The sequence below is a fragment of the Chiloscyllium plagiosum genome, unplaced genomic scaffold (genome assembly GCF_037043375.1).
Source record: "Chiloscyllium plagiosum isolate Xiang-an unplaced genomic scaffold, Cpla_swu_hap1 HiC_scaffold_38, whole genome shotgun sequence".
Lineage (NCBI taxonomy): Eukaryota > Metazoa > Chordata > Chondrichthyes > Orectolobiformes > Hemiscylliidae > Chiloscyllium > Chiloscyllium plagiosum.
Window position 1 is genome coordinate 30,675,135 of NW_028270176.1, and position 143,414 is coordinate 30,818,548.

Genomic DNA, 143,414 nt, shown 5'->3' on the forward strand with positions numbered 1-143,414 from the left:
TCCAGTATAAAGGTAAAGTCACCCCAGTTCAACGTTCTGTTTAGACAGAGAGAGAGAGAGATGACTGTTAGTACTTTAACCTGAGGGTCACCACACCTCAGGCAATGGGGTGGAGGAGGTTGGCAAAGCGTCCTTCCTGGTAACCTTTGCCAATGCCAGAATTGACTCCCAGCCATTGGCTGATAATGGGGACCATAAGGAGGGGAAAATGGGTTGGATGTGCTTAAAACAGCCCATGTGATGACAGGGCCTGGAGGGTGGGGTTGGGCGTGGGGCAGTGGGTGGGGAAGAAAGCGTTCAGGTTCTGGAAGAATTGAACTCATTATTCAGGCCCGAGGTCTCCAAGCAGAAAATGCGTCTCATTTCATTTCTTGATGGGTTTCTGGAGGTTAAGGGCGATCATTCGGAAATGGTTGGGTGGAGTTAGGGTCCAGATTGGCCTTAATCTGTTCCAAGGATCTGAGGGGCTGAATGGCCTCCTTCTGGGGGAGATCAGAGGGTAAGAGGGTGTGGGACTGTGCAGGGGATCTGGTGATAGATAACACAGATTTTGAACTGGATACAACACAAAAGGAAAGATATCAAACTAAATGCTCTCTTCTTCCTTCCAAACAGCCAATTCAACGACTTTCGTGATGAAGGGCTGTGCTTCGGATTTCCTGTGTCGAAGTCCTGGTGACCTCCGGGTGATAGGACTTGACCCAACCTTCGGTTTCTACTGCTGTAAGGGCGCCCTGTGCAACCGCGAGTCGCTGAATTTCACTCTGACCACCACTCCCAGCACCACCTCAATCCAAGTCAATACTTCCACACCTCTCCCTACCAGCACGATAAACATGACATCAACCCAACACAACGACTCCTCGACGGTTCCCAACTCTAGTCCGAACCTGCTCAATGTCTCTACCACTGGCCCCAGCACCACGTCCACCGCAAGCCCAACCCAACTGAGCAGCCCCCTCGTCATGGCTGTCCTCCTGGTCTTTCTCAGACTGGTGCTCTGAGTCTTCACCCTCTCGTCGGTTGGCTGCAGGAGCCCCTGGGTGGAACGAGGGGCATCTTCAGAGGAAGAGTCATTCCCAACATGCTCTTTGTGGTCAAACCTTCTCGTCTACAGATTTACAGACCCCCCTCAATCTCCTGCTGGGAGATCTTCCTCAGCCCATTCCCTCCCATCCCTGGTTGTACAGTAGCTATTCTCTTGTGGTATTTGCTCAGTGGTATTCCTGTAATGTTTGATCCCAGCATGAGCAAGAGGCCATTCAGTCATTGTATCTGTGACAGATTTTTAAAGATCAATCTCACCCAATCCCACTGCCCTGCTCTCTTCCCACAGGCCTGAATCAATCCCCAAACAAATCTAAATGTGCCGCTCTTCCCATGCACCCGTTACAGATAATCCAGAAACAAGTTACCCCTCCCTCTGTATCTCTGGAACCAGTTACCCCTCCCTCTGTATCTCTGTAACCAGTTACACATCCCTCTGTATCTCAATAATTAGGTACACCTCCATCTGTATCTCTGTAACCAGTTACACTGGCCCTCTGTATCTCAGTAACCAGTTACACCGGCCCTCTGTATCTCTGTAACTAGTTACACCTCCCTCTGTATCTCAGTAACCAGTTACACCTCCCCCTGTATCTCAGTAACCAGTTACCCCTCCCACTGTATCTCTGTAACCAGTTACACCTCCCTCTGTATTTCTGTAACCAGTTACCCCTCCCTCTGTATCTCTGTAACCAGTTACACCTCCCCCTGTATCTCAGTAACCAGTTACCCCTCCCTCTGTATTTCTGTAACCAGTTACACCTCCCCCTGTATCCCTGTAAACAGTTACCCCTCCCTCTGTATCTCAGTAACCAGTTACACCTCCCTCTGTATCTCAGTAACCAGTTACACCGGCCCTCTGTTTCTCTGTAACTAGTTACACCTCCCCCTGTATCTCTGTAACCAGTTACCCCTCCCTCTGTATTTCTGTAACCAGTTACACCTCCCCCTGTATCCCTGTAAACAGTTACCCCTCCCTCTGTATCTCTGTAACCAGTTACACCTCCCTCTGTATCTCAGTAACCAGTTACACCGGCCCTCTGTTTCTCTGTAACTAGTTACACCTCCCCCTGTATCTCTGTAACCAGTTACCCCTCCCTCTGTATCTCAGTAATTAGTTACGCCTCCCTCTGTATCTCTGTAACCAGTTACACCTCCCTGTGTATCCTTGTAACCAGTTACACCTCCCTCTGTATCTCTGTAACCAGTTACATCTCCCTATGTATCCTTGTAACCAGTTAAACCTACCTCTGTATCTCTGTAACTAGTTACCCCACCCTATGTACCCCTGTAACCAGTTACACCTCCCTCTGTATCTCTGTAACCAGTTACACCTCCCTATGTATCTCTGTAACTAGTTACCCCTCCCTATGTAATTAGTTACACCTCCCCCTGTATCTCTGTAACCAGTTGCACCTCCCTCTGTATCTCAGTAACCAGTTACACCTCCCTATGTATCTCTGTAACTAGTTACCCCTCCCCCTGTATCTCAGTAACCAGTTACATCTCCCTCTGCCATCTCCCTCTGTCGCTCTGTTATTCATTACACTGCCCTCTATTGTCCTCTGCTGGTATGTCTTTGTATTACTGGCCTAACATTTTTTTCACCACCCTCCAAGTGATCATCATGTCTTAGAACCCCCTACAGTGTGGAAACAGGCCATTTGGCCCATCAAGTTCAAACTGACCCTCCAAAGAGCATTCCATCCAACACCATCTCTGTATTCCTGAATTTCCCTGAGCTGATGCACCAAACCTACACATCCTTGGACCCCATGGATAATTTAACATGGCCAAACAACCATAACCTGCACACATTTGGACTGCGGGAGGAAACTGGAGCACCCGGAGGAAACCCACGCAGACACGGGGAGAATGTGCAAACAGTCACAGGGTGGGATCGAACCCGGGTCCCTGCGCTGTGAGGCAGCAGTGCTAACCACTGAGCCACTGAAATTGATATGAAGGAGCTGCATTTCAAGTTGTGGTACTGGAGGGGGGATCCTTTACATATTTACCTTCACTTTTGGGAAAATTCTTTCGACCAATGTGGCAATTGTGCGAGGTGATGGTGTGCGAGTCTGAAAGGACTTGGATGTGTGTCAGAAGCTCAGAGATGATCTGGGTCACTAGCTGTGTTTGTGGGGTATTTTAATGGGTGGGAGACCCATTATGTGATATCTCCCCAGACCCCTAGATTATATTGTACTCCGTGTTTCAAACTGACATCCTGAGTTGTAGATTCCAACTGTACAGGCCATCCAGGAACCAGCAACGACCTAAAGGGAACACCGGCCTAAGACAGCTGTACGATGATGCTGAGATGCCCCTTTGAAGATGAATAGGAGCAGGTTGGCTCTGAGTGCTGGAGGCAAAGGGCAGCTGAGTTCAGGGGATACCTTTGAGGTTAAAGTGTGCGAGAGAGAGAGAGAGAGAGAGAGAGACAGCAGCCTGATTGCAGTGCGACATCCCACTGTAAAGAGTCACACTCCAGTGAAAAGGAGAATAGGCTTCAGTGGTGTAAATGGAAATGTTTACAAATGCCTGATGATCTGTAATAAATTATGACAATAAATTTGTAAGATCGTAAACAAATGAGTCTTTCTGCTGATCTTGTGTGACGGCTCCTAACCTGTTCCCCAGTAACAAGTAAATGCATCCACCAGAGCAGACCCGGGGACCATCAAAAAAAGGTTGTGATAAACCCATCCGACTGGGAGTTCATGGGGGTGTCTGCAGAGAGTAGGGAGCATGATAACAGGGCGGAGGGCGCAATGGATCAGAAAGGGACATTTAACGATAAACTGGATAAACACATGAGGGGGACAGACAGAGGAGGTTAAGGTGCTGGAGTGAGGTGAAGTGGGGGCAGGAGGTTCACGTGTAGCGTACGTACTGGCACAGAACAGACGGGCCAAATGGCCTGGTTCTGTGATACAAATGATTGAATATCAATCCGAACGTGGGCAAGGGGGTGTGTGCGCGAGTTCTTAGTAGGTGCAGCCAGGAAATGTTAATGATACATTGGTCATCAATACAAAAGAACAGAAATTAAGATGGCTGGCTGTCTTTATATACAGCCTTGATAAGACCTCACCTGAAATACTGCAGACAGTTTTGGTCTCCTTATCGTACAGTCCTACAGCACAGTAACAGACCCTTCGGTCCAACCAGTCTGTGCTGACCCTAATCCCAAACTAAACCAGTGTTGCCTGCCTGCTCCTGGTTCATATCCTTTCCTATTCATGTCCTTATCCAAGTGTTTTTTAATTGTCCCCACATCCACCACTTCCTCAGGAAATTCATTCCACATGCAAACCACGCTCTGTGTAAAAAATTCAAATTGAATTGAATTGAATTGAATTTATTGTCACGTGTACTGAGGCACAGTGAAAAGCTTTGTCTTGTGAGCAATACAGGCAGATCACAGAGTATACCCATCCAAATGCCTCTTAAATGTTACAATTGTACCAGCCTCCACCACTTCCTCTGGCAGCTCATTCCATACACGTACCACCCTCTGCATGAAAAAGTTGCCCCTTAGGTCTCTTTTATATCTTTCCCCTCTCACCATAAACATATGCCCTCTAGTTCTGGACTCCCCCACCCCAGGGAAAAGACTTTGTCTATTTATCCTATCCATGCCCCTCAATTTTGTAAATCTCTATAAGGTCACCCCTCAGCCTCCGACGCTCCAGGGAAAACAGCCCCAGCCTGTTCAGCCTCTCCCTGTAGCTCAAATCCTCCAACTCTGGCAACATCCTTGTAAATCTTTTCTGAACCCTTTCACGTTTCACAACATCTTTCCGATAGGAAGGAGACCAAAATTGCACACAATATTCCAACAGAGACCTAACCAATGTCCTGTACAGCCACAACATGATCTCCCAACTGCTGTACTCAATACTCTGACCAATAAAGGAAAGCATACCAAACGCCTTCTTCACTATCCTATGTATCTGTGACTCCACTTTCAAGGAGCTATGAACCTGCACTCCAAGGTCTCTTTGTTCAGCAACACTCCCTCGGACCTTACCAATAAGTGTATAAGTCCTGCTAATATTTGCTTTCCCAAATCGCATTTAATCTGAATTAAACTCCATCTGCCACTTCTCAGCCAATTGGCCCATCTAGTAACGATCTTGTTGTAATCTGAGGGAACCCTCTCTCTCCTCTCACCTTAAAAATGTGCCCTCTAGTCTTGAAATTCCCATCCTTGGGAAGAGACAACTACCATCAACTCTATCTATACCTGTCATTATTTTATAAACTTCTATCAGGTCGTCTCTCAGCCTCCTACGCTCCGGGGAAAAAAGTCCCAGCCTATCCAGCCTTTCTTTATAACTCAAACCCTCTCATTCCTGGCAACATCCTGAGAAATCTCTCCGGAACCCTCTCCAGTTTAATAATATCCTTCCTATAACAGGGTGACCAGAACTGGACACAGTATTCCAGAAGGGGCCTCACCAATGTCCTGTACAACCTCAACGTGACGTTCCCAACTCCTACACTCAAAGGGCTGAGCAATGAAGGCAAGATGCACATTTTTGGCACACAGCTTTCCCTAAGCCGATCCCAGAGATGGGGGACATAAAAAACAGAAACTGCTGGATAAACTTGGCAGGTTCATAGCCATGTGTGGAGAGAAAGCAGAGTTAACGTTTCAGGTCTAGTGAATTTCTTCGGAACCCTAACCTGATCCCTGGGATGGTGAGATTGCTTGACGTTGAGAGACTGAGGTACCCAGAAAAGGATCTGAGGGAGGGTCACTCGCCCTGAAACGTAACCTCCGCTTTCTCTCCACAGATGCCGCCAGACCTGTTGAGCTCTGCCAGCAATTCCTGTTTGTGTTTCTGATTTCCAGCATTTGCAAGTCGTTGGGTTTTTTTTTTGTTGAGTTAACTGTGCTCGCATTCTCTAGAGATACCAGGTTACGGGAATAGAGCCGGGGGATAGGTCTGAGTGGGATACTCTTCGGAAGGCAGGTGTGGACTCATTCGACTGAATGGCCTGTTTCCACACTGAGGATTCTATAAAAAGAAACATAAGATTGAGATGAGGAGGAATATCATTGGAATCTGAGGACTCTGGAAGAATTAATGAAGAAACTTCCAGACAGATACCAATCAGTGCAAGGACATCCATGATATCAAGGTTTTCAAGAGTAGTAGAGATAGGTGTCCAGTCACTAGGGACAGGCCAACCCGGCTTAATGGGCTGATAGGCCACGAGGTGCCCCGAAGTTGCCATAAAGGAATGGGTTAACCGCTGAGGTGACAAAAGGGGTTTGGAAAGTGGCCTGCTCAGGATTTGCCCCACTTTGAGATCCACAGAGTCAATGAGAGTTATTTGCTGACACCCAGTGGTGATCAAAGAGACAGTAGCAGGCACATGACGAGAGGGGTTGACACAGAATGGGACTTTCTGGTGAAATCAAGAAGGAGCCCGAGGTCAAATGAACAGGAAAGAAAATATTGCCTCTGATTGCAGAGGGTGTTTGATGCTGGCAAAGCAGAGTGGAAACTTTGTGCATTATCTGGTCAGCAAGCAACCTCCTGTTTGATGCACTAAGATTGCCCCAGTACAGGCCCCTCTGCAAAGTAATTCAGAGAATTTGTACTGTAGCCATAAACAAAAGGTGACTACATGAATGATAATGGATGCTTTCTGAGCCACAATCTGCACACATTATCAAACCGGCAGCCCTTATGATAGGGAGCGCCGACTAAGTACTGACCCTCTGACAGTGTGGCACTCCCTCAGCACTGACCCTCTGACAGTGTGGCACTCCCTCAGCACTGACCCTCTGACAGTGCGTAACTCTGCATTAAACCCTCCGACAGTGCATCACTCCCTTAACACTGACCCTTCCACAGTGTGGTGCTCCCCAGCACTGACCCTTCCATAGTGCAGGGCTCCCTCAGCACTGACCCTCCGACAATGCGGCACTCCCTCAGCACTGACCTGCCGACAGTCCGGCGTTCCCTCAGCACTGACCCTCTGACAGTGTGGCACTCCCTCAGCACTGACCCTTCCACAGTGCAGGGCTCCCTCAGCACTGACCCTCTGACAGTGCAGAATTCCCTCACTACTGACCCTCCGACAGTGCGGCGCCCCCTCAGTACTGACCCTCTGACAGTGCGGCACTCCCTCAGCACCGACCCTTTGACAGTGCGGCACTCCCTCGGCACTGACCCTCTGGCATGGTGGCACTCCCTCAGTACTGACCCTCCGACAATGCGGCACTCCCTCAGCACTAACCCTCTGACGGTGCAGCTCTCCCTCAGCATTAACCCTCCGACAGTGCGGTGCTCCCTCAGCACTGAGCCTCGGATACTGCGGCACTTCCTCAGTACTGACCCTTCAACAGTGCAGCACTCCCTCAGTACTGACCCTCTGACAGTGCTGCACTCCATCTGCATTGACCCTCCGACAGTGCATCACTCACTTAGCACTGACCCTCCGAGAGTGCATCACTTCCTCAGCACTGACCCTACAACACTGCGGCGCTCCCTCAGAACTGACCCTCCGACAGTGCATCACTCACTTAGCACTGACCCACTGACAGTGCAGCAGTCACTCAGCACTGATCCTCCGACAGTGCATCACTCACTTAGCACTGACCCACTGACAGTGCGGCAGTCACTCAGCACTGACCCTCCGACAGTGCATCACTCCCTCAGCACTAACCCTTCCAAAGTGCGGTGCTCCCTCAGTACTGACCCTCTGACAGTGCAGCACTCCCTCAGCACTGACCCTCTGACAGTGCTGCACTCCCTCTGTCCTAACCCTCCTACAGTGTGGCACTCCCTCAGCACTGACCCTCCGACAGTGCAGCACTCCCTCAGTACTGACCCTCTGACAGTGCAGCACTCCCTCTGTCCTAACCCTCCTACAGTGTGGCACTCCCTCAGCACTGACCCTCCGACAGTGCGTAACTCACTCTGCACTGACCCTCCGACAGTGCCGGACTGTTGAAGGGTCAGTGCTGAGGGACTGCCACACTGTCATGGGTCAGTGCTGAGGGAGCCCCGCAGTGTTGTAGGGTCAGTGCTGAGGGAGTGGCACCGTGCTGGGGGTCAATCACTCCCTTAGCACTGACCCTTCCACAGTCCGGCGTTCCCTCAGCACTGACCCTCTGACAGTGTGGCACTCCCTCAGCACTGACCCTCCAACAGTGCAGCACTCCCTCAGTACTCACCCTCCGACTGTCCGGCACTCCCTCTGCACTCACCCTCCGACAGTGCGGCGCTCCCCCAGCACTAACCCTCTGACAGTGCAGGCTCCCTCAGCATTGACCCTCCAGCAGGGTGCCACTCCCTCAGCACTGACCCTACAACATTGCGGCGCTCCCTCAGCACTGACCCTCCGACAGGGCAGCACTCCCTCAGCACTGACCCTCCGACAGTGCGTAACTCCCTCAGCACTGACCCTTCCACAGTGCGGCACTCCCTCAGTACTGACCCATGACAGTGCAGCACTCCCTCAGCACTGACCCTCCGACAGTGCGGCACTCCCTCAGCACTGACCCTGCGACAGTGCGGCACTCCCTCAGCACTGAGCCTCGGATAGTGCGGCGCTCCCTCAGCAATGACCCTCCGACAGTGCATCACTCCCTCAGCACTGACCCTACAACGCTGAGGCACTCCCTCAGCACTGACCCTGCGACAGTGCGGCACTCCCTCAGCACTGAGCCTCGGATAGTGCGGCACTCCCTCAGCAATGACCCTCCGACAGTGCGGCACTCCCTCAGTGCTGACCCTCCGACAGTGCGGCACTGCCTCAGCACTGACCCTCCGACAGTGCATCACTCCCTCAGCACTGACCCTCTGACAGTGCATCACTCCCTTAGCACTGACCCTTCCGCAGTGCGGCGCGTCCTCATTACTGACCCTCTGACAGTGCGGCGGTCCCTCAGTACTGACCCTCCTACAGTGCGGCGTTCCCTCAGCACTGACCCTCTGACAGTGCGTAACTCCCTCAGCACTGACCCTCCGACAGTGCAGCATTCCCTCAGCACTGACCCTCTCACAGTGCCCACTCCCTCAGCACTTACCGTCCGACAGTGCGATGCTCCCTCAGCACTGACCCTCCAACAGTGCAGCATTCCCTCACTACTGACCCTCTGACAGTGCATCACTCCCTCAGCAATGACCCTTCCACAGTGTGGCGCTCCCTCAGCACTGACCCTCTGATAGTGCAGCCTCCCTCAGCACTGACTCTCCCTCAGCATTGACCCTTCCACAGTGTGGCACTCCCGCAGTGCTGACCCTCTGACATTCCGGCACTCCCTCAGTACGAACCCTCCGACAGTCTGGCATCACCCTCAGCACTGACCCTCCGACAGTCTGGCATCTCCCTCAGCACTGACCCTCCGACAGTGCGGCACTCCCACAGCACTGACCCTCCGACAGTGCGGCACTCCCTCTGTACTGACCCTCCGACAAGTTGGCACTCCCTCAGCATTGACCCTCTGACAGTGTGGCACTCCCTCACTACTGACCCTCCAACAGTTCGGCACTCACTCTGTACTGACCATCCGACAGTTCGGCATTCCCTCAGCGCTGACCCTCCAACAGTGAGGCACTCCCTCAGCACTGACCCTCCGACAGTGCGACACTCCCTCAGCACTGACCCTCCGACAGTGCGGCTCTCCCTCAGCACTGACCCTCCGACAGTGCGTAACTCCCTCTGTACTGACCCATTGACCGAATGGCCACCACTCTGTACTGACCCTTGAACAGTGTGGCACTCCCTCAGCACTGACCCTACGACAGTGCAGCGCTCCCTCAGTACTGACCCTCCGACAAGTTGGCACTCCCTCAGTACTCACCCTCTGACAGTTCCGGCACTCCCTCACTACTGACCCGCTGACAGTGCGGCACTCCCTCAGCACTGACCCTGTGACAGTGTGGTACTCCCTCAGCACTGACCCTCCGACAGTGCGTCACTCCCTCAGTACTGACCCTCCAACAGTGTGTAACTCCCTCAGCATTGAATCTCCGTCAGTGTGGCGCTCCCTCGGTACTGACCCTCTGACAGTGCTGCACTCCCTCTGTCCTGTCCCCCTGACAGTGGGGCACTCCCTCAGCACTGACCCTCCGACAGTGCGGCACTCCCTCAGCACTGACCCTCCTACAGTGCAGCACTCCCTCAGCATTGACCCTCTGACAGTGTGGCACTCCCTCACTACTGACCCTCCAACAGTTCGGCACTCACTCTGTACTGACCATCCGACAGTCCGGCATTCCCTCAGCGCTGACCCTCCAACAGTGCGGCACTCCCTCAGCACTGACCCTCCGACAGTGCGGCACTCCCACAGCACTGACCCTCCGACAGTGCGGCACTCTCTCAGTACTCACCCTCCGACAGTGCGGCACTCCCTCAGCACTGACCCTCTGACAGTGCGGCACTCCCTCAGCACTGACCCTCTGACAGTGCGGCACTCCCTCAGCACTGACCCTCCGACAGTGCGGCACTCCCTCAGCACTGACCCTCCGACAGTGCGGCACTCCCTCAGCACTGACCCTCCGACAGTGCGGCACTCCCTCAGCACTGACCCTCCGACAGTGCGGCACTCCCTCAGCACTGACCCTCCGACAGTGCGGCACTCCCTCAGCACTGACCCTCCGACAGTGCAGCACTACCTCAGTACTGTCCCTCTGACAGTGAAGCACTCCCTCAGCATAGACCCTCTGATAGTCCAGCACTCCCTCTGTACTGACCCTCCGACAATGTGGCACTCCCTCAGCACTGACCCTCCAACAGTGCGGCACTCTCTCAGTACTCACCCTCCGACAGTGCGGCACTCCCTCAGCACTGACCCTCCGACAGTGCGGCTCTCCCTCAGCACTGACCCTCCGACAGTGCGTAACTCCCTCAGCACTGACCCTCCGACAGTGCGGCACTCCCTCAGCACTGACCCTCCGACAGTGCAGCACTACCTCAGTACTGTCCCTCTGACAGTGAAGCACTCCCTCAGCATAGACCCTCTGATAGTCCAGCACTCCCTCTGTACTGACCCTCCGACAATGTGGCACTCCCTCAGCACTGACCCTCCAACAGTGCGGCACTCTCTCAGTACTCACCCTCCGACAGTGCGGCACTCCCTCAGCACTGACCCTCCGACAGTGCGGCTCTCCCTCAGCACTGACCCTCCGACAGTGCGTAACTCCCTCGGCACTGACCCTCTGACAGTGCGGCACTCCCTCAGCACTGACCCTCTGACAGTGCGGCACTCCCTCAGCACTGACCCTCCGACAGTGCGGCACTCCCTCAGCACTGACCCTCCGACAGTGCGGCACTCCCTCAGCACTGACCCTCCGACAGTGCGGCACTCCCTCAGCACTGACCCTCCGACAGTGCGGCACTCCCTCAGCACTGACCCTCCGACAGTGCGGCACTCCCTCAGCACTGACCCTCCGACAGTGCGGCACTCCCTCAGCACTGACCCCCGACAGTGCAGCACTCTCACAGCACTGACCCTCCGACAGTGCGGCACTCCCACAGCACTGACCCTCCGACAGTGCGGCACTCCCACAGCACTGACCCTCTGACAGTGCAGCACTCCCTCAGCACTGACCCTCCGACAGTGCGGCACTCCCACAGCACTGACCCTCCGACAGTGCGGCACTCCCACAGCACTGACCCTCCGACAGTGCAGCACTCCCTCAGCACTGACCCTCCGACAGTGCAGCACTACCTCAGTACTGTCCCTCTGACAGTGAAGCACTCCCTCAGCACTGACCCTCCGACAGTGCGGCACTCCCTCAGCACTGACCCTCCGACAGTGCGGCACTCCCTCAGCACTGACCCTCCGACAGTGCGGCACTCCCTCAGCACTGACCCTCCGACAGTGCGGCACTCCCTCAGCACTGACCCTCCGACAGTGCGGCACTCCCTCAGCACTGACCCCCGACAGTGCAGCACTCTCACAGCACTGACCCTCCGACAGTGCGGCACTCCCACAGCACTGACCCTCCGACAGTGCGGCACTCCCACAGCACTGACCCTCTGACAGTGCAGCACTCCCTCAGCACTGACCCTCCGACAGTGCAGCACTACCTCAGTACTGTCCCTCTGACAGTGAAGCACTCCCTCAGCACTGACCCTCCGACAGTGCGGCCCTCCCTCAGCACTGACCCTCCGACAGCGCAGCCCTCCCTCAGCACTGACCCTCCGACAGTGAAGCACTCTCTCAGCATAGACCCTCTGATAGTCCAGCACTCCCTCTGTACTGACCCTCCGACAATGTGGCACTCCCTCAGCACTGACCCTCCAACATGCGACACCCCGTCGGCCCTGACCCTCCGACAGTGCGGCACTCCCTGTGTACTGACCCTCGGTGTTTGAACCTTATGGTGTAAACCGTCCTGGCAAGTTGGAATTTTTACCCAGAACCTTCAGACTTTGACAAGAGGCGTTCAACCTTGCTGTTTGAAATCTCTCAGTGTGACGTGAATTCAAATCGATCCGTAGTGGTGAATCGCTTTCGCTTAGTCACGGCACAGTTTCCTGTAATAAAGTGGCAATATTTGTGGCTGTTGGATTGTGTTATCTCTTACGCCCAGTGTGTGTTAGTGGGGAGCTGGCAGGTCAATCTCCTCAAAGTGACTCCCCTTTCTCTGCCAGTCATTGGTGGTGGGGGTGTGTCAGGAAACAGTTTACCAGCACTCAGACTGCCTGGACAGGAGAACTTCAAAAGAGAAATATGAAACTTCGTCATTTTCCAGTGAACCGGGGGCGTTCCCTGTTCATCAGGAAGTTGCCTGAAGCAGAAACTGAGAATTGGCCTGATCAATTCAAACAATGTTGCAGAGATGCCTAAAAACATTATACCCAACCGTTCTCATCTGCTCGTTTCTCTCTGAAGGTAAGTGTTGGAATGTGTGCATGTGTGTGTAGTCAGATCAAGAAGTGTTCTCCTCAGCCTGGTGTTTGTTAGACTCAAGAGTCCCACTTCTGACACCTTTCCCTGTTCCGTATGAAGTGAACTGGGGCTTTCTCAGTCCTTCACCTTTCTCCGTTCAGAGCTCAGTTCATTGACGATTAGCATCTTAGTTGAGGAATTGGCTCCAGAAGTAGAGAAGTAACCTTGAACAATGTCAAAGCACTGGTTCAGTCTCAACTACAGTATAGATTCATTGAGTCGCACATAGAACGTAGAACATTAGAATGCAGTACAGGCCCTTCAGCCCTCGATGTTGAGCTGACCTGGGGAGCCAATCAGAAGCCCATCTAACCTACACTATTCCATTCTCGTCCAAGTCTATCTAATGACCATTTACATGCCCCTAACGTTGGAGAGTCTACTCCTGTTGTAGGCAGTGCATTCCATACCCCAAATACTGCTTGACATCTGTCCTATATCTATTACCCCTGAACTTAAAGCTACATCCCCTCGTGCTAGCCATCACCATCTGAGGAAAAAGGCTCTCACTATCCAACCTATCTCTCAATTAAATCACCTCTCAACCTTCTTCTTTCTAACGGAAACAGCCTCAAGTTCCTCAGCCTTCACTCTTATGACCTTTCCTCCTCAACAGGCAATATCCTAGTAAATCTCTTGATCCTTTTCCAAAGCTTCCACGTCCTTCCTGTAATGCGGTGACCAGAACTGTACACAATACTCCAGGTACAGCTGCAGCATTATCTCATAGTTCCGAAACTCAATCCACGATCAATAAAATCCAGTACACTGTATGCCTTCTTAACAACAAGGCATTCGATAAGGTTGCCCACAGTAGGCTATTGTACAAAATGCGGAGGAATGGGATTGTGGGAGATATAGCAGTTTGGATCAGTAATTGGCTTGCTGAAAGAAGACAGAGGGGGTGGTGGTTGATGGGAAATGTTCATCCTGGAGTCCAGTTACTAATGGGGCACTGCAAGGGTCGGTGTTGGGTCCACTGCTGTTCGTCATTTTTATAAACGACCTGGATGAGGGCGTAGAAAAGTAAGTTAGTAAATTTGCAGACGACATTAAGGTCTGGAGAGTTGTGGATAGTGACAAAGGGTGTTGTAGATGACAGAGGAACATAGGTAAGCTGCAGAGCTGGGCTGAGAGGTGGCAAATGGAGCTTAATGTGGAAAATTGTGAGGTGATTCACTTTGGAAGGAGTAACAGGAATGCAGAGTAGTGGGCTAATGGTAAGATTCTTGGTAGTGTAGATGAGCAGAGAGATTAGATTCCCTACAGTATGGAAACAGGCCATTTAGCCCAACAAGTCCACACCGACCCTCCGAAGAGTAACCCACCCAGACCCATTCCCCTATATTTACCCCTGACTAATACACCTAACACTATGGGCAATTTAGCATGACCAATTCACCTTAACCTGCACATCTTTTGTATTGTGGGAGGAAACCGGAGCACCTGGAGGAAACCCACGGGGAGAATGTACAAACTCCACGCAGTCGCCCGAGACAGGAATCAAACTCAGGTCCCTGGCACTGGGGGGCAGCAGTGCTAACCACTGAGACACTGTGCTGCCTCATGTGGGAGTTATGGAAAATAAAGAGCATGAAAGCAAGGGAAGGGCTAAAGCATGGAGTCCACTGGCGATCTGTTGCAAGGGGTGTGTGGAAGGCAGGATGGGATAAGACAGTGGAATGGTCTTACACCAGTGAGCAGAGTAAGGTTAAGGCTGAAAGGTCACTATGGCGAGATGAGATAACAGTTAGTAAGGTTAGCCTCCTTTTTAAGTATCACTATGACAAGATTGGGACCATAAATATTTGGGACACGTCATTAAATATCTAATTAATAGTTAGTAGAGTCAGCCTGCTTGAGACTATTGACAATAAATATCTAATCATGACATCAGGAAAATATTAAGTAGGGTCTGGAATGAAAGACCATTGTTGGAAAAGCTGACACTAAAAATCTAACCGTGACATTAGAATAACATTAAGTAGAATGTACAACTAAAGAGATGATGGGAACTAACATCACTGGCTTATTGTGTAGCTAGACTGAGGTACTTTGATTAATATAGTTGGACATGCTGATAAGCTAACAGAAACATGATAAAAAAAGATAAAAAAACCACAGACCCTGAGGTTCAGGGGCATTCGAGAATCTGCGTTCTCAGTGCCATGGTTTTTGGTTTGCAAATAAAAGACCTACTTCTTGAAGAACTTTCTGCATCTCCTGGTGGTTTTCTATATGTTCTCCACGACAGTGACCAGGTGCATAGATACTTGAAAGTTGCCACCCAGATTGATAGGGTTAGAACATAGAACATGACAGCGCAGTACAGGCCCTTCGGCCCTCAATGTTGCGCCGACCTGTCATACCAATCTGAAGCCCATCTAACCTACACTATTCCATGTACGTCCATATGCTTGTCCAATGACGACTTAAATGTACTTAAAGTTGGTGAGTCTACTACCATTGCAGGCAAAGCATTCCATACCCTTACTACTCTCTGAGTGAAGAAACTACCTCTGACATCTGTCCTATATCTATCACCCCTCAATTTAAAGCTATGCCCCCTCATACTCGCCGTCACCATACTTGGAAAAAGGCTCTCCCTGTCCACCCTATCTAACCCTCCGATTATCTTATATGTCTCTATTAAGTCACCTCTCAACCTTCTTCTCTCTAACGAAAACAGCCTCAAGTCCCTCAGCCTTTCCTCGTAAGACCGTCCCTCCACACCAGGCAACATCCCAGTAAATCTCCTCTGCACCCTTTCCAAAGCTTCCACATCCTTCTTATAAAGCAGTGACCAGAACTGTACACAATACGCCAAGTGCGGCCGCACCAGAATTTTGTACAGTTGCAGCATAACCTCATGGTTCCAGAACTCGATCCCTCTATTAATAAAAGCTAACCCATTGTATGCCTTCTTAACAACCCTGTCAACCTGGGTGGCAACTTTCAAGGATCTGTGTACATCCACATCAACCGCCTGACCTTCACCCACCTGCTTGGTCACCTTCTCAAAGAACTCAATAAGGTTTGTGAGGCATGATCTATCCTTCACAAAACCTCATGAAGATCCCTAATCAACTTATTCCTTTCGAGATTATTATAAATCCTATCTCTTATAACCTTTTCCAACAATTTACACACAACCCGAAGTGAGGCTCACTGGTCTATCATTCCCAGGGTTGTCCTGACTCCCTTTCTTGAACAAGGGAACAGTATTTGTTGTCCTCCAGTCTTCTGGCACTACTCCTGTAGACAAAGACAATACAGCGCAGAAACAGAACCCTCCCTCCAAGACTTCACCTGATGAAAGGGCTATGTTCCGAAAGCTTGGGATTTCAAATAAACCTGTTTGGACTTTAATCTGGTTTCTGACTTTGTTCACCCCACTCCAACACCAGCCCCTCCGCATCAAGCTGACCAAATTGAACTAATCCTATCTCATAGCATCATGGAGGTCTACAGTATGGAAACAGGCCCTTCAGCCCAGCTTGCCATGCTGCCCCATTTTCATGATTTAAACTGGTCCCATTTGCCTGTGGTTGTTCCATACCCCTCCATTCCTCTCCCATCCATGTCCCAGTCTAAATGTTTCTCAAATTACTGAATTGTTCCAGCCGTCCCTGCTCTTTCTGACAGCACATTCCAGACACTCACCACCCTCTATGTGAAAACATTGCCCCTGTGGACCCTATTGTATCTCTCCCCTCTCACTTTAAACCTACGCCCACTAGTTTCAGACTCCACTACCATGAGGATAGGCTGTTGGCTATCTACCTTATCAATGCCTCTCATGATTTTATCAACCTCTATAAGGTCAGTCTCCTGCGCTCCAGGGAAAAAAACTCCCAGCCAATCCAACCACTCCTTATACCTCAAACCTTCCAGCCTATGTTTCTTCCTAGTAAGTCTTTTCTGCACTCTTTCTAGTTTAGTCATACCTTTTCTACAGTGGGGTGACCAGAACTGCACACAGTACAGGGCCTCACCAATGTTTTGTACAGCTGCAGCAAGACATCCCCACTTTTATACTCAGTGCTCTAAGTGATGAAAGTAAGCATACCAGAAGCCTTCTTCACCACCCTGTCTACCTGTGACTCCGGTTTCAAGGAGATATGAACCCGTTCTATAACACTCCCCAGGGCCCTACTACTGACTGTGTAAGTCGTGCCCCAGTTTGGCTCATTAAAATACCAACATTTATCTAAATGCTCACATTTATGTAAAGTAGATTCCATTGGCCTGCATTTCAACCACATTCTCTCTGAACCTTAATTGTTCATGTCCCTGCCCAATTTCTTTTAAATGTGGTAACTGTATCTACGTCTACCACTTCCTCTGGCAGCTCATTCCAGATGAAGATTTAGATTAGATTAGATTAGATTACATTACAGTGTGGAAACAGGCCCTTCGGCCCAACAAGTCCACACCGCCCCGCCGAAGCACAACCCACCCGTACCCCTGCATTTACCCCCTACCTAACACTACGGGCAATTTAACATCTTTGTGACTGTGGGAGGAAACCGGAGCACCCGGAGGAAACCCACGCAGACACGGGGAGAACGTGCAAACTCCACACAGTCAGTCGCCTGAGGCGGGGATTGAACCCGGGTCCCTGGCGCTGTGAGGCAGCAGTGCTAACCACTGGGCCGCCGGGCCGCCCACGAATTAGTTTATTGAATTCAGGTACCTTCTATCTAGCAACTCAGGAGGTTGAAGCTTCTGTGTTCCATGATGAAGTTACGCAATTACATTGAAAATTACGCATGTTTATATGTTTTTTAAGAAATAGTACAGCCTTTATTTCAAGGAAGGCCAATCACATATAATAGGGTGACATGATTTACAGTTATAATAAGGCAGCTAACTACTTTGTCCTGAATAGAGCAAGTAGTCCTCATGCCTTGGCTGTAGGAACACTATTTCCAACTCCTGAAATATCTGATGATATTTCCTGGGAAAGGGTTCTTAATTACAAGAAAGGTCTACATATTTTTGTTGCCTAAATTCAAATTTTAGATCCTCATTTCCCCCTTTTGGTCATTTTATGACCACACCATAAAAGCATGGATCAAATTAATCCAATTCAATGACAGCAAAAGACTGCCATATTTCCTCTTCCTCCGAAGGGGAACTTAGGGCAGGCAATGGGGTTTCCTCATCTTCATTTAATTGGGGAAGAAGCATTTTCTGAGTGGAGCCAATATTGTCAATAGAAGTTAATATTTTGGCAATAATACGCTTAACTATAGCAATACCAATAAAAAGACCAATTAAAACAATAGCACCATACATAGACATATTCATTAAACAGTTGCACCATGAGCCAAACCCCAATCTTCCCATCCTGGACCTTTGTTCACTTGGTTGACAAAAGTGTGAATATTATCAATATGTCTCGTAATGTTTTCAGTGACCCTCATAATACATTTTCCTTTAACTATAACACAAAATCCACCTTCTTTCGCAAGTATGTAATCGGTTTTGTTGGGCAAATAGGCGCAGTTCTCAAAGCATGTCCCTAATTTCTATTAAAGCGGCAGTTGTCTCATTCCCCAGAATTGTGACTCCACCAATGAGATCATTATGGTTTTGATGACTAATATTCTTAAGGACTCTCGTAGTGAAAGAACACTAAGAGCTGCACATGCCAATGAGTGTGGTTTACTTCTTGATATGGTCTTTGGATTTTTCCATTCTGCTCAGAAGTCAGGAGAAACTGTATGTTTAAAAAGGGAATTATGATCTCGTTGCCAGGTAACTGGATAGGGAACAGGAGTTGGAAATAGTATTCCTACAGATACGGCATGAGGACTACTTGTCTACTCAGGACAAAGTAGTTAGCTGCCTTATTATAACTGAAACAAAAATATCCAGGTTTAGCATAGGCAATAGAGGGTCCTTCCAGTAAGAAGCGGGCCTATCTTTGTGACTTCCTGGGGTATGTGGATAATCCATGATTACATGATTTGGCCTGGGTGCTGAGGGTGAAAATCATCCACTACTAATGAGGTGGGTTTCTTGATAAGAAACATGGTCAGCAACCCAAAATGGTTCTTCCCCTCCAATACCTGGGAAAATATTAGTGCCTTTAGGGGTATCATAATGAAGGTGGGTGTTGTTACCCTCTCCACATAGAGTTTAAATTCCAGTGATAATCGGGATACATTTTTTGTTAAGGCATACAAATGAGGTGCGAGGTCCTTCAGCAAAGCAGTGGCGACCAATTCATTTAATCATAGCACAGGAAAAAAAATGTAGGCACACTTGCATAAGCGCACCCCTGTCCCTTACCCTTGTAGTAATTTGGATAGGATATTGCGGATTTATTGGAGGAAGTCCATAAACAAATAGCAGATGGGAATAGGAAATAACTAAAAAGATATTACATCCTGTAAATACTTTAGTACTATTCCATACCCCCTTGTTAGGCTTTGGAAGGATAAAAGGGGTCAGGGTGTCTGTTACTGAAGTAAGGGCAGAACAAATTACTTCATCCTCTCCAAACATTTTATTATGGGTTCCTAGAAACATCCCACCTTTGTCTCTTTTACGACATGATCTATCTGAAAGGGGATAAGGCTTATCAGGGATGCCCATAGTACAAATGTCATCAAACTGGCACGCAACAGTTTTACATGGTAAAGACCATCTAGACTAGTGAGGAAGGCTAATAGCATGCTGGCCTTCATTACAAGAGGAATTGAGTATCGAAGCAAAGAGGTTCTTCTACAGCTGTACAGGGCCCTGGTGAGACCACACCTGGAGTACTGTGCGCAGCTCTGGTCTCCAAATTTGAGGAAAGACATTCTGGCTATTGAGGGAGTGCAGCGTAGGTTCACGAGGTCAATTCCTGGAATGGCGGGATTACCTTACACAGAAAGACTGAAGCGACTGGGCTTGTATACCCTTGAGTTTAGAAGACTGAGAGGAAGATTGAGACATATAAGATTATGAAAGGATTGGACACTCTGGCAGCAGGAAACATGTTTCCGCTGATGGGCGAGTGCCGAACCAGAGGACACAGCTTAAAAATACAGGGTAGAACATTTAGGACAGAGATGAGGACTTCTTTACCCGGAGAGTGGTGGCTGTGTGGAATGCTCTGCCCCAGAGGGCAGTGGAAGCCCAATCTCTGGATTCATTTAAGAAAGAGTTGGATAGAGCTCTTAGAGATAGTGGAATCAAGGGTTATGGAGATAAGGCAGAAACAGGATACTGATTAGGAATGATCAGCCATGATCATATTGAATGGCGGTGCAGGCTCAAAGGGCAGAATGGCCTACTCCTGCACCTATTGTCTATTGTCTATTGTTCTGTAAATGAACTGTTAATTTTTTATGCAGTTGACCACTGCAAAAGTCTTTCTTAACAACATTCAGTCTTTTGGCACACAAGGACATCTTCCTGGCATAGTTGGTACACAGTCTCTGGTTGCTCAGGGAAACTGTCCCTTCTTGTGCACCAATGCTGGCAATGACAGTCCACACAGCAGGTCAAGTTCTATCTTTATCATCTCCCCCCTTGCAAGGTTGGAGACCGGGAAGTGTCCATTGTAATGAAGTAGAAACCATTACCTCATTGTATATAAGTATATACAATGTACATATATTCAATTAAAATAGGCAGCAGCAAAGAAGTAACACAAACTAATCTGATAGGGGTCACCCATATTCTGGTTTGAGTATCGCGGGAATACCTTATTTGAGGCCATACTTTGCGCTCTTCAGTAGGCTAGAAGCCCTAAGAGCAATTTTGAAATAAATAAACCTCAAATTAATCAAAATGAAATAGCCCGCTGGAGTAAATATATTGCCCATACTGGCAAAAGGTTCATTCATTTTAAATTATGCTCGATAGATTCCCTTCCTTCCTATTATTTTCTTATTTTACATGGAAAAGCCCAGGCATGGGTGACTTAAGCAAACCTATTTTTATAAATCCAGCTTTGCTGGGATGTAATGCTCTTTGAAGCTTTGCTAATAAAAATAAATCTATATTATCTAAAATTTAGATTAGTTCTGCAACATATATTGTATTCTCTTTTTATTAAAAGAAATTAACATTGTGCCCAATTAAATGGCCTGATCTACAGCTTTAGTTAACAGTAATTAGAATTAATTGTAGAAATCTGATGATGATTTTGAGAAAAGTGGGTAGTAAATATTGGCTGGAGGGCAATGCTGTCCCCGAATTATGGTAACATGACACAAAGCTTTCAAATCACACTGAAATCTTTCTAATATTGAGCTAAGTCTAGAATATAGATATTGGTACAGTCTTAAAATTATAAACCATCACTGTTCAGTTCTAAGTATCTAAGTGAAGATAATAGCTCAGCCAGACACCCTTTCTTAGATCTAACAGCCCAATCCAAAAATAAATCAAATCAACCAGTGTGTATTCTCACAAGCTCCATACACAAAGCAAAGGTATTTAGGCTTAATGTCCATGTATGAAATCAAATCACTTGATAATTCAGTCAGTAGTATATTGTAGTATAAAGTGCCTGTAAATATTTCAGAAATGGAAATTTGCAAATTACTTCCAAATTTCAAAATAATATTGAAAACAATCCAAACACATAACCTGTATGATTACAGTCAGTAAGCCATAGAGAAATCAACCTCTACATTGTGAATTGCCACTGAACAGACAGTATCATTCCCCAGTGATTTCTGCACCTTACCCAGGTCTGGCATACCCGTCCTTAAACTGTGTCTAAACAGGTTTTGCTAGGGACCCAATGGGATCAGAGGTTTGAGTTGTAAGGCTAACTGCTTGGCAGCTGCATATACTTGCCCATCACTTTAGAAACAGTATCAGTTTCATCAGCATGAGACAGATATCTTGATAAATGTCAGATTGATTGGTCAAAATATCATTACTATAACGCTGCCTCCCCTTTGGAGTTAAAAACCTTCAATGTTCCCACAAGGCTCCAAAATCGTGGATCATATTAAAAGCACAATGAAGAGTCAGTGTATATTAGTAGTTTTTCCTTTTGATAGGATGAAAGCCTGTCAATTCCCAACGTCAGCTCTGAGGTAACATTAAAGACACATTACTCCACATTGGCCACATGTCAACAGTTAAAGCAAGGGCCAGGCATTTGCCCCTGGGTTTTATTTTGTCTTGTTGCCAGTCTCAAAGGTGAAATGCTGGGGCCTGCCTGTCCCCATTTTCAGGATCCCCTCAGGAAAAGGTTATCCAGCAGTGGCCGTCGGGTAGGTACATGAGGTAGGTTCTGCCCCCACTGGGTATCCTGGTCCCAATTAACCCTATTAGGGCTGGCATACGGCATTTGGGATCGTGAGGATGCTGAATATAATTTGTTTTACCTGTAACTTGCATCATGGTTCAGTCTGGTTCTGGCCATCTCAAAAGAAAACCACTGCTCACCTCATTTGCGACTGGAACTTCCTGGACTGGTTTGTACTGTTGGTCTGGATCATGTCAGTGACTCCAGCCGGAAAACATTGCAAAAGCATAGGGTTAAATAAAGGTAATTGAGCTTCTTGATTATTGTTCAATTGTTTGCCACTTCCATCAGACAGATAAGCGCATCTTTCAGTCGAGAAACACAAGCCATTCGTATTCAGGCAACTCCTAGAATTTTACTGCATTTGCATCTGTATCACACTTGGACATACTGAGCACATTTGGCCATTTGGTCTGGTAGTCAGGGGCATGCCTCATTAACATTACTCTAGTCCCTGGGATGGGACCCAGTTTAAGATGGCGCAAGTCACTCATCCCCATGATATCGACTATGAAGACTGGATGCTTCATTTTCAAAAGAAGGAAAAGTTTCAACAAGTGGATGGTTTAAATTAAGGCTGGGGACAATCAGGAGACGATTCAATTTCCTACAGTGTGGAAACAGGCCCAACAAATCCACGTTGAAACTTTATTGCTGGAACAGCACAGCAGGTCAGGCAGCATCCAGGGAACAGGAGATTCGACGTTTCGGGCACAGGCCCTTCTTCAGGAATGAGCAGAGAGTGTTCAGCAGGAGAAGATAAAAGGTAGGGAGGAGGGACTTGGAGGAGGGGCGTTGGAAATGTGATAGGTGGAAAGAGGTCAAGGTGAGGGTGATAGGTCGGAGTAGGATGGAGGCGGAGAGGTCAAGAAGAAGGCTGCAGGTCAGGAAGGCGGTGCCGGGCTGGAGGGATTCGGCTGAGACAAGGTGGGGGGAGGGGGGATGAAGAAACTGGTGAAGTCCACACCAATCCTATGAAGAATAAACCCATTTCCCTCTGACTAATGCACTTAACACTATGGGCAATTTAGCATGGCCAATTCGCCTGACCTGCGCATCTTTGGACTGTGGGAAGAAACCGGAGCCCCCGGAGGAAACCCACACAGACACGGGGAGAATGTGCAAATTCCACACAGACAGCCATCCAAGGCTGGCATTAAACCCAGGACCCTGGCACTGCGAGGCAACAGTGCCAACCACATAGCCACAGGGCTCAGCATGTATACAGGAACAAAATCCCAATTCTCAAAACGGGTCGGTATGCCAGACATAGATTCTACTCAGAATCCCGAGCCTAAGTTTTATTTTATTTTACGGTATTGTTGCTTTAACCTTGTTTATATACTCCTCAATCTTGGTGGCCTTACATTGTTTTCTCACATTATTTCTAGCTTTCCATTCTTTAATTAACAATGAATTAATGCAGTCATGTTTTAAATTAGCCATGAATCAATATGATAAGTCACTGAGAATGTGTGAAGGAATCCTGCCAATTAATATTGATTCAGGCTAACACAATTGATTTATTATAAATAATAATAAATAAATAATAATATATAATTAATAATAAATAAAATAATCATTATCTGTAATTCAGAGTGGAAACACAACAAGTGACTAAAATATTTTAAAAACTGTACTCTGCTGCTTTATCCTCCTTATTGCATCACTCTCCTACCTTTTGTAGTTGATCTCCTTGCCTCTTTTCCATTTTAACCTCATTTAACCAATTTATCAATTTATGCCTGTCTAACTTAAAAGCCTGTTCCGAACTGTACATTTTGGAATCTTACTTGTCATAATCTGAAAGCTAATTTTAGGATTTGAATTTTCAGCTAATCAAAAATTGCAAAAGGAGAATAACTAAATAGGTGATTTGTCTCATTCACTTGTCCTAGTCATTGTATCACACGGCTGTGACATTATGGAGCTTGCCAACTCCATGAAATGGGGCAGTGATGCTACGAAAGAAATAATGATTGATATACCACCCTATTCCTCAATATGTTTGGCTGTCCCTATTTTCCAAAGGTTGGAATGCTGGGTGACAGCAGTGCCTGCTTAAGTCAGGCAGTAGTCCTTCTTCATCGTTAGGGACACCTAATGATATGGATAGATTTCAGCTTGAATTTTGGAGAGAGCACTGAGTGGAGTGGTACCAAGCATACTTTATGCATCACTGAGTGGGGATACATCTGAAGAAGATTATGGGAAATAAGTAACTAAGTTTTCAATTATTTTTGTGGACATTGGAGAATCAACAGAGCTTAGTTCTCATTGGCTTGTTTGAGAGCAGATCTCCTCTGTGGTAATATATCAATGGTAATTTTTTTTACAATATATCTGAGTAACATACAACATTTTATTTTCTCATAATTTATAAATATACATTTATATATTATACATAAATTGGAAATTCACTTATTTAATATTTAAAATGTAAAATGCGTACAGTTCCCAACTTTAAAATCCACTACAATTACCCAGTTTTAGTCCCTTAATTTAAATCCAAAATTAGTTTTCTTAAGTAGTCCTGACCAGTCATAACTCAATTACAATGCTATAGGTCGAGAAATAACCAGAGCTGCCTTAAAAGGATTTGTCGATTGAAGTTAAAAAAAAACTACTAATGCATGAATAATGGCTGAATCCAAGGACACAGATATTAACCATAGGATTTTTTTGATGATTTATTACAATCTAATGTTGAACTGAGATTTCAACTGTCATTGAGTCAGGGGACTTTCTGAATAAAGCTACGGCTGGCACTTCATAATCACCAATGAAACGCATCAGTCTTAAAATTAAGTGGAAACAAACGAGTCTGAAACACAATAAAGAGGTTATGATGTTGTTTTCCTCCATATTAAGCTGATTTGAAATTGAATAAGGTTGGCTTTTATGTTAGTTAGGAACTGATAGTAAGGCAGTCATGACCTGTAAAAAGAACAGGAGTTAATATTTTCTTTCATAATTACTGTAAAATCATTAAACTTAAAAGAAATCATGTTAAATTTCCATAATAGAAATCATATTCAAAACAGTCCCGGATCTCAAGCTCCAGGGAACATTCAATCACCAACAAACAAATGTGCATTCGAACCGAATCACAAAGGGTTAAACTTTTTCTCTCTCTCTCTCTCACACACACACACACACACACACCATATCTCAGTTTTTAGCTTGGGAGTTTAGTCTGATAGATCCTGGCTGTGGCATCATTGCTTAACCAAGTGTGGGAGAATTGTTACCGCTGACCAGCCTTATCTTTTAACACATCAAGAAAGAATAACGGCCAGCCTCCATATTCCATAAACAAAGAACAATCACCAAAACGAACAAAAAAGCAACAAAGCAAGACAAGCCAAGCTGAACAGATACAACAGGTACAACAACTGTAGTTCTGTAGTTATTTTGCTCGAGCATTTCACTTTTAAAAACCTCAACAGACTTCATAGCGCCAGTACAGCAGATACATCAGCGAGATTATTATCTTGTCAATGTTGTTCCTGGACTACAGCGGTAAAGTTATTGAGAATTAAGTGAAACAGCTGTAAATTCCAAAGACCGATCAGCCTGTAAGGAAGAGTCTGAAATAGGAGCTGCAAAGAAATTATATAATAATATAAAAAAAAAGCACCACTCATCCAAACCCGAATTATCATTGTCTTCCTCATTAAAACTAAGACCAACCATCGAACTGCACAATTCTGCTTGTTTACCTTCTCCTTTAGTTTCTGGAGTTATTTTGCTTGAGCATTTCACTTTTAAGAATAAAGACCTCAGACTTTTCGGGAAATTTTTCACATAATTTCACTAACATTGATAATGAATCATCTGTTCTGTCTATGTAATTACCCATTTTAAAATTACTTCAGTTTTATAGCAGCCAATTTAAAAAAAAATTACTCACTGATCAGACTTCCACAAACGCTAATCAATTTCACAAACCTTTTTATCAAAAAATAACTTTTCTTATAAAATATTGTGATATTTATTTTCTTTTTTAAAAAAATCAACTTAAGTATTGATTTTTTAAATTATTAAATTATTATTATTATTTATTAACTTATTAAATATTATATTTTATTATATTAATAATAACCTATAATTAAATACCAGGAGCCTCTTGTTGCCTATAACTTCAAATACCAGGAGCCTCTTGCTCAATTAATGTGTCAGTATTCAGCTTTTGAAAACTCTATTGTCCTCTTATCTTTGAATTTCTGCTTAATTCTACAAATCAGCAGTACAGGTTCACAGGCCATTTTATAGTATTCTTTTAAATCGAGAAACCATTTTGTTATAATAAAAATCTATATATTTTTGTTGCCTAAATTCAAATTTTAGATCCTTACGGATATGCACCACCCTCTGTGTGAAAAATTTGTCCCTCAGGTCTCTTTTAGATATTTCTTCTCTCACCTTAAACCTATGCCCTTTCGTTGTGGACTCCCCTACCCTAGGGAAAAGACTCTATGTATGCCCTTCATGATTTTATAAACCTATATAAGGTCAACCCTCAGCCTCCGACACACCAGGGAAAAATGTCCCAGCCTATCCAGCCTTTCCCTGTAACTCAAAATGTCCAGGCCAGGTGGCATCCTTGCAAATCTTTTCTGTACCCTCTCCAATTTAATAATATCCTTCCTATAGGAGGTAGACCAGAAGTGCACACAGTATTCCAAAAGTGGCCTCACCATCATCCACAACATGATCTCTCAACTCCTTTACTCAACGCTCTTTGCATTTAGATCTGGTGAGCACATTATAGGTAGCATGTGTAGATTTACCAGAGTGGTGAGGGATTTTAGCTACAAGGTTAATTTGGGGAATCATTTCTTGTATCTGTTCTAGATACACAAGATCACAACAGCTGATATCACTAGGACTAGCGACACAGATTTAAAGTTTTGGGCATGAGATAAGCTGTGAGAGGGGGACATCTTCAGACGGTGAGTGGTAACAATCTGGAATTCACTGGAATAGTACAAATAGCATCAATCAAAGGGTTCTAAGAGGAAAAGAGACACATGTAGGAAATAAACCCACAGGGCTATAGTGGCAGAACTGCTGTTCAAATCACCCTATAGGGGGCGCTGGTATGGAATGAATGAAAGGAATAGCCTCTCTCTGTGTGCTGTAAAAACCCTTCCCCATGGCTACACTGATTGCAGCTGACGTTCTTCACCTATGGTCTGTGATGCTGGTATCAGACTTATGATGTCTTATATTTTAAAATACATATTCAAACTCGAGGGCATAGGTTTAAAGTGAGGGGGGAAAGATTTAAAAGGGTGGTGCGTGTATGGAATGAGGTGCCAGACGAAGTGGTTAAGGCTGGTACAATTACAGCATTTAAAAGGCATCTGGATGGTATATGAATAGGAAGAGTTTGGAGGGATATGGGCCACGTGCTGGCAAATGGGACTCGGTCAGTTTAGGATATCTGGCCAGCATGGACGAGTTGGACCGAAGGGTCTGTTTCTGTGCGGTATAACTCTTTGACTCTATATTCGAGTTGATCTTTCTCGACACTTTCTCTGTAGCTGCAATACTATATTCTGTTCGATTACCCTGACCTACCTTCGTAAGGTACGATTTGTCTGGTTTGCGGACAAAACAGATATTTTTTGCTATATCTTGGTACGTGTAATGATAATAAATCAAATCAGTGGAGAGGTTCCTGACTGGAGCTGGGACTTGTTAATTTGATTCATGTTGATCTATCGCTTCTCTCTCCTCAGTGCGACCTTTGACCTGTCACCAATGTTCTGCAACTTCTGGCGAGTGCAAACTCAAACCAGTGATTTGTCAATCAGGGACAAGTACCTGCCGGACCACCTCAATCATCACAATCTTGGGTAATGTTTCCTCTTGAATTTTAGTGTCATGGAGTTGGAGAGGTCTGAGAGCCCAAAACAAAAACAGAGGTCCTTCAGCACATTGAGTCAAAAACAATGACCGAATTTTTCTAATCCCATCTTCCAGCACTTGACCCACAGCTTTGGCACCGCTGAGCTAAATACTGCTTCAGTGTCTCTCCAATCCTTACAGTTTCTCACCACCCTCTGGATGAAAACGTTATTCCTCATATCACCTCTAAACTTCATGCCCCTTCTTTTCAATGTACACCCACCCCCCCCCTCCCCCCCCAGTCATTGAGCTCTCCATCAAGAGGATGCCATGTTTCCTAGCAATGTTCCTGATAATGTTATCTATCTCAATCATAACCCCTCTAAGTCTCCTGCAATCTCAGGGAAACAACCCCAGACTGTCAACCTCTCTGCAGCACTGAAACTGTCCAACCCAGGCAACATCCTGGTAAATCTCCCCCTGCCCCCATTCCACTGCTATCCCATCTCTCCTGCATGTGCATTCTGCGACTGCACACAAGACTCTAGCTGTGTTCTAACCAGGATTTATGGTGGAATCCCTCATTAGATTAAATTACCAACAGTATGGAAATAGGCCATTTGGCCCAACAAGTCCATACCTACCCTCCGAAAAGTAACCCAGCTAGAGCCATTCCCCTCCCCTATATTCCCCCTGACTAATGCACCTAACACTATAGGACAATTTAGCATGGTCAATCCACCCTAACCTGCACATCTTTGGACTGTGGGAGGAAACCAGAGCACCTGAAATAAACCCACACAGACACGCGGAGGATGTGCAGTTGCCCAGGGTAGGAATCGAGCCTGGGTCCCTGGCACTGTGAGCAGCATGCTAACCATTGAGCCACCGTGCCGCCCTATCCCGTCACCATGTCCCCCTTCATTTACACGTGTGTAGGTCGTGACACTGGTCCAACCCCTTCAGAGCCAGCTCTCAGAGTGAACTGAACACCCAGACACTCCTGATTCTATCTGTCAGCCAGGATTCCCTGACTGGACCAGGTTAACAGCCCCAATCAGGGAACTCAGATTCTATAAGGTGCATCTGGCTGACCCCATTACAATCACTGGGGCATCAACTCCCTGCTCTTAAACTCTAATTAGCTTTGACTAACAAAGTTTACTGCCCCATTTCTCCTCTCTATCTCCTACTCTTCCTTCCACTTCCAGAATTTTTCTCTGTCTTCTCTCTCTCTCTCTCTCAGTCATAGAGTCCTACAGCACGGAAACAGGCCATTCGTTCCACACTGGACCATGCCTCTTTCTCCTTTAATCTCTGGTCTTACTCTCTCTTTCTCTTTTATTTTTACTCTCTCACTTTCTCTTACTTGCTTTCACTCTCAACCCTTTATTTCCTTCCCATGTTATATCTGTTCCGATGATGAGGTTTGTAGGATTGTTCTGTGGTGAGATGAATAAAAAAAGACTTCATGTGATCCATTCTGAACTCTGACTAACAGCAAACCCAGCTGGCTTGATTATTTGAGATTAAAGGAGGAAGAGTGGATGAGATGGTGACATTTGGAATCAGTAACAGGAGCTTATGTGTTGACAGCGAATAGACCGTGAGTTTCCAAACACCTTTCAAAGTTCTGTGAAGTTCAAGTTATAAGCAGTTGTGCTTTTAAGCTGCCCATTTAGTTCCAGGATGAAGGAGAATTGGGCCTGCAATGATAGGCGGTCAACAATTTCTACCTGGATACGTGGCCCATGTGATTCATGTTGTTGTAGAATTGGTCTTTGAGAAGGGAAGTGTTTCTAATATACCCCATCTAACACAGTGACACAATTAGTTTGTCAGGATCTAGGAGAGAGTGGGAGAGAGACAGAGAGAGAGAGAGAGAGAGAGAGAGAGAAAACAAGGGTAGGCAGCAATATGTTACAGCTCACCATGCAGTGATGAGAGTTGGGGCTTACATTGAGAAAAATCAAATTCACCAGGAGTTAAGACAAGAGTTTTAAGAAGATTGGTAGCTCAGATTGAGGTTCTGCTGAAGTTTGCTTGCTGAGCTGGAAGGTTCATTTCCAAACGTTTTGTCACCCTACGAAGTAACATCCTCCGTGAGCCTCCAGGCGAAGCATTGCTGATGACTTCTGCTTTCTATTTCTATGTTTGGGGTTCTTTGTATTGGTGATGTCATTTCTGGTGGTGATGTCACTTCCTGTTCTTTTTCTCAGGCCGTGGTAGATGGGGTCTAACTCGACGTGTTTGTTGATAGAGTTCCGGTTGGAATGCCATGCTTCCAGGAATTTTCGTGAGTGTCTCTGTTTGGCTTGTCCTCAGATGGATGTGTTGTCCCAGTTGAAGTGGTGTCCTTGCTCATCTGTATGTGAGGATACTAGTGAGAGAGGGTCATGTTGTTTTGTGGCTAGTTGATGTTCATGTATCCTGGTGGCTAGTTTTCTGCCTGTTTGTCCAATGTAGTGTTATTTACGGTTCTAACACAGTATTTTGTGCAAAAAAAATTACAAAACAAAATACCGTGCAAGAACTGTAAGAACCTTACAAGGATGTTGCCAGGGTTGGAGGATTTGAGCTATAGGGAGAGGCTGAACAGAATAGGGCTGTTTTCCCTGGAGCGTCGGAGGCTGAGGGGTGACCTTATAGAGGTTGACAAAATTATGAGGGGCATGGATAGAATAAATAGACAAAGTCTTTCCCTGGGGTCGGGGAATCCAGAACTAGAGGGCATAGGTTTAGGGTGAGAGGGGAAAGATAGAAAAGAGACCTAAGGGGCAACTTTTTCACACACACAGGGTGGTACGTGTATGGAATGAGCTGCCAGAGGAAGTGGTGGAGGCTGGTACAATTGCAACATTTAAGAGGCATTTGGATGGGTATATGAATAGGAAGGGATTGGAGGGATATGGGTCGGGTGCTGTCAGGTGGGACTAGATTGGGTTGGGATATCTGGTCGGCATGGGCAGGTTGGACTGAAGGGTCTGTTTCCATGCTGTACATCTCTATGACTCTATGACTCTATAACATCAACTAGCCACAAACAACATGACCTTCTCTCACTAGTACCTTCCATACAGAAAAGGAAGGACACCACTTCAACTGGGACAACACATCCATCCTAGGACAAGCCAAATAGAGACATGCATGAGAATTCCTAGAAGCATGGCATTCCAACCGGGACTTTATCAACAAACACATCAGATTAGACCCCATCCACCACCCCTATAGAAAAAGAACAGGAAATGGCATCACCACAGGAAATGACATCACCAACCCAAAGAAACCCAAACATACAAACAGAAAACAGAAATCACCAGCTGTGCTTCGCCCGGAAGCCCACTGAGGATGTTACCTAGTAGGGTGACGAAATATCTGGAAATGAACCTTCTAGCTCAGTGACCAAACCTACATCCAGTTAAGACAAAATTTGCCTCACTCTATGAGGAGAGAGAAGTCTCGAGGGAAACTTGCATCATGGAAGACAGTTCTGGAGTTCAACCGCTCTAAGCTGATAAATACAAAGAATGGAAGCAATACCGAGGAAGCTGGGAATGATTTTGAATTGAGTGTTGACTGTGACAGCACTGTACATAGCTCGTTTGGCTGGCCAGCTGGTTTGTAATGCTGACATTATGGGTTCAATCCCCACCCCAGCTGAAAATACCATGAAGGATCCTCCTTCTCAACCTTTCCTCTTGGTTGACTCTCAGGTTAAACTACTGCCAATCATCTCTCTCCAATGAGTGAGCAGTCTTGCTGAATTTAACTTTTGCTGTATCTTTAATCATGTTGTTTTCTTTGTTGGGTCAAATGTGTCGTACTTTGTCACATAAGTGCCAATGGAAAGATATTGTTTAATCAGTGGTGATTTTAGTCTGTTTGCTGCAGTAAGTATGTTTAAGTGTAGTCTTGTTCCAGAACCATTTCAGTTCTTAATTGAAAGCTACAATGGGTTTAAATGGTTTTGAACTTTGTGGGAAATTTTGTTTCCTTTCCCCTCTTTTACTCTCTCGCTTTTCTCACACTTCCTTCTCTCTTGCCCTTTTCTTTCCCATCTCTTATTCACTTTAATTTCCTTTTGCTCATTCCTCTCTCTCTCTCTCTCTCTCTCTCTCTCTCACTTCTTCTTCATCCCCATTCTCTCTATCTCTCTGCCAGTTCTGAGCAGCCGGTGTGAAATTGCTGACCTGATATTTGCTTGTTTTCAGATGGACAGTCCACCCAGGTGATTAGAAATTCCTGTGGATCATGCTCGGATCCTCTCTCTATCAACACTGGAGCTGTGATCCTCTCAGAGAAAAGCAGTTGCTGTGACTCTGATCTCTGTAATGATCGGATAGTTGTGGGTAAGGCAAAAATGCATCGTAATCCAATCCAGATCCGATAGATTCATTCCATCATCAGCCTGTCCAGTTTAATAATACCGTGACTGAGAAACATCAATCCTGCAAATTTCCCTTGAGGTTCCATCAAAAATTCCCAGGGTTAGATCCAGAATAACTCCCCCTTGACAGTCTCCCACTCAAACCCTCCCAGGACAGGGGGAGCACAGGGTTAGGTACAGAGTAAAGCTACCTCTACACTGTCCCCATTAAACATCCCCAGAACACTGCAACAAAGGGTGAGATACAGAGTAAAGCTCCCTCTATACTGTTCCCCTATCAAACACTCCCAGACCACTACAGCAAGGGGTGAGACACAGAACAAAGCTCCCTCTACAATGTCCCCATTCTCACTCCCAGACCACTAGAGCACGAGGTTAGATTGAGAGTAAAGCTCTCTCTACACTGTCCCCCCATCAAACCCTCCCAGGACAGGAACAGCACCGTTTTAGATACAGAGTAAAGCTCCCTCAACACCATTTCCCTCAAACACTCCCAGGACAGGGACAGCACGGGGTTAAATACAGAGTAAAGCTCCTTCTAAACTGACCCTATCAAACACTCCCAGGATAGGGACAGCCCGCATTTGGATACAGAGTAAAGCTCCCACTACACTGTCCCCCATCAAACACTCCCAGGACAGGTTCAGCACAGGGTTAGATACAGAGTAGAGCTCCCTCTACACTGTCCCCCATCAAACACTCCCAGGTACAGGGACAGCACGGGGTTAGATACAGAGTAGAGCTCCCTCTACACTGTCCCCCATCAAACACTCCCAGGTACAGGGACAGCACGGGGTTAGATACAGAGTAAAGCTCACTCTACACTGTCCCCCATCAAACACTCTCAGGGCACAGACAGCGCTGGGTAAGATGCAGAATAAAGCTCACTCTACCCTGTCCTCCCATCAAGCACTCCCAGGACAGGGACAGCGCAGGGTGAGATGAAGAGTAAAACTACTTCTATGCTGGCTCCCATCAAACACTCCCAGTACTGGGGGTTAGGTACAGAGGGAAAACGTTAATGCTGTGTTGTGATATCCATTTGTGTTTGCTCTCTGGGACATGGATCAGCTGTGATTGAAGAGTAGGGAGTATCAGTTGACCTGTGACACATTTGTGGCTGCGTGTTAGAATTCAAGGCGTATTTCTGTATGAAAGCAACGGGAGCTGTTGGGGAACTTCTGAGCTTCTGTTTGTTTGACCTTGGGGAAACATCTTTGTGTTTCAGAAGCTCGGAACGACACGCGGAATGGACTGGAATGTCGAGGGTGTTTCGGAAACTCGGCAGAGTCCTGCAGGCAGTCAGAGCGGACGGTGCAATGTGTGGGAGCTGAGACCCACTGCGGGAATGTGTCGGGTCTCGAGGCTGTGGGTAGGTTTGAATCACAGAAGCGCTGCAGTATGGAAATAGGCACTTCGGCCCAACAAGTCCACACCAACCCTCCGAGCAGTAACCCACCAGACTCTTAATTCTACATTTTCCTCTGACTAATGCATCGACCTGACACATCCCTGGACACTATGGGACAATTTCCCATGGCCAATCCACCCTAACCTACACATCCCTGGGCACTATGGGACAATTTAGCATGGCCAATCCACCCTAACCTGCACATCCCTGGGCACTATGGGACAATTTAGCATGGCCAATCCACCCTAACCTGCACATCCCTGGGCACTATGGGACAACTGAGCATGACCAATCCACCCTAACCTGCACATCCCTGGACACTATGGGACAATTTCCCATGGCCAATCCACCCTAACCTGCACATCCCTGGGCACTATGGGACAATTTCCCATGGCCAATCCACCCTAACCTGCACATCCCTGGGCACTATGGGACAATTTAGTATGGCCAATCCACCCTAACCTACACATCCCTGGGCACTATGGGATAATTTAGCATAGCCAATCCACCCTAACCTGCACATCCCTGGGCACTATGGGACAACTGAGCATGACCAATCCACCCTAACCTGCACATCCCTGGGCACTATGGGACAATTTAGCATGGCCAATCCACCCAAACCTGGACATCCCTGGACTGTGGGAAGAAACTGAATGGGTAAGTGTTAACCGTTGGGAGGCATCTAGTCTGGACCGACACGTGACTCCAGACCCACAGCAATGTGGTTGACTCTGAACTGCCCTCTGGGCGTTTGGGTTGGGCAATAAATGTTGGCCCAGCCAGCGATGTCCTCATGCCATGAATGAATAAAGATGATTACTGTGGTGTGTGTAACGGGTCAATGTTTCTTGCCAAACACCAATCCGTTATAACCAGCAAGGAGAGTCAAACTGGCCCCTGGCTTTTCCCAACATGTGTTCTGTCTGTTTCCAGTGTCGAGTGGGAAGCTGTTCTTCGCCAAAGGCTGTGTCTCCGAGCGTTTCTGCCAAACGTCTGGGTTATTGTCAGAATTCCGTGTACAGTTTGACACCTCCCCCACGTGTTGTGGGACGGACCTCTGCAACTCAGAGAGTGGAAGCTCCACACCGAAACCAGGTAATCATAGAATCCCTACAGGGTGGAAACAGGCTATTCAGCCCAACATGCCCACACTGACCCTCCTCAGAGTATCCCACCCAGACCCTATTACTCTACATTTATCCCGAGCTAATGTCCCTAACCTACACATCCCTGGACACTATGGGACAATTTCCCATGGTCAATCCACCCTAACCTACACATCCCTGGGCACTATGGGACAATTTCCCACGGCCAATCCACCATAACCTACACATCCCTGGGCACTATGGGACAATTTCCCACGGCCAATCCACCCTAACCTGCACATTTTTGGGCTGTGGGAGGAAACTGGAGCACCCGGAGGAAAACTGCATGGGGAGAACGTGCAAACTCCGCACAGACAGCCACCCGAGGGTGAAATCGAACCCGGGTCCCTGGCGCCGGGAGGCAGCAGTGCTAACCAATGAGCCACCATGACACCCCTGATTCATTTTCCATACAGCATTTATACAAGTCCATTTTAACTGAGTTTGTCATTTGTTCGATGCTAAGTAACTGAATGTTTTGGGGTCGTTGAGGCTGCTGGGGGTGGGGGGGTTTGGGGGCATGGGTGTGGGGGAGCTAATGTTGTTGGGGTGTGGGGGGGAGGTTGGCGTGGTGGGGTGTGGCTCAAGCTTAGACATAAAAGTTCAGAGAGAAAGGAGAAGAGTCAAGGCTAAGGGAGGGAAGAGGAGAGGGAGGAAACGTGAGACAGGAAAGAGATTAAGAAAGGAAAAATGGAGCAAAAGGAAATTGGAGAGAAGGGATGAAGGAATAGTTTGGGAAGTGTAGAAGATACAGAGGATATAGCAACGAGGACACAGCAATAACAGATCCCAAAGTCACGGATTTAGCTGCAGTATCCAGGGGCTGGAGAGGAGGGGGTCACCACAGGGTAAAGTTGGGGGGGGGGGAGGGAAACAGCACTCAGAGAGCCCAAAGTGCACCCTCAGAACCATGGGGTAACCTGCCAAACAGGGATAGCATCTCTTTACAGTAGCGATTCAGCCAGTCACCAGGAACAGGCAGAATGAAGAGAACTGGGAAAACAGAGTTGGGGGGGGTGTGTGTGTGGGGGGAGCGGAGTTGGGGGGATATGGGTAGTGGGGGAGGAGGAGGATTTGATTTTTGACACAGAGTTATTGGGATCTGGAAGGGGTGCCTGAAAGGGAGCAGATACAACAGGCTGAATGGAGGTGGCTGAATGGCCTCCTGTTCCTGTGTAACAGACTGGCGTAGGGGGGCTGAATGGCCTCCTGTTCCTGTGTAACAGGCTGGAGGATGGGGGCTGAACGGTCTCCTGCTCCTGTGTAACAGACTGGAGGAGTGGAGAGGGCTGATGGCCTATTGTTCCATGTAACAGGTTGGAGAAGGAGGGCTGAATGGCATCCTGTGCCTGTGTAACAGGCTTGAGGAGGAGGGGACTGAATGGCCTCCTGTTCCTGTGTAACAGACTGGCGTAGGGGGGCTGAATGGCCTCCTGTTCCTATGTAACAGGCTGGAGGATGGGGGCTGAACGGTCTCCTGTTCCTGTGTAACAGGCTGGAGGAGGGGGGCTGAATGGCCATCTGTTCCTGTGTAACAGGCTGGAGGACGGGGCTGAATGGCCTCCTGTTACTGTGTAACAGGCTGGAGGACGGGGGCTGAATGGCCTCCTGTTCCTGTGTAACAGGCTGGAGGACGGGGGCTGAATGGCCTCCAGTTCCTGTGTAACAAGCTGGAGGTGGGTTGAGGCAAATGGCCTTGTCCTGTTCCTGTGTGACAGGCTGGAGGAGCAGGGCTGAATGGCCTCCTGTTCCTGTGTAACAAGGTGAGGAGAGGGGAATGAATGGCCTCCTGTACTGTGTAACAGGTTGGAGGACGGGGGCTGAATGGCCTCCTGTTCCTGTGTAACAAGCTGGAGGTGGGTTGAGGCAAATGGCCTTGTCCTGTTCCTGTGTGACAGGCTGGAGGAGGGGGCCTGAATGTCCTCCTGTTCCTGTGTAACAGGCTGGAGGAGGGGGGCTGAACGTCCTCCTGTTCCTGTGTAACAGGCTGGAGGAGGGGGGTCTGAATGTCCTCCTGTTCCTGTGTAACAGACTGGAGGAGGGGGGCTGAATGTCCTCCTGTTCCTGTGTAACAGGCTGGAGGAGGGGGGCTGAATGTCCTCCTGTTCCTGTGTAACAGGCTGGAGGAGGGGGGCTGAACGTCCTCCTGTTCCTGTGTAACAGGCTGGAGGAGGGGGGCTGAACGTCCTCCTGTTCCTGTGTAACAGACTGGAGGAGGGGGGCTGAACGGCCTCCTGTTCCTGTGTAACATGCTGGAGGAGGGGGGCTGAACGGCCTCCTGTTCCTGTGTAACATGCTGGAGGAGGGGGACTGAACGGCCTCCTGTTCCTGTGTAACATGCTGGAGGGGGGGGGCTGAACGGCCTCCAGTTCCTGTGTAACAAGCTGGAGGTGGGTTGAGGCAAATGGCCTTGTCCTGTTCCTGTGTGACAGGCTGGAGGAGCGGGGCTGAATGGCCTCCTGTTCCTGTGTAACAAGGTGAGGAGAGGGGAGTGAATGGCCTCCTGTTCCTGTGTAACAGGCTGGAGGAGGGGGTGAGGCAAATGTCCTTGTCCTGTTCCTGTGTGACAGGCTGGAGGGGGGGGGCTGAATGGCCTCCTGTTCCTGTGTAACAAGCTGGAGGAGGGGGGCTGAATGGCCTCCTGTTCCTGTGTAACAGACTGGAGGAGCGGGGCTGAATAGCCTCCTGTTCCTGTGCAACAGGCTGAAGGAGGGGGTGAGGCAAATGGCCTTGTCCTGTTCCTGTGTGACAGGCTGGAGGAGGGGGGGCTGAATGGCCTCCTGTTCCTGTGTAACAAGCTGGAGGAGGGGGGCTGAATGGCCTCCTGTTCCTGTGTAACAGACTGGAGGAGGGGGGCTGAATGGCCTCCTGTTCCTGTGTAACAGACTGGAGGAGGGGGGATGAATAGCCTCCTGTTCCTGTAAAACAGGCTGTAGAAGGGGGACTGAAAGGCCTCCTGTTCCTGTGTAACAGGCTGGAGGAGGGGGGCTGAATTGCCTCCTGTTCCTGTGTAACAGGCTGGGGGACAGGGACTGAATGGCCTCCTGTTACTGTGTAACAGGCTAGAGAAGGAGGGGCTGAATGGCCTCCTGTTCCTGTGTAACAGGCTGGAGCGGTGGGGGTGGATAGGCTGAATGGCCTCCTGTTACTGTGTAACAGGCTAGAGGAGGGGGGAGCGGAATAGCCTCTTATTCAATTGTAACCGAATGGATTGGGGCGGGGGTGTTGAATGGCCTCCTGTTCCTGTGTAACAGGCTGGAGCGGTGGGGGTGGATGGGCTGAATGGCCTCCTCCTGTGCTGTACGATTTCCTGTTTCTGACACACTTCCCAGTTTAATGAATCCTGTCTCTGTGGCTGAATATTGAATCGAATAACTTGACAGTGTGTCGGGGTTCATCCTGTGAAGGGTCAGTGATGCTTGTGAGGGATCTGTTCCTCTTTATCTGACTGATCGGTCGATCTCTCCTCCCATTCCATTTCCTGATTGGTGGAGCAGCTACCCCAACGAGCAGCCCCGTGACATCACAGACCATCAGCCGAGAGTCAACAACAGGCAAAGGTAAGAATTCCCATTGTCTGATATCCTGGAATCAATCCATCAAATACCCCCCAGTGAGTGGGATTTGTATCCCTGTGACAGGCCATCTCCTGTTCCTGTGTAACAGGCTGGAGGAGGGGGGCTGAATGGCCTCCTGTTCCTGTGTAACAGGCTGGAGGAGGGGGCCTGCATGGCCTCCTGTTCCTGTGTAACAGGCTGGAGGAGGAGGAGGAGGGGCTGAATGGCCTCCTGTTCCTGTGTAACAGGCTGGAGGAGGGGGCCTGCATGGCCTACTGTTCCTGTGTAACAGGCTGGAGAAGGGCGTGGCTGAATGGCCTCCTGTTCCTGTGTAACAGGCTGGAGAAGGGGGGGCTGAATGGCCTCCTGTTCCTGTATAACAGGCTGGAGGAGGGGGTGAGGCAAATGGCCTTGTCCTGTTCCTGTGTGACAGGCTGGAGGAGGGGGGGCTGAATGGCCTCCTGTTCCTGTGTAACAGGCTGGAGGAGGGGGGCTGAATGGCCTCCTGTTCCTGTGTAACAGGCTGGAGGAGGGGCTGAATTGCCTCCTGTTCCTGTGTAACAGGCTGGAGGAGGGGGCCTGAATTGCCTCCTGTTCCTGTGTAACAGGCTGGAGGAGGAGGAGGGGCTGAATGGCCTCCTGTTCCTGTGTAACAGGCTGGAGGAGGGGGCCTGCATGGCCTCCTGTTCCTGTGTAACAGGCTGGAGGAGGAGGAGGGGCTGAATGGCCTCCTGTTCCTGTGTAACAGGCTGGAGTAGGGGGCCTGAATTGCCTCCTGTTCCTGTGTAACAGGCTGGAAGAGGGGGGCTGAATGGCCTCCTGTGACTGTGTAACAGGCTAGAGGAGGGGGGGAGCGGAATAGCCTCTTATTCAATTGTAACCGAATGGATTGGGGCGGGGGTGTTGAATGGCCTCCTGTTCCTGTGTAACAGGCTGGAGCGGTGGGGGTGGATGGGCTGAATGGCCTCCTCCTGTGCTGTACGATTTCCTGTTTCTGACACACCTCCCAGTTTAATGAATCCTGTCTCTGTGGCTGAACATTGAATCGAATAACTTGACAGTGTGTCGGGGTTCATCCTGTGAAGGGTCAGTGATGCTTGTGAGGGATCTGTTCCTCTTTATCTGACTGATCGGTCGATCTCTCCTCCCATTCCATTTCCTGATTGGTGGAGCAGCTACCCCAACGAGCAGCCCCGTGACATCACAGACCATCAGCCGAGAGTCAACAACAGGCAAAGGTAAGAATTCCCATTGTCTGATATCCTGGAATCAATCCATCAAATACCCCCCAGTGAGTGGGATTTGTATCCCTGTAACAGGCCATCTCCTGTTCCTGTGTAACAGGCTGGAGGAGGGGGGCTGAATGGCCTTCTGTTCCTGTGTAACAGGCTGGAGGAGGGGGGCAGAATGGCCATCTGTTCCTGTGTAACAGGCTGGAGGACGGGGGCTGAATGGCCTCCTGTTCCTGTGTTACAAGCTGGAGGGGGGTGGTGGTGGCTGAATGGCCTCCTGTTCCTGTGTAACAGGCTGGAGGAGGGGGGCCAGAATGGCCTCCTGTTCCTGTGTAACAGGTTGGAGGAGGGGGGCTGAATGGCCTCCTGTTCCTGTGTAACAGGCTGGAGGACGGGGGCTGAATGGCCTCCTGTTCCTGTGTAACAGGCTGGAGGACGGGGGCTGAATGGCCTCCTGTTCCTGTGTAACAGGCTGGAGGACGGGGGCTGAATGGCCTCCTGTTCCTGTGTAACAGGCTGGAGGACGGGGGCTGAATGGCCTCCTGTTCCTGTGTAACAGGCTGGAGGACGGGGGCTGAATGGCCTCCTGTTCCTGTGTAACAGGCTGGAGGAGGGGGGCTGAATGGCCTCCTGTTCCTGTGTAACAGGCTGGAGGAGGGGGGCTGAATGGCCTCCTGTTCCTGTGTAACAGGCTGGAGGAGGGGGGCTGAACGGCCTCCTGTTCCTGTGTAACAAGCTGGAGTTGGGTTGAGGCAAATGGCCTTGTCCTGTTCCTGTGTGACAGGCTGGAGGAGCAGGGCTGAATGGCCTCCTGTTCCTGTGTAACAAGGTGAGGAGAGGGGAATAAATGGCCTCCTGTTCCTGTGTAACAGGCTGGAGGAGGGGGGTCTGAATGGCCTCCTGTTCCTGTGTAACAGGCTGGAGGAGGGGGGCTGAACGGCCTCCAGTTCCTGTGTAACAAGCTGGAGGTGGGTTGAGGCAAATGGTCTTGTCCTGTTCCTGTGTGACAGGCTGGAGGAGCAGGGCTGAATGGCCTCCTGTTCCTGTGTAACAAGGTGAGGAGAGGGGAATGAATGGCCTCCTGTTCCTGTGAAACAGGCTGGAGGACGGGGGCTGAATGGCCTCCTGTTCCTGTGTAACAGGCTGGAGGAGGGGGTGAGACAAATGGCCTTGTCCTGTTGCTGTGTAACAGACTGGAGGAGGTGGGCTGAATGGCCTCCTGTTCCTGTGTAACAGGCTAGAGGAGGGGGGCGCGGAATAGCCTCTTATTCAATTGTAACCGAATGGATTGGGGCGGGGGTGTTGAATGGCCTCCTGTTCCTGTGTAACAGGCTGGAGCGGTGGGGGTGGTTGGGCTGAATGGCCTCCTCCTCCTGTGCTGTACGATTTCCTGTTTCTGACACACTTCCCAGTTTAATGAATCCTGTCTCTGTGGCTGAATATTGAATCGAATAACTTGACAGTGTGTCGGGGTTCATCCTGTGAAGGGTCAGTGATGCTTGTGAGGGATCTGTTCCTCTTTATCTGACTGATCGGTCGATCTCTCCTCCCATTCCATTTCCTGACTGGTGGAGCAGCTACCCCAACGAGCAGCCCCGTGACATCACAGACCATCAGCCGAGAGTCAACAACAGGCAAAGGTAAGAATTCCCATTGTCTGATATCCTGGAATCAATCCATCAAATACCCCCCAGTGAGTGGGATTTGTATCCCTGTGACAGGCCATCTCCTGTTCCTGTGTAACAGGCTGGAGGAGGGGGGCTGAATGGCCTCCTGTTCCTGTGTAACAGACTGGAGGAGGTGGGCTGAATGGCCTCCTGTTCCTGTGTAACAGGCTGGAGGACGGGGGCTGAATGGCCTCCTGTTCCTGTGTAACAGGCTGGAGGACGGGGGCTGAATGGCCTCCTGTTCCTGTGTAACAGGCTGGAGGAGGGGGGCTGAATGGCCTCCTGTTCCTGTGTAACAGGCTGGAGGAGTGGGGCTGAATGGCCTCCTGTTCCTGTGTAACAGGCTGGAGGAGGGGGGCTGAACGGCCTCCTGTTCCTGTGTAACAAGCTGGAGTTGGGTTGAGGCAAATGGCCTTGTCCTGTTCCTGTGTGACAGGCTGGAGGAGCAGGGCTGAATGGCCTCCTGTTCCTGTGTAACAAGGTGAGGAGAGGGGAATGAATGGCCTCCTGTTCCTGTGTAACAGGCTGGAGGAGGGGGGTCTGAATGGCCTCCTGTTCCTGTGTAACAGGCTGGAGGAGGGGGGCTGAACGGCCTCCAGTTCCTGTGTAACAAGCTGGAGGTGGGTTGAGGCAAATGGCCTTGTCCTGTTCCTGTGTGACAGGCTGGAGGAGCAGGGCTGAATGGCCTCCTGTTCCTGTGTAACAAGGTGAGGAGAGGGGAATGAATGGCCTCCTGTTCCTGTGAAACAGGCTGGAGGACGGGGGCTGAATGGCCTCCTGTTCCTGTGTAACAGGCTGGAGGAGGGGGTGAGACAAATGGCCTTGTCCTGTTGCTGTGTAACAGACTGGAGGAGGTGGGCTGAATGGCCTCCTGTTCCTGTGTAACAGGCTGGAGGACGGGGGCTGAATGGCCTCCTGTTCCTGTGTAACAGGCTGGAGGACGGGGGCTGAATGGTCTCCTGTTCCTGTGTAACAGGCTGGAGGAGGGGGGCTGAATGGCCTCCTGTTCCTGTGTAACAGGCTGGAGGAGGGGGGCTGAATGGCCTCCTGTTCCTGTGTAACAAGGTGAGGAGAGGGGAATGAATGGCCTCCTGTTCCTGTGTAACAGGCTGGAGGAGGGGGGTCTGAATGGCCTCCTGTTCCTGTGTAACAGGCTGGAGGAGGGGGGCTGAACGGCCTCCAGTTCCTGTGTAACAAGCTGGAGGTGGGTTGAGGCAAATGGCCTTGTCCTGTTCCTGTGTGACAGGCTGGAGGACGGGGGCTGAATGGCCTCCTGTTCCTGTGTAACAGGCTGGAGGTGGGTTGAGGCAAATGGCCTTGTCCTGTTCCTGTGTGACAGGCTGGAGGAGCGGGGCTGAATGGCCTCCTGTTCCTGTGTAACAAGGTGAGGAGCGGGGAGTGAATGGCCTCCTGTTCCTGTGTAACAGGCTGGAGGAGGGGGTGAGGCAAATGTCCTTGTCCTGTTCCTGTGTGACAGGCTGGAGGAGGGGGGCTGAATGGCCTCCTGTTCCTGTGTAACAAGCTGGAGGAGGGGGGCTGAATAGCCTCCTGTTCCTGTGCAACAGGCTGAAGGAGGGGGTGAGGCAAATGGCCTTGTCCTGTTCCTGTGTGACAGGCTGGAGGAGGGGGGCTGAATGGCCTCCTGTTCCTGTGTAACAAGGTGAGGAGCGGGGAGTGAATGGCCTCCTGTTCCTGTGTAACAGGCTGGAGGAGGGGGGCTGAATGGCCTCCTGTTCCTGTGTAACAGACTGGAGGACGGGGTCTGACTAGCCTCCTGTTCCTGTAAAACAGGCTGTAGAAGGGGGACTGAATGGCCTCCTGTTCCTGTGTAACAGGCTGGAGGAGGGGGCTGAATTGCCTCCTGTTCCTGTGTAACAGGCTGGGGGACAGGGGCTGAATGGCCTCCTGTTCCTGTGTAACAGGCTGGAGCGGTGGGGGTGGATAGGCTGAATGGCCTCCTGTTACTGTGTGACAGGCTAGAGGAGGGGGGAGCGGAATAGCCTCTTATTCAATTGTAACCGAATGGATTGGGGCGGGGGTGTTGAATGGCCTCCTGTTCCTGTGTAACAGGCTGGAGCGGTGGGGGTGGATGGGCTGAATGGCCTCCTCCTGTGCTGTACGATTTCCTGTTTCTGACACACTTCCCAGTTTAATGAATCCTGTCTCTGTGGCTGAACATTGAATCGAATAACTTGACAGTGTGTCGGGGTTCATCCTGTGAAGGGTCAGTGATGCTTGTGAGGGATCTGTTCCTCTTTATCTGACTGATCGGTCGATCTCTCCTCCCATTCCATTTCCTGATTGGTGGAGCAGCTACCCCAACGAGCAGCCCCGTGACATCACAGACCATCAGCCGAGAGTCAACAACAGGCAAAGGTAAGAATTCCCATTGTCTGATATCCTGGAATCAATCCATCAAATACCCCCCAGTGAGTGGGATTTGTATCCCTGTGACAGGCCATCTCCTGTTCCTGTGTAACAGGCTGGAGGAGGGGGGCTGAATGGCCTCCTGTTCCTGTGTAACAGGCTGGAGGAGGGGGCCTGCATGGCCTCCTGTTCCTGTGTAACAGGCTGGAGGAGGAGGAGGGGCTGAATGGCCTCCTGTTCCTGTGTAACAGGCTGGAGGAGGGGGCCTGCATGGCCTCCTGTTCCTGTGTAACAGGCTGGAGAAGGGCGTGGCTGAATGGCCTCCTGTTCCTGTGTAACAGGCTGGAGAAGGGGGGGCTGAATGGCCTCCTGTTCCTGTATAACAGGCTGGAGGAGGGGGTGAGGCAAATGGCCTTGTCCTGTTCCTGTGTGACAGGCTGGAGGAGGGGGGGCTGAATGGCCTCCTGTTCCTGTGTAACAGGCTGGAGGAGGGGGGGCTGAATGGCCTACTGTTCCTGTCTAACAGGCTGGAGGAGGGGGGCTGAATGGCCTCCTGTTCCTGTGTAACAAGCTGAGGGAGGGGAGGTGGCTGAATGGCCTCCTGTTCCTGTGTAACAGGCTGTGGAAGGGGGGCTGAATGGCCTCCTGTTCCTGTGTAACAGACTGGAAGAGGTGGGCTGAATGGCCATCTGTTCCTGTGTAACAGGCTGGGGGACGGGGGCTGAATGGCCTCCTGTTCCTGTGTAACAGGCTGGGTGAGGGGGGCTGAATGGCATCCTGTTCCTGTGTAACAGGCTGGGGGAGGGGGGCTGAATGGCATCCTATTCCTGTGTAACATGCTGGAGGAGGGGGGCTGAATGGCCTACTGTTCCTGTGTAACAGGCTGGAGAAGGGGGGCTGAATGGCCTCCTGTTCCTGTGTAACAGGCTGGAGAAGGGGGGGCTGAATGGCCTCCTGTTCCTGTGTAACAGGCTGGAGGAGGGAGCCTGATGGCCATCTGTTCCTCTGTTACAGGCTGGAGGAGGTGGGCTGAATGGCCTCCTGTTCCTGTGCAACAGGCTGAACGAGGGGGTGAGGCAAATGGCCTTGTCCTGTTCCTGTGTAACAAGCTGGAGGAGGGGAGGTGGCTGAATGGCCTCCTGTTCCTGTGTAACAGACTGGCGGAGGGGGGCTGAATGGCCTCCTGTTCCTGTATAACAGGCTGGAGGAGCGGGCCTGAATGGCCTCCTGTTTCTGTGTAACATGCTGGAGGAGGGGGGCTGAACGGCCTCCAGTTCCTGTGTAACATGCTGGAGGAGGGGGGCTGAACGGCCTCCAGTTCCTGTGAAACAGGCTAGAGGAGGTGGGCTGAATGGCCTCCAGTTCCTGTGTAACAAGCTGGAGGAGGGGAGGTGGCTGAATGGCCTCCTGTTACTGTGTAACAGGCTGTGGGAGGGGGGATGAATGGCCTCCTATTCCTGTGTAACATGCTGGAGGAGGGGGCCTGAATGGCCTACTGTTCCTGTGTAACAGGCTGGAGAAGGGCGTGGCTGAATGGCCTCCTGTTCCTGTGTAACAGGCTGGAGAAGGGCGGGGCTGAATGGCCTCCTGTTCCTGTGTGACAGGCTGGAGGAGGGGGGGCTGAATGGCCTCCTGTTCCTGTGTAACAGGCTGGAGAAGGGGGGGGGGCTGAATGGCCTCCTGTTCCTGTGTAACAGGCTGGAGAAGGGGGGGGGGCTGAATGGCCTCCTGTTCCTGTGTGACAGGCTGGAGGAGGGGGGGCTGAATGGCCTCCTGTTCCTGTGTAACAGGCTGAAGGAGGGGGTGTGGCAAATGGCCTTGTCCTGTTCCTGTGTGACAGGCTGGAGGAGGTGGGCTGAATGGCCTCTTGTTCCTGTGTAACAAGCTGGGGGAGGGGGGGGGCTGAATGACCTCCTGTTCCTGTGTAACAAGCTGGAGCGGGGGGCTGAATGGCCTCCTGTTCCTGTGTAACAGGCTGGAGGAGGGGGCCTGAATTGCCTCCTGTTCCTGTGTAACAGGCTGGAGGAGGAGGAGGGGCTGAATTGCCTCCTGTTCCTGTGTAACAGGCTGGAGGAGGGGGCCTGAATTGCCTCCTGTTCCTGTGTAACAGGCTGGAGGAGGAGGAGGGGCTGAATGGCCTCCTGTTCCTGTGTAACAGGCTGGAGGAGGGGGCCTGCATGGCCTCCTGTTCCTGTGTAACAGGCTGGAGGAGGAGGAGGGGCTGAATGGCCTCCTGTTCCTGTGTAACAGGCTGGCGGAGGGGGGCTGAATGGCCTCCTGTGACTGTGTAACAGGCTAGAGGAGGGGGGGAGCGGAATAGCCTCTTATTCAATTGTAACCGAATGGATTGGGGCGGGGGTGTTGAATGGCCTCCTGTTCCTGTGTAACAGGCTGGAGCGGTGGGGGTGGATGGGCTGAATGGCCTCCTCCTGTGCTGTACGATTTCCTGTTTCTGACACACTTCCCAGTTTAATGAATCCTGTCTCTGTGGCTGAACATTAAATAGAATAACTTGACAGTGTGTCGGGGTTCATCCTGTGAAGGGTCAGTGATGCTTGTGAGGGATCTGTTCCTCTTTATCTGACTGATCGGTCGATCTCTCCTCCCATTCCATTTCCTGATTGGTGGAGCAGCTACCCCAACGAGCAGCCCCGTGACATCACAGACCATCAGCCGAGAGTCAACAACAGGCAAAGGTAAGAATTCCCATTGTCTGATATCCTGGAATCAATCCATCAAATACCCCCGAGTGAGTGGGATTTGTATCCCTGTGACAGGCCATCTCCTGTTCCTGTGTAACAGGCTGGAGGAGGGGGGCTGAATGGCCTCCTGTTCCTGTGTAACAGGCTGGAGGAGGGGGGCTGAATGGCCATCTGTTCCTGTGTAACAGACTGGAGGAGGTGGGCTGAGTGGCCTCCTGTTCCTGTGTTACAAGCTGGAGGGGGGTGGTGGTGGCTGAATGGCCCCCTGTTCCTGTGTAACAGGCTGGAGGAGGGGGCCAGAATGGCCTCCTGTTCCTGTGTAACAGGCTGGAGGGGGGGCCTCCATGGCCTCCTGTTCCTGTGTAACAGGCTGGAGGAGGGGGCCTGCATGGCCTCCTGTTCCTGTGTAACAGACTGGAGGAGGTGGGCTGAATGGCCTCCTGTTCCTGTGTAACAGGCTGGAGGACGGGGGCTGAATGGCCTCCTGTTCCTGTGTAACAGGCTGGAGGAGTGGGGCTGAATGGCCTCCTGTTCCTGTGTAACAGGCTGGAGGAGGGGGGCTGAATGGCCTCCTGTTCCTGTGTAACAGGCTGGAGGAGGGGGCCTGAATGGCCATCTGTTCCTCTGTCACAGGCTGGAGGAGGGTGGGCTGACTGGCCTCCTGTTCCTGTGTAACAGGCTGGAGGAGGGGGGTCTGAATGGCCTCCTGTTCCTGTGTAACAGGCTGGAGGAGGGGGGTCTGAATGGCCTCCTGTTCCTGTGTAACAGGCTGGAGGAGGGGGGTCTGAATGGCCTCCTGTTCCTGTGTAACAGACTGGAGGAGGGGGGCTGAATGGCCTCCTGTTCCTCTGTGACATGTTTGAGTCTGGATGGGTGATTGGTGAATGTGCACCAGTTTTCCTCTGTCCAAGGTCCCTGATTCCTGTTCAATATTGCCGAGCGATTAACCCTGCCCTCATTGCGCTTGTTATCCATTCACAAACATTTCTATTTGGTGCTGCAGGGTGTATCATCGGGCCAACTGTTGCAATCGCCTGTGGAGTTGTGATCGCGTTGCTGATAGTTTATTTTCACTGCAGAAAGAAAGAAGGTCAGTGTGCTAGCTCTGTCCCAAACCTGTCCATCATTTCACCTCTGACTCAGTAGACTGAACAGGAGAGGGCAGATTTGTCTTGGTTGTACTGACCCTTTTGTTAAAAAAAAAAGCTCTAGATGCACTGGCCCTTGGAGTGGGTCCAGAGGAGGTTCACGAGAATGGTTCCAGGAATGAAAAGCTCATCACATGAGGAACGTTAGAGGACACTGGGACTATACTCGATGGAGTTTGGAAAGATGAAGGGGAGGGGGGAATCTAATTGAAAAGCTGGCTGACCTGGATAGAATGGACATTGGGAAGATGGTTCCATTGGCAGGAGAGACAAGGACCCAAGGGCACAGGCTTAGAGTAAAGGGGAGGCCCTCTCGAACGGAGATAAGGAGAAACATCTTCAGCGGTGAGTCTGTGGAATTCACTACCGCAGAATGTTGTGGAGGCCAGTTCATCGAGTGTATTTCTGACCGAGATAAACCGGGATCAAAGGTCACTGGGAGAAGGTGGGAGAATAGGGCGGAAAAACCCGTCAGCCACGATAGGCCGAATTGCGAAATTTCTGCTCCTCTGTTTTATCGTCTTGTAGTTCCTCCACCTCCTGTTGATCTTCACTGTTCTGTCTGTAAGGATTTTGGTAAAAAAAAGGACATGACATTAATGAAAAGTTTGGGAGAGTCAGATAATAACTCCAAGAGTGGCCTGGTGTCTAACTTGGCATTGCCATCATCATGTGAAGTGTTTTTGCGAGGTTTAACCTAGCAGCGTACGATATTAGTCAGAGCTGTTTCTGAATTCCTCTTTTGCTTCCTCCAAATCTAGACTCTGTTCCCATATGACGCATGGAGGGAAGGTCTTGGTTCTTTTGAGATTCTGATTACTGTGAAGCCCTGCGTTGTTGGTGACTCTGTGCGGACAGTCCCTCTCTCGCTCGCTATCTCTCTTGCCATGATTGTTTGGCTTTGCTGAAGGAGGATTCATCGAATCGAAAGATGTGCAGGTTAGGTGAATTGGCCATGCTAAATTGCCCGTAGTGTTAGGTAAGGGGTAAATGTAGGGGAATGGGTGGGTTGCGCTTCGGCGGGTCGGTGTGGACTTGTTGGGCCGAAGGGCCTGTTTCCACACTGTAAGTAATCTAATCTAATCATCTAATCTAATCTTTGAGAGGGACCATCGATGACTCTGCTCCTTGACGATGACATGAGATGACAATTTTCACTGGGCAGTAAAAGAAACAACCTTCAGAGGGTGAAACTCTCCTGGCTCACCAATGGTTCATTAGTCCTTTCATAGAAACTTAGGAAACAGGAGCCATGATGGGCCGAATAGCCTAATATCTACTCTAGGCCATTTGGCCTTTCAAGTCTGCTGTGCTATTCAGTATTTTTGGTCATCTAACTCAGTTCCATGTTCCTGTTGTGTACTCATACTCTCTCACCCCTTGAGCTCTAAGAACAATGTCTATATATTTGAAAATATTCAATGTTTTCGCCTCAACCATTTTCTGTAGTCGAGAATTCCACAGGCTCCCCAATCTCTGCATGAAGACATTTCTCCTCATTTCAGTCCTACCCGTATCCTTCAGCTGTGGCCCCTCTGGTCATATGGAACATTCTTCCTGCTTTTATTCTTGTTTAGCCTGTTAGAATTTTTGCAGGTTTCTATAAGACTCCCCTTCTTATTCTTTGAAACACCAGTGAATATAATCTTAACCAATCCAGTCTCTCTTCATCCGTCAGCCCTGACATCCCGGGAATCAGTCTGGGAAACATTCGCTGCTCCCCTTCCATCGCCAGACCATCCTTCCTCAGATACAGAGACCCTAAACTGCACACACAGTACTCCAGGGGCTGGCGTGATGGCTCAGTGGTTAGCATGGTTACCTCACAGCACCAGGGGCCCAGGTTCAATTCCAGCCTCGGGCGACTGTCTGTGTGGAGTTTGCACATTCTCCCCGTCTCTGCATGGGTTTCCTCCCACAGTCCAAAGATGTGCAGGTTAAGTGATTTGGCCATATTAAATTGTCCATCGTGTTCTGGGGGGGGTAGGCTAGATGTCAGGAGTAAATATAGGATAATGGGGAATGGGTGGGTTACTCTTCTGAGGACTGGTGCTGGGCTGAAGGGGCCTGTTTCTACACTGTAGGCATTCTATGAACTGTGCGGTTTCTCCCTGTACAATTGCAGTAAGAAATCCCCGCTCCTGGAAGGAAAACTACAGTTTCAAATCTGTCGAGGTTCGCTTACCTGCTGTATGTACACACTTGTAACCAAAGATGTAATAAAAAAAATTACATCAACTGAATTCCTGCTATTTTTATCTTCCCTTTGTGCTTGTGCCTAGTTAAAAATCACACAACACCAGGTTATAATCCAACAGGTTTATTTGGAAGCACTAGCTTTCGGAGCGCTGCTCTTTCAAGAGGCAGCTACCTGATGAAGGAGCGTCACTCCGAAAGCTAGTGCTTCCAAATAAACATGTTGGACTATAACCTGGTGTTGTGTGATTTTTAACTAGGTCCACCCCAGTCCAACACAGTCTCCTCCACATCTTGTGTTTGAGCAGCCAATCATTGAGGTGCCAATGCACACATAATGGATTCGGTTAACACAGGAGAATTGCTGTTCCATTCGCTTCAGATCAGGGAGGCAGAATTGCACACGTGAACGGGTGAGGTACGCATGCTTGTGAGAAACTGGTAAGATCGCATGATTTCCCTTAACATACAAGAAGGACAAAAAACCCAAGGCTTCTCAGCAACATACAACGCAACCAAGCAGCAGGAGCCATGATAGAATACCTGCCACTATCACGTCGTGAACATTACATTAGCTCCTATAGCATAAGGGTGAGATATGAGTCCCTGAGGAATTCTGTGAGCTTTTATGACAGCTTCTAGTATTTATAAATGTGCACTGCAATCACAGACACTAATACTCCAGGGCGTAGGTCAGAATTCCCATCGTCTGGTATTCTTGGAATCAATTCACCAAATATCCCCCCACCAAGTGTGTGGGATCTGTGACCCTGTAACAGACCTTCTCCTGTTCCTGTGTAACAGGCTGGGGCTTGGGAACTGAATGGTTTCCAGTTCCAGTTTAACAGGTTGGAGGGTGGGGCTGAGTGGCCTCCTGTTCCTGTGTAACAGGCTGGAGGTGGGGGACTGAATGGCTTCCTGTTGCTGAATAACAGGCTGGAGGAGGGGGCTGAATGGCCTCCTGTTCCTGTGTAACAGGCTGGAGGTGGGGGCTGAATGGCCTCCTGTTCCTGTGTAACAGGCTGGGGGTGGGTGGGGCTGAATGGCCTCCTGTTCCTGTGTAACAGGCCAGAGGAGGGGGCTGAATGGTCTCCTGTTCCTGTGTAACAGGCTGGAGGAAGGGGCTGAATGGTCTCCTGTTCCTGTGTAACAGGCCGGAGGAGGGGGCTGAATGGCCTTCTCCTGTGTTCCTGTGTAACAGGCTGGATTAGCTGAGTGTTAGAGCTGATGTCCACTGTTGACGATGGTGCTACGTTTGGAAGTTTGCAGACTGCTGACCCAGCCGTCAGCACTCTGTGATAAATCTCAGTCAAATATCTGTGGGTTAAGCTCACGCAACAACAGGCTGTCGATACACATTCAATCGACCACACAGGTTAATGACATGACCTCCACCATCCATGGTCAAACCATTGGCCCTGCCTTCAATGGAGAGACATTGGAGAACATGACACAAAAACAGAGTTCATTAACTCCCCTTCATACGCGGACAATATCAACAGCCAGTAAGTCTGCAATCCCGATGTGGTTGCCATTTTATGGTTGTCTATGAACGGCTGGTGTGAAATTCCAAAAGGACGAAGGCCCAGAGCCTTTCAGCTATCATCCACATTTCAAAACTTCCGGAAGCTTCACCAACCTGCAGCACCCACAATCATGTGACCTGTGGCAGCCATCTTAAACAGTCCATTGAAGTCAACTTTTAACAGAACCTGTATGATTTACCACAGGCTAGAAACTGCTAGCCCAGATTTAAAGTCAATGTCTTGGCTTGAAGGTGGTGGAGGTCTGCTTTTCAAACTGGAGGCCTGTGACCAGAGGAGTGCCACAAGGATCGGTGCTGGGTTTACTACTTTTCATCATTTATATAAATGATTTGGATGTTAACATAGGAGGTATAGTTAGTAATGATGACACCAAAATTGGAGGTGTAGCAGACAGCGAAGAAGGTCGTCTTAGATTGCAACAGGATCTTGGTCAGATGGGCCAATGGGCTGTGAAGTGGCAGATGGAATTTAATTTAGATAAATGTGAGATGCTGCATTTTGACAAAGCAAATCAGAGCAGGACTTATACACTTAATGGTAAGATCCTGGGGAGTGTTGCTGAACCAACAGACCTTGGAGTGCAGGTTCATAGCTCCTTGAAACTGGAGTTGCAAGTGTATAGAATAATGAAGAAGGCATTTGGTATGCTTTCCTTTATGGGTCAGAGCGTTGAATATAGGAGTTGGGAGGTCATGTTGTGGCTATACAGGACATTAGTAAGGCCACGTTTGGAATACTGGGTTCAATTCTGGGCTCCCTGTGATTTGAAAGATGCTGTGAAACTTGAAAGGGTTCAGAAAAGATTTACAAGGATGTGGCCAGGGTTGGAGGGTTTAAGCTACAGAGAGAGGCTGAACAGGCTGGGGCTGTTTTCCCTGAAGCGTCGGAGGCTGAGGGGTGAACTTCTAAAGAGGTTCATAAAATCACGAGGGGCATGGATAGGGTAAATAGACAAGGTTTCTTCTCTGTGACGGAGGGTGTCCAGAACTGGAGGGCATAGATTTTGGAAAGGTTTTGGAAAGAATTCTGAGGGATAGGATTTATTACTATTTTGAAAGCATAGCATGATTAAAGGCAGTCAGCATGGCTTTGTGAGGGGCAGGTCATGCCTCACAAATCTTGTTGAGTTCTTTGAGGAGGTGTCGAGGCAGGCTGACGAAGGCCGAGCAGTGGATCTGGTGTATTTGGACTTCAGCAAGGCATTCGATAAGGTTCACCATGGTCGGCTCATTCATAAAGTCAGGAGGTATGGGATACAGGGAGAATTGTCTGTCTGGATTCAGAATTGGTTGGCTGACAGTGGTTGTAGATGGAAAGTATTCTGCCTGGAGGTCAGTGTTGAGTGGGGTCCCGCAGGGCTCAGTTCTTGGGCCTCTGCGCTTTGTAGTTTTTATAAATGACTTGGATGAGGAGGTTGAGGGGTGGGTTAGTAAATTTGCCAATGACGCAAAGGTTGGAGGTGTTGTTGATAGTATCGAGGGCTGTTGCAGGCTGCAGCGCGTCATAGACAGGATGCAGAGCTGGGCTGAGAAATGGCAGATGGAGTTCAACCTGGATAAATGCGAAGTGATGCATTTTGGAAAGTCGAACTCGAATGCTGAATGTAGGATTAAAGACAGGATCCTTGGTAGTGTGGAGGAACAGAGAGATCTTGGTGTTCAAGTACATAGATCCCTCAAAGTTGCCACCCAAGTGGATAGGGTTGTTAAGATAGCATATAGTGTTTTGGCTTTCATTAACAGGGGGGTCGGGTTTAAGAGCCATGAGGTTTTGCTGCAGGTCTATGAGACCCTGGTGAGACCACACTTGGAATATTGTGTCCAGTTCTGGTCGCCCTACTATAGGAAAGATACAGAGGCTTTGGAGAGGGTGCAAAGAAGGTTTACCAGGATGCTGCCTGGACTGGAGGGCTTATCTTACGAAGAGAGGTTGACTAAGCTCGGACTTTTTCGCTGGATAGAAGGAGGAAGAGAGGAGACCTGATTGAGGTATACAAGGTAATGAGAGGCATGGATAGAGTCAATAGCCAGAGACTATTTCCCAGAGCAGGATTGACTGGCACTAAGATTCATTGTTTTAAGATATTAGGAGGAAGGTATAGAGGAGACGTCAGAGGTAAATTCTTTATGCAGAGAGTCGTGAATGCATGGAATGTGTTTCTAGTGGTGGTGGTGGAAGCAGAGTCATTAGGACATTTAAGTGACTGCTGGACATGCACATGGATAGCAGTGAGTTGAGGAGTGCGTAAATTAGGTTACTATATTTTAGGTTAGGAATAATCCTTGGCACAACATCGTGGGCTGAAGGGTCTGTTCTATGCTCTATTTAAGGTAAGAGGAGAAAGATTTAAAAGGGACCTAAGTAGAAACTTTTTCACACAGAGGGTTGTACGTGTGTGGAATGAGCTGCCAGAGGAAGTGGTGGAGGCTGATACAGTTACAACATTTAAAAGGCATCTGGATTGGTATTCGACACCCACACCAATCAACCACACCGCCCTGTGGCCCAATATTTCAACTCCCCCTCCCACTCTGCCGAGGACATGGAGATCCTGGGTCTCCTTCACCGCCGCTCCCTCACCACCAGATGCCTGGAGGAAGAACGCCTCATCTTCCGCCTCGGAACACTTCAACCCCAGGGCATCAATGTGGACTTCAACAGTTTCCTCATTTCCCCTTCCCCCCCCCACCTCACCCCAGTTCCAACCTTCCAGCTCAGCACTGTCCTCATGAATTGTCCTACCTGCCTATCTTCTTTTCCACCTATCCACTCCACCCTCCTCCCTGACCTATCACCTTCATCCCCTCCCCCACTCACCTATTGTACTCTATGCTACTTTCTCCCCACCCCCACCCTCCTCTCACTTATCTCTCCATCCTGCAGGCTCTCTGCCTGTATTCCTGATGAAGGGCTTTTGCCTGCTCCTCGGATGCTGCCTGAACTGCTGTGCTCTTCCAGCCCTACTAATCCAGAATCTGGTTTCCAGCATCTGCAGTCATTATTTTTACCTGTTCGAAACAGGGTTTCAAGGGCTATGGGCCAAGTGTTGGCAAATGGGCCTAGATTAATTTAGGATTTCTGGGTCAGCATGGAGGAGGTGGATCAAAGGGTCTGTTTCTGTCCTGTACGTCTCTATGACTTTATCTGGTTGGCAAATACATGTGAAGGTGCCTGGAGGTAAATACATTCTTCACTGATGAATTAGAATACCAAGAACTGAGCAGGAATGTGATTATTCACTTGATTAGCACCACCCAAGCCCTAAACCAATTGTCAGTCTCACCAACCTGGAACGGTAAAAGTCCCCAGTTAAAGATATTCTGAGGCACGACCTGTCTGGTTATTCTCACCCCGACAGTCTTTATCTCATGATCAAAGCAAGGCAGATGGCTGCATGCCAGCCCAGGCACTGAGAGAGGAACACCCATTCCAGCAGATAGCAAGGGAACCTCCCCCCGGCTTCAGGACGCAGCTTGTGGATCTATGTGTATTTAGACACTGACAGTGTTCACACAACGCTGAGGAGGGTAGGATTGTGCCTCCATGAGGTCTGTGCGAGGAACACTGAGAACTGGATTAAGATGAAGTTGTTTGCTGGCATTTTCATCAGCTGTGCTCTGGTTACAGGAGGTGAGAGGTTTAGTCGTAAAATGGGTCAATTGTTAACCTGAGCTCAGCGTCTGATCTTATGCCTGTTTTCCTGGTTGTTTCTCTCGGTTGTGGTTTAACACTGCTTCCTACTCTGTAAGCTCTGGGCATTGAACCCTCCCCTGCTGGCATTGCTCTGAACCACAAACAGGGCACACGAGTTAGTCGCACTGCCATTCCTCTATCGGCTGTATGTCCCTGAAATGGCAGGCACTCTGCTTGTCCTTTCCGGGATATGGCTCCTGGTGGTAAATCAACTCAAGTTGACTCCCACCACCCCACCCCCCACTCCTTGAGAAGTTGGGGATGAGCTGCCTTTTTGAACCACTTCAGTCCATGTGCTATGGGTAGGCCCACAATGATCCTCAGGGAGGGGATTCCAGGATTCTGACCCAGGAACGGCGATATATTTTCAAGTTGGCGCTGAAAGTGGCTCGGAGGGGAACTTGCAGGGGCTGGTGTTTCGTTCGATCTGCTGCTCTGGTTATAGAGGTCTTGCAACCTGGAGGCTGGCCCTTCGTCCCGTCATATCCATGCCAGTCATCAATCTACTCCAATCCGATTCTCCAGCACGTAGCCTTGCCTGCTCTGCTGTCTCATCTTCTTAAATGTCTCAAGGACTCCTGCCTCTATCACCTTTACAGGCAGTGAGTTCCAAATCCACAAATAATCTTGCGAAAGATTATTTTCCCCAAATCTCCTTTAAATCGTGAGTTCCTCGCCCTGGAACGATGCCCTCTGGTTGCCCATCGAGGTGGTGGAGGTTATGGCTGCTGTTGAAGGATTGAAGGGGGATTTGCGCAGTGCAACTTGTGGATGATATACACTGCTGCTATTCTGCCTCAGTGATCGAGGGAATGCATATGTGTAAGATGTAAGATGCCAATCAAATGGGCCATTTTTTTTTACCCTGAAGGCCTTCCCTTGTTTTGAGTGTCGTTGTAGCCACAGCCGCAGCCGTCCAGGCAAGTGGGGAATATTCCATGACACTGTGGCCTAATGCTTGTTGAGTAAGGTTCTGAAAGTGTTAATGATAGCGAGTCCTGTAAGATCCGTCTGCTTTGAGATTGTATCAAACATAAAAGTGAAATTGCCACTCTCTTCCCACAGCATAGGTAAAACCCAAAGGAACTGCAGATGTTGTAAATCAGAAACAAAGACAGAAGCTGCTGGTAAAGCTCAGCATTTCTGAGGAAGGGTCACTGGACCCAAAACATTAACTCTGACTTCTCTTCACAGACGCTGCCAGAATTACTCAGCTTTTCCAGTAATTTCTGCTTACACATCACAGGTCTGACCTTTTATTACAGAGAGGTGGAGTGAAACTGGTGGCAATGTAACAGAAGGCTCACAGACAAGACAAGACAGGTCATTCATGGTAATTTTAGCCAGTGCAGAAATTGATCCCAAACACCTGGGAGATGCCCTACGCCAGAAAGTAGGAGTCCAGCCAACTGAGCTAACCAATCCCTTAAGCTATGATGCAAGTACGTGGGTAGGAAAACAAAAAATAGCACCCAGTGTTGAAGGAGATGATCTGATGAGCTGGGAGTCCCCGAAACCCTCAGAAACAACGCCGATCATAGCAACGTAACACGCAACTGATTATGATCGGTTATGGGGTGACATTGTGACTCAGCAGTTAGCACTGCTGCTTCACAGCACCAGGGACCCAGGTTCCATTCCACCCTCAGGCGACAGTCTGTGGAGTTTGCACATTCTCCCTGTGTCTGCGTGGGTTTCCTCCACAATCCAAAGACGTGCAAGTTAGGGTGGATTGGCCATGCTAAATTGCCCCATAGTGCCCAGGGATGTGCAGGTTAGGTTCGATTGGCCATGCTAAATTGTCCCATAGTGTCTGGGATGTGCAGGTTAGGGTGGATTGGCCATGCTTAATTGCCCCAGAGTGCCCGAATATGTACAGGTTAGGGTGGATTGGCCATGCTGAATTGCCCTATAGTGTCCAGGAATGTACAGGTTAGGGTGGATTGGCCATGCTAAATTGTCCCATAGTGCCCAGGGATGTGCAGATTAGGGTGGATTGGCCATGCTCAATTGCCCATAGTGTCCAGCTATATGCAGGTTAGGGTGGATTGGCCATGGGAAATTGTCCCATAGTGTCCAGGGATGTGCAGGTTAGGGTGGATTGGCCATGCTAAATTGTTCCATAGTGCCCAGGGATGTGCAGGTTAGGGTGGGTTGGCTATGCCAAATTGTCCCATAGTGCCCAGGGATGTGCAGGTTAGGGTGGATTGACCATGCTAAATTGCCCATACTGTTTAGGGATGTGTAGATTTGGTGCATAATGTAGGGGAATGGGTCTGGGTGGGTTACTCTGCGGAGGGTCAGTGTGGACTTGTTGGGCCGAAGGGCCTGTTTCCACACTGTAGGGATTGGTTGATGATTCCTTGATCATGTGAGCAACTATATCTTGTTTAAGACCAGTGCCTCTTCCTGTTGGACTGATTGCCTTTACCATACCAGACAAAACAGGAGAACCCAATCATAAGGGAGGGTGCTACCAGCAAGTCTATCTTATGGTGACCAAAGAGCGCATGCAGCAGAAATGACTGGGAGAGCTCAGCAGGTCTGGCAGCATCTGTGGAGACAAAGCAGAGTTAACGTTTCTGGTCCGGATGAACCTTCCTCAGAGCTGGAAGATGGTGAGCAGTGATCACGAGAAAGTCAACCATGTCAGCAGTTACAGGCTCCTCTCTGTCTGAGACTTGATGGTTCCTCCTGGGAACTGAGTGATAAACAAGGCTGATATCTACTGGGATCAGCTATACTGTCGAAAATGCAGAGGTGGAACTGCGATGACTAGATTAGGTTAGGATATGTGGGTGGCATGGTTGCGTTGGACCAAAGGGTCTGTTTCCATGCTGTACATCTCAATGACCCTATAAACTGAGATGGTCAGTTGAGTTCCTGACTGCTCTTAAAGATGGATGTGAAAGATTATTATTCCAATATTTCACAGAAAAGCAGATGAGTCCCATCCCGTGTCCTGACACAATAATTATCCAGAGTACAGGAGTTGGGAGGTCATGTTGCGGCTGTACAGTTCATAGGTTAGGCCACTGTTGGAATATTGCATGCAATTCTGGTCTCCTTCCTATCGTGAAACTTGAAAGGGCTCAGAAAAGATTTACAAGGATGTTGCCAGGGTTGGAGGATTGGAGCTATAGGGAGAGGTTGAACAGGCTGGGGCTGTTTTCCCTGGAGCGTTGGAGGCTGAGGGGTGACCTTATAGAGGTTTATAAAATCATGAGGGGCATGGATAGGGTAAATAGGCAAAGTCTTTTCCCTGGGGTAGGGGGTGTCCAGAACTAGAGGGCATAGGTTTAGGGTGAGAGGGGAAAGATATAAAAGAGACCTAAGGGGCAACGTTTTCACGCAGAGGGTGGTACGTGTATGGAATGAGTTGCCAGAGGAAGTGGTGGAGGCTGGTACAATTGTAACATTTAAAAGGCATCTGGATGGGTATATGAATAGGAAGGGTTTGGAGGGATATGGGCTGGGTGCTGGCAAGTAGGATTAGATTGGGTTGGGATATCTGGTCGGCTTGGACGGGTTGGGCCGAAGGGTCTGTTTTCATGCTGTACATCTCTATGACTCTTTTTCTAAATAGTAACAATTCCTCAGGCATTTATGTCAACATACTTTCTTTCAGGATCTTTCTATAGTTCATTGGGACTGCCACAATTCTCAATGTGGTATCAGTGACTGAACCACAGACCTTGAGAAAGCTCCAGGATATCCCTTACATTTCTGAGAGCAGCCCTCGAGCTCTGGTCAATGTGACTGCACCACTGTCTGACGATTTCCCCTTCTGCTTCATTCCAGCCTCGTCTCTCAGATGCTTCTCCTGTGAGAATCCAACTGGGACCTGTATGGAGCAGCAGGTCTGCGATGCGGCTGGGACCCAGAGCTGCAGAGCCATCTTGGGCAAACTGAATTCCAGTGAGAAAACTTCTCAACTCATTGTCAGATTGTCCAGGTGCAGGAGTGGGCAGACAGACAGAGAAGTTACAGAGAGAGAGAGACAGGAGGATGGAAAACAAGGTCCAGCAAAATGGACAAATTGGAGCTATGCAGAGACGTTGGAGGAGGCTACAGAGATAGGGAGGGGTTTAGGGGCTGAAGGAGGCTACAGAGATAGGGAGGGGTTTAGGGGCTGGAGGAGGCTACAGAGATAGGGAGGGGTTTAGGGGCTGGAGGAGGCTACAGAGATAGGGAGGGGTTTAGGGGCTGAAGGAGGCTACAGAGATAGGGAGGGGTTTAGGGGCTGGAGGGGGTTACAGAGATAGGGACGGGTTTAGGGGCTGGAGGAGGCTACAGAGATAGGGAGGGGTTTAGGGGCTGGAGGAGGCTACAGAGATAGGGAGGGGTTTAGGGGTTGCAGGAGGCTACAGAGATAGGGAGGGGTTTAGGAGCTGGAGGAGGCTACAGAGATAGGGAGGGGTTTAGGGGCTGGAGGAGGCTACAGAGATAGGGAGGGGTTTAGGGGCTGAAGGAGGCTACAGAGATAGGGAGGGGTTTAGGGGCTGGAGAGGGTTACAGAGATAGGGAGGGGTTTAGGGGCTGGAGGAGGCTACAGAGATAGGGAGGGGTTTAGGGGCTGGAGGAGGCTACAGAGATAGGGAGGGGTTTAGGGGCTGGAGGAGGCTACAGAGATAGGGAGGGGTTTAGGGGCTGGAGGAGGCTACAGAGATAGGGAGGGGTGGAGCTATGCAGAGACGTTGGAGGAGGCTACAGAGATAGGGAGGGGTTTAGGGGCTGGAGGAGGCTACAGAGATAGGGAGGGGTTTCGGGGCTGGAGGAGGCTACAGAGATAGGGAGGGGTGGAGCTATGCAGAGACGTTGGAGGAGGCTACAGAGATAGGGAGGGGTTTAGGGGCTGGAGGAGGCTACAGAGATAAGGAGGGGTTTAGGGGCTGGAGGGGGTTACAGAGATAGGGAGGGGTATAGCGGGTGGAAGAGGTTACAGAGATAGGGAGGGGTTTAGGGGCTGGAGGGGGTTACAGAGATAGGGAGGAGGTATAGGGGCTGGAGGAGGTGAGAGAGATAGGGAGGGGTTCAGAGGCTGGAGGGGGTTACAGAGATAGGGAGGGGGTGTAGGGGCTGGAGGGGGTTACAGAGATAGGGAGGAGGTATAGGGGCTGGTGGGGGTTACAGAGATAGGGAGGGGTTTAGGGGCTGGAGGGGGTTACAGAGATAGGGAGGGGTTTAGAGGCTGGAGCGGGTTACAGAGATAGGGAGGGGTGTAGGAGCATTGGAGGGGGTTACAGAGATAGGGAGGGGGTGTAGGGGCTGGAGGGGGTTACAGAGATAGGGAGGGGTTTAGAGGCTGGAGGAGGTTACAGAGATAGGGAGGAGGTGTAGGAGTGTTGGAGGCGGTTACAGAGATAGGGAGGGGTTTAGAGGCTGGAGGGGGTTACAGAGATAGGGAGGTGTTTAGAGGCTGGTGGGGGTTACAGAGATAGGGAGGGGTTTAGGAGCTGGAGGGGGTTACAGAGATAGGGAGGGGGTCAAGGGGCTGGGGGGTGTTACAGAGATAGGGAGGGGTTTAGGGGCTGGAGGGGGTTACAGAGATAGGGAGGGGTTTAGAGGCTGGAGCGGGTTACAGAGATAGGGAGGGGTGTAGGAGCATTGGAGGGGGTTACAGAGATAGGGAGGGGGTGTAGGGGCTGGAGGGGGTTACAGAGATAGGGAGGGGTTTAGAGGCTGGAGGAGGTTACAGAGATAGGGAGGAGGTGTAGGAGTGTTGGAGGGGGTTACAGAGATAGGGAGGTGTTTAGAGGCTGGAGCGGGTTACAGAGATAGGGAGGGGGTGTAGGGGCTGGAGGGGGTTACAGAGATAGGGAGGGGGTGTAGGGGCTGGAGGGGGTTACAGAGATAGGGAGGGGGTGTAGGGGCTGGAGGGGGTTACAGAGATAGGGAGGGGCTGTAGGGGCTGGAGGGGGTTACAGAGATAGGGAGGAGGTATAGGGGCTGGAGGGGGTTACAGAGATAGAGAGGGGTGTAGGGGCTGAGGGTTTTCCAGACGCCTGTGACAGTTTGTACATAACTTCAGAATCAATCGTCAGAACTGCTTTGTTTTTTTGTGGATTGAAAAGGCCGCAGGTTAGTTGAGCTCAGGTCGTCGGAGATTCCTGTGTAAATGTACAAACAGGTGAACCTGTTGGCCATTCAGCCCATCAAACCTGTTCTGCCATTCAGTGATGTCATGGCTGCTCTTCCGCCAATGTTGTCTGTGGAAAAGAATGGGAAATGTCTGAGTGAATATTCTCCTCATCTTCAATCAGAGAATCCCTACAGTATGGAATATAATGGGAGACTCCCTCTTTTCAAATTGTGTTCCCTGCTTCCCGTCTCTCTCTCTCTCTCTCTCTCTCTCATAAGAATCCATCCTTTCATATCCCCTACCCACCTCATATGGCCTGACAACACCTTCTCTCATTCTTTGAAATGTAAGTGGATGCAGGTCAAAGCTGTCCATCCTTTGCAACGGCCAGCAACCATGACTCCCCACTGCCTAATCTTTGCTTCAAAAATGTTTCGATACTCTGTCAAATAAGTACACCCAACCTGTACTCCCCTCAATGCTGGCTACACGTGGAAAGTGAGATTGTTGCAGATTTAGTGTGGCTTTGACAGTTCAGACTTATACACACGTACAGCACGGAAATAGACCCTTCTGTCCAACCCGTCCGTGCCAACCATACACCAGTTTCCTTTGCCAGCACTTAGCCCATATCCCTTCTGATTCATATACCCATTAAGTTGCCTTTTAAATGTTGTCATTGTATCAGCCTCCACCACTTCCTCTGGCAGCTCATTCCACACACGTACCACCCTCTGTGTGAAAACGTTACCCCTTAGGTCCCTTTTAAATCTTTCCCCTCTCACCCTAAACCTGTGCTGTCTATTTTAGGACTCTCCTGTCCTGGAGATTGATAGACTGAAGGGCCTCCTGTCGTCTGTGATTCTATGAACTGGAACAAAGATTTAGTGTGGTGCGGTGGCTCAGTGCTTAGCACTGCTGTCCCATGGCACCAAGAACCTGAGTCCAATTCCACCCTTGGGTGACTGCCTGTGCGGAGTTTGCACATTCTCCCTGCGTCTGCGTGTGTTTCCTCCCACAATCCAAAGGTGTGCAGGGTAGGTGAATTGGCCATGTTAAATTGCCCACAGTGCTCAGTGTAGGTTAGGTGCATTAGTCAAGAGTAAATGTAGGGGAATGGGTGTGGGTGGGTTACTCTTCGGAGGGTTAGTGTGGACCTGTTGGGCAGAATGATCTGCTTCCACTCCGTCGGGATTCTATTTACTTCTCAATATCCCTTGCAATAAATGGCCACCTTTCAGTTGCCTTCCTTCTCACTTGCTGTCTCTGTCTGTATGTTAACCCTTTGTGATTCACACACCTGGACACCCCTGTAGCTCAGCATTTTGCAATCTCACTCCATTTAAATAACGGACTGAATTTTCTATTCTTCCTGCCAAAGCTTTCCTGCATCGTGCTCTACCCGCTAATGAGTTTTTCCACTCAACCAACCTACCTCTATCCCCCTTCAGGATCCTTATACTTTCTTCATAAATTAGTATTCTACTTTGCTTTCTGTCATCAGCAGATTCAGTAATATGTGGCCAGAAAGTGGGATCAGAATCGTTCATAAGACCAAGAGACATAGGAGGAGAAATTAGGCCATTCGGTCTGCTCTGCCATTCAATTAAGGCTGATAGGTCTTACAATCCCATTTTTCCACTTCCCCCCCTGTAACCTTTGATCCCCTCGGCAATCAAGAGCTTATCTATCCCTGTTTTAAATAGACTCAGTGACCCGGCCTCCACAGCCTTCTGTGGGAGTGAATCCCACAGATTCCCCACCCTCTGGCTGAAGAAGTCTCTCCTTATCTCCATTCTAAAGGGTTTACTCGTTGCTTGTTTTTGGCTGGCATGGGCTTGATGGGCTGAAGGGTCTTTTTCTGGGCTGTTGACCTCTGTGACTGATGTGGGTGGGGTTCTGGAGAGGGGGTATAAAACTTTGCATGGGCTATCTGTCATGAGATGGATAGGGGAGTGGTACCTGGCTGCATGGTGTTCAGTGTCTGTGTCCGCCAATAAGTTCAACTCAGTTCTGGGTTCTCTGTTCACAGTTTTCAGCTCCGACGAGTCAATCACTTACGAGTGTGGGACCTGTACTGGAAACCTATCCTTGGACAGTGGCACATTCTCAGCTTCCACGACTGAAAGTTGCTGTCAGTCCGATCTCTGCAACAACCAAACCATCATAGGTAGGACATGAAACATACCCCAAGTGGGTAGAACATCATGTGCAAGAGTAAGAAACCAGCTGAGTCCATGTCAGATGCCTGTAATGGGAGATGCTGTTAGAGGTTTATGCAGCATAAGAGACCTTGGAGTGCAGGTTCATAGCTCCTTGAAAGTAGAGTTGAGGGTAGATAGGATAGTGAAGAAGCTATTTGGTATGCTTTCCTTTATTGGTCAGAGTATTGAGTATAGGAGTTGGGAGGTCATGTTGCGGCTGTGGACATGGGTTAGGCCACTTTTGGAATACTGCATGTAATTCTGGTCTCCTTCCTATCGGAAAGATGTTGTGAAACTTGAAAGGGTTCAGAAAAGACTTACAAGGATGTTGCCAGGGTTGGAGGATTGGCACTACAGGGGATTGGAGCTGAACAGACTGGGGCTGTTTTCCCTGGAGCGTCGGAGGCTGAGGGGTGACCATATAGAGGTTTATAAAATCATGAGGGGCATGGATAGGATAAATAGACAAGGTCTTTTCCTTGGGGTGGGGGAGTCCAGAACTCGAGGGCAGAGACATAAGGTGAGAGAGGAAAGATATAAAAGGGACCTGAGGGGCAACGTTTTCACCCAGAGGGTGGTACGTGTATGGAATGAGCTGCCAGAGGAAGTGGTGGAGGCTGGTACAATTACGGCATTTAAAAGGCATCTGGATGGGGACATAAATAAGAAGGGTTTAGAGGGATAAGGGCTGGGTGTGGCAAATGATATCTGATCGGCATGGACGAGTTGGTCGGAAGGATCTGTTTCCGTGCTGTACATCTCTATGACTCTAAAAGGCCTCACCAACATCCAGTACAACCCCAATATGGTGTCCCTACACAACAAAGGACTGAGCAGTGAAGGATGTGTGATATCCCTGAAGACAGGGGATTCAGGAAGCAGGAATCACAGTTTATGATGCTCATCACTCTGCCATGGTGAAAAGAGGCCATTTGGCCCATCCTACCAGCACGTATTCTGTTAAAATCGCAATTAAATCGTCCTCTGAGCCTTTTTTCTCTACGGGGAGAACAGTGCCAACTTGCTGAGGTTTTGCATCCCTGTAGCCATTGTTGTAAATTGATTCTGTACTCTTTGTGTGTGTGTGTAACGGATGTCCTTCTCATTTCTGTTGTTCAGAAGAGACTAACACCACCTTGAATAGTCTTGAGTGTTACACATGCCCATTGTTTGGTACTTGTGAGCATCCAATAGAAACGGTGAAATGTGCTGGTACACAGACATGGTGCCTCCACTCCTACCTCATATGTAAGTCTCACAGTTTACTCCATCAATTACTTCCCAATTGAAACACTGAGAAAGAACTGATGAATCACTAATATTACACTGATGTTCCTTTATTCCAGTCAATTCACTTGCTTTCACTATCAAAGGCTGTGCTTCAGAGACTATGTGCCAAAACCCAGACCTGTTAAAGGATTATGGAGTCCAAACACAGCAAGAGTTTTATTGCTGTCGAGAGAGTGGTTGTAATCGGGGGATTTCAGAGAACAGCTCAGCACAGACAACAACACCCTCCAATATGCTGACAGCTAATTTCTATTCCTCAACGGTGCGGAATTCACCTGAGAATATGACAAACTCTGTGACGGCAGTTGACTACAACTCGACTGAGCAGACGCTCGCTGAGACACCCATTAAGTCCTTGTCAAGTAAGGCCAAGAAACATTGAAAATAGGAACAGGAGCAGAGCATTCTCTCCTGTTCCACCATTCAGTACAATTATGGCTGATCATCCACCTCAGTCCCCTGTTTCTCCCTCACACCCTTCAATCCCTTTAGCCCTGTTATTAGTTGCCCTGTTATTAATTGCCCTGTTATTAATTGCCCTGTTATTAATTGCCCTGTTATTAATTACCCTGTTGTTAATTTCCCTGTTGTTAATTACCCTGTTATTAATTGCCCTGTTGTTAATTACTCTGTTGTTAATTGCCTGTTATTAATTGTCCTGTTGTTAATTGCCCTGTTATTAATTACCCTGTTGTTAATTGCCCTGTTATTTGCCCTGTTATTAATTGCCCTGTTGTTAGTTGCCCTGTTATTAATTACCCTGTTGTTAATTGCCCTTTATTAATTGCCCTGTAGTTAATTGCCTTGTTGTTAATTGCCCTGTTATTAATTGCCCTGTTAGTTGCCCTGTTATTAATTGCCCTGTTATTAATTGCCCTGTTGTTAGTTGCCCTGTTATTAATTACCCTGTTGTTAATTGCCCTGTTGTTAATTGCCCTGTTGTTAATTGCCCTTTATTAATTGCCCTGTAGTTAATTGCCTTGTTGTTAATTGCCCTGTTATTAATTACCCTGTTATTAATTGCCCTGTTAGTTGCCCTATTAGTTCCTCTGTTATTAGTTGCCTTGTTGTTAATTGCCTTGTTGTTAATTGCCCTATTATTAATTACCCTGTTGTTAATTACCCTGTAGTTAATTGCCTTGTTGTTAATTGCCCTGTTAACTACCCTGTTATTAATTGTCCTGTTGTTAATTGCCCTGTTATTAATTGCCCTGTTATTAATTACCATGTTATTAATTGCCCTGTTGTTAATTACCCTGTTGTTAATTGCCCTGTTGTTAACTGCTCTGTTAATTGCCATGTTATAAATTTGGGGAGAAAGTGAGGTCTGCAGATGCTGGAGATCAGAGCTGAAAATGTGTTGCTGGAAATGCGCAGCAGGTCAGGCAGCATCCAGGGAACAGGAGAATCGACGTTTCGGGCATGAGCCCTTCTTCAGGAATGAGGAAAGTTTGTCCAGCAGGCTAAGATAAAAGGTAGGGAGGAGGGACTTGGGGGAGGAGCGTTGGAAATGCGATAGGTGAAAGGAGGTCAAGATGAGGGTGATAGGCCGGAGTGGGGTGGGGGCGGAGAGGTCAGGAAGAAGATTGCAGGTTAGGAAGGCGGTGCTGAGTTCGAGGGATTTGACTGAGACAAGGTGGGGGGAGGGGAAATGAGGAGACTGGAGAAATCTGAGTTCATCCCTTGTGGTTGGAGGGTTCCCAGGCGGAAGATGGGGCACTCTTTCTCCAACCGTCGTGTTCCTATGGTCTGGCGATGGAGGAGTCCAAGGATCTGCATGTCCTTGGTTGAGTGGGAGGGGGAGTTGAAGTCTTGAGCCATGGGGTGGTTGAGTTGGTTGGTCCGGGTGTCCCAGAGGTGTTCTCTGAAGCGTTCTGCAAGTAAGTGGCCTGTCTCCCCAATATAGAGGAGGCCACATCGGGTGCAGCGGATGCAGTAAATGGTGTGTGTGGAGGTGCAGGTGAATTTGTGGCGGATATGGAAGGATTCCTTGGGGCCTTGGAGGGAAGTAAGGGGGGAGGTGTGGGCGCAAGTTTTGCATTTCTTGCGGTTGCAGGGAAAGGTGCCGGGAGTGAAGGTTGGGTTGGTGGGGGGTGTGGACCTGATGAGGGAGTCACGGAGGGAGTGGTCTTTCTGGAACGCTGGTAGGGGAGGGGAGGGAAATATATCCCTGGTGGTGGGGTCTGTTTGGAGGTGGCGGAAATGACGACTAATGATACGGTGTATATGGAGGTTGGTGGGGTGATAGGTGAAGACCAGTGGGGTTCTGTCCTCGTGGCGATTTGGAGGGGTGGGGCTCAAGGGCGGAGGAGCGGGAAGTGGAGGAGATGCGGTGGAGGGCATCGTCGATCACGTCTGGGGGGGAATTGCGGTCTTTGAAGGAGGCCATCTGGGTTGTTCAGTATTGGAACTGGTCCTCCTGGGAGCAGATGCAGCGGAGACGAAGGAATTGGGAATATGGGACGGCGCTTTTACAGGGGGCAGGGTGGGAGAAGGTGTAGTCTAGGTAGCTATGGGAGTTGGTCGGTTTATAGTAAATGTTCCACCCCCACTCCGGCCTATCACCCTCATCTTGACCTTCTTCCACCTATCGCATTCCCAACGCCCCTCCCCCAAGTCCCTCCTCCCTACCTTTTATCTTAGCCTGCTGAACACACTTTCCTCATTCCTGAAGAAGGGCTCATGCCCGAAACGTCGATTCTCCTGCTCCTTGGATGCTGCCTGACCTGCTGCGCTTTTCCAGCAACACATTTTCAGCCCTGTTATTAATTGCCCTGTTGTTAATTACCCTGTTGTTAATTGACCTGTTATTAATTGCCCTGTTGTTAATTACCCTGTTAATTGCCCTGTTTTAAATTTCCCTGTTGTTAATTACGCTGTTATTAATTGCCATGTTATTAATTACCCTGTTGTTAATTACCCTATTAATTGCCCTGTAGTTAAATGCCCTGTTTTTAATTGCCCTGTTATTAATTACCCTGTTGTTAATTTCCCAGTTGTTAATTGCCATTATTAATTACCCTGTTATTAATTACCCTGATAATTGCCCTGTTATTAATTGCCCTGTTATTAATTGCCCTGTTATTAATTACCCTGTTGTTAATTTCCCTGTTGTTAATTACCCTGTTATTAATTGCCCTGTTGTTAATTACTCTGTTGTTAATTGCCTGTTGTTAATTACCCTGTTATTATTTGCCCTCCTATTAATTACCCTTTTGTTAATTACCCTGTTGTTAATTGCCTGTTGTTAATTGCCTGTTGTTAATTGCCCTGTTATTAATTGTTCTGTTGTTAATTACCCTGTTATTAATTGCCCTGCTATTAATTACCCTGTTGTTAATTTCCCTGTTGTTAATTACCCTGATATTAACTGCCCTGTTATTAATTGCCCTGTTATTAATTGCCCTGACACTGTCTCTGCTTCAGACGGGGCACAAGGTGAAAACCAATCACAGTTGTCATTGTGCCATCTTGGAGACTAGTCTCGACAGAACACATTGCTGTGATCTGAAAGGGCAGTGGGAGACAATTCCGCATGAACATTCAAAAAGAGGGCGATCAGAGTGAATCATCCGATCCACTCCCAGTGCTCTGGGATCATTTACACAACGTCGAGGGTTGGGGGAACCAGTCAGGGTGGATTGGCCATTCTAAATTGTCCCACAGTGTCCAGGAATGTGCAGGTTCGGGTGGATTGGCCGTGCTAAATTATTACCTAAATTGCTAAATTTGTACCCTTACGTCCCCACCTCAATGAATTCCGGGCTCGATATGATGCTGAGCTCTTCTTCCATTGCCTTTGCCTTCGTGCTCACTTCTTTGGGCAAGAGTCCTGCCCCCTGCTCCACAGATCCTTTCACATCCCTCCAACATTCCACCTCTAATTGAACACCCTCGCCAGGACAATTTCCTGCCCTCGATCTTTTCATTGACAACTGTTGACTGGACATTGGCCGCCTTAATTTCTCTGCCCCTCTTACCCATTCCAACCTCTCTCCATCCAAACTTTCTGCCCTTCGCTCCCTTAGGTCCAACCCCAACCTTGTCATCAAACCTGCTGACAAAGGGGGTGCTGTTGTCGTCTGGCGTACTGACCTCTACCTCGCAGAGGCTGAGCGCCAACTCTCAGATTCCTCCTCCTACCTCCCCCTGGAGTATGACCACACCACTGAGCATCAAGCCATTGTCTCCAACACTGTGACTAACCTCATTTCCTCCGGATGCCTCCCCTCCCCACAGCTTCCAACCTCATGGCCTCCCAACCGCGGACAGCCCGTTTCTACCTACTCCCCAAAATCTACAAGAAGGACTGTGCCGGCAGGCCCATTGTGTCAGCATGCTCCTGCCCCACTGAACATATTTCCTCCGACCTTGACTCCATCCTTTCTCCTCTGGTTCACTCCCTCCCCACCTACATCCGGGATTTCTCTGATGCCCTGCGACACATTGACAGCTTTCAATTCGCAGGCCCTAACCGCCTTCTATTCAGCATGGATGTGCAATCTCTTTACACCTCCATCCCACACCAAGACGGCTTGAAAGCTTTTCGCTTCTTTCTCGAAAAGAGGCCCGAACAATCTCCATCCACCACCGCTCTCCTCCGCCTGGCTCAACTTGTTCTGTCTCTCAACAACTTCTCCTTCAACTCATCCCATTTTCTCCAAATCAAAGGTGTAGCAATGGGTACCCGCATGGGTCCTAGCTATGCCTGCCTTTTCATGGGGTATGTGGAACGTTTCACATTTCTTGTTCCAGGCCTACCCGGGTCCCCTCCCACAACTGCTTTATCGGAACATCGATGACTATTTCGGTGCGGCTTCATGCTCTCGTCCTGACCTGGAAAAATTCATAAACTTCGCTTACAGTTTCCATCCCTCCATCATCTTCGCCTGGTCCATCTCCGACATTTGCCTTCCTGTCTCCATTCCCAGCAATAGTCTATCCACTAATATCCATTATAAGCCCACTGACTCCCACAGCTATCTGGACTACAGCTCTTCTCACCCTACGAACACCTCTCCCATCACACACGGCACCTTCCCATGCAATCGCCCCTTTACCTCTTCCATGTTCACCATCCAAGGCCCCAAACACTCATTTCAGATTAAGCAGCGTTTCACTTGTACCTCTTTCAATTTGGTCTATTGCTCCTCGATATTGGAGAGACAAAACGCCGACTGGGTGATTGCTGAGCACCTTCGGTCTGTACGCAATCAGGTCCCGGACCTTCCCGTGGCTTGCCACTTCAACACCCAATCCTGCTCCCATGCCCACATGTCTGTCCTTGGCCTGCTGCAATGTTCCAGTGAAGCTCAGCGCAAACTGGAGGAACAGCATCTCATCTTCCGACTCGGCCCGTTACAGCCTGCCGGTCTCAACATTGAATTCAACAACTTCAGATGATTATCCCATCTCGACCCCTCTGTTTTCACCCTGCTTCGTAATTTTATTTCATTTATTTTCTTCATCTTTTTAAAAATATTTTTTCACTGTTCTGTACCTCTTATTTCTTGATTGTCTCTCTTTCTCTCGCTCCCCACTCTCTCATCACCTTTTTCCTCTCCTCTTCCCCCTTTGCTATCCTTCTCCCCTGTTTTCCAATTTGCCTCTGCTTCACCCATTCCCCCCGCCCCCCCCCCCCATATTTTGTCACACAGCATTGGCTTCAGCCTTGGTCATTCCCAGCTCCTAATCTCCCTGTAATCTCTCTATGCACTGTCAGTATCACCTTTACTTCTGAAGCCATGATTCACCTTCTCTTAGCCTCGTATAAATATCTCCCTATTTCTCCCTTTTTTTCGCTTTTAAAAGGGTCAGTTAGACTCGAAATGTCAGCTCTTTTCTCTCCTTACAGATGCTGCCAGACCTACTGAGATTTTCCAGCATTTTCTCTTTTGGTGCTAAATTGTCCCATAGTGCCCAGGGATGTGCAGGTTAGGGTGGATTGGCCATGGGAAATTGTCCCATAGTGCCCAGGGATGTGCAGGTTAGGCTGGATTGGTCATGGGAAATTGTCCCATAGTGCCCAGGGATGTGAAGGTTAGGGTGGATTGGCCATGCTAAATTGTCCCATAGTGCCCAGGGACGTGCAGGTTAGGCTGGATTGGTCATGGGAAATTGTCCCATAGTGCCCAGGGATGTGCAGGTTAGGGTGGATTGGTCATGGGAAATTGTCCCATAGTGCCCAGGGATGTGCAGGTTAGGGTGGATTGGCCGTGGGAAATTGTCCCATAGTGTCCAGGGATGTGCAGGTTAGGGTGGGTTGGCTATGCCAAATTGTCCCATAGTGCCCAGGGAAGTGCAGGTTAGGGTGGATTGGGGATGGGGATTGTTGGGTTGTGGTGATTGGAAAGGGATGACCATCAAAGAGTCAGTGTCTGCTGTTTGGGTCACAAGGCCTCTTTCGGCTCAGTTAGCGTTCTATGATTCCATCCCAATCTCACAGAGGGATCCCTCAGTGGGAGTACAGTCACTGATGGCTTCTCTTTGATGGCTCTGTGACAGACTCAACTCTCAGATGTTTCTCCTGTGAGGATCCAAAAGGAATTTGTACGGAGCAGCAGGTCTGCGACGCGGCTGGGAACATGAGCTGCAGAACCATCTTGGGCAAACTGAGTCTCAGTGAGTATACTTCTCAATAACTTGAAGAAATTGTCCAGATTGCAAAAGACCCAAAATGGGCAGATAGTCAGGATGAAAGGATTGGAGCTGGGCAGAGATGCTAGAGGGGGTTACAGAGATGGGGAGGGGGTGTGGGGGCTAGAGGAGATTACAGAGATGGAGAGGGTACAGAGATGGGGAGGGGGTGTGGGGGCTGGAGGGGGTTACAGAGATGGGGAGGGTGTGTGGGGGCTGGAGGAGATTACAGAGATAGGGAGGGGGTGTAGGGGCTGGAGGGGGTTACAGAGATAGGGAGGGGGTGTAGGGGCTGGAGGGGGTTACAGAGATAGGGAGGGGGTGTAGGGGCTGGAGGAGATTACAGAGATAGGGAGGGGGTGTGGGGGCTGGAGGGGGTTACAGAGATAGGGAGGGGGTGTAGGGGCTGGAGGAGATTACAGAGATAGGGAGGGGGTGTAGGGGCTGGGAGGGGTTACAGAGATAGGGAGGGGGTGTAGGGGCTGGAGGGGGTTACAGAGATAGGGAGGGGGTGTGGGGGCTGGAGGAGATTACAGAGATAGGGAGGGGGTGTAGGGGCTGGGAGGGGTTACAGAGATAGGGAGGGGGTGTAGGGGCTGGAGGAGATTACAGAGATAGGGAGGGGGTGTGGGGCTGGAGGGGGTTACAGAGATAGGGAGGGGGTGTGGGGGCTGGAGGAGATTACAGAGATAGGGAGGGGGTGTGGGGGCTGAGGGGGGGTTACAGAGATAGGGAGGGAGTGTGGGGGCTGGAGGAGATTACAGAGATAGGGAGGGGGTGTAGGGGCTGGAGGGGTGACAGAGATAGAGAGGGGGTTTAGGGGCTGGAGGAGATTACAGAGATAGGGAGGGGGTGTAGGGGCTGGAGGGGGTTACAGAGGTAGGGAGGGAGTGTAGGGGTTGCGGGGGGTTACAAAAATAGGGAGAGAGTGTAGGGGCTGGGGCGGGTTACAAAGATAGGGAGGGTGTGTACTGGCTGGAGGGGGTTACAGAGATAGTGAGGAGGTGTAGGGACTGAAGGGGGTTACATAGGTAGGGAGGAGGTGTAGGGGCTGGAGGGGTTTACAGAGATAGGGATGGGTTTATGGGCTGGCGGGGGTTACAGAGATAGTGAGGGGGTGTTGGGGGTGGAGGAGGTTACAGAGATGGGGAGGGGGTGTAGGGGCTGGAGGAGGTTACAAGGTAGGGAGGGGTGTAGTGGCTGGAAGGGTTTACAGAGATAAGGAGGGGGTGTAGGGGCTGGAGGGGCTTACAGAGATAGGGAGGGGGTTTAGGGACTGGAGGGGGTTTCAGAGATAGGGAGGGGGTGTAGGGGTTTGAGGAGGTTACAGAGACACGGAGGAGGTGTAGGGGCTGGAGGGGGTTACAGAGATAGGATGGGGTTTAGGGGCTGGTGGGGGTTTATGGGGATAGGGAGGGAGTATCGCGGCTGGAGGGTGTTACAGAGATAGGGAGGGCATATAGGAGCGAGAGGAGGTTACAGCAATAGGGATCGGGTGTATGGGCTGGAGGGGGTTACAGAGATAGGGAGGGGGTGTAGGGGCTGGAGGGGGTTACAGAGGTAGGTAAGGGGTGTAGGGGCCGGAGGGTGTTACAGAGATTGGGAAGGCGTATAGGGGCTCGAGGAGATTACTGCGATAGGGAGGGGGTGTAGGGGCTGTAGGGGGTGACAGAGATAGGGAGGGGGTGTCCGGGATGGAGTGGGTTACAGAGATAGGGAGGGATGTATGGGTTGGTGGAGGTTACAGAGATAGGGAGAAGGTGTAGGGGCTGGAGGGGGTTACATAGATAGGGAGTGGTGTAGGGGCTGGAGGGAGTTACAGAGATAGGGAGTGGATGTAGGGGCTGGAGGGGTGTAGGGGCTGGATGAGGTTACAGAGATATGGTGGGGGTGTATGGGCTGGAGAGGGTTACAGAGATAGGGAGGGCTTTAGGGGCTGGAGGGGGTTACAGAGATAGGGAGAGGGTGTAGGGGCTGGAGGGGGTTACAGAGATAGGGAGTGGTGTAGTGGCTGGAAGGGTTTACAGACATAGGGAGGGGTTTATTGGTTGGAGGGATTTGCAGAGATAGGGAGGGGGTGTAGTGGTTGTGGGGGGTTACAGAGATAGGAAGGGTGTGTACTGGCTGGAGGGGGTTACAGAGATAGTGTGGAGGTGTAGGGACTGGAGGGGGTTACATAGGTAGGGAGGGGTGTAGGGGCTGAAGGGGGTTACAGAGATAGGGAGGGGGTGTAGGGGCTGGAGGGGGTTACAGAGATAGGGAGGGGGTGTAGGGGCTGGAGGGTGTTACAGGGATAGGGAAGGCGTATAGGGGCTAGAGGAGATTACAGCAATAGGGACCGGGTGTCGGGGCTGGAAGGGTTTACAGAGATAGGGAGGGGGTGTAGGGGCTGGAGGGGGTTTCAGGGGCAAGAGGAAGTTACAGAGATAGGGAGGGGTTTATGGGCTGGTGGAGGTTACAGAGATAGGGCAGGGTTTAGGGGATGAAGGGGGGTACAAAGATAGGGAGGTGGTGTAGGAGCTGGAGGGGGTTACAGAGATAGGGAGGGGGTGCAGGGGCTGGAGGGGGTTACAGAGATAGGGAGGGGTGTATGGGCTAGTGGAGGTTACAGAGATAGGGCAGGGTTTAGGGGATGAAGGGGGGTACAGAGATAGGGAGGGGTGTAGGAGCTGGAGGGGGTTACAGAGATAGGGAGGGGGTGCAGGGGCTGGAGGGGGTTACAGAGATAGGGAGGGGGTGTAGGGGCTGGAGGGGGTTACAGAGATAGGGAGGGGGTGCAGAGGCTGGAGGGGGTTACAGAGATAGGGAGGGGGTGTAGGGAGTGGATGTGGTTGCAGAGATAGGGAGGGGGTGTAGGGGCTGGAGGGGGTTACAGAGATAGGGAGGGGGTGCAGGGGCTGGAGGGGGTTACAGAGATAGGGAGGGGGTGTAGGGGCTGGAGGGGGTTACAGAGATAGGGAGGGGGTGCAGGGGCTGGAGGGGGTTACAGAGATAGGGAGGGGGTGCAGGGGCTGGAGGGGGTTACAGAGATAGGGAGGGGGTGTAGGGGCTGGAGGGGGTTACAGAGATAGGGAGGGGGTGCAGGGGCTGGAGGGGGTTACAGAGATAGGGAGGGGGTGCAGGGGCTGGAGGGGGTTACAGAGATAGGGAGGGGGTGTAGGGGCTGGAGGGGGTTACAGAGATAGGGAGGGGGTGCAGAGGCTGGAGGGGGTTACAGAGATAGGGAGGGGGTGTAGGGACTGGATGTGGTTGCAGAGATAGGGAGGGGGTGTAGGGGCTGGAGGGGGTTACAGAGATGGGGGTGGTGAACTGAGGTCTTGTTTCTCTCTTCCGAGGTGGAGTCACCCAGACGGTTGTGGTTCGCAAGTGCGGGACCTGCGTTGGGAATCTGTCCTTTAACGGTGGCAGCTTTTCAGCATCTGCAACTGAGAGGTGCTGTCAGTCTGCGCTCTGCAACAACCCAACCATCACGGGTAGGACCTCGGGAAAATCAAACCTTATATCTCGCGTCAAGGTGTCGGTGCTGCGGATGTTTCTGTGTTGCCGTTAACTCCCTGACCTGAGCAGGGTCACTGCCAGTCCCATTTCCCTTTAGCCCTGTGATGCCTCTTGTCCGCAAATGCCTTGCCTAATTTGCCTTGAAATCTTCGACCTCCTGTTTCGCCTCCTCCCACATCACGGGCAGTGACTGCCCTGTCATTCTCGCTGGGAAAAAGACAGCTTCTTGTCCGAAAGTTGATATCGATCCCTCCTCCTTCTGCAATTACATCACTTTTGCAATTTCGGTTGTGCAATCAAAAGTGAAACCTGAGCTAGCTGCTTGGCTTTTTGATATTAATCTCGATATTTCAGAGCGTTGCTCCTTCATTGGCTGCGTTCCAAAGACTGTCAGTATAATAATCATCTGTGTGGTGTCACATCTCAAGGAAGTGTTAATAACAGGTGCCAGTGTTAGACTGGGGTGAACAAAGCTAAGTATAACACAACACCAGGTTCTAGTCCAACAGATCTTAGTTAATACAGCTATTAATTACGAATTACAAATTAGAACAGTAGCCCCTGTCTGTAGTACAAAGAACTGCAGCCCCTCTGTATCTCATAAGACCCTACAATGGATAGTGAGGACAGCTGAGGGGATCATCTCTCTTCCCTCTCTTCCCTCCATTACAGACATTTACACCACACGCTGTATCTGAAAGGCTAAGAGTATTGTGGAGGACCCCACACACCCCTCACTCAAACTCTCCTCCCTCCTGCCATCTGGAGCATTGGGTCTCTCATGGCCAGACTGTGCAACAGTTTCTTTCCCCAAGCCATTAGGCTCCTTAACATCGTATGATCAGACTCTATTCCATATGCAATTCTTAGATGACTTTTTGGGTTGCTGCTAAAACAATGTTTTATTAATGATCATTCATTATTACATTGTAATGTGTCCACCACTGTGCCTAGTGTCTTGTCTTGTCAGGACATATTGTGCAGCCTCGCATGTTTTAACTTTTCTACGCACTTTATGCTGCCCTGCGTATGACTGTACTCTCATGGAGTTTGTGTGTTCCTATAGCACCTTAGTCCTGGGGGAAAGCTGTCTTGTTTTTATTGTATCAGCTGTATATGGTAAAAATGAAAAAGAAAACTACACTACCCTACTCTCTTCTATTCTACGACAGTACAGAGAACTGCAGTCCTTCGCTATATTACAGAGAACAGCAGCCCCTTTCTATATTACAGGGAACAGCAGCCCCTTTCTATATTACAGGGAACAGCAGCCCCTTTCTATATTACAGAGAACTGCACTCTCTCTCTATATTACAGAGAACAGCAGCACCTTTCTATATTACAGAGAACAGGCAGTCACTCTCTATATTACAGAGAACAGCACCCCCTCTCTATATTACAGAGAACAGCAGCACCTTTCTATATTACAGAGAACAGGCAGTCACTCTCTATATTACAGAGAACAGCACCCCCTCTCTATATTACAGAGAACAGCAGCACCTTTCTATATTACAGAGAACAGACAGTCACTCTCTATATTACAGAGAACAGCACCCCCTCTCTATATTACAGAGAACAGCAGCACCTTTCTATATTACAGAGAACAGGCAGTCACTCTCTATATTACAGAGAACAGCACCCCCTCTCTATATTACAGAGAACTGCTGTCCCTCACTATATTACAGAGAACAGCAGTCCCTCTCTATATTACAGAGAACTGCAGTCCGTCTCTATATTACAGAGAACAGCAGCCCCTCTCTATATTACAGAGAAACACAGTCCCTCTCTATATTACAGAGAAACACAGTCCCTCGCTTTATTACAGAGAACAACAGTCCCTCTCTATATTACAGAGAACAACAGTCCCTCTCTATATTACAGAGAACCGCAGTCCCTCTCTATATTACAGAGAACCGCAGTCCCTCTCTATATTACAGAGAACAGCAGTCCCTCTCTATATTACAGAGAACCGCAGTCTCTCTCTGCATTACAGAGAACAGCACCCCCTCTCTATATTACAGAGAACAGCAGTCCCTCTCTATATTACAGAGAAACACAGTCCCTCTCTATATTACAGAGAACTGCAGTCCCTCTCTATATTACAGAGAACCGCAGTCTCTCTCTATATTACAGAGAACAGCAGTCCCTCTCTATATTACAGAGAAAAGCAGTCCCTCTCTATATTACAGATAACTGCAGCCCCTCTCCATATTACCAAGAGCAGCACTCACCCTCCACATTAAAGAGAACAGCACCCCCTCTCTATATTACAGAGAACAGCAGCCCCTCTCTATATTACAGAGAACTGCAGCCCCTCTCCATATTACAAACAGCAGCACTCACCCTCCACATTAAAGAGAACAAAACCCCCTCTCTATATTACTGAGAACAGCAGTCCCTCCCTATATTACAGAGAAATGCAGTCCCTCTCTATATTATAGAGAACCACAGCCTCTCTCTATATTACAGAGAACAGCAAGCCCTCTCTATTTTACAGAGAACAGCAGTCCCTCTCTATATTACAGAGAACAGCAGTCCCTCTCTATATTACAGAGAACAGCAGTCCCTCTCTATATTACAGAGAACAGCAGTCCCTCTCTATATTACTGAGAACAGCAGTCCCTCTATATATTACTGAGAACAGCAGTCCCTCACTATGTTACTGAGAACAGCAGCCCCTCTCCATATTACCAAGAGCAGCACTCACCCTCCACATTAAAGAGAACAGCACCCCCTCTCTATATTACAGAGAACAGCAGTCCCTCTCTATATTACTGAGAACAGCAGTCCCTCACTATGTTACTGAGAACAGCAGCCCCTCTCCATATTACCAAGAGCAGCACTCACCCTCCACATTAAAGAGAACAGCACCCCCTCTCTATATTACAGAGAACAGCAGTCCCTCTCTATATTACAGAGAACTGCAGCCCCTCTCCATATTACTGAGAACAGCAGTCCCTCACTTTGTTACTGAGAACAGCAGTCCCTCTCCATATTACCAAGAGCAGCACTCACCCTCCACATTAAAGAGAACAGCACCCCCTCTCTATATTACAGAGAACAGCAGTCCCTCTCTATATTACTGAGAACAGCAGTCCCTCACTATGTTACTGAGAACAGCAGCCCCTCTCTATATGACCAAGAACAGCACTCACCCTCCACATTAAAGAGAACAGCACCCCCTCTCTATTTTACAGAGAACAGCAGTCCCTCTCTATATTATAGAGAACCGCTGTCCCTCTCGATATTAGAGAACCGCACTCCCTCTCTATATTACAGAGAACAGCAGTCCCTGTCTATATTACAGAGAACAGCAGCCCCTCTGTCTATATTACACAGAACAGCAGTCCCTCTCTATATTACAGAGAACAGCAACCCCTCTCTATATTACAGAGAACTGCACTCTCTCTCTATATTATAGAGAACCGCAGTCCCTCTCTATATTATAGAGAACCGCTGTCCCTCTCGATATTAGAGAACCGCACTCCCTCTCTATATTACAGAGAACAGCACTCCCTCTCTATATGACAGAGAACCGCACTCCCTCTCTATATTACAGAGAACAGCAGCCCCTCTCTATATTACAGAGAACTGCAGCCCCTCTCCATATTACAAACAGCAGCACTCACCCTCCACATTAAAGAGAACAAAACCCCCTCTCTATATTACTGAGAACAGCAGTCCCTCTCTATATTACAGAGAAATGCAGTCCCTCTCTATATTACAGAGAACCACAGCCTCTCTCTATATTACAGAGAACAGCAAGCCCTCTCTATTTTACAGAGAACAGCAGTCCCTCTCTATATTACAGAGAACAGCAGTCCCTCTCTATATTACAGAGAACAGCAGTCCCTCTCTATATTACAGAGAACAGCAGTCCCTCTCTATATTACTGAGAACAGCAGTCCCTCTATATATTACTGAGAACAGCAGTCCCTCACTTTGTTACTGAGAACAGCAGCCCCTCTCCATATTACCAAGAGCAGCACTCACCCTCCACATTAAAGAGAACAGCACCCCCTCTCTATATTATAGAGAACAGCAGCCCCTCTCCATATTACCAAGAGCAGCACTCACCCTCCACATTAAAGAGAACAGCACCCCCTCTCTATATTACAGAGAACAGCAGTCCCTCTCTATATTACTGAGAACAGCAGTCCCTCACTATGTTACTGAGAACAGCAGCCCCTCTCCATATTACCAAGAGCAGCACTCACCCTCCACATTAAAGAGAACAGCACCCCCTCTCTATATTACAGAGAACAGCAGTCCCTCTCTATATTACAGAGAACTGCAGCCCCCTCCATATTACTGAGAACAGCAGTCCCTCACTTTGTTACTGAGAACAGCAGTCCCTCTCCATATTACCAAGAGCAGCACTCACCCTCCACATTAAAGAGAACAGCACCCCCTCTCTATATTACAGAGAACAGCAGTCCCTCTCTATATTACAGAGAACTGCAGCCCCTCTCTATATTACTGAGAACAGCAGTCCCTCACTTTGTTACTGAGAACAGCAGTCCCTCTCCATATTACCAAGAGCAGCACTCACCCTCCACATTAAAGAGAACAGCACCCCCTCTCTATATTACAGAGAACAGCAGTCCCTCTCTATATTACAGAGAACTGCAGCCCCTCTCCATATTACAAATAGCAGCACTCACCCTCCACATTAAAGAGAACAAAACCCCCTCTCTATATTACTGAGAACAGCAGTCCCTCTCTATATTACTGAGAACAGCAGTCCCTCACTATGTTACTGAGAACAGCAGCCCCTCTCTATATGACCAAGAGCAGCACTCACCCTCCACATTAAAGAGAACAGCACCCCCTCTCTATTTTACGGAGAACAGCAGTCCCTCTCTATATTATAGAGAACCGCTGTCCCTCTCTATATTAGAGAACCGCACTCCCTCTCTATATTACAGAGAACAGCAGTCCCTGTCTATATTACACAGAACAGCAGTCCCTCTCTATATTACAGAGAACAGCAGCCCCTCTGTCTATATTACACAGAACAGCAGTCCCTCTCTATATTACAGAGAACAGCAACCCCTCTCTATATTACAGAGAACTGCACTCTCTCTCTATATTACAGAGAACCGCAGTCCCTCTCTATATTTTCGAGAACTGCACTCCCTCTCTATATTACAGAGAACAGCACTCCCTCTCTATATTACAGAGAACCGCACTCCCTCTCTATATTACAGAGAACAGGCAGTCACTCTCAATATTACAGAGAACAGCAGTCACTCTCTATATTACAGAGAACAGCAGTCCCTCTCTATATTACAGAGAACAGCAGTCCCTTTCTATATTACAGAGAAAAGCAGTCCCTCTCTATATTACAGAGAACAGCAGTCCCTCTCAATATTACAGAGAACAGCAGTCCCTTTCTATATTACAGAGAACTGCAGTCTCTCTCTATATTACAGAGAACAGCAACCCCTCTCTATATTACAGAGAACAGCAGTCTCTCTCTATTTTACAGAGAACAGCCGTCCCTCTCTATATTACAGAGAACAGCAGTCCCTCTCTACATTACAGAGAACTGCAGTCTCTCTCTACATTACAGAGAACCGCAGTCTCTCTCTATATTACAGAGAACAGTCCCTCTTTATATTACAGAGAACAGCAGTCCCTCTCTATATTACAGAGAACAGCAGTCCCTCTCTATATTACAGAGAACTGCAGTCTCTCTCTATATTACAGAGAACAGCCATCCCTCTCTATATTACTGAGAACAGCAGTCCCTCACTATGTTACTGAGAACAGCAGCCCCTCTCTATATTACCAAGAGCAGCACTCACCCTCCACATTAAAGAGAACAGCACCCCCTCTCTATATTATAGAGAACAGCAGCCCCTCTCCATATTACCAAGAGCAGCACTCACCCTCCACATTAAAGAGAACAGCACCCCCTCTCTATATTACAGAGAACAGCAGTCCCTCTCTATATTACAGAGAACTGCAGCCCCTCTCCATATTACAAATAGCAGCACTCACCCTCCACATTAAAGAGAACAAAACCCCCTCTCTATATTACTGAGAACAGCAGTCCCTCTCTATATTACTGAGAACAGCAGTCCCTCACTATGTTACTGAGAACAGCAGCCCCTCTCTATATGACCAAGAGCAGCACTCACCCTCCACATTAAAGAGAACAGCACCCCCTCTCTATTTTACGGAGAACAGCAGTCCCTCTCTATATTATAGAGAACCGCTGTCCCTCTCTATATTAGAGAGAACAGCAGTCCCTGTCTATATTACACAGAACAGCAGTCCCTCTCTATATTACAGAGTACAGCAGCCCCTCTGTCTATATTACACAGAACAGCAGTCCCTCTCTATATTACAGAGAACAGCAACCCCTCTCTATATTACAGAGAACTGCACTCTCTCTATATTACAGAGAACCGCAGTCCCTCTCTATATTATAGAGAACTGCACTCCCTCTCTATATTACAGAGAACAGCACTCCCTCTCTATATTACAGAGAACCGCACTCCCTCTCTATATTACAGAGAACAGGCAGTCACTCTCTATATTACAGAGAACAGGCAGTCACTCTCTATATTACAGAGAACAGCAGTCCCTCTCTATATTACAGAGAACAGCAGTCCCTCTCTATATTACAGAGAACAGCAGTCCCTTTCTATATAACAGAGAACAGCAGTCCCTCTCTATATTACAGAGAACAGCAGTCCCTCTCAATATTACAGAGAACAGCAGTCCCTCTCTATATTACAGAGAACTGCAGTCTCTCTCTATATTACAGAGAACAGCAACCCCTCTCTATATTACAGAGAACAGCAGTCTCTCTCTATTTTACAGAGAACAGCCGTCCCTCTCTATATTACAGAGAACAGCAGTCCCTCTCTACATTACAGAGAACTGCAGTCTCTCTCTACATTACAGAGAACCGCAGTCTCTCTCTACATTACAGAGAACCGCAGTCTCTCTCTATATTACAGAGAACAGTCCCTCTTTATATTACAGAGAACAGCAGTCCCTCTCTATATTACAGAGAACAGCAGTCCCTCTCTATATTACAGAGAACTGCAGTCTCTCTCTATATTACAGAGAACAGCCATCCCTCTCTATATTACTGAGAACAGCAGTCCCTCACTATGTTACTGAGAACAGCAGCCCCTCTCTATATTACCAAGAGCAGCACTCACCCTCCACATTAAAGAGAACAGCACCCCCTCTCTATATTATAGAGAACAGCAGCCCCTCTCCTTTTAACCAAGAGCAGCACTCACCCTCCACATTAAAGAGAACAGCACCCCCTCTCTATATTACAGAGAACAGCAGTCCCTCTCTATATTACAGAGAACTGCAGCCCCTCTCTATATTACTGAGAACAGCAGTCCCTCACTATGTTACTGAGAACAGCAGCCCCTCTCCATATTACCAAGAGCAACACTCACCCTCCACATTAAAGAGAGCAGCACCCCCTCTCTACATTACAGAGAACAGCAGTCCCTCTCTATATTACAGAGAACTGCAGCCCCTCTCTATATTACTGAGAACAGCAGTCCCTCACTATGTTACTGAGAACAGCAGTCCCTCTCTATATTACAGAGAACTGCAGCCCCTCTCCATATTACAAATAGCAGCACTCACCCTCCACATTAAAGAGAACAAAACCCCCTCTCTATATTACTGAGAACAGCAGTCCCTCTCTATATTACTGAGAACAGCAGTCCCTCACTATGTTACTGAGAACAGCAGCCCCTCTCTATATGACCAAGAGCAGCACTCACCCTCCACATTAAAGAGAACAGCACCCCCTCTCTATTTTACAGAGAACAGCAGTCCCTCTCTATATTATAGAGAACCGCTGTCCCTCTCTATATTAGAGAACCGCACTCCCTCTCTATATTACAGAGAACAGCAGTCCCTGTCTATATTACAGAGAACAGCAGCCCCTCTGTCTATATTACACAGAACAGCAGTCCCTCTCTATATTACAGAGAACAGCAACCCCTCTCTATATTACAGAGAACTGCACTCTCTCTATATTACAGAGAACCGCAGTCCCTCTCTATATTATAGAGAACAGTCCCTCTTTATATTACAGAGAACAGCAGCCCCTCTCTATATTACAGAGAACCGCACTCCCTCTCTATATTACAGAGAACAGTATTCCCTCTCTATATTACAGAGAACCGCACTCCCTCTCTATATTACAGAGAACAGGCAGTCACTCTCTATATTACAGAGAACAGCAGTCCCTCTCTATATTACAGAGAACAGCAGTCCCTCTCTATATTACAGAGAACTGCAGTCTCTCTCTATATTACAGAGAACAGCAACCCCTCTCTATATTACAGAGAACAGCAGTCTCTCTCTATATTACAGAGAACAGCCGCCCCTCTCTATATTACAGAGAACAGCAGTCCCTCTCTACATTACAGAGAACTGCAGTCTCTCTCTACATTACAGAGAACCGCAGTCTCTCTCTATATTACAGAGAACAGTCCCTCTTTATATTACAGAGAACAGCAGTCCCTCTCTATATTACAGAGAACAGCAGTCCCTCTCTATATTACAGAGAACAGCAGTCCCTCTCTATATTACAGAGAACTGCAGTCTCTCTCTATATTACAGAGAACAGCAACCCCTCTCTATATTACAGAGAACAGCAGTCTCTCTCTATATTACAGAGAACAGCCGTCCCTCTCTATATTACAGAGAACAGCAGTCCCTCTCTATATTACAGAGAACTGCAGTCTCTCTCTACATTACAGAGAACCGCAGTCTCTCTCTACATTACAGAGAACAGTCCCTCTTTATATTACAGAGAACAGCAGTCCCTCTCTATATTACAGAGAACTGCAGACTCTCTCTATATTACAGAGAACAGCAACCCCTCTCTATATTACAGAGAACAGCAGTCTCTCTCTATATTACAGAGAACTGCAGTCTCTCTCTATATTACAGAGAACAGCCGTCCCTCTCTATATTACAGAGAACAGCAACCCCTCTCTATATTACAGAGAACAGCAGTCTCTCTCTATATTACAGAGAACAGCCGTCCCTCTCTATATTACAGAGAACAGCAGTCCCTCTCTATATTACAGAGAACTGCAGTCCCTCTCTATATTACAGAGAACTGCAGTCTCTCTCTATATTACAGTGAACAGCAACCCCTCTCTATATTACAGAGAACAGCAGTCTCTCTCTATATTACAGAGAACAGCCGTCCCTCTCTATATTACGGAGAACAGCAGTCCCTCTCTATATTACAGAGAACTGCAGTCTCTCTCTACATTACAGAGAACCGCAGTCTCTCTCTACATTACAGAGAACAGTCCCTCTTTATATTACAGAGAACAGCAGTCCCTCTCTATATTACAGAGAACTGCAGACTCTCTCTATATTACAGAGAACAGCAACCCCTCTCTATATTACAGAGAACAGCAGTCTCTCTCTATATTACAGAGAACTGCAGTCTCTCTCTATATTACAGAGAACAGCCGTCCCTCTCTATATTACAGAGAACTGCAGTCTCTCTCTACATTACAGAGAACCGCAGTCTCTCTCTACATTACAGAGAACAGTCCCTCTTTGTATTACAGAGAACAGCAGTCCCTCTCTATATCATAGAGAACAGCAGCCCCTCTCTATTGTATGGAGAACAGCAGCCCCTCTCTATAGTACAGAGAAGAGCAGTTCCTGTGTATATTACAGAGACGATCAGTCCTATGTATATTGCAGAGAGTGGCAATCTCTGTTTTTATTAGAGAAAACAGCATTTCCTACGTCTGTTACCGAAAACAGTTGATGAAGGAGCAGCGCTCCGAAAGCTAGTGCTTCCAAGTAAACCTGTTGGTCTATAACCTGGTGCTGTGTGATTTTTAACCTTGTCCACCCCAGTCCAACACCGGCATTTCCATAAAATGGGTATTAATAACAACCTGGAAATCTCCCAATACTTTCTTGAGATGTGACACCACACAGATAATTATTATACTGGCAGCCTTCGGAGATCATCCAACTGCTATTTATGAGCAGCAGCATCAATTTGCATTTATATAGCACCTTTACATTTGAATGTAAGTCATCATTGCAAGTATTGACCATTGTGTTTATTGAGCTCACTCCATCATTACCATAAAGCCACACCCTCTCATCATTAAGCCCCTCATCAAGGGGAGAGGTTTCTTCCTGCCTACCTTATCGAGAAACCATTTTTACATCTCAATCATGTCCCTCTCCTCTGCTCCAAGGAAAACAGCCCCAGTTTGTCCATTTGCTCTTGATCACTAAAGTTCTCCAGCCTGGACAGTGTCCTGTTCAATCATCCTCTACACTCTCTCCAGTATAATCCTGTAAGGTGGATTCCAGAACTGCAGACAAACGTCTACTCGTGGGCAAAGGAAAGTCTTAGGCAGTCCCGGGAGGTGTTAGTTTTTCACATGGGAAGTCCTCAAGATCTGTACACAGCCACCCAAAAGGCTGATAGAGTCAAATTTCATTGTCCATAAATAGAAGGGGGAAATGATGGGGATTGGGGCAGTGACGTGGAGTTGAGGATTCCTCACTGTGTCCAAACATACTGTCAGCCTATCATCGGGTTATGTCACAGAAGATGCCACTGTATTCCATAAGGGAGACACTCAGAGAGAGAGAGGGGGAGAGAGAGAAAGAGGGCTTTGGAAGTGAAAGGATACCGAGGGCTGGGAGAAAGAGCCCGGTGTTACAGGAAGGCAGAGATTGTGGTCAGTAGCAGGAATGGTGTGGGTTATGGGGTTAAACACAGATAAGCCCGTAGAGGGATGGAAACATGCACCATAGGGTATAGGAGCAGATGTGGGGCCATTCAGCCCATCGAGTCTGCTCCACCATTCAGTGAGATCCCAGCTGATCGAATCATCCTCATCTCCACCCTGCTGTCTTTTCCCCATGACCTTCAATTCCTCTTACTGATTAAAAAAAATCTGTCTATCTCAGCCTTGGATGTACTCAATGACCCAGCCTCCACAGTCCTCTGCAGTAAAGAATTCCACAGATTCACTCCCATCGGAGTGAAGTATTTCCGCTTCACATCTGATTTCAATTGGCCACCCCTTATTCTGAGATCGTTCACCTTGGTCCAAGACTGTCCCACCAGGGGAAACACCCGCTCCCCATCTCCTCAGACCAGTCCGCTAAAGGTTCTTCTGCGTTTCAGTAAGGTCGCCTCTCGTTCCCCTAAACTCCAGTCAGGCTCCTGAGGAGAAAGTGAGGGCTGCAGAGGCTGGAGATCAGAGTCGAGAGTGTGGTGTTGGAAAAGCACAGCAGGTCAGGCAGCTTCCGAGGAGCAGGAGAATCGACATTTCCGGCATAAGCCGGAATCTGAGGAAGAGCCAGTGTACGGTGCACAAGTAAACAAAGCATGATTTGGTGACAGGATACCGGCCTCTCCTGTCCTCGGATGCTGCCTGATTGGCTGTGCTTTTCCAGCACCACACTATTTGACTCCAATGAGCACTGATCCAGTCTCCTTCAACAGCTCCACATAAGACAGTGCCTGATGAAGGGTTTTTTTTGCCCAAATTGTCGATTTTCCTGCTTCTCGGATGTTGTTGTGCTTTTCCGGCACCACTCTATCTAGTCCCAGTACCAGCCCAGTGAACCTTCTCTGGATGGTCTCCACAGTCTTTCCTCAGATGAGAGGAGAAATAATAAATTGGAAAAGTGTCTTGTGCCTGTCCAATCTGTCCTACACAACTGTGATCCTAGTGCATCTCACAATGTAGGCTGCTATGACTCAGTGGTTAACACTGCTGCCTCACTGCGCCTGGCTTCGATTGCAGCCTTGGGTGACCGTCTGTGTGGAGTTTACACCTTCCTCCCCCTGTGTCTGTGTAAATATCTGCTGGGTACTCTGGTTTTCTACACTCCAGGGATGTGTGTTCTCCATGGTGACACTTCTGCCAATCAGAGCTCACGTTCAACCAGTTTGGTTCTCTCCTCTCATACAATACAAATTTTGGATTCCACGCCCAACTGTGAATTGATGCTCTCCAAAAGTGTCCTAACAAGTGGTAGCTGAAAAATCCTTATAATTGAGTCTAGAGCCCCCATAAAGTCTGATTGTCTCAGGTCAAACATTCAAGGAAATCTCCTGCTTATTACAACGGACTCCCCCTCCATCTTCCGGTGCTATCATGGAGTCCTACAGCGCGGAAACAGACCCTTCGTCCCACCCAGACCAAGCCGACACTAACCCAAACTAAACCAGTCCCACCTGCCTGGTCCTGGCCCAGCTCCCTCCAACCCTGTCCTGTTCATGTCCTTATCCAAATATCTTTTGTAACGTTGTAACTGTGTCCCCACATCCCCCACTTCCTCAGGATGGTCATTTCACACATGAACCACCCTCTGTATAAAAAATTTGCCCCTCATGTCCTTTTAAAATCTTTCTCCTCTCCCCTTACACCTATGGCCCTCTAGTTTTGAACTCCCCCACCACTCGGGAAAAGACACCTACCGTTCACCTTATTTATGTCCCTCATGATTTTATAAACATCTATAATGTCACCCCTTGGGGTAAGTGCAGGTACAGTTATAACATTTAAAAGGCATCTGGATGTAGGTTTGCTCACTGAGCTGGAAGGTTCATTTCCAGACGTTTTGTCACTCTACTAGGTGACATCTTCAGTGGGCCACAGGCGAAGCAATGCTGAAAATTCCTGCTTTCTATTTATACGTTTGGGTTTCTTTGGGTTGGTGATGTCATTTCCTGTGGTGATGTCATTTCCTTAAATTAAGTCACTTCCTGTTCATTTTCTCAGGGGGTGATAGATGGGGTCTATCTCGATGTGTTTGTTGATAGAGTTTTGGTTGGAATGTCATGCTTCTAGGAATTCTCGTGCATGTCTCTGTTTGGCTTGTCCTAGGATGGATGTGTTGTCCCAGTAGAAGTGGTGTCCTTCCTTATCTGTATGTAAGGATACTATGTGGTTATGATGGGGTTACAAGGACGGAGCAGTGCAATCTGTGGTTCTGGGTGGGATGCTCTTCAGAAGGTTGGTGCTGGCTCGATGGGCAGGCTAGCCTTTATCTGAAGCAGGGATTCTATGATCCCTCCTGAGACAATGTGATCTGGCATAAGAGGGTGGAAAATGCAATACAAATCCCACAAAAATTCAGCTGAATGGTTACCTTATGGGGCAGCATTATTGGAGTCCACCATAATCAGTCTATGTGAGGTCAGTGGAGCTGGATTTCTGGAGTGACTCGGGGTAATAGCAGCCAGTCAATGGCTATCCAGGGTTACAGGGTTACTGCAGACAAACAGGAGGCTGGAAGAACACAGCAAATTATCACGGCAAAGCACAGCAATCCAGGCTCACTGTGTGTGTGTGTGTGTGGTGTGTGTGGTGTGTATGTGTGTTGTGTGTGTGTGTGGTGTGTGTGAGTGTTTGTATCTGTGTGAGTGTGAGTGTGTATGTGTGTGGTGTGTGTGTTGTGTGTGTGTTTGTATCTGTGTGTGTGAGTGTGCGTGTTGTGTGATGTGTGTGTGGTGTGTGTGATGTGTGCGTGGTGTGTGTGTTGTGTGTTATGTGTGTGCTGTGTGTGTGTGGTGTGTTGTGTGTTGTGTGTTGTGTATTGTGTGGTGTGTGTGTATGTGTGTGCGTTGTGTGTATGTTGTGTGTTGTGTGGTGTGTATGTATGTGTTGCGTGTTGTGTGTGTTATGTGTTGTGTGTGTTATAGATTAGATTACATTAGATTACATTACAGTGTGGAAACAGGCCCTTCGGCCCAACAAGTCCACACCGACCCGTTGAAGCACAACCCACCCATACCCCTACATTTACCCCTTACCTAACACTACGGGCAATTTAGCGTGGCCAATTCACCTGACCCTGCACATCTTTGGACTGTGGGAGGAAACCGGAGCACCCGGAGAAAACCCACACAGATATGGGGAGAATGTGCAAACTCCACACAGTCAGTCGCCTGAGGCGGGAATTGAACCCGGGTCTCTGGCGCTGTGAGGCAGCAGTGCTAACCACTGTGCCGCCCACGGTGTGTATGTGTTGTGTGTGTATGTGTGTGTGTTGTGTGGTGTGTGTATGTGTGTGTGTTGTGTGGTGTGTATGTGTGTGTGGTGTGGTGTGTGTTGTGTGGTGTGTGTTGTATGTGGTGTGTGTTGTGTGTGTTGTGTGTTGTGTTGTGTGTGTGTTGTGTGTTGTGTGTGTGTTATGTGTTGTGTGTGTGTTATGTGTTGTGTGTGTGTTATGTGTTGTGTGTGTGTATGTGTGTGTTGTGTTGTGTGGTGTGTGTGTATGTGTTGTGTGGTGTGTGTGTATGTGTTGTGTGGTGTGTGTATGTCTTGTGTGGTGTGTTATCTGTTGTGTGTATTATGTGTGTTATGTGTTGTGTGTGTGTATGTGTTGTGTGTGTGTTATGTGTTGTGTATGTGTTGTGTGTGTATTATGTGTTGTGTGTGTGTTATGTGTTGTGTGTATGTGTTGTGTGTTGTGTGTGTATGTGTGTGTTGTGTGGTGTGTGTGTATGTGGTGTGTGTGTATGTGTTGTGTGGTGTGTGTGTATGTGGTGTGTGTGTATGTGTTGTGTGGTGTGTGTGTATGTGTGTGTGTGTGTTGTGTGTTGTCTGTGTGTGTGTGTGTGTGTATGTGTGTGTGTGTTGCGTGTTGTCTGTGTGTGTGTGTCCCAGTGTGTCTGAGGCGATGTGTTAAATCTGACTCCTGTCTTCTTTTCTATCAACCAGAAGAAGCAAACACCACCTTAAATGGCCTTGAGTGTTACGTGTGCCCATCGGCTTTGAGCCGAACTTGTGATAATCCCATGGAAACGGTGAAATGTGTTGGGACACAGACCCGGTGCTTGCACTCCTCTGTCACGTGTAAGTCTTACATTTTATTCCAAGAACTATGGCCCAATCGAAGCATAGAAAATAGAAGCCATTCAGCCCTTCAAGCCTGTTCCTGCAGTCAATATGATCCTGGCTGATCATCCGACTGAGTCCCTCTTTCTCACGTTGGTCCCTTTAGCCTTAACAACTATATTTGCTTCCTTCTTGTAAACGTTCAATGTTTTGGCTTCAGCCCCTCTCTGTGGCAAAGAATTCCACAGGGCCCTCACCCTCTGGCTAAAGACATTTTTCCTCATCCCAGTCGGAAATGGTATTGTTGCACTATAACCTCCCAGGTTATGGAATCCCTGGTCATTGGGAATACCCTTCCTGTGTTTACCATGTGTGGTCCTATTGCAATTTTATAGGTTTCTATGAAATTCCACCCACAAACCCCCCCCCCCCCCGCCCCTCCCACATTCTTTTAAAGTACTTCCAAATACTACCCTCATAATCTTATCAGGAATTTTAATTTTACAGAGTTTCAGAAGTAGATTAGATTAGATTAGAATACTTACAGTGTGGAAACAGGCCCTTCAGCCCAACAAGTCCACACCGACCCGCCGAAGAGCAACCCACCCAGACCCATTCCCCTACATTTACCCCTTCACCTAACACTAGGGGCAATTCAGTATGGCCAATTCACCAAACCTGCACATCTTTGAACTGTGGAAGGAAACTGGAGCACTCGGAGGAAGCCTATGTGATGCGGAGAGAATGTGCAACCTCCACACAGACACAGGTAGGTAGAGAGCAAGATTTGTTCCAAAGTAAGAAATTTACAAATGGATATGGATAGGTGAGGTGACTCAGTGTTTAGCACAGCTGAGTCACAGCGCTGATGACTGGGGTTCAATTCCAGCCTCAGGCGACTGTCTGTCTGTGTGGAGTTTGCGCATTCTCCTCCTGTCTTCATTGGTTTCCTCCGGGTGCTTCGGTTTCCTCCCACAGGCCAAAGATGAGCAGGTTAGGGTGGATTGGCCATGGGAAATTGTTCCATTGTGTCCAGGGATGTGCAGGTTAGCGAGGATTGGCCGTGGGAAATTGTCCCATAGTGCCCAGGGTTGTGTAGGTTAGGGTGGATTGGCCACACTAAATTGTTCCATAGTGTCCAGGGATGTGCAGGTTAGGGTGGATTGGCCATGCTAAATTGTTCCATAGTGTCCAGGGATGTGCAGGTTAGCATGGATTGGCCTTCCTAAATTGTCCCATAGTGCCCAGGGATGTGCAGGTTAGGGTGGATTGGCATTGCTAAATTGTCCAATGGTGTTCAGGGATGTGCAGGTTATGGTGGATTGGCCATGCTAAATTGTTCCATAGTGCCCAGGGATGTGCAGGTTAGGGTGGATTGGCCATGCGAAATTGTCCCATAGTGCCCAGGGATGTGCAGGTTAGGGTGGATTGGCCATGCTAAATTGTTCCATAGTGTCCAGGGATGTGCAGGTTAGCATGGATTGGCCTTCCTAAATTGTCCCATAGTGCCCAGGGATGTGCAGGTTAGGGTGGATTGGCATTGCTAAATTGTCCAATGGTGTCCAGGGATGTGCAGGTTATGGTGGATTGGCCATGCTAAATTGTTCCATAGTGCCCAGGGATGTGCAGGTTAGGGTGGATTGGCCATGCTAAATTGTACCATAGGATCCAGGGATGTGCAGGTTAGGGTGGATTGGCCATGGGAAATGCAGGGTTCTAGGAAAAGGGTGAGAGAGGTTGGGTGGAATGCTGTTCGGAGGGTAGGTGTGGACTCAGGCTAAATGGTCCAAAACATGGCAGATGGAGTGTGGAAACTCACGCAGGCACGGGGAGAATGTACAAACTCCCCACAGGGGGTCGCCCGAGCCAGGAATCGAGCCCAGGTCCCAGGCGCTGTGCGGCAGCAGTGCTAACCACAGAGCCACCGTGCCATCCTGGTTTCTATGGTCCACCTGGTTGTATCTACACTGAGCTATCCTTTGATTTGAAATTCTGCCCGATCACACAGTAATCTAATAAGTTGGAATGGTAAAAGCAAATTTCAGGCCCTTCCTACTTTATAGTTCCACAAACCAGGCAACAACATTGAAAATCTACCCTCTAAAACCTCAGTGCCTTCCTGTTGTCCAGAGTTATTCTAATTCAGTTTGTTGCACGTGTATCTTTAACTCTTGGTGTGAACAATGCTACTCCATGATCAAGCAAGCTGGACTGAATAAAGCAATCTCAATTGTCAGTTTTAAAACCAGGATAGCCTTACTTGTAGAATTTTAATGTGATGTTCCTGTATTGCGGTGTTTCTCTGGGATTGATGTGAAGAGAGGGACTCACATACACACACTCTGAAAGAAAACTGTTAGAGATTCACTGCATGAGCACCTCTAGTTTCATCCAGTGGGAGGTTATCTAGTTTGGTCAGAGGAATAGAATGGTGGGAGACAAACTTCAGATGCAGAGGTATGTGAGTGCCTGGTGCACGAAACACAAAAAGCTAGTATATAGGTGCAGCAGGTAATAAGGAAGGCAAATGGGATTTAGCGCTAACAGAATCAGATATAAAAGTATGCAACCAACTTTGGTCTCCTTACTTGACGAGGGGTGCAGTTTTGTTGGAGGCAGTTCAGAGGAGATCCACCAGATTGATCCCGGAGACTAGGGATTGTTTTATATTCTTGACGGGAGAGAATTGATGGGCTGAAGGGCCTTTTCCTGTGGTGCATGATTCTAATGTCCAACAATTTAGGATCGAACGTTAAGAGGTAGCCAGGATGAGGATGTGCCGGTGTTGGACTGGGGAGGACAAAGTTAAAAATCACACAACATTGAAGAGTGTGGTGCTGGAAAAGCGCAGCAGGTCAGGCAGCATCCAAGGAACAGGAGAATCGACATTTCGGGCATAAGCCCTTCATCAGGAATGCATGAAACATCGACTGTCCTGCTTCTCGGATGCTGCCTGAGCTGTTGTGCTTTTCCAGCACCACACTCTTCAACGTTGTGTGATTTTTAACTTTGTCGTCCCCAGTCCAACACCAGCACCTCCTCATCATGGCTGCAGTCCTCACTTACCCCTTCATAAAAGTCACACAACACCAGGTTATAGTCCAACAGATTTATTTGGAAATATAGCTATTAATTACAAATTACAAATGAGAATAGCAGTCCCTGTCTTCAGTACAGAGACCATCAGTCCTGTGTATATTACAGAGACCGTCAGTCCTGTGTATATTATAGAGACCATCAGTCCTGTGTATATTACAGAGACCGTCAGTTCTGTGTATATTACAGAGACTGTCAGTCCTGTGTATATTACAGAGACCATCAGTCCTGTGTATATTACAGAGACTGTCAGTCCTGTGTATATTACAGAGACCGTCAGTCCTGTGTATATTACAGAGACCATCAGTCCTGTGTATATTACAGAGACTGTCAGTCCTGTGTATATTACAGAGACCATCAGTCCTGTGTATATTATAGAGACCGTCAGTCCTGTGTATATTACAGTGACCGTCAGTCCTGTGTATATTACAGAGACTGTCAGTCCTGTGTATACTACAGAGACTGTCAGTCCTGTGTATACTACAGAGACTGTCAGTCCTGTGTATACTACAGAGACTGTCAGTCCTGTGTATATTACAGAGACCGTCAGTCCTGTGTATATTACAGAGACCATCAGTCCTGTGTCTATTTCAGAGACTGTCAGTCCTGTGTATATTACAGAGACTGTCAGTCCTGTGTATATTATAGAGACCGTCAGTCCTGTGTATATTACAGAGACCATCAGTCCTGTATATACTACAGAGACCATCAGTCCTGTGTCTATTTCAGAGACTGTCAGGCCTGTGTATATTACAGAGACCATCAGTCCTGTGTATATTATAGAGACCGTCAGTCCTGTGTATATTACAGAGACCATCAATCCTGTATATACTACAGAGACTGTCAATCCTGTGAATATTAGAGACCATCAGTCCTGTGTCTCTTACAGAGACCGTCAGTCCTGTGTATACTACAGAGACTGTCAATCCTGTGTATATTACAGAGACCGTCAGTCCTGTGTATATTAGAGAGGACATCAGTCCTGTGTATATTACAGAGACCGTCAGTCCTGTGAAAATTATAGAGACCGTCAGTCCTGTGTATAATACAGAGACCATCAGTCCTGTTTATATTACAGAGACTGTCAGTCCTGTTTATATTACAGAGACTGTCAGTCCTGTTTATATTACAGAGACCGTCAGTCCTGTGTATATTATAGAGACTGTCAGTCCTGTGTATATTACAGAGACCATCAGTCCTGTGTATACTACAGAGACTGTCAGTCCTGTGTATATTACAGAGACCATCAGTCCTGTGTATATTACAGAGACCGTCAGTCCTGTGTATATTATAGAGACGTCAGGGCTAATGCCCGAAACGTCGATTCTCCTGTTCCCTAGATGCTGCCTGACCTGCTGCGCTTTTCCAGCAACACATTTCCATCTCTGATCTCCAGCATCTGCAGACCACACTTTCTCCTCTATATTACAGAGACCATCAGTCCTGTGTATATTACAGAGACAGTCAGTCCTGTGTATATTACAGAGACAGTCAGTCCTGTGTATATTACAGAGACCGTCAGTCCTGTATGTATTACAGAGACCGTAAGTCCTGTGTATATTATAGAGACCATCAGTCCTGTGTATATTACAGAGACTGTTAGTCCTGTGTATATTCCAGAGACCACCAGTCCTGTGTATATTCCAGAGACCACCAGTCCTGTGTATATTCCAGAGACCATCAGTCCTGTGTATATTACAGAGACCATCAATCCTGTGTATATTGCAGAGACTGTCAGTCCTGTGTATATTACAGAGACCATAAGTCCTGTGTATATTACAGAGACCATCAGTCCTGTGTATATTACAGAGACTGTCAGTCCTGTGTATATTACAGAGACTGTCAGTCCTGTGTATATTACAGAGACTGTCAGTCCTGTGTATATTACAGAGACTGTCAGTCCTGTGTATATTACAGAGACTGTCAGTCCTGTGTATATTATAGAGACTGTCAGTCCTGTGTATATTACAGAGACCGTCAGTCCTGTGTATACTACAGAGACCATCAGTCCTGTGTATATTACAGAGACCGTCAGTCCTGTGTATATTGCAGATATTGTCAGTCCTGTGTATATTACAGAGACCACCAGTCCTGTGTATATTACGGAGACCATCAGTCCTGTGTATATTACAGAGACTGTTAGTCCTGTGTATATTACAGAGACCGTCAGTCCTGTGTATACTACAGAGACCAGCAGTCCTGTGTATATTATAGAGACAGTCAGTCCTGTGTATATTATAGAGACCATCAGTCCTGAGTATATTACAGAGACCATCAGTCCTGTGTCTATTACAGAGACCGTCAGTCCTGGGTATAATACAGAGACCGTCAGTGCTGTGTATATTACAGAGACTGTCAGTCCTGTGTATATTACAGAGACCATCAGTCCTGTGTACATTACAGAGACCGTCAGTGCTGTGTATATTACAGAGACCATCAGTCCTGTGTACATTACAGAGACCGTCAGTGCTGTGTATATTACAGAGACCATCAGTCCTGTGTATATTACAGAGACCGTCGGTCCTGTGTATACTACAGAGACTGTCAGTCCTGTGTATATTACAGAGACCATCAGTCCTGTGTATAATACAGAGACCGTCAGTGCTGTGTATATTACAGAGACCATCAGTCCTGTGTATATTACAGAGACCGTCTGTCCTGTCTACATTACAGAGACCGTCAGTGCTGTGCGTATTTCAGAGACCATCAGTCCTGTGAATATTACAGAGACCATCTGTCCTGTGTACATTACAGAGACCGTCAGTGCTGTGCGTATTTCAGAGACCATCAGTCCTGTGAATATTACAGAGACCATCTGTCCTGTGTACATTACAGAGACCGTCAGTGCTGTGCGTATTTCAGAGACCATCAGTCCTGTGAATATTACAGAGACCATCTGTCCTGTGTACATTACAGAGACCGTCAGTGCTGTGTATATTACAGAGACCATCAGTCCTGTGTATATTACAGAGACCGTCTGTCCTGTCTACATTACAGAGACCGTCAGTGCTGTGCGTATTTCAGAGACCATCAGTCCTGTGTATATTACAGAGACCGTCTGTCCTGTCTACATTACAGAGACCGTCAGTGCTGTGCGTATTTCAGAGACCATCAGTCCTGTGAATATTACAGAGACCATCAGTCCTGTGTACTGTAAATTACAGAAGACAGCGATCTCTGTTTTCATTTGAGAAAACAGCATTCCCCACGTATGTTACAGGACACGGCTACCTGCCGAAGGGGCAGCACTCTGAAAGCTAGTGCTTCCAAATGGCCCCGTTGGACTATATCCTGGTGTTGGGTGATTTTTAACAATAAACAGCAGGAGATCGCAGTGTATCTGTGCTGTGACTAACCACCAGCCTGACCCTCCTATTTCCAGACAGAGGACAGTACAACGTCACCATTAAAGGCTGTGCCTCTGAGAGCATGTGTGCAGCCTCGGATTTGCTGAGGGACTACGGCGTGGTGATGGGCCCAGACCTCTCCTGCTGCACGGAGAGTGGGTGTAACGGCGAGCGAGCGGCGTCAGAGACCCCCACGACGCAACCCACGACGACAAACAGCGAGCCGGCTCTTCGACCGGGTGAGGTGCTCCTCGCCGTATTTGCAGCCACGCAGTGCCTTCTCCGACCCTGACACGTCCGGGGTCTCGTGGGATAGAACCTGGAGGACGGAGAACCCGGAACCTGCTTCATCTTTCAGCTGAGTGGCAGCTGAATATTACCCAGAGTAGTCCAGACCCCAGCACTAACTGACATGGAGCACACGTTCCCCTCTACAAACCCCTCTCACCACTCATCATTTCATTAACAAACAACAGCAGTAGGCCATTCGGCCTTTCGATCCTGTTCCTCCATTCAATAAGGTCATGGCTGATCTGCTTGTAACTTCAACTCCACGTTTCTGTGTGTTCCGCTTACTTTCCACACCCTCCTCCCACCTACCACTGCCTCAAATATCTTTAAAGATTCCACACTCACTGCATTTTGAGGAACGGAATTCCAAAATCCCACAACCTTCAAAGAGAAAAACAATGTTTCCCCATCTGTGTTTCAAACTTTTAAAATATGACGCCCTCATTCTAGGTTCTGCCACGAGAAGAAATGTCCTTTCAATACCCAAGTCCCCTGAGGATCTTATATGTTTCACTTGATAGGATAGTGAAGGTGGCGTTTGGTATGCTTTCCTTTATTGGTCAGAGTATTGAGTACAGGAGTTGGGAGGTCATGTTGCAGCTGTACAGGACATTGGTTAGGCCACTGTTGGAATATTGCGTGCAATTCTGGTCTCCTTCCTATCGGAAAGATGTTGTGAAACCCGAAAGGGTTCAGAAAAGATTTACAAGGATGTTGCCAGGGTTGGTGGATCTGAGCGACAGGGAGAGGCTGAACAGGCTGCGGCTGTTTTCCCTGGAGCGTCGGAGGCTGAGGGGTGACCTTATAGAGGTTTACAAAATTATGAGGGGTATGGATAGAGTAAATAGGCAAAGTCTTTTCCCTGGGATGGGAGAGTCCAGAACTAGAGGGGCATAGGTTTAGGGTGAGAGGGGAAAGATATAAAAGAGACCTAAGGGGAAACCTTTTCACACAGAGGGTGGTACGTGTATGGAATGAGCTGCCAGAGGAAGTGGTGGAGGCTGGTACAATTACAACATTTAAAAAGCATTTGGATGGGTATATGAATAGGAAGGGTTTGGAGGGATATGGGCCAAGTGCTGGCAGGTGGGACTAAATTGGGTTGGGATATCTGGTCAGCATGGATGGGTTGGGCCGAAGGGTCTGTTTCCGTGCTGTCCATCTCTATGACTCGATGACTCTATTTCAGTCACCTTTGACTCTAGTCTGTCCAACCTTTTCTGCAAAGATAATCCTTAACAATTCAGTGCGCATCTCTATTTGTACTGTCTCACAGTCACTTGTATTAGCTGCGAGTAACTGTGTTGGAATGATTCACTCCCCTGAACACCATTCAGCTCCGTCTCAAACCCCTCAAATCTCCACCCATCTTCCAAATCCCCCATTTCTTCCAACCTTTCCTGCTCCTGCCAGAATGACACTTTCACCCCTCTTAAAACCATTCCCTTGTTGATCTTCATTTGGCAGTGTCATCTTATTGGTATAGACTCCTTGGTTTGCAATGCTGGAGACACAGCTTCCTGCTGGGTGTACATGACACGATAAACCAGTTTGTCACGGACCCACCTGCCTGCCTTCAGAAAATGCAAAAACAATCGACTGACTTTATGTGAAGGCTCTGCTCCAGCTGGCGGGAGAGATGTGTTACTGTGTGGGGGTGGCGGGGGGGGAGTGGGTGGCATGCCGACCCTCTGATAGTGCAGCACTCCCTAAGCACGAACCCTCCGACAGTGCGGCACTCCCTCAGCACTGACCCTCCGACAGTGCGGCACTCCCTCTGCACTGACCCTCCGACAGTGCGGCACTCCCTCAGCACTGACCCTCTGACAGTGCGGCACTCCCTCAGCACTGACCCTCCGACAGTGCGGCACTCCCTCAGCACTGACCCTCCGACAGTGCGGCACTCCCTCAGCACTGACCCTCCGACAGTGCGGCACTCCCTCAGCACTGACCATCTGACAGTGTGGCGCTCCCTCAGCACTGACTCTCCAACAGTGCGACGCTCCCTCAGCACTGACCCTCCGACAATGAGGCAGGGTCAACACTGGGATCAGGGAGATGTGGATTCCCAGGGAGAGTCAGCACTGGGATCAGGGAGTGGGGATTCCCACTGAGGGTCAGCACTGGGATCAGGGAGTAGGGATTCCCAGGGAGGGTCAGCACTGGGATCAGGGAATGGGAATCCCCAGGGAGAGTCAGCACTGGGATCAGGGAGTGGGGATTTCCAGGGAGGGTCAGCACTGGGATCAGGGAGTGGGGATTTCCAGGGAGGGTCAGCACTGGGATCAGGGAGTGGGGATTCCAACTGAGGGTCAGCACTGGGATCTGGGAGATGTGGATTACCGGGGAGAGTCAGCACTGGGATCGGGGAGTGGGGATTCCCACTGAGGGTCAGCACTGGGATCAGGGAGTGGGGATTCCCAGGGAGGGTCAGCACTGGGATCAGGTATTGGGGTTTCCATGGTGGGTCAGCACTGGAATCAGGGAGTGGGGATTCCCAGGGAGGGTCAGCACTGGGTTCAGGGAGTGGGGATTCCCAGGGAGGGTCAGCACTGGGATCAGGGGGTGGGGATTCCAACTGAGGGTCAGCACTGGGATCAGGGAGATGTGGATTACCGGGGAGAGTCAGCACTGGGATCGGGGAGTGGGGATTCCCACTGAGGGTCAGCACTGGGATCAGGGAGTGGGGATTCCCAGGAAGGGTCAGCACTGGAATCAGGGAGGTGTGGATTCCCACTGAGGGTCAGCACTGGGATCAGGGAGTGGGGATTCCCAGGGAGGGTCAGCACTGGGATCAGGTATTGGGGATTCCCAGGGAGGGTCAGCACTGGGATCAGGGAATGGGAATCCCCAGGGGGATCAGCACTGGGATCAGGGAGTGGGGATTCCCACTGAGGGTCAGCACTGGGATCAGGGAGTGGGGATTCCCAGGGAGGGTCGGCACTGGGATCAGGTATTGGGGATTCCCACTGAGGGTCAGCACTGGAATCAGGGAGTGGGGATTCCCAAGGAGATTCGGCACTGGGATCAGGGTGTGGGGATTCCCAGGGAGGGTCAGCACTGGGATCAGGGAGTGGGGATTCCCAGGGAGGGTCAGCACTGGGATCAGGGAGTGGGGATTCCAACTGAGGATCAGCACTGGGATCAAGGAGATGTGGATTACCGGGGAGAGTCAGCACTGGGATCGGGGAGTGGGGATTCCCACTGAGGGTCAGCACTGGGATCAGGGAGTGGGGATTCCCAGGGAGGGTCGGCACTGGGATCAGGGAGTGGGGATTCCCAGGGGGGGTCAGCACTGGGATCAGGGAATGGGGATTCCCAGGGAGGGTCAGCACTGGGATCAGGGAGTTGGGATTCCCAGGGGGGATCAGCACTGGGATCAGGGAGTGGGGATTCCCAGGAAGGGTCAGCACTGAGATCAGGGAGTGGGGTTCCCACTGAGGGCCTGCACTGGGATCAAGGATATGTGGATTCCCACTGAGGGTCAGCACTGGGATAAGGGAGTGGGGATTCCTAGGGAGGGTCAGCACTGGGATCGGGGAGTGGGGATTCCCACTGAGGGTCAGCACTGGGATCGGGGAGTGCGGATTCCCACTGAGGGTCAGCACTGGGATCGGGGAGTGGGGATTCCCAGGGGGGGTCAGCACTGGGATCAGGGAGATGTGGTATTTGCTGTGCCTGAGCCTCTCATTGCTGCAGTTCCCTTGGAGCATTTGGAAAAGGCGCAGAGATGGTTCCTGACGATAAAACATTGGCACATTTTGGTTCAATTTATTACTTTTTCTGTTGACTTTTCTTCCAGTCTGTGAACTGAAGTGTTTATGAAACAGCGAGAATTTCCAAAGACTGGTGGCAAGATTCAATCTGAGAGCACGCTCCTTGTAAAATGGTTCTGCATATATGCACTAATCACTGATCCCACACAATAGGTACCTGGCTCTTTGAGAGCCCTCTCTAGTTGGTTCCATCCCCTCCCTTGTCTTTCTCTGTGGAAAGGAATCTGGCCTTGTTGTTGGTCACAACTCTTGCCAATTCCCCTGATCAGTGTTATTTCCTCGTTTACAGATCTTGCAACACTTTTTGTAACTTGTTTGTTGTTTGTTGTTGGACCGGGTTGGACTGTGTCCTGCTATGTTAGAGCTGAAAAATGTGTTGCTGGAAAAGCGCAGCAGGTCAGGCAGCATCAAAGGAGCAGGAGAATCGATGTTTCGGGCATAAGCCCTTCTTCAGGTTTATGCCCGAAACGTCGATTCTCCTGCTCCTTTGATGCTGCCTGACCTGTTGTGCTTTTCCAGCAACACATTTTTAAGCTCTGATCTCCAGCATCTGCAGTCCTCACTTTCTCCAAGTTTACAGTGTTAGCCCATCTCAAGTCACCACAGTTTCACATAGACACACCCAGACAAAGACTAACACAGAGAGATAGATGTCTACATATACAGGCACATAGATGTGCTAACAGTCATATACACACAAACACACACCGACGAACATGTACAAACAGACACACACACAAACATATGCTGGCAGTCCTATACAAACCCACACACCTTAACAGTTATGTACTGGCACGTACACACACGTGCACATAAACACACTCACATGTATGTACATACACACATATACATGCATGTGCACACACCCACATGTACATACACTCGTACACACTCACATGTATATATACACCCACACATACACACACATACACTCACACATACATTTACACACACACAGACATACACAAACACACACTCACACATACATATACACACACTCATCCGTATACACACACACACCCTACACACACTCCTATAGAAACCCACACAAGCTGACAGTAAATCACAGCTGCATACATGCATTGAAGTCATACACAGGAAGATTTGTACTGACAGAGAACAATGATCACACAGACAGTCACCCAGGCACACGGACGGACTGACACACTGACATACACAGATGCTATTTATAGACTTGTAGAAAGATGCACCCACAAAGACACAGACTGTTACACACACCCACACATGAACATGACCAGTGAGGCACTCAGTAAACTGACACACAAACAAGATGAGACAGTAACAGATGATTTCATAAAATTGGACTGTTCAAGGAAACCCTTGTTTGTGACAGTGAATGCAGGGATGATGTTTCATGATGTTTAACAACGATAACATTGAAGCCAAAGAAGTTATGAGAATGGCAAGTAAGGATGTAGGAAGCACCCTTCTGCATAAATGCACTGAATAATTGATGGATTCACGTTCAGCTTCCTATTATCTTCTTGGGACAGACCATGTATTGAATACTACCCCACTACTTGCTATGTTCTCCCAGCCTCCTGCCTGTCCCTCCTGATGCTGCCTGCCTTGCTGTGTTCCCCCAGCCTCCTGCCTGTCTCTCCTGGTGCTGCCTGCCTTGCTGTGTCACTCCAGCCTCCTGCCTGTCCCTCCTGATGCTGCCTGCCTTGCTGTGTTCTCCCAGTCTCCTGCCTGTCCCTCCTGATGCTGCCTGCCTTGCTGTGTTCCCCCAGCCTCCTGCCTGTCCCTCCTGGTGCTGCCTGCCTTGCTGTGTTCCCCCAGCCTCCTGCCTGTCCCTCCTGGTGCTGCCTGCCATGCTGTGTTCCCCCAGCCTCCTGCCTGTCCCTCCTGATGCTGCCTGCCTTGCTGTGTCCCTCCAGCCTCCTGCCTGTCCCTCCTGATGCTGCCTGCCTTGCTGTGTCCCTCCAGCCTCCTGCCTGTCCCTCCTGATGCTGCCTGCCTTGCTGTGTTCCCCCAGCCTCCTGCCTGTCCCTCCTGATGCTGCCTGCCTTGCTGTGTTCCCCCAGCCTCCTGCCTGTCCCTCCTGGTGCTGCCTGCCTTGCTGTGTCCCTAAAGCCTCCTGCCTGACCCTCCTGATGCTGCCTGCCTTGCTGTGTTCCCCCAGCCTCCTGCCTGTCCCTCCTGATGCTGCCTGCCTTGCTGTGTCCCTCCAGCCTCCTGCCTGTCCCTCCTGGTGCTGCCTGCCTTGCTGTGTTCCCCCAGCCTCCTGCCTGTCCCTCCTGATGCTGCCTGCCTTGCTGTGTCCCTCCAGCCTCCTGCCTGTCCCTCCTGGTGCTGCCTGCCTTGCTGTGTCCCTCCAGCCTCCTGCCTGACCCTCCTGATGCTGCCTGCCTTGCTGTGTTCCCCCAGCCTCCTGCCTGTCCCTCCTGATGCTGCCTGCCTTGCTGTGTCCCTCCAGCCTCCTGCCTGTCCCTCCTGGTGCTGCCTGCCTTGCTGTGTTCCCCCAGCCTCCTGCCTGTCCCTCCTGATGCTGCCTGCCTTGCTGTGTCTTTCCAGCCTCCTGCCTGACCCTCCTGATGCTGCCTGCCTTGCTGTGTTCTCCCAGCCTCCTGCCTGTCCCTCCTGATGCTGCCCGCCTTGCTGTGTTCCCCAGCCTCCTGCCTGTCCCTCCTGGTGCTGCCTGCCTTGCTGTGTTCCCCCAGCCTCCTGTTTGTCTACCATTTGCTTTTAGCTGTTGTGTCCCCTGTCTTGACAGATGTCTGGTAGTTTTGTTTTAAAGTGCCCAACCTCCATGAGGCATCCCAACATTGACACTCTAGAGCTCCAGCCTTTGAGAAACAAAACTGACTTCACTGAGGAGAATGGATCTGAGCTGTTGGAAGGTGCTCACGGTGTGGGACTGAACTTCAGAGCAAGTGACAACCGCAGAAGAGTCTTCCATCACCTCCAGCAGGGATGGACTCTCAAAAGCCCCATGAGAGATGACAAGCGTGGGACAAGTGCCTATGGCCCTGAAGAGTGATTGAAGGGAGATGGGATTGGAAGAAAAATAACTCTTAGCTTTTTCTTAAGTCATGGACTGGTATGATATAGTCTGAGTTTTGTAACATTTACCCATGTAACATACAGCACAAAGACTGCATTCTTGTGGGGTCAGATATCTAGAAATTTATTGGCAACACTATTTTAAGATTTTGGACTTACACACTGTCGGGGTTCTACTCTTTCAAAGAAAACATTATCCAACCATTGTATTAAAAATGTTTATTAGATACTTATGAGGAATGGTAACAGGTATGTACTAATTGGGGAATCTATTCAACTCTAGGAGATGGGCAGCACTGTGGCTCAGGGGTTAGCACTGCAGCCTCACAGCACCAGGAACCTGGGTTCGATTCCAGGCTTGTGAGACTGCTTGTGTGGAGTTTCACATTTCCCCCCTGTCTGTATGAGTTTTCTCCCACAATCCAAAGATGCGCAGGTTAGGTGAATGGACTACGCTAAATTGCCCATAGTGTTCTGGGGTGTGTAGGCTAGATGCATTAGTCAGGAGTTAATGTAGAGAAATAGGTGAGGGGTCGGTGTGGACTTGTTGGGCCGAAGGGCCTGATTCCACACTGTCGGGATTAAATTAAAACGGTTGGTGAGGGCTGATTAATATTAGAGTGTTTCCTGGACACTTGATGGGAATGGTATTGCTCTGTAGGCTGCACTTATTCAGAGGTAAACACAGCTGGGGTGAGGAGGTGTGAAAATGCAGTAATGGGTTTGAAAGGGTTGGTTTAAATTTGGATATACGACAGAACTGCGGTCTTATGAATGAATCGAAGAGTGCGGTGCCGTGAAAGCACAGCAGTTCAGACAGCATCCGAGGAGCAGGAGAGTCGATGTTTCAGTAATTCCTGAAGAAGGGCTTATGCCCGAAACGTCGATTCTCCTGCTCCTCGAATGCTGCCTGACCTCCTGCGCTTTTCCAGCACCACACTCTCGACTCTGATCTCCAGCATCTGCAGTCCTCGCTTTCTCCTTTTATGAATGAGTGAATGAAACTGTGTTATAGCAAATGATGGGTTAGTAAAGGGTTATGAATGAAAGAACGAGAACCTTGTATTCATGAATATAGTGAGCTATATGTGAGTGAGTTAATAAAGATCACCTATATCACTATATCACAATAGTTCAATTAGTTCTCCTCTCACATTTCTGAATTCCAGACAGTCAAGGCTGGAAGTGCTCCATTTTAATCGAAGTTTCAGACAAAAGCCCTTCATCAGGAATGCCTTTCCTGATGAAGGGTTTTTGCCTGAAACGTCGATTTTTCTGCTCCTCGGATGCTGCCTGACCTGCGGCGCTTTTCCAGCACCGCTCTAATCCTGACTCTAATCTCCAGCATCTGCAGTACCCACTTTCGTCTGAAAGTGCTCCATCTCGTCTCATCAGACAAGTCCCACAATCTGTGGAATCAATGCAGTGAACTGCCTCTGAACCACCTCCATTACAACCGCGTCCCTCCTCGTGTAAGAGGACCAAAGCGTACACAATATTCTAGATGCCCTCTCACCAAGGCCTGCCCTAATCAATGCGAGCTTGGCTAGCGGTGCTTACCTCCTGTGAATGAGCCAATTTGCAAGCATCCATGGCTGAAGCATTTCGTTCTGTCTGAACATGTCTAGTTCCGCATCACGCATTTAAATATCTTTGCACCAAGCTCTCTCACAGAACCTGGACCTTCACTGTGTCAGTGTTGCAGAGATGTGGACCAATGTGCTGCCGACGCTTTCTCCCCATCCTACTCCTCGTTTTTGGCAACCCCGGTATCTCCGTGCTGGAACCACAATCTCCAAATCTGCACTCCGTAACAGGTGGCCTCGTCGCTGATGAGGGAGAAGCCGTTGGGAGGCCTTATCTCCTGCAACGGAGTCGAGTTTCAGTTATTGTTGAGCCAGTACTAATTGCATTCTTGATAAAGGCGATAGCAGTGAAACCGAAACAATCAACTGCTGGACTCTGTTGCCTAACGGAGCCGAACGCCCTGACCTGCACCCAGACGTAATCTCTGTGAAACTGACAGAATTCACAGCACGCACATGAACGATTCAACCTCTATGTTTAAAAATCCACCCCTCTTGTCCCTTTCAAATCTTTCTCCTCTCTTCTGAAATATATGCCCCTTAGTTTTGAATTCTGGTCCCCCCCCCAACCCCCAACCCCAGGGAAAACATCCTTGCCATTCATCTAATCTATGGTCCTCGTGAGTAGGGGAGGCACATGGCTAAGGGGTGACACGGTGGCTCAGTGGTCAGTACTGTCGCCTCACAGCACCAGGCACCCGGGTTCAATTCCAGCCTCAAGCTGTGTGGAGTTTGCACGTTCTCCCTGTGATCGCGTGAGTTTCCTCCCACAGTCACAACGATGTGCAGGTTAGGGTGGACTGTCCAGGAATGTGTAGGTTAGATGCATCATTCGGGGGAATGAGTCTGGGCGGGTTACTCTTTGAAGGGTTGGTATGGAGGTGTTGGGCTGAAGGGCCTGTTTCCACACTGTTGGGGTTCTAATTCTAATTTATAAACCTCTGTAAAGGGCCCTGCTCAACGTCCCACGCTCCACCGGAAAAAAGACTCAGCCTTCCCATTCTATTTTTCTATCTCCAATGCATTATTCCTGGCAACATCCTGGTAAATCTTTATACTCCAGTATAATAGCGTCCTTCCCATAACAGGGCGACCAGAACTGGACACAGAAGAGGCACCAACGTCCTGTACAACCTCAACATGACGTTCCCAACTCTGATACTCAAATGTCTGAGCAATGAAGGCAAGTGAGCTAAATGCCTTGTTAGCCCCCACCCCTGTCTTCATGTGATGCAAATTTCCAAGAATCATGTTCTTGAATCTCGAGATCCCTCTGTTCTACAACACGACCCAGGGGCCCTACCATTAGCTGTATCAGTCCTGAGTAATCTATAATATGAGGGATGTATAAGAATCATTGAAGCCTGGCGATGACTCAAATATTGGAAAGGTCACTGGTTTTAATGAGATGTTGTGTTTTGCCGAAGGAATGTTTGCAGTTTCAGTCAAGAGCTCAGCAGCCATGAACGGAATGGTCACAGTCCCTCTCAGAAGCTGATGCATTATTGTAGAACAGATTGTTGCATTATTGTTTGTTTTACCAAAATGAAATCCCTCACATTAACCTAAATTAAGATCTATCTGTAAACTGAGAAAATATTCTTCACTGTCCACTATCTTGGTGACATCTGCAAATTTGCTCACCATGCCTCTAAATTCTCATCAAATCATTGATATAAATGACAAACTAAGGTGGACCCAGTACAGATCCCTGCAGAACAGCACTGGTCACAGGCTTCCAGCCCCCAAAACAACCACCACTCTCTGTCTCCTATCGCCAAGCCAATTTTGTATCGAATTGTTTTTTTTCTTGTTTTCCTGGAAGATGCTTATCTCATGGATTGAATGAGCTTTGATCTCAGCCTTAGCCTGTTCAGTCTGCTCAAACAAGGCTCAATTCTGTGCTGATCCTGTGTTGTCTGATCAATTGGAAAAGTGCGGTGCTGGACAAGCAAAGCCAGTCAGGCAGCATCTGAAGAGCAGGAACAGGAATTCCTGATGTAGGCCCGAAACAGCGACTCTCCTGCTCCTCGGGTGCTGCCTGGCCGGCTGGGTTTTACCAGCATCTGCAGTCCCCACTTTCTCCTTGTCTGATCAACTGTTGAATATTCACACAGCATGACTCTGTGAATCAGCAAACTCTGTTAACACGCGATCAGCGGCCGATATTGTCACATCTGATTCACGGCATCTGTTCTACAATAATGCATCAGCTTCTGAGAGGGACTGTGACCATTCCGTTCATGGCTGCTGAGCTCTTGACTGAAACTGCAAACATTCCTTCGGCAAAACACAACATCTCGTTAAAACCAGTGACCTTTCCAATATTTGAGTCATCGCCAGGCTTCAATGATTCTTATACATCCCTCATATTATAGATTACTCAGAATACAGGGAGAACTGGCCATTTGATACGGAACTGGCTTGAAGGTAGGAGACAGGGGGTGGTGGTGGAGGGTTGCTTTTTGGACTGGAGGCCTGTGACCAGTGGAGTGCCACAAGGATCGGTGCTGGGTCCATTGCTTTTCGTAAATGATTTGGATGTGAACATAGGAGGTATAGTTAATAAGTTTGCAGATGACACCAAAATTGGAGGCGTAGTGGGCAGAGAAGAAGGTTACCTCAGATTACAACAGGATTTTGATCAGATGGGCCAGTGGGCTGAGGAGTGACAGATGGAGTTTAATTCAGATAAATGTGGACGTGCTGCATTTTGGAAAGGCAAATCAGGGCAGGACTTGTACACTTAATGGTAAGGTCCTGGGAGTGCAGGTTCATAGCTCCTTGAAAGTGGAGTCGCAGGTAGATAGGATAGTGAAGAAGGCGTTTGGTATGCTTTCCCTCATTGGTCAGAGTATCGAGTACAGGAGTTGGGAGGTCATGTTGCGGCTGTACAGGACATTGGTTAGGCCACTGTTGCAATGTTGCGTTCAATTCTGATCTCCCTGTTATGGGAAGGATGTTGTGAAACCTGAAAGGGTTCAGCAAAGATTTACAAGGGTGTTGCCAGGGTTGGAGGGTTTGAGTTATAAAGAGAAGCTGAATAGGCTGGGGCTGTTTTCCCTGGAGCGTCGGAGGCTGAGGGGTGACCTTATAGGGGTTTATAAAATCAGAAAGGGAATCGTTAGGGTGAATAGTCAAGGTCTTTTCCCTGGCGTAGCAGAGTCCAAAACTCAGTGACATAGATTTAAGTTGAGAAAAGAAAAATTTAAAAGGGACCTAACTGGGCAACTTTTTCATGCAGAGGATGGTACATGTATGGAATGAGCTGCCAGACGAAGTGGTGGAGGCTGGTACAATGACAGCATTTCAAAGGCATCTGGATGGGTATATGAATAGGAAGGGTTTAGAGGGATATGGGCCAAATGCTGGCAAATAGAACAAGTTTGATGTAGGATTTCTGGGTCAGCATGGACAAGTTGGACCAAAGGGTCTGTTTCCATGCTGTACATCTCTATGACTATTTAATTTTCTTTTAACTGCAGTTTGGCTGATCTAACAGCTTTCAGGGTAATAGTGGAGAGTCATGGAGAGATGAGGAGAATTCTTGTCATCCGAAGAGTCAATGTGACCTGGAAAATTCTGCCTGAATAGAGGGCAAAGGCAGAATCAGTCAGAACTTTCAGAAAAGGGGAAATTAGATCAACTCTGGAAGGTGTAACATTTTAAAGGAAAACGTATGGGGCTAATGGAAGCCCTCCTTCACAGAGCCAACCCAGGAACGATGGGCTGAATGTCAGTCAAATATAGAAACATGAGATAAGGCAAACTTTAGATCCAGGGTGACTGTTTAATTGAAGCCATATCATACATTCAACAGCCCTCCCCACTGTGCCAGGACACTGTGCCAGGATCGTTGATTGACTTTGGCACACAAGAAAATACAAAAGAGGCTGATTAAATGCTGCATGGCACCATGTGCCTTGTTCCTATCCGAGAGATGACCAGAGGACAATATGTTCCATTCCCTTACGCTCTCAGAGTATTGGGCTTGAATGACATTGCATGTCTGAAACATGTCCTGGGAGTATTTAATGGGGGACAGCATAGAAGGAGCTTTACTCTATATCTGACCCTGTGCTGTTCCTGTCTTGGGAGTGGCTGATGGTGGACAGTGTAGAGGCAGCTTTACACTGAATCTAACCCTGTGCTGTCCCTGTCTTGGGAGTGGTAGATAAGGAGAGTGTAGAGGGAGCTTTACTGTGTATTTAATGCTGTGCTTTCTCTGTTCGGGGAGAATTTGATAGGGGACATGGTAAAGGGAGTTTTACTTTGTATCTAACCCCGTGCTGTCCCTACCCTGAGAAGGTTTTAAAGGGACACTGTAGAGGGAGCTTTATTCTGTATCTAACCCCATGTTGTACCTGTCCTGGGGATGGTTGATGAGGACAGTGTAGAAGGAGCTATGCTCTGTATCTAACCCCGTGCTGTCCCTCCCAACAGAACATAAATCTGTCCAAGGAAAGGGAGGCTAATCTATAATGCCATGTCCCAGAGGATTCGTATGCTACCAGTCAGTGTACAGGTATCTCCCTGAGAGATAACAGGGGGGCTCAGAGACATCAGTCAGTATACAGGTATCTCCCTGAGAGAGAGTGAGGGGACTGAGAGACACCAGTCAGTGTACAGATATCTCCCTGAGAGCAAGTGAGGGGACTGAGAGACACCAGTCAGTGTACAGATATCTTCCTGAGAGCAAGTGAGGGGACTGAGAGACACCAGTCAGTGTACAGGTATCTCCCTGAGAGAGGGAGAGGGATCTGAGAGAAACCAGTCAGTGTGCAGGTATCTCCCTGAGAGAGAGTGAGGGGACTGAGAGACACCAGTCAGTGTACAGGTATCTCCCTGAGAGAGAGTGAGGGGTCTGAGAGACACCAGTCAATGTACAGGTATCTTCCTGAGAGCGAGTGAGGGGACTGAGAGACACCAGTCAGTGTGCAGGTATCTCCCTGAGAGCGAGTGAGGGGACTGAGAGACACCAGTCAGTGTACAAGTATCTCCCTGAGAGAGAGTGAGGGGACTGAGAGACACCAGTCAGTGTACAGGTATCTCCCTGAGAGAGAGTGAGGGGTCTGAGAGACACCAGTCAATGTACAGGTATCTCCCTGAGAGAGAGTGAGGGGACTGAGAGACACCAGTCAGTGTACAGATATCTCCCTGAGAGTGTGGGGACTGAGAGACACCAGTCAGTGTACAGGCATCTCCCTGAGAGAGAACAGTGGGACTGAGAGACACCAGTCAGTGTACAGGTATCTCCCTGAGAGAGAACAGGGGGACTGAGAGACACTAGTCAGTGTACAGGTATCTCCCAGAGAGCGAGTGAGGGGACTGAGCGACACCAGTCAGTGTACAGGTATCTCCCTGAGAGAGAGTGAGTGGACTGTGAGACACCAGTAAGTGTACAGTTATCTCCCTGAGAGCGAGTGAGGGAACTCAGAGACCCCAGTAAATGTTCAGGTATCTCCCTGAGAGAGGGAGAGGGGACTGAGAGACACCAGTCAGTGTACAAATATCTCCCTGAGAGAGAGCGAGGGGACTGAAAGACACCAGTCAGTGTATAGGTATCTCCCTGAGAGAGAGTGAGGGGACTGAGAGACACCAGTCAGTGTACGGGTATCTCCCTGAGAGAGAGTGAGGGGACTGAGAGACACCAGTCAGTGTACAGGTATCTCCCTGAGAGAGAGTGAGGGGACTGAGAGACACCAGTCAGTGTACAAGTATCTCCCTGAGAGAGAGTGAGGAGACTGAGAGACACCAGTCAGTGTACAGCTATCTCCCTGAGAGAGAGTGAGGGGACTGAGAGACACCAGTCAGTGTACTGGTATCTCCCTGAGAGAGAGAGCGAGGGTACTGAGAGACACCAGTCAGTGTACAGATATCTCCCTGAGAGTGAGGGGACTGAGAGACACCAGACAGTGTACAGGCATCTCCCTGAGAGAGAACAGTGGGACTGAGAGACACCAGTCAGTATACAGGTATCTCCCTGAGAGAGAGTGAGGGGACTGAGACACACGAGTAAGTGTACAGATATCTCCCTGAGAGAGAGTGAGGGGACTGAGAGACACCAGTAAATGTTCAGGTATCTCTCTGAGAGATGGAGAGGGGACTGAGAGACACACGTCAGTGTACAAGTATCTCCCTGAGAGAGAGCGAGGGGACTGAAAGACACCAGTCAGTGTATAGGTATCTCCCTGAGAGAGAGTGAGGGGACTGAGAGACACCAGTCAGTGTACAGTTATCTCCCTGAGAGAGAGTGAGGGGACTGAGAGACACCAGTCAGTGTACAAGTATCTCCCTGAGAGAGAGTGAGGAGACTGAGAGACACCAGTCAGTGTACAGCTATCTCCCTGAGAGAGAGTGAGGGGACTGAGAGACACCAGTCAGTGTACTGGTATCTCCCTGAGAGAGAGAGCGAGGGTACTGAGAGACACCAGTCAGTGTACAGATATCTCCCTGAGAGTGAGGGGACTGAGAGTCACCAGTCAGTGTACTGGTATCTCCCTGAGAGAGAACAGGGGACTGAGAGACACCAGTTAGTGTACAGGTATCTCCCTGAGAGAGAGAGAGGGGACTGTGAGACACCAGTCAGTGTACAGGCATCTCCTGGAGAGAGAGTGAGGGGACTGAGAGACACCAGTCAGTGTACAGATATCTCCCTGAGAGTGAGGGGACTGAGAGACACCAGACAGTGTACAGGCATCTCCCTGAGAGAGAACAGTGGGACTGAGAGACACCAGTCAGTGTACAGGTATCTCCCTGAGAGAGAGTGAGGGGACTGAGACACACGAGTAAGTGTACAGATATCTCCCTGAGAGAGCGTGAGGGGACTGAGAGACACCAGTAAATGTTCAGGTATCTCTCTGAGAGATGGAGAGGGGACTGAGAGACACACGTCAGTGTACAAGTATCTCCCTGAGAGAGAGCGAGGGGACTGAAAGACACCAGTCAGTGTATAGGTATCTCCCTGAGAGAGAGTGAGGGGACTGAGAGACACCAGTCAGTGTACAGGTATCTCCCTGAGAGAGAGTGAGGGGACTGAGAGACACCAGTCAGTGTACAAGTATCTCCCTGAGAGAGAGCGAGGGGACTGAGAGACACCAGTCAGTGTACTGCTATCTCCCTGAGAGAGAGTGAGGGGACTGAGAGTCACCAGTCAGTGTACTGGTATCTCCCTGAGAGAGAACAGGGGACTGAGAGACACCAGTCAGTGTACAGGCATCTCCTGGAGAGAGAGTGAGGGGACTGAGAGACACCAGTCAGTGTATAGGCATCTCCCTGAGAGAGAACAGTGGGACTGAGAGACAGCAGTTAGTGTACAGGTTTCTCCTGGAGAGACAGAGTGAGACACGCTATTTATCTGAAAGGGCGGAGCTCAGCAAGTAAGTCAGCATGTAGATAACTTCCTGTGAGAGGGACACAGTCATGAGTCATTGTCAGGTATCTCCCAGAAAGCAAGAGATTTAAAATATACCACACAGTACAACTGTTCAGGAAGACAGAGTGACAGGGAGTCGCACGTGTCCGTACAGATTTCTCTCTGAGAGACACCTTCAGAATTATCTGTCAAGAACCCTCTGGAATGTTTCAATGAAGCCACCTCTCATTCATCTAAACTCCAACAAGTACAGGCCTAACCTGCTCGGCCTTTGTGTGGAGCCGCAGGAGATGGGGGAGATACTAAACGAGTATTTTGCATCAGCATTTACTGTGGAAAAGGATATGGAAGATATAGACTGTAGGGAAATAGATGGTGACACCTTACAAAATGTCCATATTACAGAGGAGGAAGTGCTAGATGTCTTGAAATGGGTAAAGATGGATAAATCCCCAGGACCTGATCAGGTGTACTCTAGAGCTCTGTGGGAAGCTAGAGAAGTGATTGCTGGGCCTCTTGCTGAGATCTTTGTATCATCGATAGTCACAGGTGAGGTGCCGGAAGACTGGAGGTTGGCTAACGTGGTGCCACTGTTTAAGAAGGGCGCTAAAGACAAGCCAGGGAACTATAGACCAGTGAGCCTGATGTTGGTGGTGGGCAAGTTGTTGGAGGGAATCCTGAGGGACAGGATGTACATGTATTCGGAAAGGCAAGGACTGATTCGGGATAGTCAACATGGTTTTGTGTGTGGGAAATCATGTCTCACAAACTTGATTGAGTTTTTTGAAGAAGTAACAAAGAGGATTGATGAGGGCAGAGCAGTAGATGTCATCTATATGGACTTCAGTAAGGCGTTCGACAAGGCTCCTCATGGGAGACTGATTAGCAAGGTTAGATCTCATGGAATACAGGGAGAACTAGCCATTTGGATACAGAACTGGCTCAAAGGTAGAAGACAGAGGGTGGTGGTGGAGGGTTGTTTTTCAGACTGGAGGCCTGTGACCAGTGGAGTGCCACAAGGATCAGTGCTGGGCCCTCTACTTTTTGTCATTTACATAAATGATTTGGATGCGAGCATAAGAGGTACAGTTAGTAAGTTTGCAGATGACATCAAAATTGGAGGCGCAGTGGACAGCAACTAGGGATTCCTCAGATTACAACAGGATCTGGACCAGATGGGCCAATGGGCTGAGAAGTGACAGATGGAGTTTAATTCAGATAAATCCGAGATGGTGCAGTTTGGGAAAGCAAATCTTAGCAGGACTTATACACTGAATGGTAAGGTCCTAGGGAGTGTTGTTGAACAAAGAGACCTTGGAGTGCAGGTTCATAGCTCCTTGAAAGTGGAGTCGCAGGTAGATAGGATAGTGAAGAAGGTTTTTGGTATGCTTTCCTTTATTGGTCAGAGTATTGAGTACAGGAGTTGGGAGGTCATGTTGCGGTTGTATAGGACATTGGTTAGGCCACTGTTGGAATATTGCGTACAATTCTGGTCTCCTTCCTATCGGAAAGATGTTGTGAAACTTGAAAGGGTTCAGAAAAGATTTACAAGGATGTTGCCAGGGTTGGAGGATTTGAGCAATAGGGAGAGGCTGAACAGGCTGGGGCTGTTTTCCCTGGAGCGTCGGAGGCTGAGGGGTGACCTTATAGAGGTTTACAAAATTATGAGGGGCATGGATAGGGCAAATAGACCAAGTCTTTTCCCTGGGGTCGGGGAGTCCAGAACTAGAGGGCATAGGTTTAGGGCGAGAGGGGAAAGATATAAAAGAGACCTAAGGGGCAACATTTTCACACAGAGAGTGGTACGTGTATGGAATGAGCTGCCAGAGGAAGTGGTGGAGGCTGGTACAATTGCAACATTTAAGAGGCATCTGGGTATGTGAATAGGAAGGGTTTGGAGGGATATGGGCAGGTGGGACTAGATTGGTTGGGATATCTGGTTAGCATGGACGTGTTGGACCGAAGGGTCTGTTTCCGTGCAGTACATCTCTATGACTGTATGAACTTCTCCTCATAAGACAGACCCTCCACACCCGGTATCAACTGAGTGAACAAGAAGAGAAGTACAGCACAAGCAGTGGCCATTCGGCCCTCCAAGCCCGTGCCATTGTGCCATAGCTAAACTAAAAAGCAAGCCTTTTGCCCTTATTAGCTCCCGATCCCTCTATTCCCTCCCTATTCGTGTAACTATCCAGATGCCTCCTCAATGTTCCCAACTTTCCCGCTTGCCCCACCTCTTCTCACAGTGCGTTCCAGGCTCCTACCCCTCTCTGTGGGAAGACCTGCCCTCGTACATCTCCCTTAAACTTTCCCCCCCTCTCACCTTGAACCTGTGTCCCCTTGTAATTGAAGCTTCAACCCTGTGGGGAATAAGCCTCTGACTATTCCACCCTGTTGAGGCCTCCCATACTGTTGGACCCCCCTCTATCAGGTCTCCTTTCAGCTGCCGTCTTTTCAGTGAAAACAGACCTGGTCTTTTTAACCTTTCCCCACAGCCCAATGCCCTCGAGATCAGGCAACGTCCTGGTGTACCTCGTCTGCACTGTCCCCAAAACTTCCACATCCTTCTGGTAGTGTGGCGACCAAAACTGCTCCAATACTTCAAATGCGGCCTAGCAAGGGTTTTGTAAAGCTGCAACATGACTTGTCCACTCTTGTCCTCCATACCCTGTCCGATGGAGCCAAGCATGCCATACTCTTTCTTCATCACTTTGTTGCTACTTTCAGGAACCGGGCAAAGTATTGTATTGAATTTGAAGTGCATTATTTTCAGGGGCTGATCTGTCCTTTCTGAGGTACACGGTCTTGAATTGAATGAGTTCAATTCCTCTACACAGGGTCCTAACTCCGACCGCTGTGTATTCCAATCTCCTGGAATGAAGGGCCAACATTTCTTTAGGGTTTTTGATTGACCACCCTCATTTGAGTGAACAATGCATTGATCACTGATCTCAACCTTCTGTCTTCACCAACGAGTAGATAAAATAAAAGCTCAGAAAGGTTTCTGCAGCCCTGAGTATCTGATCTCCACCCAGTCCGTGCTGAATTTCGTGAGGATCTGATCGATATAAGTTCTGATTCACCCAATGCAAAGGGGTTAATAATTTAAGACATCAACCCATTCTCAGGCACAACATGACCTAAGTTCTAACTGCGTTCTTTTCACGTCTTATCTGTTTGGCAGTAATATTCTCACATGCTTATTGATTCAAGTCAAGATAGTCAGAAAGCTGATTCATCATTGAACAATATTCCACCAGAGGAGTCAACGGTTCCAACATATATAAAGCCCACTGTGCAGGGAGAACAAGCCATGTTATGGATAGCCGAGGCAGCTCACAGTGACAATGAGGCTACAGGCGCTCATTCCCCTCCTCAGCTTGCTGGCCTCTACCACAGCAGGTAAGGATTGCTCTACAACCCGAGACAGCAGGGAGTGTCCTGGGGGACAATGTAAAGAGAGCTTTACTCTGTATCGAGCCCTGTGCTGTCACTGTCCTGGGAGTGTTTGATGGGGAAACAGTGTAGAGGGAGCTTTACTCCGTATCTAACCCTGTGCTGTCCCTGTCCTGGGAGTGTTTGATGGGGGAACAGTGTAGAGGGAGCTGTACTCTGTATCTAACCCCGTGCTGTCCCTGTTCGTGGGAGTGTTTGATGGTGTGACAGTGTAGAGGGAGCTTTACTCTGCATCTAACCCTGTGCTGTCCCTGTCCTGGGAGTGTTTGATGGGGGAACAGTGTAGAGGGAGCTTTACTCTGCATCTAACCCTGTGCTGTCCCTGTCCTGGGAGGGTTTGATGGGGGGACAGTGTAGAGGGAGCTTTAGTCTGTATCTAACCCCGTGCTGTCCCTGTCCTGGGAGTGTTTGATGGGGGAACAGTGTAGAGGGAGCTTTACTCTGTATCTAACCCTGAGCTTTCCCTGTCCTGGGAGTGTTTCATGGGGGACAGTGTAGAGGAAGCTTTACTCTGCATCTAACCCCGTGCTGTCCCAGTCCTGGGAGGGTTTGTTGGGTGTCAGTGTAGAGGAAGCTTTACTCTGCATCTAACCCTGTGCTGTCCCTGTCCTGGGAGTGTTTGATGGGGGAACAGTGTAGAGAGAGCTTTACTCTGCATCTAACCCTGTGCTGTCCCTGTCCTGGGAGGGTTTGATGGGGGAACAGTGTAGAGAGAGTTTTGCTCTGTATCTAACCCTGTGCTGTCCCTGTCCTGGGAGGGTTTGATGGGGGAACAGTGTAGAGAGAGTTTTATTCTGTATCTAACCCCGTGCTGTCCCTGTCCTGGGAGGGTTTGATGGGGGAACAGTGTAGAGAGAGCTTTACTCTCTATCTAACCCTGTGCTGTCCCTGTCCGGGGAGTGTTTGATGGGGGGACAGTGTAGAGAGAGTTTTATTCTGTATCTAACCCCGTGCTATCCCTGCCCCTGGGAGTGTGTGATGGGGGGACAGTGTAGAGAGAGCTTTACTCTGTATCTAACCCTGTGCTGTCCCTGTCCTGGGAGTGTTTGATGGGGGACAGTGTAGAGGCAGCTTTACTCTGCATCTAACCCTGTGCTGTCCCTGTCCTGGGAGTGTTTGATGGGGGGACAGTGTAGAGGGAGCTTTAGTCTGTATCTAACTCCGTGCTGTCCCTGTCCTTGGAGTGTTTGATGGGGGAACAGTGTAGAGGGAGCTTTACTCTGTATCTAACCCTGAGCTGTCCCTGTCCTGGGAGTGTTTCATGGGGGACAGTGTAGGGGAAGCTTTACTCTGCATCTAACCCTGTGCTGTCCCTGTCCTGGGAGGGTTTGTTGGGTGTCAGTGTAGAGGAAGCTTTACTCTGCATCTAACCCTGTGCTGTCCCTGTCCTGGGAGTGTTTGATGGGGGAAAAGTGTAGAGGGAGCTTTACTCTGCATCTAACTGTGTGCTATCCCTGTCCTGGGAGGGTTTAATGGGGGAACAGTGTAGAGAGAGTTTTGCTCTGTATCTAACGCCGTGCTGTCCCTGTTCCTGGGAGTGTTTGATGGGGGGGATAGTGTAGAGAGAGTTTTATTCTGTATCTAACCCTGTGCTGTCCCAGTCCTGGGAGGGTTTGATGGGGGAACAGTGTAGAGAGAGTTTTATTCTGTATCTAACCCTGTGCTGTCGCTGTTCTGGGAGTGTTTGATGGGGGACAGTGCAGAGAGAGCTTTACTCTGTATCTAACCCTGTGCTGTCCCTGTCCTGGGAGGGTTAGATGGGGGAACAGTGTAGAGGGAGCTTTACTCTCTATCTTACCCTGTGCTGTCCCTGTCCCTGGGAGTGTTTGATGGGGGGGGGACAGTGTAGAGAGAGTTTTATTCTGTATCTAACCCTGAGCTGTCCCTGTCCTGGGAGTGTTTCATGGGGGACAGTGTAGAGGAAGCTTTACTCTGCATCTAACCCTGTGCTGTCCCTGTCCTGGGAGGGTTTGTTGGGTGTCAGTGTAGAGGAAGCTTTACTCTGCATCTAACCCTGTGCTGTCCCTGTCCTGGGAGTGTTTGATGGGGGAAAAGTGTAGAGGGAGCTTTACTCTGCATCTAACTGTGTGCTATCCCTGTCCTGGGAGGGTTTAATGGGGGAACAGTGTAGAGAGAGTTTTGCTCTGTATCTAACCCCGTGCTGTCCCTGTTCCTGGGAGTGTTTGATGGGGGGGATAGTGTAGAGAGAGTTTTATTCTGTATCTAACCCTGTGCTGTCCCTGTCCTGGGAGGGTTTGATGGGGGAACAGTGTAGAGAGAGTTTTATTCTGTATCTAACCCTGTGCTGTCCCTGTCCTGGGAGTGTTTGATGGGTGGACAGTGTAGAGAGAGCTTTACTCTGTATCTAACCCTGTGCTGTCCCTGTCCTGGGAGGGTTAGATGGGGGAACAGTGTAGAGGGAGCTTTACTCTCTATCTGACCCTGTGCTGTCCCTGTCCCTGGGAGTGTTTGATGGGGGGGGACAGTGTAGAGAGAGTTTTATTCTGTATCTAACCCTGTGCTGTCCCTGTCCTGGGAGTGTTTGATGGGGGACAGTGTAGAGGCAGCTTTACTCTGCATCTAACCCTGTGCTGTCCCTGTCCTGGGAGTGTTTGATGGGGGAACAGTGTAGAGGGAGCTTTATTCTGCATCTAACCCTGTGCTGTCCCTGTCCTGGGAGTGTTTGATGAGGGGACAGTGTAGAGGGAGCTTTAGTCTGTATCTAACTCCGTGCTGTCCCTGTCCTGGGAGTGTTTGATGGGGGAACAGTGTAGAGGGAGCTTTACTCTGTATCTAACCCTGAGCTGTCCCTGTTCTGGGAGTGTTTCATGGGGTACAGTGTAGGGGAAGCTTTACTCTGCATCTAACCCTGTGCTGTCCCTGTCCTGGGAGGGTTTGTTGGGTGTCAGTGTAGAGGAAGCTTTACTCTGCATCTAACCCTGTGCTGTCCCTGTCCTGGGAGTGTTTGTTGGGGGAAAAGTGTAGAGGGAGCTTTACTCTGCATCTAACCGTGTGCTATCCCTGTCCTGGGAGGGTTTAATGGGGGAACAGTGTAGAGAGAGTTTTGCTCTGTATCTCACCCCGTGCTGTCCCTGTTCCTGGGAGTGTTTGATGGGGGGGATAGTGTAGAGAGAGTTTTATTCTGTATCTAACCCTGTGCTGTCCCTGTCCTGGGAGGGTTTGATGGGGGAACAGTGTAGAGAGAGTTTTATTCTGTATCTAACCCTGTCCTGTCGCTGTTCTGGGAGTGTTTGATGGGGGACAGTGCAGAGAGAGCTTTACTCTGTATCTAACCCTGTGCTGTCCCTGTCCTGGGAGGGTTAGATGGGGGAACAGTGTAGAGGGAGCTTTACTCTCTATCTTACCCTGTGCTGTCCCTGTCCTTGGGAGTGTTTGATGGGGGGGGACAGTGTAGAGAGAGTTTTATTCTGTATCTAACCCTGTGCTGTCCCTGTCCTGGGAGTGTTTGATGGGGAACAGTGTAGAGAGCGTTTTATTCTGTATCTAACCCTGTGCTGTCCCTGTCCTGGGAGTGTTTGATGGGGAACAGTGTAGAGAGAGTTTTATTCTGTATGTAACCCTGTGCTGTCCTTGTCCTGGCAGGGTTTGATGGGGGAACAGTGTAGAGGGAGCTTTACTCTGTATCTAACCCCGTACTGTCCCTGTCCCTGGAAGTGTTTGATGGGGTGACAGTGTAGAGGGAGCTGTACTCTGTATCTAACCCCGTGCTGTCCCTGTCCGTGGGAGTGTTTGATGGTGTGACAGTGTAGAGGGAGCTTTACTCTGTATCTAACCCCGTGCTGTCCCTGTCCCTGGGAGTGTTTGATGGGGGAACAGTGTAGAGGGAGCTTTGCTCTGCATCTAACCCTGTGCTTTCCCTGTCCTGGGAGGGTTTGATGGGGGAACAGTGGAGAGAGAGTTTTGCTCTGTATCTAACCCCGTGCTGTCCCTGTCCTGGGAGGGTTTGATGGGGGAACAGTGTAGAGAGAGTTTTGCTCTGTATCTAACCCTGTGCTGTCCCTGCCCTGGGAGTGTTTGATGGGGGAACAGTGTAGATAGCTTCATTCTGTATCTAACCCTGTGCTGTCCCTGTCCTGGCAGTGTTTGATGGGGGAACAGTGTAGAGAGAGTTTTGCTCTGTATCTAACCCCGGGCTGTCCATGTCCCTGGGAGGGTTTGATGGGGGACAGTGTAGAGGCAGCTTTACTCTGCATCTAACCCCGTGCTGTCCCTGTCCTGGGAGGGTTTGATGGGGGAACAGTGTAGAGAGAGTTTTGCTCTGTATCTAACCCCGTGCTGTCCCTGTCCTGGGAGGGTTTGATGGGGGAACAGTGTAGAGAGAGTTTTATTCTGTATCTAACCCCGTGCTGTCCCTGTCCTGGGAGGGTTTGATGGGGGAACAGTGTAGAGAGAGCTTTACTCTCTATCTAACCCTGTGCTGTCCCTGTCCTGGGAGTGTTTGATGGGGGGACAGTGTAGAGAGAGTTTTATTCTGTATCTAACCCCGTGCTATCCCTGCCCCTGGGAGTGTGTGATGGGGGGACAGTGTAGAGAGAGCTTTACTCTGTATCTAACCCTGTGCTGTCCCTGTCCTGGGAGTGTTTGATGGGGGACAGTGTAGAGAGAGCTTTACTCTGCATCTAACCCTGTGCTGTCCCTGTCCTGGGAGTGTTTGATGGGGGGACAGTGTAGAGGGAGCTTTAGTCTGTATCTAACTCCGTGCTGTCCCTGTCCTGGGAGTGTTTGATGGGGGAACAGTGTAGAGGGAGCTTTACTCTGTATCTAACCCTGTGCTGTCCCTGTCCTGGGAGGGTTTGTTGGGTGTCAGTGTAGAGGAAGCTTTACTCTGCATCTAACCCTGTGCTGTCCCTGTCCTGGGAGTGTTTGATGGGGGAAAAGTGTAGAGGGAGCTTTACTCTGCATCTAACTGTGTGCTATACCTGTCCTGGGAGGGTTTGATGGGGGAACAGTGTAGAGAGAGTTTTGCTCTGTATCTAACCGCGTGCTGTCCCTGTTCCTGGGAGTGTTTGATGGGGGACAGTGTAGAGAGAGCTTTACTCTGTATCTAACCCTGTGCTGTCCCAGTCCTGGGAGGGTTTGATGGGGGAACAGTGTAGAGAGAGTTTTATTCTGTATCTAACCCTGTGCTGTCGCTGTTCTGGGAGTGTTTGATGGGGGACAGTGCAGAGAGAGCTTTATTCTGTATCTAACCCTGTGCTGTCCCTGTCCTGGGAGGGTTAGATGGGGGAACAGTGTAGAGGGAGCTTTACTCTCTATCTTACCCTGTGCTGTCCCTGTCCCTGGGAGTGTTTGATGGGGGGGGGACAGTGTAGAGAGAGTTTTATTCTGTATCTAACCCTGTGCTGTCCCTGTCCTGGGAGTGTTTGATGGGGGACAGTGTAGAGGCAGCTTTACTCTGCATCTAACCCTGTGCTGTCCCTGTCCTGGGAGTGTTTGATGGGGGAACAGTGTAGAGGGAGCTTTATTCTGCATCTAACCCTGTGCTGTCCCTGTCCTGGGAGGGTTTGATGGGGAACAGTGTAGAGGGAGCTTTACTCTGCATCTAACCCTGTGCTGTCCCTGTCCTGGGAGTGTTTGATGGGGGAACAGTGTAGAGAGAGTTTTGCTCTGTATCTAACCCCGTGCTGTCCATGTCCCTGGGAATGTTTGTTGGGGGGGACAGTGTAGAGACAGTTTTATTCTGTATCTAACCCTGTGCTGTCCCTGTCCTGGGAGTGTTTGATGGGGAACAGTGTAGAGAGAGTTTTATTCTGTATGTAACCCTGTGCTGTCCCTGTCCTGGGAGGGTTTGATGGGGGACAGTGCAGAGAGAGCTTTACTCTGTATCTAACCCTGTGCTGTTCCTGTCCTGGGAGGGTTAGATGGGGGAACAGTGTAGAGAGAGCTTTACTCTGTATCTAACCCCGTGCTGTCCCTGTCCTGGGAGGGTTTGATGGGGGAACAGTGTAGAGAGCTTCATTATGTATCTAACCCTGTGCTGTCCCTGTCCTGGGAGGGTTAGATGGGGGAACAGTGTAGAGGGAGCTTTACTCTCTATCTAACCCTGTGCTGTCCCTGTCCTGGGAGTATTTGATGGGGAAACAGTGTAGAGAGAGTTTTGCTCTGTTTCTAACCCCGTGCTGTCCCTGTCCCTGGGAGTGTTTGATGGGGGGGACAGTGTAGAGGGAGTTTTATTCTGTATCTAACCCTGTGCTGTCCCGGTCCTGGGAGGGTTTGATGGGGGGGACAGTGTAGAGAGAGTTTTATTCTGTATCTAACCCTGTGCTGTCCCTGTCCTGGGAGGGTTTGATGGGGGGGACAGTGTAGAGAGAGTTTTATTCTGTATCTAACCCTGTGCTGTCCCTGTCCTGGGAGGGTTTGATGGGGGAACAGTGTAGAGAGAGTTTTGCCCTGTATCTAACCCCGTGCTGTCCCTGTCCCTGGGAGTGTTTGATGGGGGGGACAGTGTAGAGAGAGTTTTATTCTGTATCTAACCCCGTGCTGTCCCTGTCCTGGGAGTGTTTGATGGGGAACAGTGTAGAGAGAGTTTTATTCTGTATGTAACCCTGTGCTGTCTCTGTTCTGGGAGGGTTTGATGGGGGAACAGTGTAGAGGGAGCTTTACTCTGTATCTCACCCCGTACTGTCCCTGTCCCTGGGAGTGTTTGATGGGGTGACAGTGTAGAGGAAGCTTTACTCTGTATCTAACCCCGTGCTGTCCCTGCCCCTGGGAGTATTTGATGGGGTGACAGTGTAGAGGGAGCTTTACTCTGTATCTAACCCCGTGCTGTCCCTGTCCGTGGGAGTGTCTGATGGGGTGACAGTGTAGAGGGAGCTTTACTCTGTTTCTAACCCCGTGCTGTCCCTGCCCCTGGGAGTGTTTGATGGGGTGACAGTGTAGAGGGAGCTTTACTCTGTATCTAACCCTGAGCTGTCCCTGTCCTGGGAGGGTTTGATGGGGGAACAGTGTAGAGAGAGTTTTGCTCTGTATCTAACCCCGTGCTGTCCCTGTCCTGGGAGGGTTTGATGGGGGAACAGTGTAGAGAGAGTTTTATTCTGTATCTAACCCCGTGCTGTCCCTGTCCTGGGAGGGTTTGATGGGGGAACAGTGTAGAGAGAGCTTTACTCTCTATCTAACCCTGTGCTGTCCCTGTCCTGGGAGTGTTTGATGGGGGACAGTGTAGAGAGAGTTTTATTCTGTATCTAACCCCGTGCTATCCCTGCCCCTGGGAGTGTGTGATGGGGGGACAGTGTAGAGAGAGCTTTACTCTGTATCTAACCCTGTGCTGTCCCTGTCCTGGGAGTGTTTGATGGGGGACAGTGTAGAGGGAGCTTTAGTCTGTATCTAACTCCGTGCTGTCCCTGTCCTGGGAGTGTTTGATGGGGGAACAGTGTAGAGGGAGCTTTACTCTGTATCTAACCCTGAGCTGTCCCTGTCCTGGGAGTGTTTCATGGGGGACAGTGTAGGGGAAGCTTTACTCTGCATCTAACCCTGTGCTGTCCCTGTCCTGGGAGTGTTTGATGGGGGAAAAGTGTAGAGGGAGCTTTACTCTGCATCTAACTGTGCGCTATACCTGTCCTGGGAGGGTTTGATGGGGGAACAGTGTAGAGAGAGTTTTGCTCTGTATCTAACCGCGTGCTGTCCCTGTTCCTGGGAGTGTTTGATGGGGGACAGTGTAGAGAGAGCTTTACTCTGTATCTAACCCTGTGCTGTCCCTGTCCTGGGAGGGTTTGATGGGGGAACAGTGTAGAGAGAGTTTTATTCTGTATCTAACCCTGTGCTGTCGCTGTTCTGGGAGTGTTTGATGGGGGACAGTGCAGAGAGAGCTTTACTCTGTATCTAACCCTGTGCTGTCCCTGTCCTGGGAGGGTTAGATGGGGGAACAGTGTAGAGGGAGCTTTACTCTCTATCTTACCCTGTGCTGTCCCTGTCCCTGGGAGTGTTTGATGGGGGTGACAGTGTAGAGAGAGTTTTGCTCTGTTTCTAACCCCGTGCTGTCCCTGTCCCTGGGAGTGTTTGATGGGGGGGACAGTGTAGAGGGAGTTTTATTCTGTATCTAACCCTGTGCTGTCCCGGTCCTGGGAGGGTTTGATGGGGGGGACAGTGTAGAGAGAGTTTTATTCTGTATCTAACCCTGTGCTGTCCCTGTCCTGGGAGGGTTTGATGGGGGGGACAGTGTAGAGAGAGTTTTATTCTGTATCTAACCCTGTGCTGTCCCTGTCCTGGGAGGGTTTGATGGGGGAACAGTGTAGAGAGAGTTTTGCCCTGTATCTAACCCCGTGCTGTCCCTGTCCCTGGGAGTGTTTGATGGGGGGGACAGTGTAGAGAGAGTTTTATTCTGTATCTAACCCCGTGCTGTCCCTGTCCTGGGAGTGTTTGATGGGGAACAGTGTAGAGAGAGTTTTATTCTGTATGTAACCCTGTGCTGTCTCTGTTCTGGGAGGGTTTGATGGGGGAACAGTGTAGAGGGAGCTTTACTCTGTATCTCACCCCGTACTGTCCCTGTCCCTGGGAGTGTTTGATGGGGTGACAGTGTAGAGGAAGCTTTACTCTGTATCTAACCCCGTGCTGTCCCTGCCCCTGGGAGTATTTGATGGGGTGACAGTGTAGAGAGAGCTTTACTCTGTATCTAACCCCGTGCTGTCCCTGTCCGTGGGAGTGTCTGATGGGGTGACAGTGTAGAGGGAGCTTTACTCTGTTTCTAACCCCGTGCTGTCCCTGCCCCTGGGAGTGTTTGATGGGGTGACAGTGTAGAGGGAGCTTTACTCTGTATCTAACCCTGAGCTGTCCCTGTCCTGGGAGGGTTTGATGGGGGAACAGTGTAGAGAGAGTTTTGCTCTGTATCTAACCCCGTGCTGTCCCTGTCCTGGGAGGGTTTGATGGGGGAACAGTGTAGAGAGAGTTTTATTCTGTATCTAACCCCGTGCTGTCCCTGTCCTGGGAGGGTTTGATGGGGGAACAGTGTAGAGAGAGCTTTACTCTCTATCTAACCCTGTGCTGTCCCTGTCCTGGGAGTGTTTGATGGGGGACAGTGTAGAGAGAGTTTTATTCTGTATCTAACCCCGTGCTATCCCTGCCCCTGGGAGTGTGTGATGGGGGGACAGTGTAGAGAGAGCTTTACTCTGTATCTAACCCTGTGCTGTCCCTGTCCTGGGAGTGTTTGATGGGGGACAGTGTAGAGGGAGCTTTAGTCTGTATCTAACTCCGTGCTGTCCCTGTCCTGGGAGTGTTTGATGGGGGAACAGTGTAGAGGGAGCTTTACTCTGTATCTAACCCTGAGCTGTCCCTGTCCTGGGAGTGTTTCATGGGGGACAGTGTAGGGGAAGCTTTACTCTGCATCTAACCCTGTGCTGTCCCTGTCCTGGGAGTGTTTGATGGGGGAAAAGTGTAGAGGGAGCTTTACTCTGCATCTAACTGTGCGCTATACCTGTCCTGGGAGGGTTTGATGGGGGAACAGTGTAGAGAGAGTTTTGCTCTGTATCTAACCGCGTGCTGTCCCTGTTCCTGGGAGTGTTTGATGGGGGACAGTGTAGAGAGAGCTTTACTCTGTATCTAACCCTGTGCTGTCCCTGTCCTGGGAGGGTTTGATGGGGGAACAGTGTAGAGAGAGTTTTATTCTGTATCTAACCCTGTGCTGTCGCTGTTCTGGGAGTGTTTGATGGGGGACAGTGCAGAGAGAGCTTTACTCTGTATCTAACCCTGTGCTGTCCCTGTCCTGGGAGGGTTAGATGGGGGAACAGTGTAGAGGGAGCTTTACTCTCTATCTTACCCTGTGCTGTCCCTGTCCCTGGGAGTGTTTGATGGGGGTGACAGTGTAGAGAGAGTTTTGCTCTGTTTCTAACCCCGTGCTGTCCCTGTCCCTGGGAGTGTTTGAGGGGGGGACAGTGTAGAGGGAGTTTTATTCTGTATCTAACCCTGTGCTGTCCCGGTCCTGGGAGGGTTTGATGGGGGGGACAGTGTAGAGAGAGTTTTATTCTGTATCTAACCCTGTGCTGTCCCTGTCCTGGGAGGGTTTGATGGGGGGGACAGTGTAGAGAGAGTTTTATTCTGTATCTAACCCTGTGCTGTCCCTGTCCTGGGAGGGTTTGATGGGGGAACAGTGTAGAGAGAGTTTTGCCCTGTATCTAACCCCGTGCTGTCCCTGTCCCTGGGAGTGTTTGATGGGGGGGACAGTGTAGAGAGAGTTTTATTCTGTATCTAACCCCGTGCTGTCCCTGTCCTGGGAGTGTTTGATGGGGAACAGTGTAGAGAGAGTTTTATTCTGTATGTAACCCTGTGCTGTCTCTGTTCTGGGAGGGTTTGATGGGGGAACAGTGTAGAGGGAGCTTTACTCTGTATCTCACCCCGTACTGTCCCTGTCCCTGGGAGTGTTTGATGGGGTGACAGTGTAGAGGAAGCTTTACTCTGTATCTAACCCCGTGCTGTCCCTGCCCCTGGGAGTATTTGATGGGGTGACAGTGTAGAGAGAGCTTTACTCTGTATCTAACCCCGTGCTGTCCCTGTCCGTGGGAGTGTCTGATGGGGTGACAGTGTAGAGGGAGCTTTACTCTGTTTCTAACCCCGTGCTGTCCCTGCCCCTGGGAGTGTTTGATGGGGTGACAGTGTAGAGGGAGCTTTACTCTGTATCTAACCCTGAGCTGTCCCTGTCCTGGGAGGGTTTGATGGGGGAACAGTGTAGAGAGAGTTTTGCTCTGTATCTAACCCCGTGCTGTCCCTGTCCTGGGAGTGTGTGATGGGGGGACAGTGTAGAGAGAGCTTTACTCTGTATCTAACCCTGTGCTGTCCCTGTCCTGGGAGTGTTTGATGGGGGACAGTGTAGAGAGAGCTTTACTCTGCATCTAACCCTGTGCTGTCCCTGTCCTGGGAGTGTTTGATGGGGGGACAGTGTAGAGGGAGCTTTAGTCTGTATCTAACTCCGTGCTGTCCCTGTCCTGGGAGTGTTTGATGGGGGAACAGTGTAGAGGGAGCTTTACTCTGTATCTAACCCTGTGCTGTCCCTGTCCTGGGAGGGTTTGTTGGGTGTCAGTGTAGAGGAAGCTTTACTCTGCATCTAACCCTGTGCTGTCCCTGTCCTGGGAGTGTTTGATGGGGGAAAAGTGTAGAGGGAGCTTTACTCTGCATCTAACTGTGTGCTATACCTGTCCTGGGAGGGTTTGATGGGGGAACAGTGTAGAGAGAGTTTTGCTCTGTATCTAACCGCGTGCTGTCCCTGTTCCTGGGAGTGTTTGATGGGGGACAGTGTAGAGAGAGCTTTACTCTGTATCTAACCCTGTGCTGTCCCAGTCCTGGGAGGGTTTGATGGGGGAACAGTGTAGAGAGAGTTTTATTCTGTATCTAACCCTGTGCTGTCGCTGTTCTGGGAGTGTTTGATGGGGGACAGTGCAGAGAGAGCTTTATTCTGTATCTAACCCTGTGCTGTCCCTGTCCTGGGAGGGTTAGATGGGGGAACAGTGTAGAGGGAGCTTTACTCTCTATCTTACCCTGTGCTGTCCCTGTCCCTGGGAGTGTTTGATGGGGGGGGGACAGTGTAGAGAGAGTTTTATTCTGTATCTAACCCTGTGCTGTCCCTGTCCTGGGAGTGTTTGATGGGGGACAGTGTAGAGGCAGCTTTACTCTGCATCTAACCCTGTGCTGTCCCTGTCCTGGGAGTGTTTGATGGGGGAACAGTGTAGAGGGAGCTTTACTCTGCATCTAACCCTGTGCTGTCCCTGTCCTGGGAGTGTTTGATGGGGGAACAGTGTAGAGAGAGTTTTGCTCTGTATCTAACCCCGTGCTGTCCATGTCCCTGGGAATGTTTGTTGGGGGGGACAGTGTAGAGACAGTTTTATTCTGTATCTAACCCTGTGCTGTCCCTGTCCTGGGAGTGTTTGATGGGGAACAGTGTAGAGAGAGTTTTATTCTGTATGTAACCCTGTGCTGTCCCTGTCCTGGGAGGGTTTGATGGGGGACAGTGCAGAGGGAGCTTTACTCTGTATCTAACCCCGTGCTGTCCCTGTCCTGGGAGGGTTTGATGGGGGAACAGTGTAGAGAGCTTCATTATGTATCTAACCCTGTGCTGTCCCTGTCCTGGGAGGGTTAGATGGGGGAACAGTGTAGAGGGAGCTTTACTCTCTATCTAACCCTGTGCTGTCCCTGTCCTGGGAGTATTTGATGGGGAAACAGTGTAGAGAGAGTTTTGCTCTGTTTCTAACCCCGTGCTGTCCCTGTCCCTGGGAGTGTTTGATGGGGGGGACAGTGTAGAGGGAGTTTTATTCTGTATCTAACCCTGTGCTGTCCCGGTCCTGGGAGGGTTTGATGGGGGGGACAGTGTAGAGAGAGTTTTATTCTGTATCTAACCCTGTGCTGTCCCTGTCCTGGGAGGGTTTGATGGGGGGGACAGTGTAGAGAGAGTTTTATTCTGTATCTAACCCTGTGCTGTCCCTGTCCTGGGAGGGTTTGATGGGGGAACAGTGTAGAGAGAGTTTTGCCCTGTATCTAACCCCGTGCTGTCCCTGTCCCTGGGAGTGTTTGATGGGGGGGACAGTGTAGAGAGAGTTTTATTCTGTATCTAACCCCGTGCTGTCCCTGTCCTGGGAGTGTTTGATGGGGAACAGTGTAGAGAGAGTTTTATTCTGTATGTAACCCTGTGCTGTCTCTGTTCTGGGAGGGTTTGATGGGGGAACAGTGTAGAGGGAGCTTTACTCTGTATCTCACCCCGTACTGTCCCTGTCCCTGGGAGTGTTTGATGGGGTGACAGTGTAGAGGAAGCTTTACTCTGTATCTAACCCCGTGCTGTCCCTGCCCCTGGGAGTATTTGATGGGGTGACAGTGTAGAGGGAGCTTTACTCTGTATCTAACCCCGTGCTGTCCCTGTCCGTGGGAGTGTCTGATGGGGTGACAGTGTAGAGGGAGCTTTACTCTGTTTCTAACCCCGTGCTGTCCCTGCCCCTGGGAGTGTTTGATGGGGTGACAGTGTAGAGGGAGCTTTACTCTGTATCTAACCCTGAGCTGTCCCTGTCCTGGGAGGGTTTGATGGGGGAACAGTGTAGAGAGAGTTTTGCTCTGTATCTAACCCCGTGCTGTCCCTGTCCTGAGAGGGTTTGATGGGGGAACAGTGTAGAGAGAGTTTTATTCTGTATCTAACCCCGTGCTGTCCCTGTCCTGGGAGGGTTTGATGGGGGAACAGTGTAGAGAGAGCTTTACTCTCTATCTAACCCTGTGCTGTCCCTGTCCTGGGAGTGTTTGATGGGGGACAGTGTAGAGAGAGTTTTATTCTGTATCTAACCCCGTGCTATCCCTGCCCCTGGGAGTGTGTGATGGGGGGACAGTGTAGAGAGAGCTTTACTCTGTATCTAACCCTGTGCTGTCCCTGTCCTGGGAGTGTTTGATGGGGGACAGTGTAGAGGGAGCTTTAGTCTGTATCTAACTCCGTGCTGTCCCTGTCCTGGGAGTGTTTGATGGGGGAACAGTGTAGAGGGAGCTTTACTCTGTATCTAACCCTGAGCTGTCCCTGTCCTGGGAGTGTTTCATGGGGGACAGTGTAGGGGAAGCTTTACTCTGCATCTAACCCTGTGCTGTCCCTGTCCTGGGAGTGTTTGATGGGGGAAAAGTGTAGAGGGAGCTTTACTCTGCATCTAACTGTGTGCTATACCTGTCCTGGGAGGGTTTGATGGGGGAACAGTGTAGAGAGAGTTTTGCTCTGTATCTAACCGCGTGCTGTCCCTGTTCCTGGGAGTGTTTGATGGGGGACAGTGTAGAGAGAGCTTTACTCTGTATCTAACCCTGTGCTGTCCCTGTCCTGGGAGGGTTTGATGGGGGAACAGTGTAGAGAGAGTTTTATTCTGTATCTAACCCTGTGCTGTCGCTGTTCTGGGAGTGTTTGATGGGGGACAGTGCAGAGAGAGCTTTACTCTGTATCTAACCCTGTGCTGTCCCTGTCCTGGGAGGGTTAGATGGGGGAACAGTGTAGAGGGAGCTTTACTCTCTATCTTACCCTGTGCTGTCCCTGTCCCTGGGAGTGTTTGATGGGGGTGACAGTGTAGAGAGAGTTTTGCTCTGTTTCTAACCCCGTGCTGTCCCTGTCCCTGGGAGTGTTTGATGGGGGGGACAGTGTAGAGGGAGTTTTATTCTGTATCTAACCCTGTGCTGTCCCGGTCCTGGGAGGGTTTGATGGGGGGGACAGTGTAGAGAGAGTTTTATTCTGTATCTAACCCTGTGCTGTCCCTGTCCTGGGAGGGTTTGATGGGGGGGACAGTGTAGAGAGAGTTTTATTCTGTATCTAACCCTGTGCTGTCCCTGTCCTGGGAGGGTTTGATGGGGGAACAGTGTAGAGAGAGTTTTGCCCTGTATCTAACCCCGTGCTGTCCCTGTCCCTGGGAGTGTTTGATGGGGGGGACAGTGTAGAGAGAGTTTTATTCTGTATCTAACCCCGTGCTGTCCCTGTCCTGGGAGTGTTTGATGGGGAACAGTGTAGAGAGAGTTTTATTCTGTATGTAACCCTGTGCTGTCTCTGTTCTGGGAGGGTTTGATGGGGGAACAGTGTAGAGGGAGCTTTACTCTGTATCTCACCCCGTACTGTCCCTGTCCCTGGGAGTGTTTGATGGGGTGACAGTGTAGAGGAAGCTTTACTCTGTATCTAACCCCGTGCTGTCCCTGCCCCTGGGAGTATTTGATGGGGTGACAGTGTAGAGAGAGCTTTACTCTGTATCTAACCCCGTGCTGTCCCTGTCCGTGGGAGTGTCTGATGGGGTGACAGTGTAGAGGGAGCTTTACTCTGTTTCTAACCCCGTGCTGTCCCTGCCCCTGGGAGTGTTTGATGGGGTGACAGTGTAGAGGGAGCTTTACTCTGTATCTAACCCTGAGCTGTCCCTGTCCTGGGAGGGTTTGATGGGGGAACAGTGTAGAGAGAGTTTTGCTCTGTATCTAACCCCGTGCTGTCCCTGTCCTGGGAGTGTGTGATGGGGGGACAGTGTAGAGAGAGCTTTACTCTGTATCTAACCCTGTGCTGTCCCTGTCCTGGGAGTGTTTGATGGGGGACAGTGTAGAGAGAGCTTTACTCTGCATCTAACCCTGTGCTGTCCCTGTCCTGGGAGTGTTTGATGGGGGGACAGTGTAGAGGGAGCTTTAGTCTGTATCTAACTCCGTGCTGTCCCTGTCCTGGGAGTGTTTGATGGGGGAACAGTGTAGAGGGAGCTTTACTCTGTATCTAACCCTGTGCTGTCCCTGTCCTGGGAGGGTTTGTTGGGTGTCAGTGTAGAGGAAGCTTTACTCTGCATCTAACCCTGTGCTGTCCCTGTCCTGGGAGTGTTTGATGGGGGAAAAGTGTAGAGGGAGCTTTACTCTGCATCTAACTGTGTGCTATACCTGTCCTGGGAGGGTTTGATGGGGGAACAGTGTAGAGAGAGTTTTGCTCTGTATCTAACCGCGTGCTGTCCCTGTTCCTGGGAGTGTTTGATGGGGGACAGTGTAGAGAGAGCTTTACTCTGTATCTAACCCTGTGCTGTCCCTGTCCTGGGAGGGTTTGATGGGGGAACAGTGTAGAGAGAGTTTTATTCTGTATCTAACCCTGTGCTGTCGCTGTTCTGGGAGTGTTTGATGGGGGACAGTGCAGAGAGAGCTTTATTCTGTATCTAACCCTGTGCTGTCCCTGTCCTGGGAGGGTTAGATGGGGGAACAGTGTAGAGGGAGCTTTACTCTCTATCTTACCCTGTGCTGTCCCTGTCCCTGGGAGTGTTTGATGGGGGGGGGACAGTGTAGAGAGAGTTTTATTCTGTATCTAACCCTGTGCTGTCCCTGTCCTGGGAGTGTTTGATGGGGGACAGTGTAGAGGCAGCTTTACTCTGCATCTAACCCTGTGCTGTCCCTGTCCTGGGAGTGTTTGATGGGGGAACAGTGTAGAGGGAGCTTTACTCTGCATCTAACCCTGTGCTGTCCCTGTCCTGGGAGTGTTTGATGGGGGAACAGTGTAGAGAGAGTTTTGCTCTGTATCTAACCCCGTGCTGTCCATGTCCCTGGGAATGTTTGTTGGGGGGGACAGTGTAGAGACAGTTTTATTCTGTATCTAACCCTGTGCTGTCCCTGTCCTGGGAGTGTTTGATGGGGAACAGTGTAGAGAGAGTTTTATTCTGTATGTAACCCTGTGCTGTCCCTGTCCTGGGAGGGTTTGATGGGGGACAGTGCAGAGAGAGCTTTACTCTGTATCTAACCCTGTGCTGTTCCTGTCCTGGGAGGGTTAGATGGGGGAACAGTGTAGAGAGAGCTTTACCCTGTATCTAACCCCGTGCTGTCCCTGTCCTGGGAGGGTTTGATGGGGGAACAGTGTAGAGAGCTTCATTATGTATCTAACCCTGTGCTGTCCCTGTCCTGGGAGGGTTAGATGGGGGAACAGTGTAGAGGGAGCTTTACTCTCTATCTAACCCTGTGCTGTCCCTGTCCTGGGAGTATTTGATGGGGAAACAGTGTAGAGGGAGCTTTACTCTCTATCTAACCCTGTGCTGTCCCTGTCCTGGGAGTGTTTGATGGGGGTGACAGTGTAGAGAGAGTTTTGCTCTGTTTCTAACCCCGTGCTGTCCCTGTCCCTGGGAGTGTTTGATGGGGGGGACAGTGTAGAGGGAGTTTTATTCTGTATCTAACCCTGTGCTGTCCCGGTCCTGGGAGGGTTTGATGGGGGGGACAGTGTAGAGAGAGTTTTATTCTGTATCTAACCCTGTGCTGTCCCTGTCCTGGGAGGGTTTGATGGGGGGGACAGTGTAGAGAGAGTTTTATTCTGTATCTAACCCTGTGCTGTCCCTGTCCTGGGAGGGTTTGATGGGGGAACAGTGTAGAGAGAGTTTTGCCCTGTATCTAACCCCGTGCTGTCCCTGTCCCTGGGAGTGTTTGATGGGGGGGACAGTGTAGAGAGAGTTTTATTCTGTATCTAACCCCGTGCTGTCCCTGTCCTGGGAGTGTTTGATGGGGAACAGTGTAGAGAGAGTTTTATTCTGTATGTAACCCTGTGCTGTCTCTGTTCTGGGAGGGTTTGATGGGGCAACAGTGTAGAGGGAGCTTTACTCTGTATCTCACCCCGTACTGTCCCTGTCCCTGGGAGTGTTTGATGGGGTGACAGTGTAGAGGAAGCTTTACTCTGTATCTAACCCCGTGCTGTCCCTGCCCCTGGGAGTATTTGATGGGGTGACAGTGTAGAGGGAGCTTTACTCTGTATCTAACCCCGTGCTGTCCCTGTCCGTGGGAGTGTCTGATGGGGTGACAGTGTAGAGGGAGCTTTACTCTGTTTCTAACCCCGTGCTGTCCCTGCCCCTGGGAGTGTTTGATGGGGTGACAGTGTAGAGGGAGCTTTACTCTGTATCTAACCCTGAGCTGTCCCTGTCCTGGGAGGGTTTGATGGGGGAACAGTGTAGAGAGAGTTTTGCTCTGTATCTAACCCCGTGCTGTCCCTGTCCTGGGAGGGTTTGATGGGGGAACAGTGTAGAGAGAGTTTTATTCTGTATCTAACCCCGTGCTGTCCCTGTCCTGGGAGGGTTTGATGGGGGAACAGTGTAGAGAGAGCTTTACTCTCTATCTAACCCTGTGCTGTCCCTGTCCTGGGAGTGTTTGATGGGGGGACAGTGTAGAGAGAGTTTTATTCTGTATCTAACCCCGTGCTATCCCTGCCCCTGGGAGTGTGTGATGGGGGGACAGTGTAGAGAGAGCTTTACTCTGTATCTAACCCTGTGCTGTCCCTGTCCTGGGAGTGTTTGATGGGGGACAGTGTAGAGGGAGCTTTAGTCTGTATCTAACTCCGTGCTGTCCCTGTCCTGGGAGTGTTTGATGGGGGAACAGTGTAGAGGGAGCTTTACTCTGTATCTAACCCTGAGCTGTCCCTGTCCTGGGAGTGTTTCATGGGGGACAGTGTAGGGGAAGCTTTACTCTGCATCTAACCCTGTGCTGTCCCTGTCCTGGGAGTGTTTGATGGGGGAAAAGTGTAGAGGGAGCTTTACTCTGCATCTAACTGTGTGCTATACCTGTCCTGGGAGGGTTTGATGGGGGAACAGTGTAGAGAGAGTTTTGCTCTGTATCTAACCGCGTGCTGTCCCTGTTCCTGGGAGTGTTTGATGGGGGACAGTGTAGAGAGAGCTTTACTCTGTATCTAACCCTGTGCTGTCCCTGTCCTGGGAGGGTTTGATGGGGGAACAGTGTAGAGAGAGTTTTATTCTGTATCTAACCCTGTGCTGTCGCTGTTCTGGGAGTGTTTGATGGGGGACAGTGCAGAGAGAGCTTTACTCTGTATCTAACCCTGTGCTGTCCCTGTCCTGGGAGGGTTAGATGGGGGAACAGTGTAGAGGGAGCTTTACTCTCTATCTTACCCTGTGCTGTCCCTGTCCCTGGGAGTGTTTGATGGGGGTGACAGTGTAGAGAGAGTTTTGCTCTGTTTCTAACCCCGTGCTGTCCCTGTCCCTGGGAGTGTTTGATGGGGGGGACAGTGTAGAGGGAGTTTTATTCTGTATCTAACCCTGTGCTGTCCCGGTCCTGGGAGGGTTTGATGGGGGGGACAGTGTAGAGAGAGTTTTATTCTGTATCTAACCCTGTGCTGTCCCTGTCCTGGGAGGGTTTGATGGGGGGGACAGTGTAGAGAGAGTTTTATTCTGTATCTAACCCTGTGCTGTCCCTGTCCTGGGAGGGTTTGATGGGGGAACAGTGTAGAGAGAGTTTTGCCCTGTATCTAACCCCGTGCTGTCCCTGTCCCTGGGAGTGTTTGATGGGGGGGACAGTGTAGAGAGAGTTTTATTCTGTATCTAACCCCGTGCTGTCCCTGTCCTGGGAGTGTTTGATGGGGAACAGTGTAGAGAGAGTTTTATTCTGTATGTAACCCTGTGCTGTCTCTGTTCTGGGAGGGTTTGATGGGGGAACAGTGTAGAGGGAGCTTTACTCTGTATCTCACCCCGTACTGTCCCTGTCCCTGGGAGTGTTTGATGGGGTGACAGTGTAGAGGAAGCTTTACTCTGTATCTAACCCCGTGCTGTCCCTGCCCCTGGGAGTATTTGATGGGGTGACAGTGTAGAGGGAGCTTTACTCTGTATCTAACCCCGTGCTGTCCCTGTCCGTGGGAGTGTCTGATGGGGTGACAGTGTAGAGGGAGCTTTACTCTGTTTCTAACCCCGTGCTGTCCCTGCCCCTGGGAGTGTTTGATGGGGTGACAGTGTAGAGGGAGCTTTACTCTGTATCTAACCCTGAGCTGTCCCTGTCCTGGGAGGGTTTGATGGGGGAACAGTGTAGAGAGAGTTTTGCTCTGTATCTAACCCCGTGCTGTCCCTGTCCTGGGAGTGTGTGATGGGGGGACAGTGTAGAGAGAGCTTTACTCTGTATCTAACCCTGTGCTGTCCCTGTCCTGGGAGTGTTTGATGGGGGACAGTGTAGAGAGAGCTTTACTCTGCATCTAACCCTGTGCTGTCCCTGTCCTGGGAGTGTTTGATGGGGGGACAGTGTAGAGGGAGCTTTAGTCTGTATCTAACTCCGTGCTGTCCCTGTCCTGGGAGTGTTTGATGGGGGAACAGTGTAGAGGGAGCTTTACTCTGTATCTAACCCTGTGCTGTCCCTGTCCTGGGAGGGTTTGTTGGGTGTCAGTGTAGAGGAAGCTTTACTCTGCATCTAACCCTGTGCTGTCCCTGTCCTGGGAGTGTTTGATGGGGGAAAAGTGTAGAGGGAGCTTTACTCTGCATCTAACTGTGTGCTATACCTGTCCTGGGAGGGTTTGATGGGGGAACAGTGTAGAGAGAGTTTTGCTCTGTATCTAACCGCGTGCTGTCCCTGTCCCTGGGAGTGTTTGATGGGGGGGGGACAGTGTAGAGAGAGTTTTATTCTGTATCTAACCCTGTGCTGTCCCTGTCCTGGGAGTGTTTGATGGGGGACAGTGTAGAGGCAGCTTTACTCTGCATCTAACCCTGTGCTGTCCCTGTCCTGGGAGTGTTTGATGGGGGAACAGTGTAGAGGGAGCTTTATTCTGCATCTAACCCTGTGCTGTCCCTGTCCTGGGAGGGTTTGATGGGGGAACAGTGTAGAGGGAGCTTTACTCTGCATCTAACCCTGTGCTGTCCCTGTCCTGGGAGTGTTTGATGGGGGAACAGTGTAGAGAGAGTTTTGCTCTGTATCTAACCCCGTGCTGTCCATGTCCCTGGGAATGTTTGTTGGGGGGGACAGTGTAGAGACAGTTTTATTCTGTATCTAACCCTGTGCTGTCCCTGTCCTGGGAGTGTTTGATGGGGAACAGTGTAGAGAGAGTTTTATTCTGTATGTAACCCTGTGCTGTCCCTGTCCTGGGAGGGTTTGATGGGGGACAGTGCAGAGAGAGCTTTACTCTGTATCTAACCCTGTGCTGTTCCTGTCCTGGGAGGGTTAGATGGGGGAACAGTGTAGAGAGAGCTTTACTCTGTATCTAACCCCGTGCTGTCCCTGTCCTGGGAGGGTTTGATGGGGGAACAGTGTAGAGAGCTTCATTATGTATCTAACCCTGTGCTGTACCTGTCCTGGGAGGGTTAGATGGGGGAACAGTGTAGAGGGAGCTTTACTCTCTATCTAACCCTGTGCTGTCCCTGTCCTGGGAGTATTTGATGGGGAAACAGTGTAGAGGGAGCTTTACTCTCTATCTAACCCCGTGCTGTCCCTGTCCCTGGGAGTGTTTGATGGGGGGGACAGTGTAGAGGGAGTTTTATTCTGTATCTAACCCTGTGCTGTCCCGGTCCTGGGAGGGTTTGATGGGGGGGACAGTGTAGAGAGAGTTTTATTCTGTATCTAACCCTGTGCTGTCCCTGTCCTGGGAGGGTTTGATGGGGGGGACAGTGTAGAGAGAGTTTTATTCTGTATCTAACCCTGTGCTGTCCCTGTCCTGGGAGGGTTTGATGGGGGAACAGTGTAGAGAGAGTTTTGCCCTGTATCTAACCCCGTGCTGTCCCTGTCCCTGGGAGTGTTTGATGGGGGGGACAGTGTAGAGAGAGTTTTATTCTGTATCTAACCCCGTGCTGTCCCTGTCCTGGGAGTGTTTGATGGGGAACAGTGTAGAGAGAGTTTTATTCTGTATGTAACCCTGTGCTGTCTCTGTTCTGGGAGGGTTTGATGGGGGAACAGTGTAGAGGGAGCTTTACTCTGTATCTCACCCCGTACTGTCCCTGTCCCTGGGAGTGTTTGATGGGGTGACAGTGTAGAGGAAGCTTTACTCTGTATCTAACCCCGTGCTGTCCCTGCCCCTGGGAGTATTTGATGGGGTGACAGTGTAGAGGGAGCTTTACTCTGTATCTAACCCCGTGCTGTCCCTGTCCGTGGGAGTGTCTGATGGGGTGACAGTGTAGAGGGAGCTTTACTCTGTTTCTAACCCCGTGCTGTCCCTGCCCCTGGGAGTGTTTGATGGGGTGACAGTGTAGAGGGAGCTTTACTCTGTATCTAACCCTGAGCTGTCCCTGTCCTGGGAGGGTTTGATGGGGGAACAGTGTAGAGAGAGTTTTGCTCTGTATCTAACCCCGTGCTGTCCCTGTCCTGGGAGGGTTTGATGGGGGAACAGTGTAGAGAGAGTTTTATTCTGTATCTAACCCCGTGCTGTCCCTGTCCTGGGAGGGTTTGATGGGGGAACAGTGTAGAGAGAGCTTTACTCTCTATCTAACCCTGTGCTGTCCCTGTCCTGGGAGTGTTTGATGGGGGGACAGTGTAGAGAGAGTTTTATTCTGTATCTAACCCCGTGCTATCCCTGCCCCTGGGAGTGTGTGATGGGGGGACAGTGTAGAGAGAGCTTTACTCTGTATCTAACCCTGTGCTGTCCCTGTCCTGGGAGTGTTTGATGGGGGACAGTGTAGAGGGAGCTTTAGTCTGTATCTAACTCCGTGCTGTCCCTGTCCTGGGAGTGTTTGATGGGGGAACAGTGTAGAGGGAGCTTTACTCTGTATCTAACCCTGAGCTGTCCCTGTCCTGGGAGTGTTTCATGGGGGACAGTGTAGGGGAAGCTTTACTCTGCATCTAACCCTGTGCTGTCCCTGTCCTGGGAGTGTTTGATGGGGGAAAAGTGTAGAGGGAGCTTTACTCTGCATCTAACTGTGTGCTATACCTGTCCTGGGAGGGTTTGATGGGGGAACAGTGTAGAGAGAGTTTTGCTCTGTATCTAACCGCGTGCTGTCCCTGTTCCTGGGAGTGTTTGATGGGGGACAGTGTAGAGAGAGCTTTACTCTGTATCTAACCCTGTGCTGTCCCTGTCCTGGGAGGGTTTGATGGGGGAACAGTGTAGAGAGAGTTTTATTCTGTATCTAACCCTGTGCTGTCGCTGTTCTGGGAGTGTTTGATGGGGGACAGTGCAGAGAGAGCTTTACTCTGTATCTAACCCTGTGCTGTCCCTGTCCTGGGAGGGTTAGATGGGGGAACAGTGTAGAGGGAGCTTTACTCTCTATCTTACCCTGTGCTGTCCCTGTCCCTGGGAGTGTTTGATGGGGGTGACAGTGTAGAGAGAGTTTTGCTCTGTTTCTAACCCCGTGCTGTCCCTGTCCCTGGGAGTGTTTGATGGGGGGGACAGTGTAGAGGGAGTTTTATTCTGTACCTAACCCTGTGCTGTCCCGGTGCTGGGAGGGTTTGATGGGGGGGACAGTGTAGAGAGAGTTTTATTCTGTATCTAACCCTGTGCTGTCCCTGTCCTGGGAGGGTTTGATGGGGGGGACAGTGTAGAGAGAGTTTTATTCTGTATCTAACCCTGTGCTGTCCCTGTCCTGGGAGGGTTTGATGGGGGAACAGTGTAGAGAGAGTTTTGCCCTGTATCTAACCCCGTGCTGTCCCTGTCCCTGGGAGTGTTTGATGGGGGGGACAGTGTAGAGAGAGTTTTATTCTGTATCTAACCCCGTGCTGTCCCTGTCCTGGGAGTGTTTGATGGGGAACAGTGTAGAGAGAGTTTTATTCTGTATGTAACCCTGTGCTGTCTCTGTTCTGGGAGGGTTTGATGGGGGAACAGTGTAGAGGGAGCTTTACTCTGTATCTCACCCCGTACTGTCCCTGTCCCTGGGAGTGTTTGATGGGGTGACAGTGTAGAGGAAGCTTTACTCTGTATCTAACCCCGTGCTGTCCCTGCCCCTGGGAGTATTTGATGGGGTGACAGTGTAGAGGGAGCTTTACTCTGTATCTAACCCCGTGCTGTCCCTGTCCGTGGGAGTGTCTGATGGGGTGACAGTGTAGAGGGAGCTTTACTCTGTTTCTAACCCCGTGCTGTCCCTGCCCCTGGGAGTGTTTGATGGGGTGACAGTGTAGATGGAGCTTTACTCTGTATCTAACCCTGAGCTGTCCCTGTCCTGGGAGGGTTTGATGGGGGAACAGTGTAGAGAGAGTTTTGCTCTGTATCTAACCCCGTGCTGTCCCTGTCCTGGGAGGGTTTGATGGGGGAACAGTGTAGAGAGAGTTTTATTCTGTATCTAACCCCGTGCTGTCCCTGTCCTGGGAGGGTTTGATGGGGGAACAGTGTAGAGAGAGCTTTACTCTCGATCTAACCCTGTGCTGTCCCTGTCCTGGGAGTGTTTGATGGGGGGACAGTGTAGAGAGAGTTTTATTCTGTATCTAACCCCGTGCTATCCCTGCCCCTGGGAGTGTGTGATGGGGGGACAGTGTAGAGAGAGCTTTACTCTGTATCTAACCCTGTGCTGTCCCTGTCCTGGGAGTGTTTGATGGGGGACAGTGTAGAGGGAGCTTTAGTCTGTATCTAACTCCGTGCTGTCCCTGTCCTGGGAGTGTTTGATGGGGGAACAGTGTAGAGGGAGCTTTACTCTGTATCTAACCCTGAGCTGTCCCTGTCCTGGGAGTGTTTCATGGGGGACAGTGTAGGGGAAGCTTTACTCTGCATCTAACCCTGTGCTGTCCCTGTCCTGGGAGTGTTTGATGGGGGAAAAGTGTAGAGGGAGCTTTACTCTGCATCTAACTGTGTGCTATACCTGTCCTGGGAGGGTTTGATGGGGGAACAGTGTAGAGAGAGTTTTGCTCTGTATCTAACCGCGTGCTGTCCCTGTTCCTGGGAGTGTTTGATGGGGGACAGTGTAGAGAGAGCTTTACTCTGTATCTAACCCTGTGCTGTCCCTGTCCTGGGAGGGTTTGATGGGGGAACAGTGTAGAGAGAGTTTTATTCTGTATCTAACCCTGTGCTGTCTCTGTTCTGGGAGTGTTTGATGGGGGACAGTGCAGAGAGAGCTTTACTCTGTATCTAACCCTGTGCTGTCCCTGTCCTGGGAGGGTTAGATGGGGGAACAGTGTAGAGGAAGCTTTACTCTCTATCTTACCCTGTGCTGTCCCTGTCCCTGGGAGTGTTTGATGGGGGGGGACAGTGTAGAGAGAGTTTTATTCTGTATCTAACCCTGTGCTGTCCCTGTCCTGGGAGTGTTTGATGGGGGGACAGTGTAGAGGCAGCTTTACTCTGCATCTAACCCTGTGCTGTCCCTGTCCTGGGAGTGTTTGATGGGGGAACAGTGTAGAGGGAGCTTTATTCTGCATCTAACCCTGTGCTGTCCCTGTCCTGGGAGTGTTTGATGGGGGAACAGTGTAGAGGGAGCTTTACTCTGCATCTAACCCTGTGCTGTCCCTGTCCTGGGAGTGTTTGATGAGGGGACAGTGTAGAGGGAGCTTTAGTCTGTATCTAACTCCGTGCTGTCCCTGTCCTGGGAGTGTTTGATGGGGGAACAGTGTAGAGGGAGCTTTACTCGGTATCTAACCCTGAGCTGTCCCTGTTCTGGGAGTGTTTCATGGGGGACAGTGTAGGGGAAGCTTTACTCTGCATCTAACCCTGTGCTGTCCCTGTCCTGGGAGTGTTTGATGGGGGAACAGTGTAGAGGGAGCTTTATTCTGCATCTAACCCTGTGCTGTCCCTGTCCTGGGAGTGTTTGATGGGGGAACAGTGTAGAGGCAGCTTTACTCTGCATCTAACCCTGTGCTGTCCCTGTCCTGGGAGTGTTTGATGGGGGAACAGTGTAGAGGGAGCTTTATTCTGCATCTAACCCTGTGCTGTCCCTGTCCTGGGAGTGTTTGATGGGGGAACAGTGTAGAGGGAGCTTTACTCTGCATCTAACCCTGTGCTGTCCCTGTCCTGGGAGTGTTTGATGAGGGGACAGTGTAGAGGGAGCTTTAGTCTGTATCTAACTCCGTGCTGTCCCTGTCCTGGGAGTGTTTGATGGGGGAACAGTGTAGAGGGAGCTTTACTCGGTATCTAACCCTGAGCTGTCCCTGTTCTGGGAGTGTTTCATGGGGGACAGTGTAGGGGAAGCTTTACTCTGCATCTAACCCTGTGCTGTCCCTGTCCTGGGAGTGTTTGATGGGGGAAAAGTGTAGAGGGAGCTTTACTCTGCATCTAACTGTGTGCTATCCCTGTCCTGGGAGGGTTTGATGGGGGAACAGTGTAGAGAGAGTTTTGCTCTGTATCTAACCCCGTGCTGTCCCTGTTCCTGGGAGTGTTTGATTGGGGGGATAGTGGAGAGAGAGCTTTACTCTGTATCTAACCCTGTGCTGTCCCTGTCCTGGGAGGGTTAGATGGGGGAACAGTGTTGAGAGAGTTTTGCTCTGTATCTAACCCCGTGCTGTCCATGTCCCTGGGAGTGTTTGATGGGGGAACAGTGTAGAGAGAGTTTTGCTCTGTATCTAACCCTGTGCTTTCCCTGTCCTGGGAGGGTTTGATGGGGGAACAGTGTAGAGAGAGTTTTGCTCTGTATCTAACCCCGTGCTGTCCATGTCCCTGGGAGTGTTTGATGGGGGAACAGTGTAGATAGCTTCATTCTGTATCTAACCCTGTGCTGTCCCTGTCCTGGCAGTGTTTGATGGGGGAACAGTGTAGAGAGAGTTTTGCTCTGTATCTAACCCCGTGCTGTCCATGTCCCTGGGAGTGTTTGATGGGGGACAGTGTAGAGGCAGCTTTACTCTGCATCTAACCCCGTGCTGTCCCTGTCCTGGGAGGGTTTGATGGGGGAACAGTGTAGAGAGAGTTTTGCTCTGTATCTAACCCCGTGCTGTCCCTGTCCTGGGAGGGTTTGATGGGGGAACAGTGTAGAGAGAGTTTTGCTCTGTATCTAACCCTGTGCTGTCCCTGTCCTGGGAGTGTTTGATGGGGGAACAGTGTAGATAGCTTCATTCTGTATCTAACCCTGTGCTGTCCCTGTCCTGGGAGTGTTTGATGGGGGAACAGTGTAGAGAGAGTTTTGCTCTGTATCTAACCGCGTGCTGTCCCTGTTCCTGGGAGTGTTTGATGGGGGACAGTGTAGAGAGAGCTTTACTCTGTATCTAACCCTGTGCTGTCCCTGTCCTGGGAGGGTTTGATGGGGGAACAGTGTAGAGAGAGTTTTATTCTGTATCTAACCCTGTGCTGTCGCTGTTCTGGGAGTGTTTGATGGGGGACAGTGCAGAGAGAGCTTTACTCTGTATCTAACCCTGTGCTGTCCCTGTCCTGGGAGGGTTAGATGGGGGAACAGTGTAGAGGGAGCTTTACTCTCTATCTTACCCTGTGCTGTCCCTGTCCCTGGGAGTGTTTGATGGGGGGGGACAGTGTAGAGAGAGTTTTATTCTGTATCTAACCCTGTGCTGTCCCTTTCCTGGGAGTGTTTGATGGGGGGACAGTGTAGAGGCAGCTTTACTCTGCATCTAACCCTGTGCTGTCCCTGTCCTGGGAGTGTTTGATGAGGGGACAGTGTAGAGGGAGCTTTAGTCTGTATCTAACTCCGTGCTGTCCCTGTCCTGGGAGTGTTTGATGGGGGAACAGTGTAGAGGGAGCTTTACTCTGCATCTAACCCTGTGCTGTCCCTGTCCTGGGAGTGTTTGATGGGGGAAAAGTGTAGAGGGAGCTTTACTCTGCATCTAACTGTGTGCTATCCCTGTCCTGGGAGGGTTTGATGGGGGAACAGTGTAGAGAGAGTTTTGCTCTGTATCTAACCCCGTGCTGTCCCTGTTCCTGGGAGTGTTTGATGGGGGGGATAGTGGAGAGAGAGCTTTACTCTGTATCTAACCCTGTGCTGTCCCTGTCCTGGGAGGGTTAGATGGGGGAACAGTGTTGAGAGAGTTTTGCTCTGTATCTAACCCCGTGCTGTCCATGTCCCTGGGAGTGTTTGATGGGGGAACAGTGTAGAGAGAGTTTTGCTCTGTATCTAACCCTGTGCTTTCCCTGTCCTGGGAGGATTTGATGGGGGAACAGTGTAGAGAGAGTTTTGCTCTGTATCTAACCCCGTGCTGTCCATGTCCCTGGGAGTGTTTGATGGGGGAACAGTGTAGATAGCTTCATTCTGTATCTAACCCTGTGCTGTCCCTGTCCTGGCAGTGTTTGATGGGGGAACAGTGTAGAGAGAGTTTTGCTCTGTATCTAACCCCGTGCTGTCCATGTCCCTGGGAGTGTTTGATGGGGGACAGTGTAGAGGCAGCTTTACTCTGCATCTAACCCCGTGCTGTCCCTGTCCTGGGAGGGTTTGATGGGGGAACAGTGTAGAGAGAGTTTTGCTCTGTATCTAACCCCGTGCTGTCCCTGTCCTGGGAGGGTTTGATGGGGGAACAGTGTAGAGAGAGTTTTGCTCTGTATCTAACCCTGTGCTGTCCCTGTCCTGGGAGTGTTTGATGGGGGAACAGTGTAGATAGCTTCATTCTGTATCTAACCCTGTGCTGTCCCTGTCCTGGGAGTGTTTGATGGGGGAACAGTGTAGAGAGAGTTTTGCTCTGTATCTAACCGCGTGCTGTCCCTGTTCCTGGGAGTGTTTGATGGGGGACAGTGTAGAGAGAGCTTTACTCTGTATCTAACCCTGTGCTGTCCCTGTCCTGGGAGGGTT

General features: G+C 49.4%; 2 protein-coding genes across 2 annotated transcripts in view; both read left to right on the top strand.

Annotated features, from left to right (window-relative positions):
* LOC148139375 (phospholipase A2 inhibitor and Ly6/PLAUR domain-containing protein-like) overlaps positions 1-3,638 on the top strand; it is a 17,895-nt gene extending 14,257 nt beyond the window's left edge. The window contains exon 5 of the mRNA XM_087980738.1: positions 616-3,638. Within this exon, the coding sequence (XP_087836864.1) occupies positions 616-1,004 (389 nt within the window). The 3' untranslated portion in view covers positions 1,005-3,638. The remainder of the gene's footprint in view (positions 1-615) is intronic.
* A 9,050-nt stretch (positions 3,639-12,688) lies between these two features.
* On the top strand, positions 12,689-98,006 carry LOC122544267 (uncharacterized). Its single transcript, XM_087980856.1, has 21 exons — positions 12,689-12,919; positions 27,992-28,108; positions 32,312-32,449; positions 33,716-33,859; positions 34,832-34,993; positions 38,541-38,603; positions 39,776-39,838; positions 41,410-41,472; positions 43,813-43,875; positions 46,500-46,562; positions 47,572-47,658; positions 48,245-48,393; positions 54,900-55,089; positions 58,954-59,070; positions 63,267-63,404; positions 64,558-64,686; positions 64,785-65,090; positions 71,233-71,349; positions 74,700-74,837; positions 89,595-89,729; positions 96,190-98,006. Exons 1-21 carry the CDS (start codon positions 12,856-12,858, stop codon positions 96,444-96,446), a joined length of 2,703 nt encoding a protein of 900 aa, XP_087836982.1. The 5' UTR covers positions 12,689-12,855; the 3' UTR covers positions 96,447-98,006.
* The last annotated feature ends 45,408 nt before the right edge of the window (positions 98,007-143,414 follow it).

Coding starts and splice junctions, on each gene's coding strand:
- LOC122544267 (XM_087980856.1), top strand. CDS start 12,856: ATGTTGCAGAGATGCCTAAAAACATTATACCCAACCGTTCTCATCTGC. Junction 32,450..33,715: donor TAATGATCGGATAGTTGTGG/GTAAGGCAAAAA, acceptor TTTGTGTTTCAG/AAGCTCGGAACGACACGCGG. Junction 43,876..46,499: donor AGAGTCAACAACAGGCAAAG/GTAAGAATTCCC, acceptor TTGGTGGAGCAG/CTACCCCAACGAGCAGCCCC.